The sequence below is a fragment of the Micromys minutus genome, assembly GCF_963924665.1.
Source record: "Micromys minutus genome assembly, chromosome: 1".
Taxonomy (NCBI): Eukaryota; Metazoa; Chordata; class Mammalia; order Rodentia; family Muridae; genus Micromys; species Micromys minutus.
The window spans coordinates 84,204,272-84,305,783 of NC_137969.1; the positions used below are offsets into that span (position 1 = coordinate 84,204,272).

Below are 101,512 nucleotides of genomic sequence, written 5' to 3' on the forward strand. Positions count from 1 at the left end.
TAGCATAACTCTGCAACAGAGCACATTCTATATACTCTCTGTCCCAAGACAGCACATGTAGCCCCAGGGGATGTTTTCAAGGCCTTGCCCCACTGCACAAGGTCACTGTGGCCTCCAGAGGCTGCTTGTCTGAGCTTTTCACTGTGAGTTGCAGGCTGTTGATTAAATTTAAATGGGGTTCAGCTCTGACATCAGCCCCTTTGATTCTTTGGATCATGACTTTCCCACATGGAGAATTGATCACAGCACCCATCACCTAAGGTTGAGAGAATGAACTGGGTGAGAACTTGTAACAAGCCCAGAGCTGTACCTTGTAAACCTCTGGGTACCTGGCATTAATAGTGCTGAGGTGCCAGCGAGATGGCTCAGCAGACAGAGGCACTCAGTGTGCAAGCCTGAGACCTTACTTCACTCCCCAGACTCCACACAGAGGTGAATGGAGAAAGCCAACTTCCCAAGCTGTCTCTGACCTCCACGGTCAAGACGCAACACACACACACACACACACACACACACACACACACAAAATAATAAGTAACTTTAATAGAATTTGAAACTAGGCATGGAGGTGCATGTATTTAATCCCAGCACTTGAGAGGCAAAAGCAGGTGAACCTCTGTGAGTTTGAGTTCACAGAGTGAGTTCCAGGTCAGCCAGAGCTACACAGAGAAACACTGGCCGAAAAAAACAAAATGAAGTATACACTAATAATCAACTTGAGCAGTCTGGTAGTGGTGGCACAACCTCAACACTTAGGAAGCAGAAGCAGGGAGATCTCTATTACTTCAAGGTATCCTGGTCTACATAACAACTCCTGGATAGCCAGAGCTACATAGTGAGACCTTGTCCAAATAAATGAACAAGTAAATTAGAAAGAGATAATAATAAATACATGAGATGAAAGCAAGCCTGGCGCACTGCCTTTCTGGAAGCCAAAGCAAGTCACATGACCTGTGAGCTCTTCTCTTTCCCATTTCCTTGAAATAGAAGCTGTATTTCCACAAGCATGCCCCTGTGTAACCCTGGCAAAGTAATTCAAATGTCAAATGGGATATTTGCCACCTTACATACATCAGTTTAGTTCCTGATCCTTGCCACCCATAAGAGAGTTTCTTAACAACTGCTTTTTAAGAGCTTCCTTTGAAACAGCTACAATCCCATCTAACCAGTTATCAACTGGACTTTTCTACTTCAACGTCAAGTTGGTAACTGGTAACGGTCATATTAGAGCCCTAAGTCCCCTTGAGTGTAACAGCTCCTGTGTCCTCCAGTCTGATGGCCCTGCTATTGCAGTAAAAGAGATCATCACCAGGGCTGGCACCTGTCTTTAGAATCTCTTCTCTCTCTTCCCCCACACTTTAAAAGAACTTGGCTTAATATCTGCAGGGCTTCTAGGATCTCTTCCCCTCTCCAAGTCCTTCCCAGAAGAGTGTGAGTTTGAGCATGTATTTTATTTGATGTCTGTGGGTATTTTGGCTGTGTGTCTGTCTGTGCACTCTGAGATCAGAAGTAAGTATTGGATCCCCAATGGCTGGAGTTCCTGATGATTGTGAGTTGCCATGTGTGTTCTGGGAATTGAACCCAGGCTGTCCCCCAAACACTGAGCCATCTCTCCAGCCCCAGCAAGATCACTTCTTAAAACTTGAATGTGAGTGTCCTCTCTAAAATGTACTGGACTCAAGAAGGGTGAAGGAAACTAGCCTCTTGTGTGTGTGTGTGTGTGTGTGTGTGTGTATGTATGTGTGTGTGTGTGTGTATGTATGTATGCATGTGTGTATATCCATTCTCTCCCACAGGAGCATTCTGTCCAGAGAGAACCAATACATAGGTATCCACTTGACTATCTATTCCTGGCACTGGCTGAAAAAAATACCAAGTATTTTTGATGGCAAGAGAACCCCCAGAGCCAAAAATGGAAAATACATTAGAAATCAATCAAACTGGGAGGAAGCAAGGATGGGCAGAACTGAGGAAGTGGTCAGACCTGGGTCAATGGCTGTGTGGTACCAAGGGGGAGGGTGGCCATAACACAGACACTCGTGGCTGACAATAACACCCATTCTCTGTTACAAAAGAGAAAACCTTCAAGGTGTCACTCTCGGTGTCAGTCACAATCATAATATCCTGGGGTGGTGGGATCGTGAGTGAGTATTGGAGTCATCTGTAAAATAAGGATGGTCCCCTGTGTCCGGCTGGGTGAGAGGGTTAAGCTAGTTACAACTCTAACGCTTACAACAGTGCCTGGCACATAGCATTGCATTGTCCTTGTGGTGACTGATTGTTTTGTGGCCCCCGGGTTCTGGGAAGGAGACACTCTTGGTAATAATTTAAATAAGATTTCTTGCCAAGCCAGCAGTGTAGGAACTTGGATTCAGGCTGAAATGAACTGAAGGAAAAATAGAAGAGTATGAGCTTTCTTCCACATGTGAGCTTATGACTCAAGCGTCTCATCGGCTGAGCTCCCATTCCAGGCACAGCGGCATCTTAAAGCCGTTAGGAGCAGATGGTCTCCAAGGGGACTCCGATATTTATTAACAGTTACTTGCTTCCCCAAGTAATAGATCTACCCTTCCATGTTCATCTTTCATATTAATGTTCCAAACAAAACTGTAGCCTCTGAAAGATGTTTACATGTAACCCCCAGCATCTGGGAGTAGATTATTTCCTGGCAGAGTATGTGGATGAGAGTGAAGAAACCAAGGATGTCTTTACTAAGAATCTTATTCTGGACTATTCAGATACATCCACGTGGACCATAAGGGACCAGCAAAGCAGAAAAGGGGGTATCAGAGAATAGCATGGAAAGTCATGGCCCCACAGTCCTGCTCTTTATGGTGGGAAAGGGGCCACTAATGAATGAGGATCCAGTCCTGACCTGCCGACCCTTTGACTTTAGTGCAGTGAAACCCCTGTTGGACTTCTGATCTCTAAACCTATAAGAATGGAAATCTGTATTGTCTAAAGTATCTCATCTTAATAAGAGCAATACAAAACAGACAAAAATAACCCAGTGTTAACACTCACTGGTGGCAACCTCAGTGTTTGCTTTCCTGAAGGGTTCTCCTGTCCTGGTGAGAGTCCTTTGCATTAGAACAGTGACACGCTGAGTAAGAGGCCTGGGGGCTCTTCCTTTAGCCTCGTCCTATTTCTGCAGAGGTCATTAGCACTGTCTCCTGAGACCTCCCACAGCTTGAGTCTTGCCTGCATTTTTCTAGACTTTCCAAAATCTTTCCCAGGGGACAGGAAAGTGCATTTGTGTGTGACTGACTGACTGGTTAAAACCTAGAGCTGCAGCAGTCACACAATTGTAGTCCCTCCTAAGCCAGTGGAGGAAACCCATGAAATGGTCGTTCTAGATTTAAAAATGAAACAAACCAAAAACCAAAGCCAGACACCTATCAGGAAATCTTAACATTTGACCTAGGGCAAGGGAAGTATTCAGCAGGCAAAAGCAACACTACTGTGTCACCTAATGACCCAAGTAAAAGCCAGGCGCTGTGATGGTGGCATTCCTGTTATCGAAGCACTCCTCCTAGGACATGTGATGGAGGCCAATCCCCTGGAAGCTTGAGCTGCAGCTCTCCCAGAGTACACAGAGCAAGTGACAGAGAGACTGCCTCAAACAGGATGGCAATCGAGGACCAACGCCCAAGGCCATACTGGCTGAGGCATGAATGTGTTCTCACAAGCACGTAGACACCCAAGGATGTACACACACACACACACACACACACACACAGAGAGAGAGAGAGGGGGGGGGAGTTTTATTCAATTTAAGATGATAGAAGAACTAAGAATAGCTAGAAGTTTAAAAACTACAACAGAAACAAAGAAAAAGAAGGGACTTCATGGCAGAGACAAAGAAGAAATTCCATGGGGAAAATGAATCCCTGCAGTGGTGCACAGCTGGATGCCACTGTAGAGTGATGGTCAGGGAAGACTGCTGTAACCAGTTGGGTCACAATAAGATGTTGTGAAGACTCGCAAGAGCAGTAGGTTAGAGGGAAGTGTTCCCCTGGTTCCTTCTGGAGAGAGTGTGGGCACAGGGCTGAACTAGGAGGGTCAGGACCCACAGCAGTCTCATAAGACTGTGACAGGGAACGGGGATGGGGGGTATTCAGAACATGGAAGGGCTGGACATTAGGTGACAGTAAGGGGCAGAGGAGAAGGGAACAGAAAGGGAGTGTCAGGAAAGAGTTATTGTTTCATTAGGGAAATGCAGAATTATGCTATTTTCTTTCAATATAAAGAAACCAAGAAAGGGAGAGGACCAGGTGGCCAGAGATGCAGATAAAGGAGGCAATTTACCAAAGGGTTAAACGGGCTTACAGTTCAGGAGGCTCAACAAGATCAAGCATGGCTGCAGGAGCAGGAAGCTGAGAGCTCACACCCTTAACTACAAACATAAGCAGAGAGGGCGCACTGAAACTCTGCGAGGCCTTAAACTCAAAGCCTCCCCCACTGATGTAATCCCAGCCCCATGCTGCACCAGCTAAAGCTCCCCAAACAGCGCCACCAACTGGAGACCCACCTTCCCCACAGCTGCATGTTTCTCCCTCATCATACAAAGGCTCCATTCACTGCTGTAACCCCTTTCCTTTCTTGTTGCTATAGGCATTCTTGTAGGTATGAGGTTGTATTTTTCTTGTGGTTTTATCCTGGTCATATGCTTGCTGACCATTTGTATATTCTCTCTGGAGCCATGTCTATTCAAGACCCAGATTTCAAATACCCAAATCTTCATGGGCTTGTTGAGTCCATGGGATTTCCATGTGATTCTAGATGAAGAAGCTGAGGCAAAGCTGCCCCAGCTTCAATGATGGGGTGTGTTCCGCCTAACCCCCAAGTTCTTGCCCTCCTCCCAAACTTTCAAGTACACAGGTGCTAATGCCAAAAAAGATCCATGGCATGGGTACAATAATCTGGCTGCCAAGATGGCGATGAGGAAAAGGTCCCACCTGAATACAGAGACAATGAAGATCATGCCAGCGACAGAAACCAGAATGGTCCGTGGAACGGGACCTTTTTATCCAGGCCTGTATGTACATCAGGAAAGGACCTAGCTGGTGTGTTCAGCAGGTCCCTAGGCTAGAGGTCATTCAGGTTTTGGGCTCTGTGCTCCCTTGTGCCCTAGGGATTCTCTCAACTTGGATACACTCTGCTCCAGCTGCAGTTTCTAGGACAAGCTCCCTGCCTCACTCAGGGTCACACAAATAGACCTGGGAGTCCATACCCCAGCAGCAGAACAGCTGCGGAAACCCAGAGGCCTCAGTGTGTGTGTGTGTGTGTGTGTGTGTGTGTGTGTGTGTGTACTCAGATACCATTACCTAAACTCTAAGAGGTGCAAAGGGAGGCTGGGGAGGACTAGGAGCCAGGGGAAATAGTGCTGATTCTCCAAGGCTGGAGGAGAAAAAAGTCACAGAGCTGCCCTCAGGCCTTGGCAGGCAGCCCTCACCTCTGGAAATGAAGCTCAAGTATTTCTGCCTCTCTTCTCCTGGGGCTTCCTGTTTCCTATTTGGTCTCTGGTTTCCAGGCAACAGTGAATACCCCCAAACTCCTGACATGCACGGGTCCTTCTCTCTGAAGCTTGCATCTCTAACGAGTTTCCCATCTGCCAGGTCCCCCAGGACAGCCTATCCATTCTGCTGTTTCCAAAGGACAAAAACAATTGACGAAGCTTTGTGGTTTAGGGCTATGCACGGTTCTCCTTTTGTAGGTTCCTCCAGTTTAATGACTCTTCTGCTCAGAAGCAAGGTGAGGGAGTCCATGGGGCTCCCCCCACTGTGAAGCTGCCGGCTAGCAGCTTGTCTTCTAGAAGTGGGAAGGAAGATGGCTTTCTGGTTGTTTCTGGTAGACTTCAGGTGACCTGGCACTGTCTTAGGTGCCTATGACCTGGTTTCTGAACACAGAGGGCCTGGTGGGGTGCAATATAAAATTGAAGGGAAGCAGAGATGCTGAGCAACTGGCATTTATTTTTATAGTGTTACACAGTTATGCATAATTTCATAGTTTCCGAAGTTAAGAATGACTTCAAAGCATAAAATACAAACAACAGTCCACTAGTGCTTGGAGACTCTGGCTCTGGGGGCAACCCTCCTATATTTCCTTTACCCATTCTTAAAACTTTAACTGCAGATTTGTAAAGGCTATTAATCTTGATCTAGTTTTCATTTTAGACATTCTTTATTGACTGTCACTAGAAAAGATGAAGATTTATTTCTTTTACATACACTTTCCTGATCCCCCATCACACACACACAGAGTCTCTCTCTCTCTCTCTCTCTCTCTCTCTCTCTCTCTCTCTCTCTCTCGCTCTTCCTCTAGCCCACTTAACCATCAGCTGTACGGCAGAAGAGACTGGAGAAAGGGTTTTCAAACCACAGTTGGCTGGGGCCCAACCCAATGTTTTGTAGCACAAAAGAGCAACAGAGTCTGTCATGATTAATTGTGCATTTTAACAGACTACAATGTGTGTGTGTGTGTGTGTGTGTGTGTGTGTGTGTGTATAATTATATGTGTGTGTAAGTGTGCAGTGGATCTGTGGGTGTCGGCCTGTGGAGGCCAGAGGTCAATACCAGAAGTCTTCCTCAGATAACTCCACTATATTCGGCACAGGATCTCACTCGGAACCAGAGCTTGCTATTTCATCTAGCTTAGCTAACAGCAAGTCCCAGGAATCCTCCTGTCTCCACCATCAGCCCTGGCAATGGGATTATAGGCATATACTGTCATGTCTGACCTGCTTTTTTAGTGAATGTTTGGGATCCAAGCTCAAGTCCCTATACATGTGCAAGTACTTTATGGACCGAGCCAGCTCCTAAACCAAAAAGTAAAGCATTTTAAAGTTAAAATGTAAATATTCAGTATTTCAATATTCAGCATTAAAATAAACCACGCCAAAATGCATATAATCACTACATATCAATCAAAAAGTAATGCAAAAAAGCAATAACCAATATTTGCTACTTTTATTGTTTCTAGGTAAATACTACGCCAAGTCCAGACCCATCTTCTTTCTTGTGGCGTCCCCACCCAGATCCCATTCCCACCTTAGGGACTGCCTATATGGGACTAGAGAAATGACTCAGTGGTTAAGACCACTTGATGCTCTTTAAGAGGAACAGAGTTCAGTTCCCAGCACCCATGACAGGCATTCACATCTTCCTCACATCTTCCTATAACTACAACTCTAGAGGATCTGACCTCCAAGGTTACCCACACACATGGGGCAAACACAGAGAGACACGGCCACATATGTGTATGAAAAATAAAAATAAGCCTTAGTTTAGAAAAATAATGCCGTTTTTGTTTAGCTTTATTCTCCATATAATCTATCATCCGTCTCTCCCCATGCCTCACTCCAAGAAGACCAAACCCACAGTGGGATGCTTTTATTTATTTATTTTTCCAGAAACATCCCTCTCTTCAGAGGACAATTTATTTACTTTTTATTGCTTTCATAAGACACCATTCAAAGCAACTGCAGGCACTGTGGAGAAACGAGACCCACAGACAAGTACTTAATCTTGAGTTGTCTGGGCGTCAAGATCACAGAGAGCTGGAGTTGTAGGAGTTATGAACTGCCTGGCAAGGGTTAAACGGGCTTACGGTTCAGGGGCTTACAGTCCATCAAGGTAGAGGCTCAACAAGATCAGGAGCAGGAAGCTGAGAGCTCACACCCTTAACTACAAACATACACAGAGAGGGCGCACTGAAACTCTGCGTGGCCTTAAACTCAAAGCCTCCCCCACTGATGTAATCCCAGCCCCATGCTGCACCAGCTAAAGCTCCCCAAACAGCGCCACCAACTGGAGACCCAGTGCAGGACTGTGAAGCTCGCGTCTTCCTCAAACCACCTCACCAAACCTCTTGCTTTTATCTGGACTTGCTATGTGTGCTTCCTTCCCTTCAGAACTGTGCTGGAGCTTTTTATTAAATCTCCTCCTAAGTTTCTTTTATATCCCACTTTTCTCCGCCTTAACCTACTCTTCATTTTGGTGAAGTTGCTGTTCAGTAGGGTCCTGAGCAAAAAAGGCGAAGGGATCACTTTGAAGGCACTGTTCCTTGTCCCCCGGCTTGTGTGCTGGTCAGCCGCTGTAGTCTGTCTTCCTTGCTGCCCTTTGTATGTGACTTCTTTTTTTTTATTATTGGATATTCTCTATATTTACATTTCAAATGTTATCCCCCCACTCCCCCCCCCCTCCCCCTCAATTTGTTTCCATGAAGGTGCTCTCTCTCCCAATCACCCTCTCCACCTCAGCGCCTTGGCTGATGTTGATGTTGTTCTTCCCACAAGGGTGCAAATCTTTCAGCTATTTCAGTCCTTTCTCTACCCAGCTCATCTGTGTCCCTTCGATGCTCAGACAACTCAGGATTAAGTACCTGGCTGTGGGTCTCATTTCTCCGCCATACCTTCAGACAAGGGACTTACGAATGTGGCACTGAAAATCTTTCTAGTATGCTTAATTGATAATGTGCTTAATTGATCATGTGCTCCTGTTCTCTGGTCTTTCTCACTGAAACTCCTGAAGTATGACATTTGACCTTCCTTATTTCCCTTACTTTGACTTTTTGTTTTACTCCTGGGAGGTTTCCACAATTGATGTTTCTAGTGGGATAAAACTGTTATTAGTTTCCAAGACTGGCGTCTTATTCAGTTGTATCCATTTCTTTAAATAACACCCTTCCCCTTTAAAAACAAAAACAAATAAAAAGCTTTGCCTTAAGCTGGGCACTGTAACACAAAACCAGGCAGCTATCTGTAGGTTGGAGAGCAGCCCTAATCTACATAGTTAGACCTCTGACAGCACCGAAGAAAAATAGAAAAAACTAAATTTAAAAAAAAAGAAAGAAAAGAAAAGAAAAAACGTGACTTTGATCTTTCTGAGGATCATTAATTATTTTAATGGCTTGGGTTTTTGGTTTGTTTGTTTGTTTGTTTGTTTGTTTATCTTACATCCCCTTTGTTACCTGAATCCCTTTCTCTGTTTATTTTTGTTAGTTTTGGTACCTGTCTTTAGTTGAAAGTTGTACAGTATGGCTTTAAAAAATACAAAAGCTAGGGCAGGAGTGTGGAGTCACCCACGAGAAAATATAAAAACCCCCTTCGGAAAAAAATAAAAAAACACAAGCTCCCTTTAAGGAGACAAAAGGTAAGTTAATCTATTATAAAATGGAAAATCTTGAATTAGAGTACATTTCCTGTGCACTGTACTTTCATTTATATGTATATATATGATGTGTATGTATCTGGCTGTACGTATATGTCTATAGCTGGAGAGATGACTCAGCAGTCAAAAGTACTTGTTGCTCTTTCAGTGGATAGAGGCTCAATTCCCAGCACCCACATGGCAGCTCACGACCATCTGTAACTCCAGACCTTGTGAATATGATGTGTCCTCTTGTGGGCTCACTGGGCACCAGACACATATGTGGCACTCAAACATACAGAGACATATACACACATATACAAAACACACATGTACATAAGATAGTTTTTAAAATATTTTAAAACCTGATGTACAGTACAACGTTCACTGTAAGCCCAAAGCTGTGACTAATATTAATGGTTTTTTCCCATAGGAATATGGAATTTAGAACCCAGTATATACTTCTAACATCTATGAATCTACTTTCTCATGTATCCTGCAGCACAGTGGTAGCCGTTTTAAACTTGAAAAAAAAATGAGTAAAGTTTGGTTTTCTGGTTTGTTGTGTTTTCTTCCTGTTCTGGAGGCCTCGGGCTATCTAGGGTGTTGAGTGGGGCCGCTGTAAGCAGGGGACAGGATATGGGGGCCTACTGGGCTCTTATCCAGCATGACCAGGCCTGATGCCTGCTTGTTTGTTACCTGAATAATTTCAGTAGCTATAGGCCTTTTCCTCTCCGGCTGGCCAATTTTCCACAGAGAAATCCTACAATAGCTCTCTTGACTGGTCGTCAGGCTCCTCCGCATAAAGATGGGGGGAACCAGCGCCGTAAAGCTGCCTTTGCCTCGCACGGGGGCAGGTACATGCCCCGCTCTGGGCGCAGGCGAGCAGGATCCGTCCCTCATAGAGCGAACGTATGATGAACTGCGGGATGGACACGGTGGCTTTGCGGTGCGTTGTTCCCCACCCCGGATTGCATCTGGATCTAGCCTGTTTTTCCAGCGGACGACCTTCCTGTTGCTGAGGAAGCTGGCGCCCACCCCTTCTGTTTCTTCCCTCTCCGCGGCTGCTGCTGGCTCCTGCTTGGTCTTTGGGAGTTTACACCTTTCCTATTTCTTAATAATTTCTCAGATGGCATTTGGGGAAGGAGAAGAAAGATTGTGTAAGCTCAACGTATTCTGCTCAGCTCTCTTTTGTGACATATGGCAGATGTCAGGCCCTGGCCCTTTTCCTTTTTTACATTAATTAATTAATTCCATGTATGTGAGTGAGTACACTGTTGCTGTCTTCAGATTCACCAGAAGAGGGCATTCGATCCCCATTACAGATGGTTGTGAGCCACCTTGTGGTTGCTGAAAACTGAACTCAGGACCTTTGGAAGAGCAGTCAGCACTCTAAACCGCTGAGCCATCTCCCCAGCCCTGACCCTTTTCATTCCTTCCGACGTGTTCTTTCCTCCCCCTCTCCCGTTCTATTTATTTCGAAAGATCCCCACCATTGAGCTGGCCTGACTGCAGGAACGCCATCTTGCAAGGCCTGCACAAATAAGCATGAGTTCAGGGTAAAAGGCAGAGCAGTCGTCTGTGGTCAGCCACCTGGCACCAAAGGGGGAGCGGAGGGTTCTTGCAAAAATCCCCCACCCCAAGATAGGGCCAAGTCAGTTACTATCTAATCACCTTGTCCTGGGCAGGTGGCTAAGGACCTTGTCCCCAGTTCGACCCACCGCCTCATTTAAATCAACCAATCAAATCCCTGTAACCATGCATCTGCTTCTGTAAACCTACTCCTGCTTCCTAAAATCCTATAAGAGAGCGAGCGCCCAAGCCTGGAGCGCGCAAGTCCTCGGAGAGACTGTGTGCCCGCAGGTACCTGTGTACTTTGATCAAATAAACCCTCATGCTGATTGCAGCCAGTGGTCTCGGCTTGGTTTTTGGGTTCGAGGGTCTCCTCTGGGGGGAAGGTCCTCTCTGAGGGTCTTACAATTTAGCCAGTGTTTCTTTAGGGTCCGACCTGTCCTCACGGTCCGTGGAAAACTTTGTAAACAGACCTGAGTCTGACTAGATAACACTTCTGATTGGCAGATCCCAGAACTTAAAACTAGGTTTAAAAATTGAACTCATTCCGTGAGGAAAATTAGACTCTTATGCAAGCCTCTCTCCAGCTGGGAACCAAGAATTCCAAACCAAATAGCATTTGCTATGAAGATTACCAACACGGGGATGCGGATGGTGTTTTGTTTTGTTTTGTTTTTTAATACAGAGGAATTTTCAAATGACCATACTAAGACAGCCGCGAATCTTGACTAAAACCTAACCCATGCATGGCTTTTGTCCTTTTATAGCGTCAAAGCTACCATTTTCTAGGAATTTCATAAGAAATCCCATTTAATTAAAAAACAAAAACAAAACATGCCTTGCCTCTCTTGTAGAACCCCTGTGGCTCACAATTTTATCTTATTAGATTCCGATGCTAAGGAAGGGAACTTCCAAGCCACCCTGAAATCTCACCAGAGGAGGAGGGAAGCAACTAAAGTAAGTGCCTTAGCGACCCCTTCGGGTGCAGCTTGGGAGCCATCCAGATGGTACATCTGGCTGATGAGATGCTTAAACTCGATCACACTTGCCCTTGAAGAGCCACAGTCATGCTCTCCTCCGTGTCTTATTTCACAGAAGCCCCTCACCTGAGAAAGGCTGAAAAAATGGACTGTCCTGGGAGGAGGTGGGGCCTGCCGGGGCCAGGGCATCATGGGTAATGAAAGCATCTATGTGGCCATCTGTCATGGGACCTCTAGATGATTCTCAGAATCCTCTCTGATTCCCAGGTCCCTGTGATTTGACTCTACCAAAACTCCAGTATGCACTCGGGAATAGTATTTTCCAAGAGTGGACCAACAAAGCCAGTCTTTGTTGTATAAACGTTGATCTCGGTCCCTGATTCGGAACGGGACCTTCATAGAAGCTGCAGCAGGGCTTCCAGATCCCTCACAGATGCCTCCCTTCTCCGGGAATAAGAAATCAGAATTCCTGGGGAGTCTAAGAAATTCTGCCATCATATTATTATCAAAATGCTTCTAATACTTTTTATAATCTTTGCTCATTTTTTGCATATATATTAGTTTATATTCTATATAATAAATACTAAGTTTAGGACATTTATATGGAACTGCTGCCTATAAGGAAACACTCAGACACTGGGAAAGGACAGTGAACACTGGTGGGGAAAACTTAGATAATGTACTATTCAGAACCCCAGCAAGGGAACCAGTGCTCCACAGAACTGTGGTTTGGAACTATGAATCTTGGAACTTTCTAAAAACTTTTTTTTTTTTGTTGTTGTTCTTCCACGTGTGTGGGTATCTGCACTGCGGCATGTGTGTAAAGGTCAGAGAACAACTTGCAAGAGTCAGATCTCTCCTTCTACCACTTAGGTTCATCAGATTAAACTTGGGTCTGTTCGCCTTTATCCACTGAGCTATCTTCCCAGCCTCTCAGGTTTGTTTTTGCTTTGAGGTTTCATTATTTCTTGGAACTCCACTAAATGGCTTTTAAAAACAAACAAACAAACAAACAAATCCATAGGGATAACAGGCAAAGTCTAGCACTGAGCTATATACTCAGCACATTTTTTGCTTTTTTTTTTTTTTTTTTATGAATGACATTTTATTTAGTCATTTTCTTTACAACTGAAACTCTGGGAAATCAAAATTAACATCCTTGCCTGTGAGCTTCTCGTACGCACCAGAAAAAGTTTCCACCTTGTGCTCCACGTTGTTCTGCTATGCTTTGTCTAAATGAACTTTTATGAGCCGGCTGCCCTCCAGTTTCACACGGATCCTCTTACCCACAATTTCACTTGGGAACACCAAGTCCTCAAGTCGTGCACTGCTGTCAGGGTGCGGCTTCTGGGGCGATTTTGCATATTTTTCGTACGGCTTTTCCGGGTTGGCTTGGGCAGAATCCTCCTCTGAGCAATGAAGACCACATGCTTCCCACTGAACTTTTTCTCCAATTCACAAACTAGCCGGACTTGGATTTTCTGGAAAGATATCAGCTGAGGAACTGGCACAAAATTTATGATAGCCTTTCGACCACCACCAACTTCAATTTCCTTGGCCGCGGTGATGTTGAGTTTCCGCAGCTGCGCCTTGAGGTCTGAGTTCATCTCCAGCTCGAGCAGCGCCTGGGAGATGCCAGACTCGAACTCGTCCGGCTTCTCACCATTGGGCTTCACAGTCTTGGCGCTCGAGCTGAACATGGCTTCGTCCTTACGGAGTGCCGGCTTGGAAAGAGCCATTTTTTGCTTTTGAGACAAGGTCTCACTTAGTAGCCCAGGCTGGCCCTAAGCTCTCTTTCTCCCTGAAGGTGGCCTGTAAGTTAAATCTGACACTACCTCTGAGCAGCTGGGATTGCAAACCTGCACTATCAGACCCAGCCCACTCACAGGACCCGGGGACAGCCTAGACTGTAAATATCAATTGATTACCCTTTATTCCGCTTCACCAATAGCAGCAGAAGAGGTCACAAACACCCACAGCAGCTACCGGGAAAGTGATTATACAGTGACCATCTCTCTTCTGTGCACCTTGGCCATTGTTCCCCAAAGTGTCAACCTTAACCTTCAACTTGGAGTTGTCAGCTTTTTGCTGCTGCTAAGGAAGGATGTCAGCAGAGTACTTAAACCCCTGGTGTTTCTGTTGATGGTCAAGTTTCAGTGACCATGGTAAAATTAGAACGGCTTTATCCTCCTTTTCCCAACTGATCTTTCTTAGGGTTCTAGAGTTGAGAGACCTTCTTGCATGAAAATGCTAGCTGCTGGTGTTCCTTGTCTTACCGCTGAGAGAAGGCCTTTTACAGAGTAGCATCCAGTCTGGTATTTATAGAGGGCTCCAGGCTAACCAGGGCTCTATAACAAGACCTTCCCTCAAAACTAAATCCAAATCAGGATAGCATCCTGGACGAAGCCGTCTTCTGGTCCTCCCATGCTCACAGCCAATGAGGTGCCCTGCTTCCAAGCAGCTGTCAGCCTCCCAGCCCTGTTCTGGTTTTCAAGTTCATCAAGTACCACCTATGTATCAAGACTGTGTGAGGAATTGGTGACACATAGATAAATAAGGTGCCACGTCAAAAGACAGCTGCATCAAAGGAGCCATGGGGGGCACAGTCTGATGGGGCCTAGGGAGAGGGTAGCCATGACCCCAGTCTCTCTCCCATCTCTTCCTGCTACAGTTTCAGTCCCACCTCCAGAGATAAATGCTGCTCTCCTCTGAAATGTGACCACAGTCTCTAGCCAGCCCCTGTTCAGAGATAATATGTGTCACCTCCCTCTATGTGTGCTAGAGTCACTCAAAGGAGAAGAAGGTAGAAGGGGGTTAGACAGCAGGCCCAAAGGAGAAGAAGGTAGGAGGGGGTTAGACAGCAGGCCTGTGTTCTGTCCTGCATCCAGCTTGTGGCTGTCCAGCCTCTAGAAAACTGCATGATCCCGGAAGGAAAGGCCATGTTCTGATGAGTGTAGACTGAGTCTAGAGACGAGAGTTGCTCTCTTTTCCCTTTGGAAGGAGTTGGAAGGAGAGGAAACTTCCTCCCCAGAGGCCCTAGGAGCTGGTCAGCAGAGAGTGAAGATGGTGGGTCAGCCTGCAGGAGGAAGGGGGGAGAAGAAAGAGCTGTGGGACCTGTGGGAAGGTAGATTTTCCAGTAAAGGTAAGAAAGGGCAATTAAACCTGAACACCTCACTTGCAAGGTGCCTCCAAAGTTTCCAGAATGGACACCCCAAAACCATTGGTTTTCTGCTTACAAACTTTGGAGGAGTTTCTGTTCTGACATCCCTCGGTCACACTTCTTCAAGCTGAGTAGGGGTTGGAAAGGCTGTGGACAGTTTTAGCCTCTGGCTAGAGAGAAACTGAGTTAATATGTTTATTTATACAAGGAACATTCATTTCTGTCTAACTAAAACCATACATGGTTGTACCTCCTTACTTAAATCAATACATGACAAACTACGACCTAATTTGGGTTGTTATTCCAAAGCTAATTTAGGGGTCCACTGAGTCTGGTGGCAGCTTCAGTCAGTCACAGGTAGCCCCTGGATTGAATGGGCAAAACACCAAGTGGTAACCAAATAAGTTTATTAAATCACTTCTATATCGCCTCACTCGGTGTTATCTGAATGGATTAGAGACATAGCACTCTGAACCAGAAACAAATGCTAGCTACAAATCTTCAAATTGTCCTGCGTAGTGATGGCACATCTTTGTCCCTGCACTCCGGAGGCAGAGGCAGGCAAATCTCTGTGAGTGGGAGGCCAGTCTGGTCCATAGAGCGATTCCAGGATAGCCAAGGCTACCCAGAGAAATGCTGTCTCAAAACAGCAAAGATCTTTAAATGGGTTGAGGTTTTATCTTTTGGCACTGTCTGGCAGCAGTCCTCCTCCAGTGTGTCAATGACTTCTAGGACCGTCCTGACTGGCTGCTGCTTACATCAGAGCAGCATGAATCTGACCTTTCATACCTAGCACTGGAAGTAGACAGGAAGCGTAAGAGAGACAAAACTCAAAGCTGTTCTGAGCCAGAAACCAGTAAAAGCAGGATCTGTCCTGCCAAGATCACGTATTGTTGATTTAATAATGCACTGCACACAAGTGAGCACTGCACATGGGTGAGCGCTGCAGTGTACATGGGTGAGCACTACAGTGTATACAAGTGAGCACTGTACACAGGTGAGCACTGTACACAGGTGAGCACTGTACACAGTGAGCACTGTACACAAGTGAGCACTGTACACAGGTGAGCGCTGCAGTGTACATGGGTGAGCACTACAGTGTACACAAGTGAGCACTGTACACAGGTGAGCACTGCAGTGTACACAGGTGAGCACTGTACACAGTGAGCACTGCACACAGGTGAGCACTGTACACAGGTGAGCACTGTACACAGGTGAGCACTGTACACAGGTGAGCACTGCAGTGTACACAGGTGAGCACTGTACACAGTGAGCACTGTACACAGGTGAGCACTGTACACAGTGAGCACTGTACACAAGTGAGCACTGTACACAGGTGAGCGCTGCAGTGTACATGGGTGAGCACTACAGTGTACACAAGTGAGCACTGTACACAGGTGAGCACTGCAGTGTACACAGGTGAGCACTGTACACAGTGAGCACTGCACACAGGTGAGCACTGTACACAGGTGAGCACTGTACACAGGTGAGCACTGTACACAGGTGAGCACTGCAGTGTACACAGGTGAGCACTGTACACAGTGAGCACTGTACACAGGTGAGCACTGTACACAGGTGAGCACTGTACACAGGTGAGCACTGTACACAGGTGAGCACTGTACACAGGTGAGCACTGCAGTGTACACAGGTGAGCACTGTACACAGTGAGCACTGCACACAGGTGAGCACTGTACACAGGTGAGCACTGTACACAGGTGAGCACTGTACACAAGTGAGCACTGTACACAGGTGAGCACTGTACACAGGTGAGCACTGCAGTGTACACAGGTGAGCACTGTATACAGATGAGCACTGTACACAGGTGAGCACTGTACACAGTGAGCACTGCAGTGTACACAGGTGAGCACTGTACACAGGTGAGCACTGCACACAGGTGAGCACTGCACACAGGTGAGCACTGTACACAGGTGAGCACTGTACACAGGTGAGCACTGCACACAGGTGAGCACTGTACACAGGTGAGCACTGCACACAGGTGAGCACTGTACACAGGTGAGCACTACACACAGGTTAGCACTGTACACAGGTGAGCACTGCACACAGGTGAGCACTGTACACAGGTGAGCACTACACACAGGTGAGCACTGCACACAGGTGAGCTCTACACACAGGTGAGCACTGTACACAGTGAGCACTGCACACAGGTGAGCACTGCAGTGTACACAGGTGAGCACTGCACTGCACACAGGTGAGGACTTCAGTGTACATGGTGAGCACTTCAGTGTACATGGTGAGCACTGCACACAGGTGAGCACTGCAGTGTACATGGTGAGCACTGCACACAGGTGAGCACTGTACATGGCTGAGCACTGCACACAGGTGAGCACTGTACACAGGTGAGCACTGCACACAGGTGAGCACTGCACACAGGTGAGCACTGTACACAGGTGAGCACTACACACAGGTGAGCACTGTACACAGGTGAGCACTACACACAGGTGAGCACTGTACACAGGTGAGCACTGCACACAGGTGAGCACTGTACACAGGTGAGCACTACACACAGGTGAGCACTGCACACAGGTGAGCACTACACACAGGTGAGCACTGCACACAGGTGAGCACTGTACACAGTGAGCACTGCACACAGGTGAGCACTGCAGTGTACACAGGTGAGGACTTCAGTGTACATGATGAGCACTGCAGTGTACATGGTGAGCACTGCACACAGGTGAGCACTGCAGTGTACATGGTGAGCACTGCAGTGTACATGGTGAGCACTTCAGTGTACATGGTGAGCACTGTACACAGGTGAGCACTGCAGTATACATGGTGAGCACTGCACACAGGTGAGCACTGTACACGGGTGAGCACTGCACACAGGTGAGCACTGTACACGGGTGAGCACTGCACACAGGTGAGCACTGCACACAGGTGAGCACTGCACACAGGTGAGCACTGTACACAGGTGAGCACTGTACACAGGTGAGCACTGTACATGGGTGAGCACTGTACACAGGTGAGCACTGTACACAGGTGAGCACTGTACATGGGTGAGCACTGCATACTTTTTCTCCATTAGGGCTGACAGGACATAATGTCGAATCTCTCATGAATGTGTAAGCAAACTCAAAAGCTACATGTTTAAAAGCAACATCGCACACACTTTTGATCAAACGCCTTGTAGAAAGACGTTATTCCTTTTCCTTTTAAATAGGAAATGACATTGTTGGTATAGGAAGTGATTACCAAGGCCTTTTCATCCAAAATAAATGGAAAAACATTGCAGATGTGTGCGAGTTTAAAAATGCTAATTTCTGGATTTTATGACGTTTATGGTATTTACCCTTAAAAATTCATAAACTGATGTGACATGTCTTTTCATTCTAAAAGTATTTACTTGAATGTGGTACTTGGTTATGTTTTTTAAGATTTATTTACTTCCGTTTCACATATCTGGGTACTTCGCCTGCGTGTGTATCAGTGTGTCATGGGTGTGTAAGGATGCCTAAGGAGGACCCAGAACTGAAGTCTCTGACACTTGCAAGTGGCCATGTGGGTGCTAAGAGCTACTCCCAGGTCCTTGGGAAAGACAAGTGTTGACCCGTCCAGCAGGTCCAGTTATTCAGGGTCCCGAAGAGGCGCTACCTGAGGGTCAAGGGGGTGGAGAGAGAAAGGAGACCAAGCAAGGTTCTGTTGTGAGGTCTCATTTAATTGACACAGGTTCTTTCTTTTATACAAGGGGATGGAATGCAGGGTGAGCACACAGACTGGGGTATCTTGTCAGTTGTTAGCTAGGAGATTTAGGACTTAACTGCCTTCTCGGAACACCTGGGCACCACTGATTGCGGAGCTCTGGAATTCACAGTCATTAGCGGAGCTGTAACTTATCTTGTGTAGGCACCAAGGTCCTGGGACTGAGGAACTCTGGAGTATAATTAATTCCTGTGTAGATACCAGGTCCCAGGGAAAAGTCCCTGCTCCCACGTAGGGGGAATGGGGTGAGGAGATCATCTGGTGGGGATATCTGGTGCTTGCTCAGGCTAGAGCAGTTTGTGATTGAGGGGAGGGGGACATTCCGTGGTTGTTTTCGGAGTCTTCCTGTGCAGCCAACATATCAGGAGAGGCTTTTGTCAAACAATCTCATGACTTTATGGCAGTCATCGTAGAGCTGAGTATCTGTGGCTATACAGCTCAGAGTCATGACCAGGCCCAAATCCAATACGGCTCCCTACAAAGTGTCTAACCCACTACCCCAGCTCTCCAGTCCTCTGTTACTCCTTTACAGAGGCCTCTAAAATGCAAACTCTATAAAATCTACATCTGTGTCTGGCCCAGATATTGGCCATGGCTGTATACCAACAGTCAGTCCTGGCCTTAGGAGCTCCATTTGATCCTTAGCCACTCCCTCTCAAAGCCTCCACCCTGGTCCTTAGCTCCAGACCCTGGAAGCCATCTCAAACTGCCTGCCTTAAACTCCCTCCTCCCCCAAAGAACCCAAGAGAAACAAACAACAGGGCCAACAGGAGTCTGTGATAGACTAGGACCCCATGTGTACCAGAGGGGCATATGGCTGTATATTTCAGTCTTCCTCCCTGGTGTGACAGACCTCCTGCCTGCCCAGTGGCAGCCCAGGTGAGTGTGGACAGAGCTAGCCCGTGCTACTCCCGTGCTGCCCCTGTGGCTCAGCTCAGGAAAGCCATGTGATTCACCGCACCGCAAGCTGAAGCCCCTCACCTTCACTGTTGTTTCCTCTGACCAAAGGGAGCCAGCTTATTCTCAGTTTCAGAGAGGGTTTTACAGTTTTTCAACTCTGCAAAAAAGACCTCAGAGAAAGCTATGGGTCCCAGGGACTATCCCCTATCCCAGGTCTCCTGGCCAGGCGTAAGAGGACACTGACCTCGTGTGGCCATATGTAGAAGTGCAACGGGAGAGGGAAAACAAGTCTCTGTTTCTAGTCTGAGCTGGGCCAGGATTTCACGAGGAGGTGGGCAGCTGTGTTTGACGGAGTGGTACCTGGGAGATGTGCTCAAAGCACACAATGGCTTTTCACAGGCAGAGAGGGAGTGGTGTCTGTTTCTCACTCTTCAGACCTCCTTGAGAGGTAAGTCTCAAACACAGAGTGTTCTGTTACTCACATGGAATAGGCACACACATTCCTGGACTGTAGGTGGTGGCTGGGCCTGAGCAGAGGCAACCTGTCAGACAGCACACACAAAGGGGCAGCTGCCCAACAAGGGTTTCTGTTAGGCCAAGCACTGAACTGAATGTTCTAGAGGTGTGAGTCCCCCTCCCCCTGTTCCTGTGTTCTTTCCCTGATGACAAGTTGCCTAGAAGGAAGTGGCCTGAACTCTGCAGTCAGGACTAGAGGAGTCTGGTGAGATCTACGCCGCTGTCTCATTTCTGACTCCATTTAATTCTTGGCTCACTTTGTCAGCCCCCATTCTGGGCATTTCTTCTCCAACATTGTGGTTAAGCTTCCAAAAGAAGATGCCGTGCCTGGGACGGATAAGGAAAGAAAGGTTCAGGAAATTGAAATAGCCATGTCTCACTCACATCAGAGCCACTTGAGATATGGGGTTGAAACACACAGACACACACACACACACACACAGACACAACACACACACACACACAGACACACACAGACATACACACACACAGACACACACACACAGAGAGACACACACAGACACACACACACAGACACACACACACAGACACACACACACACACACACACACACAGACACACACACACACACACACACACACACACACACACACACACACACACACCAAACAAAGTCATTGGCCCCAGAGTCTATATGCCAAAGTTGGCAAGCCATGGCTTCCAAAAATAGAAACTAAATACCTAACCAGCTCCTGCCCTACTTCCTCAATACCCCCTCTACACACAAATGCCCCATACAGCAGAGCCACCACCTTAGCAAGTGAGATCAGGTTACCCCACACTCATACCCCATGCAACCGAACCACTGCCTCAGCAAAAGAGACTAGGCTACCCCTTCCTGATGCCATCCCTGCTTACAACTTTTCTCTGGCATCAAAATAAAAACAGAACAATTCCTCTTACCTGAGGCTTCTTGCTTGTTGCTCTGGTTTTTTATTATGGTTGAGACACAATCTCATGTAGCCCAGGCTAACCTTGAACTGTCTCTCCTGCTTCAGCAGCTCAAATGGTGGGATTGTGTTAGGACCTTGGACTGCACCGTTAGGTCAGATCCCACGACCAGAATCAAGCCACGCCGCCCTGTGCCCTCTCTGGGGCAGAGTTAAAAAACGATCTATGCTGCTACTTGACAGCGCTTAAATTATAAACCGGGCTCTTTCGCACTTTGCCACATATGCTATGTTGAACTACATTACCTGAGGTGAAACTGCTTGCTGATTCCAAAAGATTATAAAAGTCAGATTTTGTCTGTTTGGTTTTTTTCTTGGGATTGGTCCAGAGAAGAAATACTCTAAAGTCTGCTTTCTGAAGAGGCTCTGCCACCCCCCAAGCCCCCATCTTTCTCAGTGACAACTACCTCTCCTCTTGCCCCTTATCTCTCATTAATTCTTTCTTTTATAAAGATGCCTTTCAGAAATAAATAAAAATAAAAAGATGATTATTTTGGAGGATGTGTGTGGGTATGTTCGTGGGGCCCTTGGAGGCCACAGGTGTCAATGTACCTGGAGCTGGAGTTACAGGTTGTGCGAGCCACCCAACATGGACGCCAGAAACTGAACTTTGTAAGAGTCTGCACGCTCCTAACAACTGAGCATCTCCCCCACCTCCTCCTCCCTACTCTTAACAAAGCCACCTTCCCTGCAGGCTTTAAAGGGAAGCTCCCCCTTCCCTCCGGGCCCTGTCACATTTAGCTCTTCATACATCGTATGATTTCTTTCTAAAGGCTGGGTCAAGCTTCCTTTGCAGACACCCAGTGCTGGCCATCCCTCATCACTATAACACATGACCCTGCTAGGCCCCCAAGCCCAGGTCTGAGACTGTTTTAACCTTGCCCCTTGCCTCAGCCACATCATTTTCCAGTTTCTTCTGCTACAGGGAAGCTGAGCGAACTCCCTGCCTAACTGGCCTCGCAGGCGGCAGTGTGCAGGTGTGCAGCTGAGGCACAGGTCCTGAAGGGCTCTGGGTTCTGAGGTTCTAGCAAGTTCCTAAACAACGCCAATTCTGATTGTCGCGGCCAAAAGTGAGCAACTAGATACCATCCTATGTCCCCATCTGTCTTCACTTTATCCTGCCTCTCACCTGGATCCTAAGGCCTCCGCTTCTATCTCAGTTTCCCTGCCTCCTTTGGTTAGGTCTTATCTGCTGGGAAAAAAAAAACTAACAGAAACAGAGGACTGTTGAGTGTGGACAAGAGAAATGAAACACGAAGGGCAAAACTCTGGTCATTCTTGAAGCTGGGAGACACGTTCACTAAAGCGCTAAAGCTCACTGTGCGCTGTTCACTGTTCAGTAAAGCTCAATAGCTACATATGCATGACATTCCCTAATAAAAACCCTTCCAAAGGTCTGGGTCTGGTGCCTCTGGGATGTCCCTATGTGTCACCTTCTCTGAACTCCAGCTTGTATAGCCCTGACTTTCATCTAATTGTCCCAGGGACAAGACCAGCAGACAGGGAGGAGCTAGCACAGTGCTTGGCACAAAGAAAATTTTAAGCATGATTTTTTAAAAATTTATTTAATGTATATAAGTACACTGTAGCTGTCTCAGACACACAGAAGAGGGCATCAGATCCCACTACAGATGGTTGTGAGCCACCATGTGGTTGCTGGGAATTGAACTCAGGACCTCTCTGGAAGAGCAGTCAGTGCTGTTAACCGCTAAGCCATCTCTACAGCCACCTAAGCATATTTTTTAATTGAATAAAACATCTCACTAAGCCATAACCCTGCAGTAGCGGGGTTCCGTGGTGATGTCCATAGGCCATGTTATCCTGGTCTGGACTACTGCCTGGGGCCATGCTGATCTCTGAGTACTGTGCAGAGCTGTCCTCCCTCCTCACCTGCTGTGGTACTCAGGAGAGCTGGCCCTGTGCCTCTCCTGCTGTTCTGTAGTAAGGGTGCCAGAGAGATGGTTCTGTCTCTCACCTGGGCAGCACAGTAGAGCTTGCCCTGGTCACGTGGGCACTGCCCCCTCCCTGGCTATAGCACTAGGATAAACTGGACCAGCCCCTCATCAGGGCAGTGCTAGAGACCTGACTCTGGTGGCAAGGATGCAGGACAGCTGGCCCTGGTGGCACAGGCACAGGAGGCCAACTTAGCTACCACCCAGGCCCAGACTTTGAGCTGGCCCACCCCAACATCTACTTCATCTATGAACTGCTGGAGTACGTAAAGGGGCCAGTTCTGCAGAACCAAAGCTGCAGGGTCTCCATGACACAGGGCAACAACATTATGTCTGAGAGGAGTCCTAGTGAGGATCCAGTATTGATGGTGTAGCAGAAGCCAGAGACTTCAATCCAGACCAGTATTGATGGTGTAGCAGAAGCCAGGGACTTCAATCCAGACCAATGATTCACTGCAACAAACATTTGCAAGTAAAGCTGTTTGGGCAAAAGAGTGTGTGTGACATACTATGACATACTATGGCTTCTACAGTGAGATTTTAGTTGTTTTCTTTTGTTGCAAGGGTGGAATCGCTTGTTCTACAATACAAAAGACATTACAGTGCAGCAGCACACCGCAGCCTGGGTGGGTTTCTCATGGTTTGATGGGTTTAAGGGGACGTAATGGTGATCCCTTACATGGAGCTCTAAGGTGGGTAGCCCTTGGTGTGGGCCCTGAGCCAAAATAACGAATATCCTTGGGCCACTGGAGCTGTTCTTTTCTCCCTAAAGCGGCATTTACAAGAATCTTCCTGTGTAAAATACACATCATGCCCACCAGGGAGTTAGTTTTCCTATGTGCAATAGATTTTGAGATTTAGTATTTGTATACTATTTGAAACAATTTTTTTTGATAGGACTTCTTATAGCCCAAGCTGGTCATATACTATGTAGCTGAGGGTGACCTTGAACTTCTGATTCTCTGGTCTCCACTTCCCAAATGCTGAGATTACAGGACTGTACCTCCATACCTGGTTTATATGGTTTTGGGGATCAGCCCTGGGTTTTGTACATGTTAGGAAGGTAATATGCTGAGTTACCGCCATACACACATTTTTTTTTTTAAAGAAAAACTGTGTGAAACCCAACCCAAAACTTGGCCTATCTCTGTGGACTCTGATCTTTGCTCTCTGAGCCTCAGCAGAAAGGACAGAGGGGTGGCAGGGCATGTCCCATCACAAACCAAACACTCATAAACTTCATTTCTCAGCTTCTGTCCTTGTGGCTGTAGAGGGTCTGATGTTATATAGAACACTCTCAGCTCACCACCATCCTTGAATCTTTTCAGTCCTTGAACCTTGAATAGATGGGTTTGCCTTATGACTCCCTATGGTCATAACCAGTGCCAATTCCCTTCTGGTCACAGAGGAAAATGTACGGCCTGTCTTAGTTACTGTTCAGTTGCTGTGAAGAGACACTATGACCAGGTGACTTATAGAAGAAAGCATTGAATTGGGGATTTGCTTACAGTTTCAGAGGGTTAGTCCATCATCATGGTGGAGAGTGTAGCAGCAGTCAGCAGGCAGCAGTCAGCAGTCAGCAGTCAGCAGTCAGCAGTCAGCAGTCAGCAGTCAGCAGTCAGCAGTCAGCAGTCAGCAGTCAGGCAGCAGTCAGCAGTCAGCAGGCAGGCAGCAGGCAGCAGGCAGCAGGCAGCAGGCAGCAGGCAGCAGGCAGCAGGCAGCAGGCAGCAGGCATGGCGTTTGGGCAGCAGCTGAGAGCTTTACATCCTGAACCACAGGCCCGAAGAGAGGGGGGTGGGATTTGGCATGGGCTTTTAAAATCTCAGAGTCCACACCCAATGACACACTTCCTCCAACAAGGCCACTCCTCAACAGTTGCACTCCTAGGTGACTAAGTGAGCAAAGATAGGAGCCTATGGAAGCCATTCTCATTCAAACTACCACATGGACCAATAAATAGATCGAACTTCCTCATATTACCCAGTTATCAGAGATCTCTAACCCATGGCACCTGCTGGGGAGGGAAGTACAGGGTGGATTTTCATGGAGGGACCTACCAAGTGGATGTGTGTTTACTCTGTTTACAGCTACTTTCTCCCTGAGCATGACCCTGTCCCTGCCTGTGACCCTGTGCCTGCCTGTGACCCTGTCCCTGCCTGTGACCCTGTGCCTGCCTGTGACCCTGTGCCTGCCTGTGACCCTGTCCCTGCCTGTGACCCTGTCCCTGCCTGTGACCCTGTCCCTGCCTGTGACCCTGTGCCTGCCTGTGACCCTGTGCCTGCCTGTGACCCTGTCCCTGCCTGTGACCCTGTCCCTGCCTGTGACCCTGTGCCTGCCTGTGACCCTGTGCCTGCCTGTGACCCTGTCCCTGCCTGTGACCCTGTGCCTGCCTGTGACCCTGTCCCTGCCTGTGACCCTGTCCCTGCCTGTGACCCTGTGCCTGCCTGTGACCCTGTCCCTGCCTGTGACTCTGAGCCTGCCCATAGCCTTGCCTCTGCTCACTTTGGGACTCTGCTGGTTTATCACCCCTTCATCTGAAGCAGAAACCACAAGCTTTTCTTCTAGTGCTCGCTCGGTGGGTCCAACCCATTGGCTCTCTATCTTAAATATCTCAGTGTCCTCCTCCACTGAGAACCACCATCTCCTGCTTGGCTCAGGCTCTAACCCCTCTGAGAATAAGAGACAGTTGATTCTGTAGCTAAATATGATTGCTAGTGTTCAGGAACATGAACTCACATTACCACAAACACCACATTTCAACATGGCAATGACTTCGTGGAGTTTTTAAGATTACAAAACAAAAGACAGTCCTCAGTCAAGGCATTTTAAAAACACATTAGTGGGTTATACAAAGCAAGCCGGTCTATGCTACAGGTTGTAGACGCTCTTTAATGACATCTTAGATTTGGGGCTGGTGGAAGCTAATGGTTAAATCGGTTAAAACATTCTGAAATGATCTGTGTGGCTGTCAGACAACATGGGGCAGAGAGAAGCTATTAAAGGGACAAATAGCCCAAGATTATTTGGCTCCAGATCTGGACCATTCTAGCATTCCAGATGGTAACCGGTCAGTCAGCTTTGCAGACTCTGGAAACTTCAGCTTTTCCTGCCTGGAGCACTGTCTACTGCTGCCCAAGAGACTCCCAGCTGCTTTCCTGCTCTACCTCACACTTCAGCTCCTCCAAGACCTTCCTTGCTTCTCTCTGTCCTCCAGGGAAGGTACAGTGGGTCCCTGCATGGCCAAGCTTCTGCCACCCTCCCAACCCTTCCCAGACACAGCCTGGCAACTCTGTGGACCCTCTGCTCTTCCTTCCCACCACAACCTGGGAAGCCTGGAGTCTCTGTCTTCCCAATCAATACTGATTTTCTTTCAGGTCCTACTCCAATGCCACAACCTCTGAGAAGCCTTCCCTAACCTTCCCACCCTCCCTCTATGGGTCCCAGAAGCAGCCATCTGTCTAAGATCAGTCAGCATCCTTGTTAGAAATCAAGACAGTGAGTGATGGGGGACACTTCAGGAGCTTCCATTGTCATGGAGACAGGCTGCCGAGATCACAGAAAGGCAGTTTGAGTGACAAGATAGGCACGGGGGGGGGGGGGTTTACTGGGGCTGTCACTAACCTGAGGGCAGGACTGCAGCTCCACCTTACTCTGAATGCCCAGTTCATGCAGTGCTGATCTAGAACCGAGGGTTTCCCTTGTGTTAAACTGAAGGACATCCTTAGCCTCATACTTTGGGGTTTTTTTTTTTTTTTTTTTTTTTTTTTTTTCTTTCTTCTTGGTGTTTTGTTTGTTGAGCAAATACTTTTCAATTAATATATTTTACAAATACACTGGAGAATCATGCAATGCTGCCTGCATTGGATGCAATCCTAGGCCACACTCCTGCGGACTCCTTTGCAACCCAGACCTGTGATAGCAGAACCTTTTATCCCCCCTTTATCATTTACTCTGACCCCTGCATTACCTTTCAAAATAAAGCAACACCCTATGTTTTCTTCTGTATGACTTTCATTGTCAAATTGCCACTACTGGGTAGACCTTTTCTCAGTCCTAGTTTGCTCTTAACTGTGGCGTCACCATGTCACCCACACCAGCCGCAGGAAGTCTGTCCATTCGTCCCTTGATTCCCTCCACAGATGATAGACAAGTTTCTGGCTCCTGTGTTGTCAGCACAGTTGATCATGGCCTCTACCAGAAGACCCAGGGGAACCTGGAATTTCACTCCAGAGGGCCCAGCACATACCCTTACTTTAACACCTTGACAGAGGCGGAAATGAAGCAATGACAAGAGACCAAGGATAAGAACTCTATACTTTGTGTTCTTAATGGTGTCCTGGGTGAACTTGGCAGATCTAGCACTATCGCAAAGGATACTCTTACTTTAAAATACTGTCGTCTGAAATTCAAGTAGCCTACTACTAGGCTCCCACTGCCCTGAGAGTTCCAAGGACAAGGACCCAGAGCCTCTGGCCTGCTGTCTAGAGGTGCTCAATAAACACAGAAGAGCTGTTACTGTGACGCTCTGGTACTGCGGTGTGGATGCTACACCATGTATACACAGCACTTACTGAGAGGATTCTGTTGTCTGCTACAGCCTCTATCAATGTGACCCCTCTGAGCCCATGGGATAAGAAAACAAGAGCAGAGGCCGGGGTATGGCTGCTTGGGCACAATCCCAGCTGACCCAGCAAGAGGGTCTGAGTTCAGATCCCCAGCCCCAACATAAAGAGCTTAGCACAGGGAACAGAGAGAGGTAGGTGTCAGGACTCACTGGTCAGACTAGCCAATCGCTGAACTCCATGTTCTGTGAGAGACTGTCTCAAAACCTTAGGTAAAGAGATGCAGACACCCAACATTAGCCTCTGACCTCCATACAACACACAGGCACATGCCCCCTCTCACAGAACAAAAATAAATAAATAAAAAAGGAAAAACAGAAAAATGTAGTGTGGTGAGATATGGAATAATATGGAATCTGGCATTTTCTCAGTTGTACATGCAGGACAAATGTCAAATACAAATGTCACTGGAGAGTACTTCCCTCTCTCTAAGAAGGTACCTCCTCCCAGACACCCTGCCTGCCCCATTTCCACCTGGCTGGCTCTCCTAACCTCTCCTCTGTTGGCACCATGTAGCTGGCACATAGGTGTTTGTTCCATGAGAGTGTGGTGTGAAAAGGTTATAGTGAGACTCTGGAATCCATGTCTAGCTCCTGCTTGAAATCTGGCATCAGCTCAGAAACGAGTCGAAATGTCAGGGCAGCTCCAGAGACTCGATCAGAGGTCCCGTCTCAGCACCTCCCATGGTGGATGATGGGGACCACATTAGAACCACACCCCATATTGCTCTCTAGAGGGTGAGCAGACCTCTTCCTGGATTGTAGGTGGGGCCCTGGAGAGCATGAAATACAACTACCCCAGGTTCCATGAATAAGCTCAGTCTTCCTCCACTTCATGAAAGGAACTCTGTCTGGACCGCCCTGGTCCCTGCTGCTCCCCACCTCAGAGGCTTGTGTTGTTGGATACCCTTCTTTGAGCTCTGACAAGGACAAGGAAGGGCTCTGTAAGCAGTGTTTGACTTGTGGGTAGGTTTTTTTAGTTTTTTTTAGTTTTTTTTTTTTTTTCCTATCCTCCTTGAAAAGTTTTTGTTTACTTGTGAATTACCTGTCTGTGTTAGTGAGTGGAGAAGGCAGGACCAAAAAGGGTCTGAAATTGTTTTCAGTTTCTGTGTATATTTCTCCAGGGCTTAGCATTTCATTGAGACTCCTGTGTTTATTTCTGTGCCCTTGCATCATTTTTTGGTGTATTTTATAAGCTGGGGTGTAGAGAGCTGTCCTCCATCTGGAGTCAGAGAATCACATCACACCTCACCCAGCAGAAGTTAGGACATGATCCGGGATGAGGCCCACTTAGCTCTGAGGAAGAACACTGAAGCCCTGTGTACCAGTGACGAAAATGGGTTCAAGGCAGAAATTCGTTTTTACACACAATTTCCTTGTAAGCTAGAGAAAACTGTAATGGATTTCTTTCACAGATCCAAAGCAAAGTTAGATGTAAAATGCAACAAAGAGAAAAGAGAGGGCCAGCAAGATGGCTCAGTGGGTGGGGTGCAGTCCTGACCACCTGTGTTCAATCCCTGGATCCACTCGAAGGGGAGGAGAGAACAAAATCCAGAAAATTGTCCTCTGGCCTCCAGATGTGTGTCATGGCAAACAGGCCCTCTCCTCACATACACATACACACCTACACACACATTATGCACACAAACACAAACACACACCTATACACATACATACCCCTACACAGACAAACACATACCTACACACCTACACATATACCTACACACAAGTATACACACATCATGCACACATACACACACACAGAAAGAGAGAGAGAGGGAAGGAGGGAGGTGGGAAAGATCACAAAGGAATATGTATGATTGATATGTTTTTAAATTAAAAATCAAAAGTAGATTTCTAGGTCTGAGGATATGACTCAGTAGGAGAACACCACTTCCCTGGCACCGGTGGAGGACCTAAATCCTATCGTCAGCACTACAAAATAAAAGTAAAAAGCAAATTTCAAAAGAATCCACATAGGAGTCCTGAGGAAGACAGCGGAGCACTGTGGCTCTCCTGCAAGCCTCGCAAAGATAATAAACAAACCTGTGTGTCTTTGTTTGCCCAGGGTGGCCCCAATCTTCCCGCCTCAGCTTCCCCCGTGTTGGGATTATAAGCATTTGCCAACTATTTCCAACTTCAAAGGTATTTGTAAAAGTACGTACCTGCAAAAATAGATAAAACTCTTTTTTTTCTTCTTTTTTTAATCTTTCAAGCGCCAGGCATGGTGGTTACACCTGTTGTCTCTGCACTTGAGAGGAAGATCACAAATTCAAAGCCAGCCTGGCCTACATGTGACCCATGAGACACGTTTGTCTCACACAAAACAAGGGATCACTTGTGGGTGTGCACGGCGAATGGGCCACACAGAGTCCCCGCATACCGTCTGAAGACAGGTGAGGGGCGTGCTCAGGCATGGAGGATGGAGGCCATCCAGTCCGTGGAGGCCAGCTGGAGAGCACCAAGAAAAAGGCTTAAAGAGGCAAATCTGGATGGGTGTTCGTGGTTCGTGCCCTTGACCCCAGCGCTGTGGGTGGGCAAGGCTGTATTAATTCATATTAACTAAGGTTCAATCAGAAATGCCAGCCCTCCCCTCCTACCCGCCCACGTTGGAAAAGGGTACAGTCCACTTACACAGATAGTAGAGCACGCTGAAATCCCTAACTGTACTTAAAATCCACCCCCTGGGATGCCAGGGAACACCAAAGAGGGAAGAGTGGGCAGGCTGGCTGAGACAAGCCCTCCAAAACTAAAGATGGTTCGGGGTGGTGCCTCGCTAGCGCCCTCTACTGCCAAGATTTAACACGGAGCTATTTAGCATAGCCTCTGGATCCATAAGCAATCTACGGGTTCAACAATTCAGGAGAGTTATATGCATAATGAGCAAATGCAGACTTTTTCTCATCTTTATTCTGTGATCAACACAACACAACTATGTACATATTAGTTATTTATATATTATATTGTAAGACACAAAATATATGTGTAGGTCATTTGCAAATACCATATCCTTTTAATAAAAGGGATCTGAGCAGATTTTAGTCTCCAAAACCTAGTACGTCAGGGACAGAGTGTCTCGAAATTGACTGCCTACAGGTACCAAGAGCTTCTAAGGCCCGACATCATTTTCACAGAGCAGGTAATAAAGAATAGATTTGGAGCTAAGGAGCTATGAATAAGAAGAAGAACAAAAACTAGAAAATGATACACATAATTTCCTTGACACAGGTCTTGAGAGCAAGTGAGCTCAGCTGTGGTCACTGGGGTGGGTAATTTAGACTTAGCCAAGGTCTTTCCTCTTTCTGCTTTTTGGGGAGCCAAATGAGTTCTCAAAGAAGACAATTGTGGTTAATTGTTGGATTTTTCGGGAAGACCACAGGAGTTTGACTGTGGTGTAGACACTTGGTGATTAGTGCTGTGGGTGGTCTCAAGGCTATATGGCAGCTAGGAAGAAGGCCAGGGGAGACTGCTCATCAGCAGAGCTCTGGACCATTCCCCACCACCCCAAAATCACCCAGGCCCCTCTGCCACCATCTTCAGCCATGGCAGGGAGTGACCCGCTAGGCTTGAGATGAGTTAGGCCTTAAAGGACAATGACCTCCCCTCAGAGAGTGCCTTCTTAGTTGGGACACTTGGAGCTGCATGTGACAGACACTCACTATCAAAAGCCTAGACACTCACCATGACTTAGGTATTTGAGAATTAGTTGTTCAGTGACTCGGAAGGATGCAGAAATCAAGAACACAGAGATAATGTATATGTTACCAGTGTGTGTCTAAATCGGCATCCCCACTTTGTAAAACTGTAATGACCCTCTAATGGCAAACAGAGGCACACAAACCATTCCACTCCTAGGCTCGTCCAAGCACTCTTAGAGCAGAAATGGCACACACCAGCACTGTTTTTAATATCCCAAATTAGGACACTGTCTACGTCCTGTCAAGAGTCAAAATGGATAAATTACATCATGTTCTCCAATAAAATTGTATCCAGCACTGAGAATGAGTGATTTATAGTGACGGAGAAGGGTGAATCCCACAACATATTAATGGGAGATCTCAGATGCAGAGGGTGCTGTGTGTTTAGGAAAGGTTTGTGTCCATCAGGACCAACCAGGTCCGACTGTACCAGTAGTTCTCAACCTGTGGGTCTTGATCTCCTTGAGGGTCACACATCAGATAGTCTGCACATCAGACATTTATATTATGATTCATAACAGTAGCCAAATTACAGTTATGAAGTAACAACAAAATAGTTGTCATGGTTGGAGGTCAGTGCAACATGGGGAGGGGGGGCTGACGAAGGAGCCGCACTAGAGGAAGGATGAAGGAGCCGCACTAGAGGAAGGATGAAGGAGCCGCATTAGAGGAAGGATGAAGGAGCCGCATTAGAGGAAGGATGAAGGAGCAGCACTAGAGGAAGGATGAAGGAGCCGCACTAGAGGAAGGATGAAGGAGCCGCATTAGAGGAAGGATGAAGGAGCCGCATTAGAGGAAGGATGAAGGAGCCGCACTAGAGGAAGGATGAAGGAGCCGCACTAGAGGAAGGATGAAGGAGCCGCACTAGAGGAAGGATGAAGGAGCCGCACTAGAGGAAGGATGAAGGAGCCGCACTAGAGGAAGGATGAAGGAGCCGCACTAGAGGAAGGATGAAGGAGCCGCACTAGAGGAAGGATGAAGGAGCCGCATTAGAGGAAGGATGAAGGAGCCGCACTAGAGGAAGGATGAAGGAGCCGCACTAGAGGAAGGATTAGAGGAAGGATGAAGGAGCCGCATTAGAGGAAGGATGAAGGAGCCGCACTAGAGGAAGGATGAAGGAGCCGCATTAGAGGAAGGATGAAGGAGCCGCATTAGAGGAAGGATGAAGGAGCCGCATTAGAGGAAGGATGGGTTATTGTGGTTGAGAACCGCGGGCTCTGTACTAAGTCCTAGAACAGGAAAAGCCATCTGCGATGTCAGATGTTAAGACAGAGGCTGCCCTCTGGTACAAGCAGTAAAGAGAAGGTGCTGGTCCCATAAGGTTGTTTGGTGTGTGATCTTTGGTGACACGGTACACTTGCAGTTTCCCACATATTTGCTCTATGTTCCCAAACACGGGAATGTGGACACTGGCTTTCTTCTGTGGCTCCTTGTTCAACATTTGGCCTCACTTTCAGCTTTCTGCCCTCATGGTTATAAAGTTGCCACCGAACTATGCACCTCAGCTACTCACAGCAGGAAGAGTCTTTCTCCGTATACAAACTGCCACTGTCATTCGCAGTGTGTACTTTCCCAGTATGGAACATTCCCAGAATGCCATGCAGTCACGGTTGGTGGTATCTCCACGAAACTCTATACTCACTGGCTCCTGTTCTCAAGTCTCCCCAACTTCTGGTAATTCCCCTTTGACCTTCTAACTCTGACATTTGGGGGACTCCGGGTTTTCATGTTACATGTTATGCTTCTCCTATTTATATATGTATGTATATAATGCATATATATTTGGGTTTTCAAAACAGAGTTTGTCTGTGTAGCTCTGATTGTCCTTGGGATTAAAGGTGTATGCCACCACCCAGCTATTCTTCTTCTCTTTAGCAAAGAGGAAACCTTGCCTAGAAGCCCTGCTGAGAATTTCCTCAGGTAGCATGGGTCGAGATAAGATGAAAGAAGGTGTGTTATAATTAAATCATCTTCCTGGTGTGTCCACTCCTAGCAGAGGCCACTCCACCAGGAGAAGCAATGGCTCCAGTGTGGGAAAATGTTTATAATGTTTCATGAGAAGAAAACTGAAATTCACACACATGTGGAAACCAAACACTACACTCCCAAATAACCAGTGGATGGAAAGTCAATCTCCAGCAAAATTAGAGCTATTTTGTGATGAATTAAGACAAAACCCCAAGATACCAAAATGTATAGGATGTAGCTAACATAGTGCATATAAGGAATTTAGAGCTGTAAATGCCTATATTTAGAAAAGAATGAGCCAGATCAATATAAGGGAAGAGATACACAGGTTGCTAGGGGAATCGAGAGGCAAGTACTTAGCTTTGCAGCAAAGATGACATTTTAAAGGATGAGTAAGGCTGGAGGAGAGTGGGAAGGAATTCCTAGCTGAATCAAGAGCCTTAGGAAAAGCACAGAGACTTGAACTGATGTGGAGTATGCCATGCTATACTGAGTTCATTTTTCCCAGAGTGTAAACTATGTAGAAAGGCAAGGAAAGATGCAGGGCCAAGTGAAACCCTGGAATCTCTGACGGTTCTGGTGAGAGCTTTGGCCTAAAGGGTGGTAAGTGATGGCTGATATGAGAAAAGTTTCCTTTCCAAAAAAGTTTTCTAGACAAAGTTTTCTGTTTATTGGGGTGCATGGGAGTGAGCTGGAGACAGAAAGACCAGAGAAGAACGGAACATCATACACAGGAAGTTTAAGCAGCATAAACCTACTTCTCACATTTGTCCCTTCAAAACCTCTGGAAGCTGAGAAATATGGAATACAGGTGTCATCAGACACCAGGCATCTCTGCAGGCCTGCTTCCTTGTTTGCAGATGGCAATCTTGCTAGATTCGACCCAGCAGCGAGCAGAGACGGGTCATCCCTCCTTCTCTCGCGCCCGCCCTTCTTTTAGGGGCTCCAGCGTTATTTGTGAAAGCTGTATATGCATGAACTGTTTCCCAAAGTAATACTGCCACATTAAAATCTTAGACAGAACACAGGATGGAGGCCCAGGAGAGCCCGTGCCGCGGTCCAGATGCCTGGGAGCCGATGCTGAAGGTGCAGCCGAGGACTGCTGTGACGTCCTCAGATCAGGGAGCGCGGGGACCAGTGTCTCAGCTCAGCAGCCTGGCAGAGAGCAAATTCACTCTTCTCCTTTCCTGCTTCTCCCTGGAGCAGGGAGTCCCAACTGCAGAAGAGCCATATACAACACTAGAGAGAGCCACAGCAAACTGGAAAATGTTCCAAGATGTGGTCCTGGACATTTACTGAGGGGGCATACCACAACATAGTATGCAACTTGATCATTGAACTGTGGAACAAGGAAGTGGCCCAGAAGGAAAGAGTCCAAGGTGCTTGGCACAACGGGACAATAAGCTTAGAAGTAAATGCAGTAAAATGAGATTATGTCATTATGAAGCCATGCATGTCTGTGTGGGAGCGTGCATGTGTGCCTGTGTGTGTGTGTGTGTGTGTGTGTGTGTGTGTGTGTTCGCTTAAATTTAGCTAGCCAGTGGCTTGAAGAAGAGGACAATTTCTCTGGTCTGTCCTGTTTCCTGATGCTTGTGATAGCCTTAGCTTAGTCTTTTCCCTTTATGTCTGAAGGCTCCAGGTGTTCAAAAGGTCAGGCTCATTGGCAGAAACTGTCTGGTCCACTTTGAAGAGGCAGCGGAACTGTATAGGGCGTTGTCTTTTTGATCATCTTCATACTTGCTCACTCTGCAGGCTATATTACTCTAGAGAGAAATTATTGGCTTCTTGTAGAAGGTCTTCCAAAAACCAATCCACTTCTCCTGAAAACAGAAACCAAGCACTCATAGCGTGAACCATATATAAAAATCATTAGTTCCAATTGTCTTTGTTCTGTAATCAAGCCGATCTTGCATAATCCAGCCTGGGTCGTGATCCTGGCTTAGTTGTTAGTAAGACAATGACTGTCAGCTTTGATTACAAGAGGAAATCTGAAAAAACAAAGCAAAAAAAAATCCTTCTAGGACCTGACCCATGATGATTAAATCCTAGTCTTTGAGTATGGGGGCAGGTGGAAACTTCAAGAACTGTAGCTCTAGAACATTCCAGAGAATTCATAAGAGAGGCTCAAAGCACATCTGCTGGACCATGTTACTGTTCATGGAAGATGCTTTCTGGTTTTTAGGAAGGATGAAGAACCCAGAACTTCCATGTAACTGCAATTACTTCCTGCGGTAACATGCCAGGCAGTGGACCATGCCAAACAGAAGAATTGACAAGACTGCCAGGTTCAAAACCCCTGGGAATCTCAGAACTGAGAACTGAAAACAGGAACCAGCTCCCTGCCAGGCTCTACCTGTCCAGGAACATGCAATCATTTTGAGAGGTTTAGGTACAATACCTGAAGTCCTTCCCCATGCAGATAGAGCATGCCTAACATCTCAGACTGAGCCAGTGGGAAACATCTACCCCTGGATCCCACCTTATCCCCAAAATGGTCATAAGGTCCCCATTCACACAGAATAAAGTACACAAGTTATTTCACCAAGAGTCACCTGAAGGAGGCTGTTTGAGCTGTAATGCTCTGGGGAAGAGTTTTCTCTCCTGAAGCATTCATTGCTGGATCTCAGATCCACCCAGAAGGCCAAGCTCACATCTCTACTGGTGCAGCTACTTGCTTCCATTAACACTGGTGCTGCAACTGTCGCAGGAGAGACTCTGGCTACCTGCCCTGCACAGGCTTCCCTTTGGAGAGCTGTAATACTTTGGCTGTCCCAGCCAGACCAAAGCCCCTCAGAACCTTTCGTTCCAGCTAGGTCAGAGATCCTCGGATTGCATTTTGTCTCCCCTGAGTGGCTTACGGGCAGTTCTTGGGCACCTCAGCAGCAAGGCAGACACACAGCCTAACAGTAAATTGAGTTCATAAAAACTGAAGAGTTTAGGTGGGGAATAATGGTGCCCACTTTTAATCCAAGCAGGCAGAGGCACGTAGATCTCTTGCAAGTTTGAGAGAAGCCTGGTCTACCTGGTGAGTTCCAGGTCAGCCGGGGCTACATAGTAAGACCTGTTTTGAAAGCAGAAACAAAGACAAAGACCTTCTCCGCGTAGACAGAGCAGATACTAAATACTCAGAGAATGTGGTACTGTCCTAGCCATATAAAGTGGCTGTCTTTGAGAATTGGCGATTGGGATTTGTAAGAATTACCTCTGCTCAAACTGCAGAAGAGCCATATATGACACAAGAGAGAGCCACAGAAAACTGGAAAATGTTCCAAGATGTGGCCCCAGACATTCACTGAGGAGAGCATACCCCAACATAGTATGCAACTTGGTCATTAAACTGCTGTTTCCACACAGGGCAATTAAGGGAATCCTAGCTGTGTGATAGCTGTGCTCGCTCCACAGTGTTGTCCTAACCAGAGACTTTCTTATTGTTTTCCCTTCTTTTCCTTTAATATGCAGACTTTAAAAATAGACCCAAATAGATTTCACAGTGAGAGAAAATGCTCCGTACTATCTTGGGAGTTACAATAATACTTTAAAATTCAGGTATAATAGTGTTGACTCAACTCTGTAAATGTACTCAGAGACAGGGAATCATATGCTTTAAACTAGTGAATTATGGGATGTATGTTATATCTCAATAAAGAAACTCTTTACAAAATATTAAAAAAAATATCACAAGGGTAGGGAAAAAAATAACAGGAAGATTTCTACCACTTTCAGAACATGTGGCCTGACTGTCTCAGAAAAGACGCTGCCCGCTGCCTATGTGAGCATCCTGAGACGGGAATGACTTGCTCACATGGTATTGGCAGAGGTGAAGGGTTAGTTGGGCTACCATCAGAAAGGAGAGGCAGGGGGCAACTCTGAAGTCCAAACAGCAAAATGAAAGCAAGCCAATTTTTCTATTTGGAAAGAAAGGCCAGAGCTACTGTCCACAGAGAGCTTCTTGCAGAGAACAAGACTCCCAGAGGCAGCCGAGAGCAAACTCTTGCTCCTGAGAGCATGAGTGTACTTCCTCACTACCTAAACTTACTTCCCACTCTTTCCCCGGGCTTCGAGGAGAAAGCCCTCCTTAACCAGTCTGATGTAGAAGTCACTTAAGCAGTTTCAGAGTCTCCACCATGGTGGCTGATTAAGTAGGTTCAAAGAACAGGAGTATGTAGCCCTTGTGTGTGTAGGAGCTGGGAGGAAGTACTTTCTTAGTACCTTGCACTTGCTGGAGCCTGGGAATTAACAAATTGACTGAGGCTTGGAAGTTCTAAGGCGGTTCTCGGAAAATGGCTAAAATGATGTAGGGAGCAAGGGTAGGGTAGGCACCCAGTCCTGTGGCACTTGTTATCCTCCAGCTTCTCTTATGAGGGGCGTGTCTACACATCCATGTTCACAGCTGGCTGTACATATCTACACACCCATGTTCACAGCTGGCTGCACATGTCCACATACCCATGTTCACAGCTGGCTGCACATGCCTACACACCCATGTTCACAGCTGGCTGCACATGCCTACACACCCATGTTCACAGCTGGCTGCACATATCTACACACCCATGTTCACAGCTGGCTGCACATATCTACACACCCATGTTCACAGCTGGCTGCACATATCTACACACCCATGTTCACAGCTGGCTGCACATATCTACACACCCATGTTCACAGCTGGCTGCACATATCTACACACCCATGTTCACAGCTGGCTGCACATGCCTACACACCCATGTTCACAGCTGGCTGCACATGCCTACACACCCATGTTCACAGCTGGCTGCACATATCTACACACCCATGTTCACAGCTGGCTGCACATGTCTACACACCCATGTTCACAGCTGGCTGCACATGTCCACACACCCATGTTCACAGCTGGCTGCACATGCCTACACACCCATGTTCACAGCTGGCTGCACATGCCTACACACCCATGTTCACAGCTGGCTGCACATGCCTACACACCCATGTTCACAGCTGGCTGCACATGCCTACACACCCATGTTCACAGCTGGCTGCACATGCCTACACACCCATGTTCACAGCTGGCTGCACATGCCTACACACCCATGTTCACAGCTGGCTGTACATGTCCACACACCCATGTTCACAGCTGGCTGCACATGTCCACACACCCATGTTCACAGCTGGCTGTACATGTCCACACACCCATGTTCACAGCTGGCTGCACATATCTACACACCCATGTTCACAGCTGGCAGCACATGCCTACACACCCATGTTTACAGCTGGCAGCACATGCCTACACACCCATGTTCACAGCTGGCTGTACATGTCCACACACCCATGTTCACAGCTGGCTGCACATGCCTATACACCCATGTTCACAGCTGGCTGCACATGTCTACACACCCATGTTCACAGCTGGCTGTACATGTCCACACACCCATGTTAACAGTTGACTGTACAACACTGTCTTTGACATGAAAAGGCTTTGTAACTGTGGGAAGAGTATTCTTCAAAGGTCCAGTAAACAATGCCACCAGAGAAGTAGGCTCCCAGGAGGTTCAGGAGATGAAGCAGAGCTGGAAAGCCCATGGAGGATCTCGAGGATGGATACACGGAGAGCCCTTTAGCACTCCCGAGCTGGGCAGGGAAGGCAAAGCTGGTGAGAGCTGTAGAGGAGTTACAGACTGTACTGGAAAGGTGTGCTGGGACCGTAAATGCTGAGCAGGAAGGTCCTGGCAAACTGTGAGGGCAACAGGCAGCTTTTGGTAAAGTTCCGCACTTGGGCTAATAACTAATAGTCCCCTGCCGAGGGTGGTCCACTGCCCTTCATGGGAAGGGGGCAGCCAATGTTCAGATCTGGATTCAACTCCATGAGCTGCCACACATGTACCTGATAAAGGTGCTCCATTACATAAAGTCACAGTTTGTGGCTTTCAGAACATTGAAGTTTGGGGGCAGAGGAGAGAAAGGCCAAGAGAAGATTAGCTTGATACTTAAAACCACAATACACCCTGTGACAGGAACAGTAATACAACTCTGCCAATCCTCTGAGTTCTAGAAGGAGCTCTGCTGAACCTGAAGGCTTCTGGAGGGGTGGGGCTCTCTTCATCTCTTCTTCTGGGGTCAAAGTTTAGTCTGATGCCTGGCACTTGACATGTGTTTGGTAGACACATGAATGAATGAACACACCTCCCAGTATTATCTGTTCAGGATATGGGTTATAACTTTCACAGCACTGCACAACTTTGGGTTCATATTGTTAAATTTCATTCCCACCCAGATTTTGCTCACCCCATCCTTCCTCCCTGACAGCCCCAGTCCACACTTTTCCCAGACTCAGATTCAGACTCCGTGCTGCATAATTTATATGTCCTGTCCTTGCAGGGGCTTTCGGTGTCCTAATTGTGCATGCTCCTTACTTAAGTGGCCATATCCGTACAACACTGAGAATATATTGACTGTGGTACTGTCATGGGCCTGAGGGGCAAAACCTGATGTGATGGAGTGTCAGTCCTTGCTGTGTACACAGTCGTTGGGAGCCTGTGTAATGTAGCTTGTGACGGGAAAACTGGGAGATAGATTAGTTCTATGCTAAAGCCTTTGACACAGCGATTCTGAACCCTCTGAGGAAGAAAACTGATTATACTGAGTATGGGGAATGCACATGAAATATGTACCTGACTGGATCGCTTCCATGGGCCAAAAACCCTCCTTCCCTGAGAATCCTTCAACACAGAGGGGCATCATCTCAGGAAAGCTAGGCTTGAGAGGAGCAGCGACAGGGGCAGGGCCCATCCTTAGTGTCATTGGAATGACAGAAGATGGAACACTGCTAGTCTCACAGTCTCAAAGGAACTGTTGACTTCCCTTTGCTTCATGGTTTTCTGGTCCAGGAAGAAGTGCTGGCTGCAAGCAGACCGTGTTCCTGTTGAGAAATAAGGCAGATCCTCATTACAGATCCAGCCAATTTTCCTAAGAATTGTACTTTCCTTTGTCAGATACTGACCTCAAACCTTTTCCACTCCATCCCGTAAAAGGCTGACACAGTGCTTTCTGCACTACCCTTTGTGCCTTGAAGTGATTAAAGGTGCTTTCCCTCCCTAAGTTGTCTAGGGTTGGGTGTCAAGTCCAACGGTTTATCTGAGTTTCCTGACTGAAATTGCTACACACACACACACACACACACACACACACACACACACACACACTCCCAACTTCACACAATAATGTATTTTTTCCACACATTTCCTATTTAGACCTTGCCACAATCCTGTCAAGTAGGTACTGTTTAACTTCCATTTTCCATGGAGCCTTATACTCAGAGGCATTATATGGCACACCCAAGGTGGGAGGAAGGGTCGTTTTTTTTCCTTCTTGAAAGAAATGCCTTCTTAGTGCCCATCCTCCCATATGCAAACTGTAGATTTTAGATCCGATGTAGAATGTCCACCGTAATATTTTAGGGTCAAGCAGACTGCATGTAAACTGACTAGATGATGAATAAATGTATGCATTGTACCTTAGCTAATGTGTGTGGGATGGACACACATCTCATTCACTCATCAGTTTAGTGGGTTGCACCCACACACTACACTCTAAGACACGTCACATTTGCCCTCTTAGGGCTTATAGTCCACCGCAAGGCACAAACATGAAAAGATGCTATTATAATAAAAAAAATCAGGATTTTGTTAAGAGCTACTGAAAAGGTACAGTGAGGGAGCTCTGCTTTGAGCGAAAGCTGGAGCGATTCCCAAGGTGGGAAGTCTGGTCTCTTTTGGTCAGGGAAAAGCACTTTTGAGCAGAATCTCCAAGAAGTCCTGGCAGAAGAGCAAAAGAAAGAAGAAAATTATTTCTTCCGAAAAGAACTTCGCCTAAATGACTGCAGGAAAGAAATCGTGAAGGTAAGAGAGAAGCCAGAAGCCAGTTTATGTTTACGGGTTTGGAGAAAACCGACAACAGTATCTGTGGAGCTCAGCGCGGCAGGAATGAGGGTGAAGGGGTTAAAAAGGGCGGACCGGAGCTGCCCGGTAGTCCCGCCCACCCACAGCGGGGGCGGGGCTACACCGAGTGCGCGCTGGGATTGGCGGCAGGGAGGGCGTTCCGCTAGGACCGTACCAACAGCCAGGCAGCGCGGAGGCGGGGGTGGGTGTGGAGTGGCCGGCTCCGCGGGGAGCGGCGGCCGGGGAATGGCCGGGCCAGCGGTGGGCGGGAGCCGCAGTGGCGGCGGCGGCGGCCGGGGGCGGTGAGCGCGGCGTGGGGCTGCCCCTCCCCGGAGGCGGCGGGGGCGGCCGGGGCCGCGCCGCACCGCACCGCGCGGGCGGCTATGGAGCGAGCCTGAGGCTGGACCAGGTGAGCGGCGCGGCTGGAGAGGGCGCGCGACCCCCGCCCGGGAACGACGGGAAGGAGGGAGGGAGGGAAAGCGCGGGCGGCGGGGGGCGGGGCACCTCCCTCAGGGGCCGGATGCAGGGCTGGGGGCGTCCCCGTGAGGCTGCGGGAGATCGGGAGACCTTGCGGTGACCGGTGCTCGCTACTGAGGACGGCCCCCAGAGGCTCTTGGCTCTGGCGTCGCCCTCCTGTCACACTAAGCTGGTGTCGGCAGCCCGGGGAGCAGCGCGCTCTCGTTCGGTCCCTACGCGGCCCTCTTGGTGGCCGAGGAACGACCTCTCGCTGAGCCCCTACCGGGCCCGCTTGGTGACCGGGGAGCGCTAGTGACCTGCAGGCCCTGGGCCCGAGAGGGCAGCCGTGTACTGGGGTAGTGAGCTCAGAGCACCAAGGGGCACAACTTGAGATGAGACTGTTCAGAGTGGGCTACGCTGGCGGTTTCATTTCCGGGTGTGATCGCCCGGCGATTAAGAGCTAGCCCTGCCGTTGCCTAGATGATAAATGTGGACGTTGTCTAGCTGTGTCCTTGATTATGGAGTCTGATAAGACATTCTTTTTAATCAGGAGTCAGTGATCTGTCAGGCTCCTGATAGGAAAGGTGGAACAACAGGGCGTGGATGGTCCTTATTCAATTACTTCATTTAAAGACTGTCTTCAGTAGGATGGGTAAGGCATTTACAATTGGAAAAAGGATCTGAGAACGGGTGTGAGGGTCTTCCCTACTCACCCAGGCTCCTTCCGGAGGAGATTTGATAGCTCCTGTTGGAAGAAAGAAATAATGCGATCTTTTCACTATTGAGGGCTTTATAATACAGCCAATACGGGTAAAATCAAGATTGTCATTCATTAACCATGCCTACATTGCTTGGGTTGTAATTTCACATTGATCCCCATTCCTTGAATTTATGCAAGCCATTTGAGTAAGCTGAAAGCACTTTTGCATGTTATCATCCCATGGAACAGGTTCAGGCATTAAAGATGCTAAATTATTTGCATAGGCTCTGAACCAATTTAAGGCAAAATTTAAATTATTGTATTAAATTAATAACTTAAAGTTTGTGAAGATGTTGGACTTAGTGTCCCAGAACTAACCATAACCTGTCAACAAGATGCCATCTCACATTAGAAAATGCTTATCAAAGGAGAACAGTGTGGGGCTGGGGGTGAGTATTCCCCTTTAATCACACCATTTCTGAGGCAGACTCAGGCATATATATGTGTGAGTTCTAGGCTAGAAAGGGCTACATAGTAAGACCCTCCCTCAAAAGACAAATAGAGGAAAATAATAAAGGTACTGTGCTTAAGTCTAGCCTCACTCATAATAAAGAACAAAAGTAAAAATGATGAAGGGAAAAGATAATTTTCAAAAGAAATGTCTGATGGGGTGGTATTGGACTCAGACACAGCTCACACCTTGAATCTCCAGGTTTTGGGAGGCAGAGGCAGGCAGATCTCTGAGTTCAAAGCCAGCCTGGTCTAATACACAGCTAGTTCCACAGAGAAACCCTGTCTTGAAAACAAACAAAAATCTGTAAATTTACAGCTTTGTGAAAATGGGATTCACTTGCTTTGTTCCCTTAGGAGTGAGAAAATAGGTACATTTTGTTTTTAAAGCACATGCCTTCCTTTTTAATATATATTTTGAACAAATGTATAGTTTGGAAAAAGCAAGTCACAGATCTTTATTTTTTATAATTTTTTCTATCGTAGAATTATTTTGTGCTGTTAATGATTACTTTAGTTACTTCTCTTGACTTCCATTTATAGATTTTAACTTTTTTCATACAGCCTTAAAGCTTTCTGTTGTTTTTTTAAATGAATATTTCTGTTTACTTTTAGGGCATGAATTAGCTCCCTTTGACTACCATTTCAGTGTAAAGCCAGAAACTTGAGCCTTCAGATTGGTAAGTGCTGAGATATTATAGTAGAGACTTGTTAGAACGTTCACAGTCACAGACAGAAGGAGCTTTGGATGTCAGGTTGATCTGGGATCGAACATGAGATAATTTTTGTAGATTAGGGCAGAGGGCACAGTTACCATGGGACCCTACGGCAGTGATTTATAGGGTGCGTAGTGTACATTGATTGTTGGTTGACTTAATAAATGGAAAGTGGTGTGAGGGAAGCATAAATGTTCTGTGCAAATTTTAGATCATTTTATACTCCCCTGCCTCCATTTTCCAATCAAAAGAAATTTTATTTTTTTAAAAAAAGGCAAAAACAATGTGTTTCAGATTTCTGTTGGAAATGTGTTAATAAGGTGGGTGTCTGCAAAAGGTGTTTATTTGATTCAGTTCTGTGATTACATGGTGTTCCAGCCACCTGCGGCCTGTCCACACTCTGGTCACAGACTTCCTCTGCCACTTGGACTGGCAGCTGAGCAGTTAGCTGGATAAGCAGTGTTTGACCATTACTAGGAAAACCTTGGAGTTCATGGTACCACACCGTTCCAGTAGCTTTAGTGCTCACTGCCCTCTCGGCCCTCACAGTGGAGATGGGAGAGGAAGGCTCTTTCTCACAGAAGTGCTTCTCTAGAACCTGTATATCTCTTCCTCTCTTCCTTCTGTGAGCCTCTGTGTGAGTGAGTTCAATGACATAGGCCTGGGGCACAGAACAGAAGCCCTTCCTTCCCTACTGAAATTCCCTTCTGACTAACTTACAGCGTAAATGTGCCAGCAAGAGCTGCTGGAAGAGAATGTAATACGGAGATTCTCTGCTACGTGGGTTGATGACAGAAATTAATAGACTGGTCTGTAAATAGTGAAAAGATCTTCTGATATAATTGTTCTTGCCAAAACCAACAGAAATGATTGTCTCTAGCCTAAAGAGTCTTGGGTGTCAGTAAGAGCTGAGTGTCAGGTAGTGCAGAATGAGACAGTGTACTTTGGTATGTTTGAGGGCTGTACTATATGGGATAGTGCTGGCCATGCTGGAGGAGACTGTTAATTTGGGTACATTATAAAAGGAAGCCGAGGAATATGAAATTATGAATGCATAAGGACAGCCAAATGCAGAATAAGGAAGTCGGCTGCTCTATGTTCTCAGATGTTTACTCTGCTGTTTTCACCTTTGCCTTGTTTAATCTAATGTTGAGAAATAATGCATTAAGTGCTAATTCTTACTTTGGGTATGCACTTGTGGGAAAAGTCTTACAATATGTTGTATACTTTGTGTCTTTATAAATGTGTAGTGTAATCCTGATCTCATTTATTATTACTAGGATCCACTCCTGACAGTAACTAAACACAGATTAGAGGTGTTTGTGAAATGTAGGCTGTGCACCCTTGCCTTTTTACTTACTGGATCTGCTTTTAATAGTCTGCCTACCATGGCTGAAAAAGCCGTACAGATTCTGGGCTTCTGAGGAGTAGACACCTAGGTCATTCTGCTTCCTCAGATCAAATTTAAGATAGTTAAATATCTTGCTAGGTTCTATAGTATAGACTCTTCTCTCAACATTAGTAAATGAACTTTGTAACCATTGTGTGGTTACCCAAAGACCTTTTCAATTTATTTCTTATTTTTAGTTCCTTGTGTGTATACACACCCTGCATGCATGTATTTTATGTAGTTCTCTGTGTGTGTATACACACCCTGCATGCATGTATTTTATGTTATGTAGTTCTGGAAGACAAAATAGGACAGACGAGAAGACTCAGTGAGTAAAGGTTTTGCCATGCAAACAGGAGGACCTGAGTTCAGATCCCCAGCACCCAAATAAAAACAGAGCACATGGCAGCCTTTAGTCCCAGCACTCCAGAGGCTGGGACAGGATCCCCAGGGCCAGCTGACTAATTAGACTAGCTGAACTAGTGAGCTCTAGCCTCAGTGAGGGTCTCTGTCTCAGTAAATAAAATGGAGAAAGATTAAGGACAGCACTGAACATGTAGCACCAACATCTCACACCACACACACACCCCTACACATGCATCTACATGTATAAACACACACGTTTAAAAAGAAAACAACACAGAAGATGACATAGTACTGGACTTTGTTTCAGAAATTGTTGTTGGTAATACTTGAAGATCTGGTTCAGCTTCTCTTATGTGTCATATATCATTCTTGGACAATTGAACTTTCTTCATTCTTTCTCCTGAAATCTCTTGATCGTCTTTATTCCCAACTTCATCAGGAACCAGGTTAGCAATAACAGTAATCTTGAATGGGGTGAGCATGTAGCAGTGTAGACAATTTTGAATCTGTAAGACTGGTAAACATAGTAAACATTTCTGCTGTTTTTACTATACTGTGTTTCTGAATTCATTATAGGGTTTATTTCTCCGTGTTTGTAAAAAAAAAAAAAGAGCCATCTTTAAACCAAAGTATTGACAGTCCAGAAGAAATGTTTTTAGCTATAAAAGTCTCTTTCCCTTGCTAATCACTCCTATTAGGGACTTGGAAAGTACAAAAACAGAATAAAACATATCTCCTGCCCTCAAGCAACTCACTAGACAGTAGAAGAGAAAGGTATGCCAAAACCATGTGTATAAAAACCATGTGTATATGCACACATGCTCGTACACACGTGTGTTCCTTCATCCTCTAAACAATTGATCAACTTAGAACCACCTAGCCATCATTTCAGCACAGATCTGTCAGAGTTTTCATGATTTCTAAAAGTTACTTTTTGTGGTTTGTAAGCTTGACACATTGACATACTGTGGAATATAGGGGTAGAACTAAGGTGCCAAGTAGGCCTGGTTGTGTGCTTGAAGCCCCTCAGGAAGATCATTTGAGCCCAGCATGGGTAGCAATATACCAAGACTCTGCCTAAACAATGAATAATTACATAGTAAGGTGTTTTTATTGCAGATGTTTATATACCTTTTGAGAACTGTAGTGATTTGCACCTAAAGGCAATTCTGATTTAAAAAACAAGCAAACAAAAAACTAGAGGGAAATATTTGAAATTCCGTATTCCCACAGCATAGATGAAGAACTTTCTGTCTCACAGCCCTAAGTGGTGATTTATGTACTGGTAATCGAGTAATGGAATACCTTGAACCTTTAAAGTACTTTCCACTAATGTCTGGGTCACTGAAAAATGCCTCTCTTTTTTGTGTACCGGGTCTTGCTAAAGGTCTTTTTATTATATTTTTAAAAGGGAGGTTAGAAGGTTGTTTTGAATTAAGGTTTAAATGGAGATTAGGTTACAAGGTTTTCTTTCTTTTCTTTCTTTCTTTCTTTTTTTTTTTTTTAAGAGAGAGTAGTTTTTTGTTGCTATTTTCATTTTAGTCTCACACCTAAGGCTTCATTAAAGCCTGTGCTTGTTTTTGTTGATGTTCTTCACAGGGAACTGTTAAAGGACTTCCCATGGAAGTTTCCTATTGTATAGATAGTGTATGGATGTTTAAATGGATATATTAAGGAAAATTTAATAGTCCAATTTGGACTTGTAGGAATTAAATTTTTTCAATACCAGTAGTTTTAATTCACTCCCAACACTTAAGTTTTGAAAGCTTTAGGTCTTAAACAGCTTTAAGGACAGAGTCATCTTTGAACATAGCACATTTTCTAAATGAAAGACTTGAGAAAGGCATGGTGTATTTCTGATTTTTGTATAAAATAATGTAGAGCCATACTGTCTGTTTTAGTTATATTGACTGATCATGGTGAAATGTTTTTTTATGGCTAAGGGTCAAAGGATGTAAATCCATAACAGCTAGTGAGCACGTGACTTACTGTGCTAATGAGCATGTGACTTACTGCTATAAAGCTAATGCCAGTTCGGTCAGTACAGTAGGAGAAAGGGGTTAGAAGTTTTGCTATTGGCTTTGGCTGAAATACAAAGGGTAGGCATTATAAGCTGAGCATGTGTAGTGTGAATGTGTGATGCTAGCCTCAATTGCACTGTGTAAGTAAGGTTGTAAAGTATGTAAGTAGATTTTAGTAAGTGATCCATACCAGGGTTGGATATGAAATGACTCTCCCAATATGCCTAGGCTCAGAAGTAGAACATAGTTACTTGTATAGCTTTTGATCAAAACAAGCTGCAAAGCCTGCTCAAATCAGGTGGAGAAAAAATAGACCCCACCAGTTGGTGGGAGGAATTGTTGATGTCTGGAAATAGTCCACAAGAAAATCCTAATTAAATTCAGTTCTGGGCTGCCTGTATAGTCTCTACGGGTAAAGGCACTTGTCACCAAGCCTGATAATCCATGAGCTTAGTTCCCAAAACCTACAAGGAGGTCTTTTGATTTCCATACATACATAATAAATATACAAATAGAAAAGCTTTGCATTAAGGTCTTGTTTTTTTCTTAAACTTACCAAATCTTCAGTTTTGCTGAAGCCAACACTTTCCAAAGAGATTGATTGGTAAAAAGAGGATAGGCGAGAACATAATCACACAAATATAGCTATTTAATAACATATTATTAATACTAGCTATTTAATAACGTCTCTGCCACAAATCCTCGAGTCATCTACACAGCATGTTTGTAACCAAATATTTGCTTGCTTTGTGGTACTTTACAGTCATAAGTCATTCATGTGGGAAGAGCCTAATTTGACTGGAAATTCTAGCAAAAAATAAGTGAAACTTCTATTTATTCACTTTTACTAAAACTTTCACTCTTCCTAGCTGTGAATAAAAGTTGGAATTAGCCTTAAATTGTCAAATCAGAGGCCCAGTCAAAGGGGCTCAGCTATTAATGAGGCTCGGAGCCTCCCTAGAGCTGTGACTTAAAGGACCTCCCCAACCCGGGAAATATTGGTCCAGATGTTCTCAGTGTTTCTTAGCTACCTACATATGTGAATTTTAACTGCACAGTTTATACATCACTGCATCGATACCCTTTTCCATATATCTTCTTTGCAGTCTCGTTCTTGAACAAAGGCCTTTGTACTAAGATGCCATGTTTCCTTCCCTCTGAATCCATAAAGCTCTTGTAGAAATACTTTACAGTCAAAGGTTTGTCCTTCTAAACATGTATCAACAAGAAGGATTGTGGTGTATGTGTGTAAAAGAGGAAAGAAAATGAGCTTGTGTGACAAGCCCCATGTGGGCTGCTGGGGACTGAAGGAAGTGTTCCAAGGAAGTGAAGGTCTGCGTCCCAGGACTCTGTGCCACAGACTGTCATGTGGAGACTGTTGGCAAATGTTTTGCTAGCATTGCCTCTTTTACACTTAACACTTTCTGAGGTATGTTGTTTGAGTCCACTTGTTCTTTGAAGTAGGCTGTGTTTCATATAACAAACATGAAAACAAATGACCGTGTGTGGCTGAACAGTGTTGCACTGTGTGAGCATTTACAGCAGGAGGTGAGGACGTGAAATAGAGCAGGCAGTGCCATTTTGGAAATGCTGGGGAGGTTGTCATGAGTAGTGTGAAAGATATCCAGTGACCTGCTTTTCTTTTCTTGCATCTGAAGTGCAGAATCTTAAAACTCTAGTTTGCAGAGTATATAATATACTGTTTGTCTCAAATCTGAAAGGATAATAATACAGCCCAGAAGTTGGGTCCTAGGCACCGTTTCTCAATAGAAAGGAGCAAGGGGATCCTCCTAAGAGGTGTGTTTCTGGGCAGGGAATTAGGAACTATGTACAGGGCAATTTAAGGCAGAATGTAGTTACACACTAGTCAGAACATCCTTAGAGCTGGGCCTTGAGAGAAGGACTGAGCTTTAACCAAGGAGATTAGGAGAAAGGGGGCATTTGAAGGGTGTTAGGGTGAGGAATGGTGGAAGCAGAGGGCAGCTATACATCAAGAGGAGACCCAGCATCTTTAAGTTCATTTGTCGGGAGCTAAGATGGACAGTGAGGGAGCTGCTCACTCAGAATCACTTAGAGCAGTGTTCTCAACCTTCCAAACACTGCAGCCCTTTAATGCGGAGAAGTGGCTTTCGACCTTTCTAACTCTGAGGCCCTTTGGTATAGTTCCTCATGTTGTGGTGACCCTAACCATGAAATTATTCTACTTCATAACTGTAATTTTGCCACTGTTAAGAATTGTAATCTGTTCTCGGTCCAATGGTTGGTTGAGAGCATCTGACTCTTTCTCAGGCTCTGACAGAGCCTCTCAGGAGACAGCTATATCAGGTACCTGTCAACATGCACTTCTTGACATCCACAATATTGTCTGGGTTTGGTGACTGTATGTAGAATGGATCCCCACAGTCTCCCCAATGCAGGAGTTAGAAAAAGGACTGAAGGAGCTGAAGGAGTTTGCAACCCCACAGGAAGAACAACAATATCAACCAACCAGATCTCCTCCCGCCCCCAGAGCTCCTAGAAACCAAACCACCAACTAAAGAGTACAGATGGAGGGACCCATGGCTCCAGCCACATATATAGCAGAGGATGGCCTTGTCAAGCATCAGTGAGAGGAGAGGTCCTTGGCCCTGTGAAGGCTCAGTGCCCCAGTGCAGGGGAGTGCCAGGGTGGAGAGATGGGAGGGAGTACGTCAGTGGGGGAACACACTCTCAGAGAGACAGAGGGATGGGAGTGGGATAGGGGTATTCCAGAGGGGAAACCAGAAAAGGGGATAACATTTGAAATGTAAGTAAAGAAAATATTCAGTAATAAATTTTTGAAAAAAGAATTAAATTTGTTTCCTAGTGGTCTTAGGTGATCCTTGTGAAAGAGTCATTTGAACCCTAGCTAAGAACTGCTGATTTAGAATAAGCCTTTAATGCCCTCTTAAGGGATTTTTAGAGTTCAGGATGATCAAGGGACTAGTTAGGCTCCACTGAAGCCCATAGGCCCAGACATCTGTTCTTTCCAGGGTCAGGTAGGAGGAACTGCACATTACACTGAGCTGTGGCTGAGGCTGTAGGCGTGGAAGAGAGTTGTAAAGAATAATGCCAAGTCACAGGCAGGTATGCAGCTACCACTCAGCACACTCAGATGGCAGTGGACATGCTGCACAGTGAGGCCCTATCTAAACAATTCCTCTCCTTTCAGAAAAAGAGGACACTAGTACCACCTGCAGTCTTATACCCGGTCTGTGGCAACTCATGAGTCACAGACATGAAAGCACACTTCCCGTTTTCACATCTGCTCACTGTAATTCTTCAAAGATGAATAGTGATAATGTAACAATTTAATTCAATTCCCCCAATATAAATTTTTTTTTGTACCTGAATATATGAATTGTTTGCAGTGCAGAATTGGTGAATGTGTTCTTCTGAGGCCTTTCCAAAATGTAACACCTATAAACTGGATTTCCAATATGAATCTTTTTGTCTCAATTCTGGGACTGTTAAAACTTCCTATTTCATTGGTAATTAGAAAGACAGATATGGCTGGGGTGTATAGTTCAGTGGTAGAGCATTTGATTAGCATCCCCAGTACAACAAACAAAACAGCTCCGAGACCGGATGGGGTGGTACTTGTCTGCAGTCCCTGCAAGTGTGGAGGGGGAACAGAAAGATTGCTTCAGGTTCCAGACCAGCCAAAACAAACTAAGACAAGTTTGGAAGTGCTATTTATTTGTAATGTGAGGGAAGATTCTTGATTCTGCCTAAAATATGCATAACCATTAGATATATATTATCAAAGTCTAGTTAGCCAGACTTTAGTTCCAAAGTGCATTTTATAGAAAGGAAAAGTCTGTTTAGCTTTTTCCTTTAGCCAGAACTGCAGTATTCAGCTGTGACTATTTGGGATGTAGGTGCTAAAGATGCTGCTAGCTTTCTGTTTCCTTTGTCACTGCCCCCTGCCACGTGTACTGTTGCCAAAATGAGAAAAGAATGGGATCGTTGGAGCTAATACTGAATCCACTCCTCTGACACTGCCAGTGTGCATGATTACCAGGAATGGTTTACTGAGTGCCGTGCCAAAGCCGATGCATCACAGTTACCGTTGGGATCATGAAACCTATTTATGTGCTAACTTAAGAATAGCCAATACAAACAAGGACCCATACACTTTTGTCCCACCTTGATGACACAGAGCAGGTTCCGTGTCATTAGAACTTGACTTTAACTCTCACTTTCTGCTTCCTTCATGAAAAGAACAGGGAGGAGTGATTGGTCCTTCAGAATGAATGTCACATCATCCAACTCAAGGCAAGGCATTGCTCAGAATGTTGCTTTTGCATTGTTTCCATTTGTTAAAGAAGCCTCAAGTTTAGATGGAAGTGTCTCAGCAAAGTTGTTTGCTCTGTTTTCTGTGTTGGTCTTACTTCTTAGATGAATGGTGTGAGTTGTCAGTGAATTGTAGAGCGACAGCCCCTGTTATCTTCTTGTCATTTACTGTTCCATTGCTGCACAGTACAGTCTGTAGGCATGCAGCAGGGTGAGCTTGTGCACACTGTAAAATGGCTCTGTGGAGGTGGGCAGTAACCATGTCTGCAATCACAGCACTCGTGGGTTATCAGCCGGAGGATCATCAATTCAGCCCTGGACTATGAAAGACCTAGTCTAAAAAACAAAACAAACAAACAAACAAACAAAACCTCAGTGGAGTGGAGAAGCAAGCTCTCAGCGTACAAAGGAAACGGAATTGTTTGTTCTGACAGGTCTGTCTGAGAGTTGCTCAGAGTGTGGTGAGCACACACTGGAAGCAGCACTCAGTTTGGTCCCTGGCATTAGCATGCTTGCTGTGTGCCCCACCACTCAAGGCATGACCGTGTTAGACTCCGTGAGCTCTCTGCTCACAGTCTGTTAGCAGCCAGATGGCTTAGGGAAATGGTTTTTCTTTACTTAATTCATCCAGATTTGATTATCTGTACTTTCCCAGGAAAAATAATTAGTGGGGGTCTGATTAAGGAGAATACTGGTCCAAGTGTTGCACTTAATCACCGATCAGACTTAATCTGTCTGATCACTAGGTATTTGCTTTTGAAAGGGAGTTAGGCCTCTCCCTGGACCCTTGCTGTTATTCTTGGGAGTTCCTATTGCACAAGATATCAGAAAATTTATCTGTTGGAAGGAACTGAGAAGTTACATGATAAGGGTTCACTTATGGATCTTGAACAGTAAAACTTGGAGTTAAGAAGTACACTTAGTTCAGTGTTTTGCTTTTATTTTTTTCTCTCATTTTTTTAATTTTTGGAAATAAATATAACAGCCAAATAGTTCCTAGATGAGCCCCTGTCCTAATTACAATGGGAATGTGTTTCTTATAATTTTCAGTGTATCCAATTCTTCTGAGGTCTTTCCCACACAGTGTTCAGTTAATGGGCCTTCTCGAGCTCAGTATTAGCAATGAATCACTGAAAGGGTAAGTCACATATTCAAGGCTTGCAAAATGTAGAGGTATAAGGCTGGAATTCCTGATCAAATCATACTTTGTACTTTGGCCTACAGGGATGGAGGAGGCGTTGCAGTGAAGAAATATGTAATCATGGAGTTGCCTTGCTGATCATCACCACCTGTTCCTGTAATAAGCCAGCAGGGACGTGGGTCAGGAAGAGGCCACCATGAAGCTGAAGCAGCGAGTTGTGCTGTTAGCAATACTCCTTGTCATCTTTATCTTCACCAAAGTTTTCCTGATAGACAATTTAGATACATCAGCTGCCAACAGAGAGGACCAGAGGGCTTTTCACCGAATGATGACTGGCTTGCGGGTGGAGCTAGTGCCTAAGTTGGACCATACCCTGCAGTCTCCTTGGGAGATTGCAGCCCAGTGGGTGGTGCCCCGGGAAGTGTACCCAGAAGAGACACCAGAGCTGGGAGCCATCATGCATGCCATGGCCACTAAGAAAATCATTAAAGCCGACGTGGGCTATAAAGGGACACAGCTAAAAGCGTTACTGATTCTTGAAGGAGGACAGAAAGTTGTCTTCAAACCTAAGCGGTGAGTCTTTATGTTAGAAGGGGTATGAGCTGGTTGCTGACTCAGTCAACCTGGGGGTCATAGAAGAACATTCTCCTGACTATTCTCAGTAAGATGACTGAGCTAGACTGGAACATCTCCGAAGTCTTTCTAGTTCTGAAGGTTCCGTGATTCTTTGGAAGAAATCTGTGGGAACCTGTTTTGATTCCTTTAGCTCTTTTAAAAAAGTCAGATATAGTTGTCTGCATCAGGAGGGTTTGGCAGAAGGATTGTTACAAATTGGAGGGCAGCCTGGGCCATTATAGTAAGGTACAAACAAACTACTGACCTTTTGAACACAGCTAATGTTGATTTCTCTGGGGCTTTGTTTGTTGGGTTGTTTGTTTTGAGACAGTTTCACTATATAACCCAGGCTGGCCTCAACTTGGTAATCCTCCTGCATCATGCAGGCCTGAGCTTCCATGCCTGGCTATTGATTCCTAATATACTAAATATCTTTAGTGTGGCAAGTATTAGAGGTACAAAATGAACTGAGTAGAAAATAAAAATTTGTAGCCCCCTTCACCAAAAGTACAACTGAAAACTGGATATGCAAAGATGAGAAGATAGGATTAGGTTAGACTTCAAATGGGGGAAGTCCCTGTCAGTGCTGAAGAATTGATTCCTTGTTGTATTTGATTTCTGTTTTTTGAGCAGTTTCAGATTCATTTAGGGAAGAATACTAGGTAAGTCCTATTAACTACCTTTTCCTCCAATTTTTCCAAGTTTACTAATGTTGTTCAATTGTCTAATTGATGAGCCAATAATAGTATGTTAATTTAAGTCCAAAGTTTGGCTGGGCCTAGTGGTACACACCTTTAATTCCAGCACTTGGGAGTCAGAGACAGATTTCTGAGTGTGAAACCAGCCTTGTGGTATACACACACACACACACACACACAATATGTGACACTTATTGATTTCTTTTTAGTATATTATACAAGTGCTTTTTTTCCTCAATGTATTTGTATTCATTCTAGAAGAAATTTGATATTTATAGGCAACAAACTCCTGCAGTGAAGAGATACCATGTCCAAGGCAATGTTTATAAAATTGGGGGCTGGCCTACAGTTTCAGAGGCTTTGTCCATTATCGGCATGGCAGAGAGCATGGCAGTAGGTAGGTGTGGTGCTGAGGAAGTACCGCTAGGGCCTGATCTACAAGCAGAGTCAGAGAGGAGATACTGGCCAGGACTTTTGAAACCTCAAAGCACACCCTCTCTGGCACGTTTCCTGTAACAAGGCCATACCTCCTAATCTTTATAATCCTTTCAAAAGTACTGCTCCCTGGTGACTAATGGGGGCCATTCTTATTCAAAGTTACACTAGCTAAAGCAGTGTGCTTCAGGTTTGAAAAGAGACCTGTCTCAAAAGTAATAAGTAGAGAGCAATAAAGGATACCAGCCTCTGGCTTCTGTACACACTCACACGGGCAAACATCTATATACACACATATGTGAACAAGGCCAGGCATGGTGATGTGTGCTTGTGATCTCAGCACTGGGGAAGAAGAGTCAGTGGATTCTTGGGTCCCACTGGCCAACCAATAAGTTCCATATTAACAAACACTTTAAAAGTTAGATGGTGCGTAAAGAATGAGACCGTGGCTATCCTCTAGCCTCCTCATGCGTGTACACACATATGCGTATACCCATACAAATGTGGAGTCATATACAAAACACAATCATACACAACTCAGAATTCCAGCCTCCTGGCCCCACTGTGGTTCCTTCATTTTTGATTCTTACTCCTCTTTGCTCTGGAGCCTACCCTCCAAGTCCCTAGGTGCCTCTGGTTCATGCATTTCACATGGCCACTTTAGCTAGTGGAAAGGTCCGTGAGGCTTCAGCGGGAGGATGTGCTGTACTGCATCTCACAGTTTCTCGGGACTGTGCTGAAGTCCTGTCCCCAGCTGAGTGGCCACCTGCAGCAGTGGTAGATAAGAGTGCTTGTTACTGTGTAAGCTGACAACTAAAAGGCTGCCAGTCAACCTAAGAAGCCTAGGAAATTTACTTGCACTAGGAACTTTTAATGCACGGTTCAAGATCAGACTGAGAAGATGGTGATACATGATTGTCTTCTAATAGGACCTGTCTTAGTCAGGGCTTCTATTCCTGTACAAAATATCATGACCAAGAAGCAAGTTGGGGAGGAAAGGGTTTATTCAGCTTACACTTCCACATTGCTGTTCATCACCAGAGGAAGTCAGGACTGGAACTCTAGCAGGTCAGGAAGCAGGAGCTGATGCAGAGGCCATGGAGGGATGTCACTTACTGGCTTGCTTCCCCTGGCTTGCTCAGCCTGCTTTCTTATAGAACCCAGTCTACCAGCCCAGGGATGGCTCCACCCAAAATGGGCTGGGCCCTCCCCCCTTGATCACTAGTTGAGAAAATGCCTTACAGTTGGATCTCAAGGAGGCATTTCCTCAACTGAGGCTCCTTTCTCTGTGACAACTCCAGCTTGTGTCAAGTTGACATAATACCAGCCAGTACAGGACCTTTGTGCCACTTTGCCTTGAGAATGTGCTTTAGAGTAGGGCTTTACTCTTCTAAGGATATCGAAGGTCATTTTCTGCTTGATGACCACTGTTTCAGCATCAGAAATGCTTGTGCTCCATGGCACTGCTCTTCATGTGAGTCTCAGCTTCTGTGTCACAATTTTCTTCTAAAGTCCCATAGGTCCCTTTGGTTCAGGAATGCAGGGGAGCAGCCGTAGCTGAGTTAAACACTTTTTCCTTCCTAATTAACAAGGTTTAAATTGTATCTGTGAAAGAAAGATGCCAGTTTTCTTTATGTAGTGGGTGTGGCATAAAATCATCAGAATGCGTTCTAAGATTGAAGAGAACTTAGAAATTACCTCCGTACAGTCCCGGGTCTTATAGATAAGGGATCACTGAGGAGCAGAACAGAAGGGTTTTGCTCAGCGCTGTCCTCTTACCACCAGTCAGGATACATTTGAAAGAGAATAGGAATGGTTATTCAAACTGCTGTTTGCAGAAGCACTTTTGCCTTCGTGTCAGCAAGAGCTTCCCCAAGAAACTTCTCCTGTGAGCCTTACAACATTAATAAACATTTTAAAGACATTTATTAAGCAGCATGACTTTGGGTGGAATACAATGCTGGAGATACAAAGATGGTTCTTTCCTTCCATCAACTCACTTTGTGATTGTATTTAAACTGAAAGACGTTTTAGGATTAAACCTAACTTCTGTGTTTTATTCAAAGATGATTGCAGAGGTAGAAACAGGATTCTGGTTTTCATCTTAACTTCTCTCTCATCTGCCAGCTATTTGGTGTTAACACCCATTTCTCAGGGCTGACAGAAAGGGAATGTGTGGAACAGGCTGGGCTCCCTGACAGGTGGATTCCCCCTCCTGTGCTGCCACTGCCAACACCGATGTAATCCACGTCTGCATCTGCTTCCATTTCCCTCTGCAGGTACAGCAGAGACTATGTGGTAGAAGGGGAGCCGTACGCTGGTTATGATAGACACAACGCAGAGGTGGCGGCCTTCCATTTGGACAGGTGTGGTCTCGTGCGTCTTTGTTCCCATTTCTGTGATACAGCAGTAACATGTGCATGCTCCGTTTATAGCTGATGACTTAGTGCCGTTGGGGTTCTGTAAGCACACACAGTAACGTTTTAAACATGAATTAATTTTTCAAATTTTGCTTACATGTATGTCTGTGCATCACAAGTGTGTCTAGTAACCACAGAGGCCAGGAGAGGGCCTTGGAGTCCCTGGAACAGGGGTTACAGAAGTGAGTTGTGGGGATGTTGGGAACCAAGTCTAGGTCCTCTGCAAGAGCAGCAGGTGCTCCTGACCCGAGCATCTCTCCAGCCCCAATGGGGTTAACTGTTTTTAACCCAGACTTTACTTCAAATCATTTATGTCAATCATTCTTGGCATGCCTTAGATTGAATTGGTTGAGGTATTGATTGGTAAATAAAATATCAGAATGAAAACAGAAGTTTGAATTCAAATCTCTTTATTGAATTGGCCATTAATTGGTCTTCATAGCACTGTTGCTTTGTTTCTGTTGTAAATACTACTGATTTATTTCCATCACATAAAATATATAGCATGGAATTGAGACTGGATTTTGTACAATGTATATACAGCTTCAAAAATAAGAGTAATTTTTTAAAAAAGAAACAAAAAACATCAACGTGAAATCTAATATATAACCAGTGCTTGGCTGTGGTAGCACACTTGTCATCTTAGTGTGAAGGGGACAAAGGCCTGGGGACTGGGCATTCAGGGATGGTTTGGGCTACAAAGTAAGATTAAAGCCAGCCTATCCATAGCAAGACCTTATCTCAGAAAGCTGGAGGTACGGGGACACTCTAGAAACGTTGATAGTGTTCTCATAGGTGGTTCCTCCTCATATGCACTCAGTCTGCCATAGTGACGAAAAGACATGGTTGTAGGCTGAGGAGGGAGGTGACTCAAGTAGAACATTTGCTTATATTGTAGGTGACCTAGCAATGAAAACAGCAAGAGAAAGAGAAGCTGTTTAGAAATGTAGTAAGAAATTGGAAAAGAAGGCTGGAGATGGCTTAGTGGTTAAGAGCACTGGCTGCTCTTCTAGAGGTCCTGAGTTTAATTCCCAGCAATCACAAGATGGCTCACAACCATCTTGTTATGAGATCTGTTTCCCTTTTCCGGTATGTCTGAAGACAGCTATAGTGCATTTATAATAAGTAAATAAACCCTTAAAAAAAAGAAAGAAGTCAGAAAAGAAAAGGTAAACTTTTGTCTTTTCCTGAATTAGTAAGCGTTTCTCATTTTCACACACACATATATTCATTCTCTCTCTCTCTCTCTCTCTCTCTCTCTCTCTCTCTCTCTCTCTCCTCTATTTTTCTCACTCTGTGTGTGTGTGTAGTAGAATGAGTCAAGAACACAAAGGACTCAGGGCTGGAGAGATAGCATAATGGTTAAGAGTACTTACTGCTCTTCCTCAGGACTTAGGTTAAATCCCCAGGACCCATACAACCATCTGTGACCCCAGTTTCAGGGATTCCAGCAGATGTGCAGATTGTTTACGTACGTACATGCAGGCAAATGGTGCACACCTGTGATCCTTGTGCTTACACAGCTAAGGAAGAGGAAGTGGGGGTTTGACGATAGCCTGGGCTACTGTGTAAAACCAACTAAGACAGACAAGTAAATACTGTAAGCACTTTAGGAGAATAACAGCAGTTATTAGAGGTGCTAATGAATACTGGACAGGTTTGTTGTCACTAGAAATGTTTAAAAATTCCTTGAGATCGTGGCTTACTGTTTTCACCTGCTGACATGACAGAACTTTTTAAAAATATAATGTTTTATTGTCAGGAACATATTTAATTTATATGTTGCTTAAAGCATTGTTAATTTTGTTCTGTGTGTTAAGAACTATGTTGCTTTGTATCAGAAATCTTACTGTTTATAGCAAAGTTACTTTACTACCATTTTGTAATAGAAAAAAACTGATGGTAACTTACTATTCTAAATAGGGAAAGAGTTAAGTGAGTCTATAATATTGTGGATGTTTGCAGCCTTTTAAGGTAACTACAGGCAGAGTTGCATAAAGCCAACTCCTCATTTAGATGCACATTAGAATCAGACTGTCCCCAGCATTGTCTGTCTACGGTCTTCCCTTCAAACTCCCTGCTTTCTGTTTATTGGACACTAGCAGGTCATGAAGAGAGCCTTATTCCTCACTTCTACATCAGTATACCCAGCGTAGTAAATTTCATCAGTCTGACGTATGTAAGCAATATATCATTGTTTAACTTTGTATCACCCCCAATTATTGCCACAATATATTTTCTATAGCATTAGTCTAGTAAACTATTTTCTGTATAGATATGATTACCATTAAGCCACGTATAGTGGGTTATGCCTGTAATTACAGCACTTGAGAGAGGCTGAGTCAAGAGAATTACCATGAGTTCACAGGTAAACTGGGCTACAGAGTGAGATCCTGTTTAGAAAGAAAGAAGATGCTGCTGTGGCAATGGTAACACACACCTTTAACCCAGCACTCAAGAGGCAAAGGCAGGTGGATCTTTGTGAGTTCAAGGCCAGCCTGGTCTACAGAGATATAGGACAGCCAAGGCCTCTGTTTGTATTTCTAGTGCTTACTATTAGAAAGACCTTCAAATGTGTCTTTATTTAAATTGTCATGTGGTTGTGTTGTTTGGTTAGTTTGCCCAATTTATCAAAGCTTTTAATCCATCTGAGTTTAAATACAGTATTTTTTAGTGCTTTATTAACACTTACTTCTAGTTTGACTATGACACATTTTTAGCAGAGAGTACTGTGATATACCTGTGTTGCCCTTCCCTAGGTTTAACAAATTTTACATATTGCTTGACTTGCCCACTCCTTATTTTGCTGAACTGTTGAATAATGTACAACTTGACATCATGAATTTATGTAACTCTGAAAACCAAGATTTATTCACCATCTACCTCTGAAACCTTAATATCTTTAACAGGATTGATCATGGTTTTTGAAACTTAACTTAAAATACATCCCCAAAGATTTCTCTCTTCTCTCTTCAACCTTCAAAACTAGGATTCTGGGTTTCCGCCGAGCTCCCTTGGTCGTTGGCAGATATGTTAATCTGCGAACAGAAATTAAGCCTGTTGCCACGGAGCAGCTGCTGAGCACCTTCTTAACTGTAGGTAAGAGATTCTGGAGGGAATTTAAATAGGGTCATGGTCAGTAAGGTCAATAAGTGGGTACCACTGACCAAGTAAGGTGGATGTCTTTCACACCTAAAGAACTCATGGGAAATGTAAAAGCAAGTAGGCACCCTGGTTTCATGTTAAGTGTGGAAATTAGTTCTAGTGGTAAGAATGGAAAATGAGAATTTCACCCTAATACATACTTCTTGAAGTAAGAAGTGAAGTCATTTGCCAATAGCAAATGCAGTAACTATTTCTGTTTGATCTTCTAGCTGATCTTCAAATGCAGGATTTGGCCTAAATCGATTACTGTCTGCATAGCATTTCCTGGATATTTGTAGTACTTACATTATCTTGGGAACTGTCTTCTGAGAAGTGAGGAAACCCGGGGGCTAAGGACATGGTTTAGTCAATAAAGTGCTTGCCATGCGTGCATGAGGACCCGAGTTTGAATCCCCATACCAATGTAAAAAAGCAGACGTGGAAGCGGCACCTGTATTTTTGGCACCGAGGAATTGGAGACTCCAAATTTCTAGATTGGATAGTTAAGTGAAGTGGTACAGAAAGATAATAAATCTGGTTTTGGATATTTTGTTTTAGGATGATTTATGAGTTTATGTTGGCGTACTTTTTTATGCTACTTTATTGGGTTCTTATAGCTCTACCTCCCTTCCTGTTCTTGTTCCACCCTGATCCCTTCCAGTCTAACAACACTGGGTAGGAGAGAGAGAAAGGTAGAGAGGAAAGAGAGTATAGACCTCTTTGGACTACTTCTTGCTAATTAGTGGTATTGTGTTTCTTGGGGCCAGTCCAGTTTTCTTTATCATGATATCTCCAACTTCTAGTCTTTTGCTCACAAATATTTGACAAACCTCAAAACAGAAGCCAGGAGCAGCAGCATTCCTTTTGGAGTCCCCCAATCCCCTGCCCTTGCTTTCTTGGGGCTCTGGCATTTATTCCCTCTCCAGGGTCCCCAGAATTAAACAATCCACAGCTGGTAAAGACATGTCCCTGCTAGAGCATGAGGCAAATCATAATCACCTATTGTGGTTATGCCACACCTGAGATTAAAACAAAAACATTCACAAAACAGAACTGGGTTGTTAAACCAAAACTCTCACTACAGGTTTGTGTGAACTAGTCAGTAACGAAAGGAGAAAGATCTAGATGGAGGCTTCGATTTGATAGTTCACCTGAGGAGAGTAAGGAGAACTTCAGTGATCAGATAAGCTGTTTCTGGAGTTGAGTATGTCCATGAAGTGGTCAGAGGACCAGGAAAAGCACATTTAGTCGTATAAAGAGTAAACAGGGGGCTTAAGAGCACTGACTGCTCTTCCAGAGGTCCTGAGTTCAAATCCCAGCAACCACATGGTGGCTCACAAGCATCTGTAATGGGATCTGATGCCCTCTTCTGGTGTGTCTAGAGACAGGGACAGTGTACTCATATACGTAAAATAAATAAATCTTAAAAAAAAAAAAGAGTAAACAGATGCTGTTGATTGCTCTCTGACTGTTAGTCACAGACTAAGCATTAGCATAGACTTGTTTTTACTGTCTAACTGGAGGAATGCTTATCCTCGGAGAGCTGTAATTACATGCAGCCCCTGACTAGTTGGTTTATATTTTAGGGACTGGGAACATAGTACAGTGGTAGAGCAGTTGCTGAGTAGCACGAGTCTCTGGGTTCCATCTCCAGCCCGATGCCTCCATTTGTGTTTTAACTCTAGAAATTGGAGTAAACCACAACTTTTGGCTGATACATTTTACTTTTTTTCCTAAGTAAGATTCTTATGTACCAAACCCAAGTATTTGTGTTTTGCCCCATAGATGGTATTAGTTGTTTTGTTTTGTGTATTTTAATTCTTGAATCAGTAATTCATTCTGTTTGTTAACATGCTTTAGTTATCAAAAGGACTACAGTAACACCTTCCAATTCCTGTTAGTAATTTACTTCTTTTGTATACATACATGTTTATATTTAACTCTACTATTCTACATACTATATGGTACACTATACATACTTCTGCATATTATTTTTTCTACCTAGCCTAGCAATAACTTCTCAATAATTGATTTCCTTTTTGTATAAATATAAGTATATATTTATGTTTAATTCTACCATTTTATGCAATCTCCAGCATAGATTCTTATTTCTAAATCTCATTCCTTTTACTTAATATATTATAAAACCCTTTGCATATTATACTTAAGAACTTCTTTGTTCTTATGTTATTTGGCTAATATATTATTTACAGTTCTCTAAAGGAATAGAACTAATGGAATGAAAATTTATGTGGGCTGCCTCCCGGGGGTGTGGTCCAGATGAAAAGTGGTCTTCCTGCTTCAAATAGTCTGATCAAGAAAACCCCTGGAGGGTGTGCCTGGCACCTTGGGTTTTAGTTGATTCTAGAGTTACTCAAACTGAAGACAAGATTAGCCATCACAACTAGTTACAAAGTGTTGTATTTTATGGGTCTACCATAAATTCAAAAATAGTCAACCCCTTATTGGATTTACATATTACCCCAGTATTTTGTATTTACAGTATCGTTGCCCAGAGTTACTTTGTACATGTGCCACTTGACACATGAGCCGAAACTTCCAAAAGCTGAAGTGCTAGTAGGTCATAGGAATTTTGTATTTTAGTGGATGTGGTCACATTGCCCCCATAATCACTGGTGCCCCTTCCCTAGTATCATTAGTGAAATGCGTCCTAAAACTTTTAGGGTATTTGGTTTGTATGTTTGTTTCATATGTAGCATCTGTTCATTTGCTAAAGAGCCATTTGTATTTTCTGTTAGCTAACTGACTTGTACATGGGTGAGTTGTTGTTCAAGGAGGCTAGAGGGCAACTTATTTGCTTGTTGCTGTTTTTAAGACAGAGCTTTTTCCTGACCTGAAGCTCCTAATACGCCTTACCTGCTTGTACTTCCAAGGCCCAATATAGGATGTACTATTGAATAGTACTACTTAATCAACTATAGCACACCCACAAACACAAAGCTGTCACCTCTCTCTCTATCTCTCTCTATCTCTCGATTCTTTTTTTTGTTTGTTTGTTTTTGTTTTGTTGTTATTGTTTTGTTTTCAAGATGGGGTATTTCTGTATAGCCCTGGCTGTTCTGGAACTGGAGCTGTAGATTAGGCTAGCCTCCAACTTAATAGGTCCACATGTGTCTGACACCCAAGTGCTAGGTTTAAAAGTGTCTGCTACCACTGCACATCAACCTTAACGTTCTTAAAAGAATAATTTTCAAGAATTGAAAGTAACAGATATACAATGCTTATAATTATAAAAATAAAAAATTATAAATTAAACTTTATTACATTTAAAATACTAACATTTTAGAGTGAAAACAGACTAGACTATTTTAAAGGTCATAGGAGAAAGTAAAGAACTCTGAAAATGATCCTAAAATAAGAGGAAAGAGGGAGCTTCTTGTTTGTTTGGCTAGTTGTTCTTTCCTTTTGCTTTTTGTTTGTTTGTTTGTTTGTTTGTTTTTACATAGGTAGGGCCTCTCTGTGTGGCCCTGGCTGTCTTGTATTTCCTATGTAGACCAAGCTGGCTTTGAACTCACAGAAGATACTCTGTTTACTCCAAGTGCTGGGATCAAAGGTGTGTACTACCAGGGCTGGAGAGATAGAGTAGCAGTTAAAAAGCACTGGCTGCTCTTCCAGAGGTCCTGAGTTCAATTCCCAGCAACCACATGGTGGCTCACAACCATCTGTAATGAGATCTGATGCTCTTTTCTGGCATGCAGGTGTATACATAGAGATCTCATAAACTACCTTGCTGAGAGGTGACTTACTATCAAAATGTAAAGGACCTCAACCTCTGAAGCATGGTGAGGATGATGTACACTTTTAGTGTTGGTTTTTATAGACAAGTACTCTACAACTATATTAATATCTAGTTACGTCCATGTTCCTTCCCTGCCCCACCAAGTGTGGGGATGGACTAGAGCCTCATGCATGCTAAGCAAAAGCTCTACCACTGGGCATCGCAGCCCAGGCACAAGTCTATAAATACTCCATTCCTTATCAAACTTTAATCCCTAGTTTTAGCACATTGATATTTGTGTTTGAGTCAGCTATTATGATAGTTGTGAAATGGTAGTTTATAATTCTGCCATTGCTTTATAAACTCCTTGGTAGGCATTCTGTTTAGACGAGAACTCCCCTCCCATGCATTCTTTATTCATATCACGATGAACTCACTGAGTTCCTGCAATTTCTCACTATTATTTTTATGATGATACTCTAACTCCACAGACATGACCAGTGGGAACCCAGCAAGCAGCCTCATTCCTTTTGGAGTGGTCTTACTGTTTTTCGAGTACTTCCTTACAGCTGGTAGAGCCAGGATAGCCCAGCCTTACCAGGGCCTTCCCTGACTCAGCCAGCCTTAAAAAGTAAACAAGGTCTGGATATATAGCACAGGGGTGGTGTACTTGCCTCACACGGATGAGGAAAGCTATGTTTGAATAAGCCCTGGATCTCATTGTTTCTAGGTTCTCCTGAAGGGCAGGATAGGCAGTAGATGTGTGTATAAACAAGTACATGAACAAATACACACACACACACATCTGTGTCTTTATTATCTATGGGTGTGTACCGAAACCAGAATCTCTGATGCTAATTCATGGCAGGATTTTACTCTGACTGCCTCACTTTCTGTGTTAACTACCTTTCCGTCAGTGAGCAAACTAATTCCATTACCCTCAGTCTGTTTACCTCCTGCTCCTGTCTCCCAAGTGTGACCAAACTAAGATATGTCCGCACTCTCACCTCTGGGTACTTTGGCAAAACCGTGGCTCTGATAAAGAACAAGAAGACATTGCTTTCTTTTAATTATTGTGAGTTGAGAGCGAGACTGGTGATAGCTGACTTCTGGGAGAGAGGCTGGGTGGAAGGGAGACACGGGAAGATTTGCTGTGGGGATTTTTTTACACTGTTTACTTTTATCACCTACGTAGGAAAATACATGTGTGAAGTGGGCTAACATCAGGATTCTAATTTTCATGGTGCCTTTTTATTTAGCTGTCTAATTGTTTGAGGGAGAATTTGGAGTCTTAACTTTCTTCTCAGGGTGTCTGGCTCCTCTCTGCCCTGCAGGAAACAACACCTGTTTCTATGGGAAGTGCTACTACTGCCGAGAGACGGAGCCCGCCTGTGCTGAGGGCGACCTGATGGAGGGATCCGTCACACTTTGGCTTCCAGATGTGTGGCCTTTGCAGAAACATCGACATCCCTGGGGCAGGACTTACAGAGAAGGCAAATTGGCCAGGTAACTGCTCCTGTGAGCCGTGATTTAAGTCTGTCCTCATAGGAGCCGGCCAAGAGTAAAAAGAATTGTGGATTATGGCAAACCTGCCAGGCAGGGCCCTGTTTTCAGCAGTGTTGGTTTGTCAGCCGTCTTGCTATCATAAGAAGGGAGATTAAAGTGGGGCAGTGGTGGTGCACACCTTTAATCACTCAGGTAATTAAGCACTCAGGTAATAGAAGCAAGTGGATCTCTGAATTTAAGGCCAGCCTGGTTTGCAGAGTGAGTTCCAGGACAGCTATAGACACACAGAGAAATCCTGTCTGAAAAACCCAAATAAAAGGGGAGAGATTAATTTTGGTCACATTACTTTGGCTTCTAATGTCACAGTACATCACTGCAGAAGCTTGTGATGGCAGGGGATGCTTATGTTGTTGTTGCTGCCAGAAAGCAAAGGCAGAGAGAAAGAACCAGGAACAAACTGGCTAGGCAGGGACTCCTGGAATATCCCCTTTATCCTCTTCCAGGCACATTCCCAGTGATTGAACTTCTGTCAGACCCTAAAGGTGCAATAGCTACTCAGACTTTCACAGGCTGAGCCAGGGCTTTATTTTTAGCACATGGCCTTTAGCAGACATGAGTATAAAGCACAGCAACCTGGGGAGGTATCTCGGGGTCAACAGTGCCTGCTGATCATGCAAAGGACCTAAATTTGATTTCCAGCTCTCACATTTGGGGCTCACAACTACCTATAATCCAACAGCCTTTTCAGACCTCCCCCAGCAACTGTATGCATGCACTGCACTAAACACACACACATGCATACACACATGCACATGCATACACACATACACACACAGAGATATGCAGGCATGCACAACACACACACAAATAAAAATAAAACAATTTTTGTTGCCTTTTAAATATAAGCCATAGCATGTGCTGCTAGTCTCTGCAGGCTTATATGTCCTCTCTAACAGTTCCCAAGTCCTATTGAATGACTACATTACTGAGGCCTACATCTGAAGTCTCTGAGACATAAGGCAAATCTTAAGCTGTGAGCCCTACAAAAATTAAAACAAAACAAAGTAAACCCCAAGTTAGGTGCTTGTAAGATACATTGGCACTGAAGAAGTACACTCTCATTCCAAAAAATAGAAAAAGCCAGGATTGGACAAAAGCAAGAACAGACATTAAATCCTCCAGCTCAGGCTGAGGAGAGTTGAGAGAGTCACTGGGTAAAGGTACCTGCTATACAAGCCTCAGCCCCCAGAGTTTAGTCTCTAGAGCGTATGTAAGAAGAGAGAACCAGCTCTACAGATTCGTCCTCTGACACTCACATGTGTGCCATGCCACTCACACATGTCCTACATATCATGTACATGTGCACACAATAATAATAATTCATTAAAAATAATCTAAGGGGCTGAAGTGGTAGCTCAGCATTTAGGAGCACTGATTGCTCTTCCAGAGGTCCCAGATTCAACGTGGCAGCTCACAACTGTCTGCAACTCCAGTTCCAGGGAGTCTGACACCCTCACACAGACACACAGACACAGGCAAAACACCAATGCACATAAAATAAAATAAATTCTTAGAAAAAAGTCTAGCTCCATGTCCAGAGTTAACGGCTTGCATTGGTGCAGTGTGAGCTACAAAGTCTCAGCCAGCCCTGTCCCTGTGGTAAAGTCCACAAAACTTCTGTCTTGAGATAGTTTTGCCCATTGCCCATAGCTTTCCTCGGTGGGCATGTATTCACATTCCTGGTGTCTCAAACTTGTGGAGTGTCCCTTGCAGCCTTATTCACAGCTCTGTGTGTCACACTCTTGGGCTGCTGGAGGAACCCTGTCTGTACCCTCTCAGGACCCCTTTGGAATCTCTGGAAATGGCTCCACAGTTCATGTTACATATGCCTGCTTCATTCGAATCACGTGGATGATGCCAAGGTCTGCACTATTGGAGCTTATCCAGGCTCTCTTGGACCACAGTGGCCTCTTGCGTGTGTTATGGTTGGACAGAAGTTTAGCCTGGGATGGGCGGAATCTTGCAGGCCCCTAAGATGCCTCAAGGTATCTTTGCTGCTACCCTGGTGTAAGGAGCTTGGCTTCTTAACGGTGCTAGTCTCCAGCAGTTGTACCCCTCTTGGCTTGAATTTTTTATGTGTATCTTTCCTGGTTCAAGTTTTTCAGGTCTTTTTGCTCTGCATTTTGCTTCCACTTCTCACACTAAATATGGCCAAAAGCAGTCAGTAATCCCCATACTGCTGCCTTAAATTACCTCCACCACAGAAGCCAGCCCACACAGGTCTCAGGATCTGTACATAGCAGACACAGGTTTTCTTCAGAATGTAAGATGATTAGCCTCTTGTCTGTTTCCCGATGGAGTCCCTGTTCCCATCCCAAACCTATTAGCATAGCTTTTGCTCTGTATTCCTGCCAGACTTAGTCTCCACCAGATCCTCCCAGCAGTCTGCTTCCCACCAGATCCTCCCAGCAGTCTGCTTCCCACCAGATCCTCCCAGCAGTCTGCTTCCCACCAGATCCTCCCAGCAGTCTGCTTCCAGCACACTCTACTCTCCCTAGCTTGCTTCCCCTTGCACCTGTCAGACGGTCACTGCAGTGCTTGATACAGTTTTCTGCAGAGCTTCCTGTCTCTAACAAAATACCCGATGTTTTAAATGAAGGAAGATGTTTTTGGCTCACAGTTTCTAAGTTTCAGCCCAGCTTGGTCTGCTTTGTTGCTTTGAGATTTATGGTAAGACAATATCAAGGTAATACACGTATGCTGTGGAGGAGAGTTACTCTCCTCGTGTGGCTCGAAAGCAAAAAGTGAGAGAAGGAAGGCCAAGGCAACCATGTCCACCTGTGGTTGCTCCTACGTTTGCTCCCAACAACTTGTCTTCCCACCGCAAGGCCCCGCCTTCTAATAACATCGTAGTCTGGCAACCAAACTGTTGACACATAGCCCTTGCCCTTAGTAGCTAAACTGTACAGTCAGGTGTGGCTGGCACGCAGTAACCCTACGATGCTCCTTCCTCCAGGTGGGAATATGACGAGAGCTACTGCGATGCTGTGAAGAAGACGTCCCCCTATGACTCAGGCCCACGCCTCTTGGACATCATTGACACGGCTGTCTTTGATTACTTGATTGGCAATGCTGACCGCCATCACTATGAAAGCTTTCAAGATGATGAAGGCGCCAGCATGCTCATTCTTCTCGACAATGCCAAAAGGTACAGAGCAGCAGGACTGGCTGGCTTTCGTCAGTGTCTCTAAGTCACTGTGCTAGTCAGCTTTCAGACACAAGCAGGAGCCTGGATTTCCTTCCAGACCTTTAGAAAGCTTTACAGGTTAAGATGTGTGCCTTCCTCCTTTGGACTGAGAACTCACTGTGTGGCCCCACAGTTATTCTCCGGCATCTTGCAGCATCTTGGCAGGAAAAGGTCCTTGTTACAGGAGTTTATTGCTGTTTGATACTTTCGTGCAGGCCGTTAATGATCCTGTGTCTAATTAGTCATGCCTAGCTTATTTTTAATTTAAATGATCTGAGCTGTTGGAGCATGAAATTATCTAGGCTCACAGTTGGTTTTTATAGATTATGCTCTTGCTTTGATGCTGAGAAGGGAAGTACTTGCATCTAATTCCTGTCTTAATTTAATTTTCAGCTTTGGGAACCCCTCGCTGGATGAGAGAAGCATTCTTGCCCCTCTCTATCAGTGTTGCATGTAAGTTATACTCAGTGCATTTTCTCCTTCAGTTCAGTACCCGTGGATCAGTTTTCTTGACCTTAAAACATCCCTGTTGAATTTTCTACATGTACAGCCCAGAACTGTGTGAGCCCTGACGGGCGAGGGAAACGCACACACAGTCACCCAAACTCAGAATTCTTTTTGAATTTTGTATCAGTAACTTTGTAGCATCTATAGTAATATGTGTTTGTTTGAATTATTACCTCTACCACCTACTAAAAACAGTCTAGCTGGGCTTTGACAAGCCTAGCACCTAGGAGACAAAAGCAGATAGATTTCTGTGAGTTTGAGGCAACCCTGTTCTACATACTGAGTTCTGGGATGACCAGGACCACGTAGTGAAACAATCTCAAAAAAAAAAAAAAAAAAAAAGATTGTTTTAAAATCTGTTAATCTGTAGTGTCCATTGCTGCATCAGGTTTATCTTGGGGTTTTAGGTTGAATGTTTTCGCTTGAAATTATCTAAACCAAAAACACTGTTCTCTAAGTATTTAATAACTGATTTAAATATATTAGAGAATAAAGGAATTAAGAAGTCAAGAAAATGAACCAAAACCTGGCCCTGGGAGCTCCCACTTCAGGCCCTTACTCCTGGGCTGATTTTGAAGTTTACACATCAATAGTCATTGAAATTTATGTCATTTGGCTGCAGAAAGCAGGTTTGGGAACATTCTAGTCCTGGTTAGCCTGGAAACAGGACACCTGTGGCTATGTCTCCATTTCAATCTTCCCTGCCCTCCACCCCCATTTGTTTGTTTTTCCAGTGCTGGGACTAGCTTCAGAACCTGTGCTCCTAGGCAAGTGCTGTATTGCTGAGCTGTACTCTAGCTCCTTCACACATATACTTCTGTTGTGTGTGTGCAGGTGGGCGTGTGTGCCGGTGTAGGCTAGAGGACAGTCTTGGGTGTCATCCTCAGGAACTGTGCACCTCTCTTCTCTTTTTAAGACAAGGTCTTTCATTGCTTGGAACTCACTGAGTGGGCTAGGCTGGCTAGCCATTAAGTCTCAGGGATTCTGTCTCCATCTCCATGGTTCTGGGATTACAAGTATGTGCCACTATGCCTAAATTTTTTATACATGAATTGTGTGGCTCAAACTTAAACAAGTTGTGCTTGCAGGGCCAACCCTTTACTGACTTTCTTCAGCCCACCCATATTCATCCATCTTTTTTTCTTCCTTTCCTTCTTTTCCTTCTCCTCCTTCCCGAGCTCTTCTCCTGACCCCTTCTTCCCTTACTACCCCCATATCTCTGTTTTTGTCTTTCTTTCCTTCACAGGCTCTCACTGACCTCAGCATCCCAGTATTCTTGCCTCAGTTTCCCAAGTACTGGGCTTCCATGTGCTGCGGTACTCAGCTCTTTTAGTAGGAAATGGGTCTTTTGAAGGTAGTGTGGTTAACCCTGATTCTTCCTACTGATACTGGAAAACTGAGAGCAGGTGGGATAAGGCAGTCAGCACCTGGTGTCATCATCATCTGCAGAGGAAAATATGGCTCTGGGTCTGCAAAGTGAGTCAGAGTGGGCAGATGCCATACTGGACCCTGTGTTCAGAAAGTAACAAGAGTGCTGTAACCTCGGCACTTAGAAGGAGGCTACCCGATACCCTGTCTAGAAAAGGGACCTCAGAGAAGTTATCAGCAGATGAGGCTGCAGATGCATGGGCTTGCATCTTCTAAGAATATCCCTAGGGCAGAGCTTCCTTGGTGACCTCTTTCCTGTACCACTGGCCTACCTACCCTACAGTAGCCAGAGGTGTGAGAGCCTTTCTGCTCCACTGTTCCTCTCCTGAGAAGGCTTGTGAGAAGATGTTCTTTTTTATTTTTATTTTTTAAGATTTATTTATTTTATGTATGTGAGTACACTGTAGCTGTCTTCAGACACACCAGAAGAAGGCATCAGATCCCATTACAGATGGTTGTGAGCCACCATGTGGTTGCTGGGATTTGAACTCAGGACCTCTGGAAAAGTAGTCAGTGCTCTTAACCACTGAGCCATCTCTCCAGCCTATGAGGAGACAGACATTCTTGAAGGAATTCTGTCCATCTTGGAGAAGCATGTACTGAAGAATGAAGCTGGTGCCAAATCAATCAAGCAACAGCTTTGCTACACTGGAGAAGCTCTGATGTCCTAGCTGTTACAGTACAATCCAGAAAGAAGACTGTCACCCATCATGGGTCGCCCATCTCTTCTGTGCTGGGTGCACAAGTAACCATCCCTACTTTAAGTAGCTGTAAAACAGTCTACTTCTCGCAGTCAGACATTTCTGCCTGTCAGTGAGCTGTAGAACATCCACATTCTGTCCGGTTACCCTTACTCTACCCACCGAGAGGCACGGACTTCTCTGAGGCGATAAATTCTCTTTGGTTAGTCATTTTGTATGTTTCATTCTGCTGTAACAGGAAGTCACAAACTGAGACATTTCCCCTACATGTATTTATTTTATTAGTAGTGTTTACATGTTTGTATGCGTTGTAGAGGTATGGGATTGTGTGCCACAGTACATGAGTGGAGTCAGAGGACAACTTAGTCACCTGGCTCTGTTCACTTACATGGGCTTCAAGCTCTAACTCCAGTCACCAGGCTTATGGGACAACCGCCTTCACCTGTTAAGCCATCTTTCCACTGTACAGAACTAGCTCCAGCAGCTAAGAAGCTCCAAATCAAAACACTGGCATACTGAGAGAGCTTTCTCACTATGCTACCACATGGCAGGAGACCGTAGGACAGAGGGGTAGCGTCAGATCCACTGAGCCCTCAGTTGCTCACTTCTTTAGAGCCTCCGCTTCCATACTGTTACAGTGGCAACTGAATTCCCACGTGAGTTTTACCCGGGATAAACACCTAACGTCTAGCGAGTGCTTAGTGAAGTAACTTAGGAAAATAGTCTCTTTAAAAATCTTTGTGTGTGTGTGTGTGTGTGTGTGTGTGTGTGTGTGTGTGTGTGTGTGTGTGTGTGTGGTGGAGGAGGAGGAGGAGGAGTTTTGAGACAAGGTTTCTCTTTGTAGTCCTGTCTGACCTGGATCTTACTCGGTAGTGAAAGATCTTACTGCCTCTGCCTCCTAAGTGCTGGGATTAAAGGCATGTGCTATCATTGCTCAGCAAAAAATAGATATTCTTAAAGTAACTTTTTTTCTTTTATTAATAGAATTTTTATAATTTAGAAACATTTGAATAATGGAGTTGAAGTCAACAGGAAGAGAAATATTTTCTCCTAATTTCTTCACTCTAACATAATATATGGACATTTCCCTGTGCCACTTAATTTTAAACCTTTTTAATGGCTGTGTGGTATTTCCTGATAGCTTAGCCATAATTTGAAGTATCCCTCAGGTGTTAGACATTTAGATTGGTTTAGTTTTTCTCTTAGTGATATGAATATGTATATATCTTCATGTATATCTCTGATTACCCCCCACACACCCAAATTTACACCATAGCAGTACAACTTACTCCTAATACAAGGCAAATCTGAAATAGAGATGGTTAAAAAAAAAAAAAAGACAAACAAAAACCTTTCTACCATGAAAGCTTTAAGCTGAATTGAATATTAAGATGTTATGTAATTTATTTTAAAACTTTTTCTTCCAGCATTCGGGTTTCAACCTGGAATAGACTGAATTATCTAAAGAATGGAGTACTAAAGTCTGCCTTAAAATCTGCCATGGCCCATGACCCCATCTCCCCAGTGCTCTCCGATCCACACTTGGACACTGTGGACCAGCGGCTTCTGAATGTCTTGGCCACCGTCAAGCAGTGCACTGACCAGTTTGGGACGGACACTGTGCTGGTGGAGGACAGGATGCCGCTCTCCCACCTCTGACTCTCAACACTAAACAAGTGGAACTGATTCTACAAAGATAGAGAAACAGCACAATCAATTCCAAATGGCATGTGACGGCCTGCAAGTGGCCACAGCGGGTGCTGGTGGAAGAAGACAGTGGCCCTGGGAATGCTCAGTGTTTTCTGCATTGCAAGCTAAAGACCACAGTTCAGCGGAGTGTCTCTGTGGAATCACCTCTCAAGCAGCAGGCAGCAGCTCTGCTCAGTCTTTATTCCCACACCAGAGGATGAGCAGGTTGACATTGGCTAAGGAATTAGTTCCGGAGTGTGTGTCTGGGGCGAGCCTTGCTGTCCTTTCTCATGCCCATGGATTCTCTGAAAACACTTTGCAGTCCCTTGTATCTTTAAAAAACAAAAACCAGAACTACTCAGATTGAAAAACATACTGCTCCTCCAGAGAGGCATCAGACAAAGTAGCAGTCTGCTCCAGGAGACCTGTTTTTAAGGTAGATTGGAGGAAAGGGAAGGTCAGGAAGGTCTTGGGACTTTAGGCTATTGGGTGGTGTGGATTTGACATCTCAGGGAAAAGAAGAGGGAGGGACTCACTCTATAGGACCAGGAAGATAATTAACTTAGTAAAAAACAGCTCCCTCTCTGTTTTGGTTCTTTGATATGTCCAAAGCAAACAAGTTGTCCCCTGGTTGTGTTCATATTAACTACAATCATTTCTAGAGGAAATACTATTACAACCCAAGCATGATCCTCTATGAACACTAATTTACCCCATGCCCACCTTTTGCCCAAAGTAGCAAAACAAATTACAGCTGTGCTCTTTGCATCCTCCCCTCCACCTTCTCTCCCCCACCCCTTTCAGTGGCATTGTTTATTTTGAGGTAGACTGTAGACTCTTCCTCTAGCCCGTGCTGATCTGGAACTGACTGTATAACCCAGGCTCGAATTGAACTGGCAGCAATCCTGTGGTCTCGGCCTTCCACGTGCTAAGATGATAGGTATGAACCAACATGCCCAGCTCTCTCTCCTAAGGTAAACTCATACCTGTGAGGTGAATGGCCTGTAAGGCATTTGATCAATGGTGCTGTTCCTAGGAGGTTGGTGGCCTTGTCTGTGCCTTCTTATGAGAAAGGGCCCTGGTGGCTGGACTAAACTTGTAATGTGTGCCCTGCAGGTAACAGATTTTAAGCCTCTGAGCCTTGAAATGAAGAGATCACAAAGAGCCTTAATATTTCTGTCCACATCAAATGCAAATTCAGTTTCATATGGAGTTTTGATCCTGTGGTGTAATAGAATTCTTCCATCTCCAAGTCAGGGTTAGTTCTGTGTTCTGGCAAGTCATTTGTTGGTGAGCAGCTGCCACATAGTTAGAGAATGTGTCTGGGACAGGAGCTGCATTCAGACTGTGTTCCCTTGACATCTTGTCCAGCTCTGGACTTCTGTCAAGACCAGCCTTTCAGCATTGTGCTTGACATTTAATGCCAACCGCAGAGCCTGGTTTGAGGCAATTACCTTTGAGTTCATAATCCCTGGTTTCTCACATTAAAACCTAGTAGCCTGTAACCACTTTTAGATGGCATGAAATTAGGACAATTTGTACATTTAATGTACATTTTGAGGTAGATTAAGGAATACACTCCATATTTCCTTTTTTAAATTTGGGGTATTGAACTTAAGAAAACAAATATTGGCACAAAACACTAAAATAGTGTTAATCAAAGGAAGCTCTGAGCCAGGGAGTGGTGATGTACATCTTTAATCCTGGCATTCAGGAGGCAGAGGCAGGCAGATCTGTGAGTTCAAGGCCAGCCTGGCCCACAGAGTGAGTTCTAGAACCAACCCCCCCCCCCCCAAAAAAAAAAGCAAAAATAAAAGGCAGTATTGAGTCCAGTGTCCAGGCTACCTGCTGTGCACGTCAAGGAAATCACAGTTGGATTTTGAGATTAGTGTGGGTGTTAGCACTGTCTGCTGATGGCAGTGAGCCCTCCCTTCAGTGCTTAGGAAGCTGTGGACCAGCTTCCATCAGACACATCGAGCTGAGTGGGAACTGTTCCCAGACAAGCAGCCACACGTGGAGTGTTGAAGACATAAGATTCTTCTGGGGGAAATGTTTCATCTTTTCTTCAGAGAAGTTAGAGAGAGGTCATCTCATGCTTCATTTTTACACTCAGATCTACAGTGACAAGTTAAGTCAGGGGTGACAGGGCAATTAGAGTATAAAGTTGTATTCTAACTGGGAATTGGATTAAGCTGGGAAAGGTACATTTGGGTGAATTCTTGGCATGGAAGGGGGGGGACATCTGTATGCTTCCAGCCCCAAATGTATAGACAGTACTGTAACTCCAGCCTCTTTTTGGGTCATTTACTAGATTCAGACTGTTACAGTCAAGGCACTGGGAGGTTTGGTCAGCTCTAAATTTGCTTTACCAGCTGGACAGCCACACAGATGGATGCATTTAATACAAAGCCAAGAAACCCGAAGCCATTGCTGTTCCTCCTTTCCTCCCACCTCTTAAATATATGCATTCTGAAGTCGAAACAGGAAGGTCTGAATATAGAATTTTATTCTGAAACTGATCTTTTATCTAAGGCTGCATTGTATTTTTGGGAGGGCTATAAGAAATTCACCTTTAAAACAATAATCTCTAATTTGCTGAAGATGTTTGGTATTTTTAAAGGTTTTTTCCCTGTTTGCACTCAGGGTTAAAGTGTCAGACTACATTTTTAGAAGAAACTAGAGAAACTCAGGTACATTCACGACAGATTATTCAGCAAAGTGGACCCTGACAGTTTTCAACTCTCCCAGTGCTGGAGACAGCATTGCCATCCAAAGAAACTCACATTTTCTTTAAAACTCATCCCCCGCTTCCTGTTCCTTCAGCCTCCCTTCCCTTTCTTCCCTGGATCTCTCTGATTATCTTGAGATCAGCACACCTGCTGTTGGCACACTCTCCTGAGTCCTGTGATCAGGGTTTCCGCATAGGAGGTGGAGGTTTGGGTTAATAAGGTCATCTGTGTCCTACCAAGGAAAATATTCTTCCTTTGACACAAAGAAATACTGACTGACACTGAGAAAGGACCTGGCTAGTAAGGGTTAAAATGCACAGCCAGCATTTCCTGAGCAGCCTGTAAGCCAGGTGACCAGACTCTGAACATGCTCCATGGGGGAGACTGGCTCTTCTCCCCTTGTTTCTCTAGTCTGGGTGGTGAGTGTGGGCCTGACACTGTACTGTAGGTCTTTAGGACCTATGGTGGTCCTCATAAACTCTTGGGGAAAGCTGGGAGTAACTTACTGGGGAGCTAATTTATTTGTCTAAAGGGTGGTGTAGCCATCACCACCCTCTAGTTTGATCTGCCTAGGATTTCCTCTTGGAGCTGTTGTGCAGATAAAGGTTGTACTTGGTAAGATACCAAACAGATTTCTAATGTGTTCTATGGGTTTCAATTCTGAAAAAATAAAAGATTTTAATATATATTACTGTATCATGTTTTCTGGTCACCCCCCCCCATGCTTTCTGTACCATTTTTGTTCCTACTGCTGTGTTTCAGGGAGTGTTACATCCTTTATCTCTACTTAACCTTCCATAGGGACCGACCGCATCCTGTGCTTGAAACCTCAGACGTCCTTACAGGCTTTTGGAAGGCCCACATAGGTTGTAGCTGTTGCACAGGAGTTGTCATAGTGTCCGGTGTTTCTTGGATGTTTATAGTTACCTTCTTTCTCGCAGCATCTTAGAGATGAAGAATTACGAATCCTCACTAGGACTGGGCAGCACAGTACACTACAGACAGGAAAAAAAAAGGTTTCCCCGATTAGAGTTCTTAGGATACCCAGAATTTCCATTTTTGAAATAGAAATCTAGTGCTAAACCCCTCGGCCAGACAAGCATTGTTTAGATTTCCTCTTGGTGTGCTGCCTGAGTGTGCCTGTCTTGTCATTGTGTTTGAACATGACAGATGGAGGACATTCTGGCATGCGTTCCTCCCCGGTTCACCACACACAGATACCAGTTTTCTGTTGTTGTGATAAACATCATACCAAGGCGATTTATGAAAGAGAACGTCTATTTGGGATTACAGTTCAGATGGATCCACGATGGTAGAGGCAGCGGATAACAGGCTAGAGCGGAAGCCATGTCTTCGGACTTTTCAACCACAAGCACAAAGCAGAGCAAACTTGAAATGGTGTGAGTTTTTAAACATTTTTATTGTGTTGTTTTTTGAGGCAGGGTTTCTCTGTGTAGTCCTGAATGCCTTGGAACTTGTTCTGTAGACCAGGCTGACCTCAAACTTAGAGATCCGCACTCCAGGTTCTGCATTTATGACAAATTCTTAGGTAATGCCAATGCCTTGGGTCTTTGGATGGCTGGAACAATTGGTGAGAACTCATAGCTTCCTGTAGTTCCCACAGTGGCCTCTGGATGTCCCCATCACCCACGAGCTCTTCCTGGCATTTAAGTCCACTAGCCCCACAAGAATGGGATTTGTGACAGATTTGCAGAAATACATGGAAGACTGACCCAGACACTGGTGTGTGGATTTGCTGTTTCACTCAATGTCGGGCCAACGTCTTGGCGAGACACTTACCTCAAGATTATTTTGTTGTTTTCTGAGAAGGGATGTCTTGAAGTCGTTAGTCTGTAGGATTTCCTGTTAACTTATCTGCAGTGAAATGATAGCTCAGAGATGGTTAGCACTACCCAAAGGCTGCACAGCTGAGATGACCACCCCCGTCTTAAAACTCGGGTCGTTTTGACCCATGGTTGTTTTTAGTATTTTCTTTCTTTTTTCATTTTATTTGAAGTTAGTAAGTAAGCAGGCACACTATCAGCTGACTGGCCTTCATTTACACCACAGTCCACCAGTAAACACTAGTCACTAAAGCCAAACAACCAGTATGCTCTTGTTTTACACACTCCATGTAAATGCACATATTTGCCACACAAGGAAATAAAAGTATAAAACATTCATTTGACTGTTCACAAGTCAAGGTGTAGAACAGTCAGATCACCCCAAGTTCTTTAAATAGAAAATGGTAGGGCTCCTTCTGATAATCAGTGTGACCCGGTATTGGTGGCACATGACTTTAATCACAGCGCTCAGGGGGCAGAGGCAGGCCCCCAAGTTCGAGGCCAGCCTGGTCTACAAAGTGAGTTCTAGGACAGCCAGGGCTACACAGAGAAATCCTGTCTTAACCAAACAGGCAAACAAAAAATCCAAAGAGCAAAAACCCCATACTCAGTATATTAGTCTGAATATCATGCATGCTCAGATATTTATCGATTGTTTACAAATAAACAAAGACGTGTCAGTTTCCTGCCACCTTGGCAGAACATCAGAAAGTTGTCAGTTTATTTGGTTTGAAGGCCTAGTTCACTACTTACAGACTTCTGGGGAAGGTGGGCAGTGTGCATCACGGCAGAAGCAATTGGCGAAACAAAACTGCTTACCCACAAGTCTCTTTCAAGAACATGCCCCACCCCAATAACTCAAAGACCCCCACTAGGGTTCATTTCTAAATTCCATCACCTCCCCCTGATGCCAAGCTGGGGACCAAGCCTGCGTCTGCTGTGTTTTCTAAATATTGACAGGGTCCCACTATGTAGCTGTAGCTGGCTTGACACTCAGTATGAAGACCAGACTAGCTTTGAACTTATAGATCTTTGCCTGCCTCTGCCTCCTGGATGCTAGGATTAAAGGCCCGTGTCGCCATACGCATCTGACCAGCTTTGTAAACCTAGCTGTGAGTGGTCAAGTACTTGGGCAGACTTGTGTAATTCTCACATGATACAATTTCCTCTTAACCCGGGCATTTCCAGAACTCAAATATCTCCTGACCCTCTTCATGGATGCCAGTGCTTCTGTGCTTCTGCACTGGCGTCCATAAAAGCCACCGCTGCTGCCAACTCGCTACTGTTTCGTTTTCCTCTTCAGAGGACCAGGAGCGACCTTGGCCAAGGCTCTTATTGCTTCTGCACCCAGCTGACTCCCCTGTCAACAAAAGGTTCCCTGCTCCCTGCGTAGATGGTTTCATCACCTTCCTCCTGTCGGGTTGGCAGGAAGCAGACCTCCTACTAGGGCAGGGCACCAAAGAGAGACCTTATGTGGGAGACATAGCTGAATGGTTGGCAGTAGCCATTTTGTGGCCACAGGCATGCCCCCAGAATAGCCTGTGTCCCGTGGGGTGGACAGGGGCTCAAGTTGGTCTCCAGAGTCTGGCAGTCCGGGACACCAGCTTCAGTTTCTGTTCTGGTGGGTCTCTGGTCAGAACCGAAACTCGGTTCTTCTAGTCTGATGGGCTGCTGAGTCAGCCTCCGCGAGGGCGGGGCGGTCACCACGGTGACGCCAATCCTGGGCCGCGCCCGCTGGTGCGTGTGGATGAGTTCCCGAACTCTTCGAGGCGGAAGCGCGCACTCTGGTCATGTTTCGTGGTGTTTTCTGGTTGTTGTTGCTGCTGCCACTGCGCCCACCGGGAGCGCAGGGTCACCGTGGTGCCAAGAGCCCAGGGCAGGAGGCCGACGAGCCCACCCCTTGGCCGAGCATCCAACGCCTGCAGGAACAGCTGAGGACGGTCGGGGCCCTCTCCAAACGATACTGGGCGCACTTAAGCTGCACCATGTGGCCCGATCACTGTGAAGACCAGGAGACCCCTGTGCCGCCTCTGGGTAAGAGCGGTCCCCGCCGCCGACCCCTCGCTCACCTGCCAGTCTCACTCCTAAGCACTGCATCCTGCATATAGTCAGAGGCCTGGTCACTGCAGCCACCTCCGTACGTCTCCTGGTGCAGCCCAGCCCCTAGGGACTATAGGTCTAGCTGCTCTGCCGCCTCTCACCTGCCCTGATTTCTTTAGACACTCAAGCCCATTCTTGCCCGCTTTATTGATGGTGGCTTAGGGAAAGTCCTTTGTAGACACACTTGGGGTTGTCCCAACCCCAGATACTTTCGCTTCTATGGCTTAGAGAGGAAGCCTGAAGCATATGAGGGAACCAGCCTGGCTGTGAGTTGGGGCCTGAACTCTGGTTTGGGCGCTGTTACTGAGAAACCTCAGGGTTTTCTCTCTCATCACTATCCCGCGGTCTCATGGCATTTCCTTTCTAGGCTGGAGCCTTCCTCTGTGGGGCCGGCGGTCGCTGGACATGCTCACTGCGTGGTTCTGCCGCTTTCAGGACTGCTGCGGCGGCGGGGACTGCAGGATCTCCAACAACTTGACAGGTTGGAACTGATATGATTTTCAGGATTCAGGTCTCTGGGGGGAAGGGGTTGGTGACTATGGAGAAGTCACCGATGGGAAGCCTCTCTCTCAGCTTCCCCCTCCTCCAGTTAGGGGAAAATCTCTCTGACAAGACTTTGAACTCCATGATTTCCAAAAAGGACACCCTCCAACAACAGGAACGACATGACACCAGCATTGATAGTGCCCTTAGCGGACATTACATTACATCATCTTGGAGCACGGGCCCAAATACTTGCTATGTGGCTGTGATCTGGCAAGTTCTCCTTCCCCAGCCCTCCTGGCTTTGTGGTTGTTTGGTTTGTTTTTAAGAGTGTGGAGATACTTAGATCCAGAGGCCCTTTCCTTACTCCCAAGGGCAGTCATGGTGCTTCCAGTGCTGGGGACATTTTTTTCTTTAGTTTAATGGTGCAGACCTTATTGGGATCTACAGGAACCATGAACATGTCACACCCAGCGAAGACAGCTGGCAGGGGACACTAAGATACAGGCTGTGTCTCACCATCTGTCCTCAGTCTAGACTGAAGCTGTTCCTACACTCATGTCTGAGGGACATCTGAGGAAGAACTAACTGCTCATCTCTGTTGGCTCCACTATGTACCAGACCTTGTGCTAAGAGTTCTGCAGCCACGGAGTCAGAATCTCACACAGCTGCTTCCTTTCAGCAGTGTTAGAATCCGAACAGGAATAGTAAGCAACCTCCCTGAAGGTAGGCGGGATAATGGAGCCAGAAAGCTGATCAATAATTGTGGTTAAAGTGTCCCTTAGGGCTGGAGAGATGGCTCAGCAGTTAGGAGACAGCACTACTCTTACAGAGGCCTAAGTTTAATTGCCACAATCTACATTAGGCACCACTGGCTACAACTCCACTTCCAGGGGATCTGACATCCTTTTCTGGCTTCTGCAGGTAACTGCACTCAGCTACAGAAACCCATGACTGCATATCGCATATATATATATATATATATATGGAGTTTGGCAAAGTTTCTTTAGAGCAAGCATGAGAATCCGAGTTCCTATCCTCAGCACCCACATAAAAATTGGGCACAGCCGTGAACACCTGTCACTTACTGCAGTGTTGGCAGAGACCGGAGGCTCTCTGAAGCCTGTTAGTCACAGGCTAACAATTGATGAACAACAGGTCCAGGGGCAGACCATATCTCAAAAACAAAACAAAACAAAAAACAAGGTGTGATTAAGGAAGACACTTAATGTTGACCCGTGTGCATGCACACATGCACACCCACATGAACACATATAAAACTGTTCCTTTCTAGTCGGGTGTGGTGTCCTGTGATCTAGCACTTGGGGAACTGAGGTGGGAAGATAGTGCATACGAGCTCAGCCTAGGCTACTTAGAAAGACGCAGTCTCAATAAAAGAAGCGTCTGTCTGGAGGTTTAACTGTTGGACCCGAATGGCTCAACGATCCGGGTGTCCATTCCCACATAGACACAGACTGAGAAGAGATGCAATAGGCAAGAGGTTTAATTGATAAATCCAGTGCACTGGGGTCGTTCTGTAAGTGGGACAGAGTTAGGGTTATATATATATATATATATATATATATATATATATATATATATATATATATACTGTTCTGAGGGCAGATTTCAGCAACAGCATGGGTGGTGTCATCTCATTGGTGGGTTATCAGAGCAGGGGCAACTTAACCTGGCTAAGAGCCTCACAACATTCTTGGATGTTTTGGAAAGTCCTAGGGAGGGGGCAACTGCAATTTGTCCCTAGGTGGCCTGGCCAAGACCCATACATAACCAGCAAAGGTCTGTGAGGTATAACCTGGGCTTCTGGCATATCTTTTGAGAGAGTAAGGTTATGGGGGAGGGAACTCTGCATCCTGAGAGAAACAGAAAGTTGTTTTTCATTATAAACTAATTCATACCATCCCATGCATTTAAATGGCCCTGCTAGCACGTCCCAGCGTAGCTGCATGCATGTGAATCACTTTTGTGCATGTTGCAGGTGGTTTGTGTCTCAGCCACTGGGCCTTTGTCAGAACAGGTATTTAGCATCAGTCAGAAAACCTGTTCTGATAAAGGCCCAGTGGTTTAGTCCTTGGTGAGATTTCTCCATTCCCCTGGAAGTAGTTTCTCACTTGGAGTTTGCTTGGAGTTCACCTGTCCTTACTTACAATCCGTGCCAGCGGGGCTGAGGAGGTGGTTCAGCCCATATGCTGCCTGCCACTCAACCCTAGCACCCACTGGGACAGAGAGCTGTGACAGAGTGGGGTGGCAGGTCCCTGTGGCTTGGAAGTCAGTCTAGCCAAACAGGAGTTCTGGGTTCAGTGAGAGACCTTGGCTTAAAATTAAAGTGGTGACTTCCTGATATGAACCTGTGGCCTCCATATTAGTGTGTGTGATGCATGTGCAATCCCTCATACACATACAGGAACACACACACACACACACTCACAGAGAAAGAGAAGGAAGGAAGGAAAGATGGGTAGAGCATCAGTGACTCAGTCTGGAGGAGGGTCTAGCACAGAGTGGAATCTCAGGCCACATACAGTTCAGAACGTCTGAACGAAGATTTACAGCAAGTCCCCTCTCTCCCTCTCCTTTCTTTGTTTTTTGGTTTGTTTTTGAGACAAGGTTTCTCTGTGTAGCCTTGGCTCTACTGGAACTCACTCTGTAGACCAGGCTGGACTAGAACGTACAGAGAGACCTGCCTGCCTCTGCCTCCCCAGTGCTGGGATTAAAGGCGTGCACCACCTGGCGTGCAGTACCTGGCTAGTACTGCTCTCTCCTTAGACTACCCATTGTTCTTCAGAACCGGGAATCCAACTCTAAAGCAGCCTTGTTCTGACAACAGGGGGACAGCTGCAAGTGTCAGTTTTGTGGCACCAGTGGTTTTGAAAGAAAGCAAAGTGATGGCAGTGTTTCAAAATCATCTGTGGTCCACTCTGTATTCCAGAACTCCCTCTGGGTTGGCCCATGGTACTAGCCAGTTGGTGTTGATAATAAGGAATGGCCAATGCCTTACCGAACTGGCAGCACAGCCTCCCCGCCTCCAAACTGCGCTTCTTCAGTGGGGAAAGGAAAGCAGGCTGGCTTTGGGAAGCTGCTCAAGTGTATGCCGGGCTGGGACACAGAGCATGAGCTCCTGAGGCAGAGCTGGGAGCGCCTTGAAGCCTGGCAGGCCCCATCCACACCAGTCTGTCCGTCCATTGCAGGGATTCAGAAAAGGTAATTCTGTCCTCCCAGAATCCAGTTTTGATTTCTCAAATTCCTCCAAAACAGTTGTTTAATATTGCTACGGGGCTTATATTACTTGTGGTTTAATAATAAAGATGAGTTGCCATCTATATAGTTTTAAGGCTGTTGGCCTTTTTGCTGAGGCAGTTTCTCAGCTACCTTCTAACTATACCCAATCTCAGCCAATTGCCTTCCTCCACATGGCTTCCACTGTTTCGCCTGCTCCATTCGCCTCTGCCCAGTGGTTCTGCCAGCTCTTTGTTGAACAAAACCCGCATTCCTTTCTTATACCAAAGAGCTATTTGCACAGTGGAAAGACTTGCCAGCTTCCTCACCCTGGGCCATCAGCAGTGTCAGAAGCCATCCAGGGGAGGATAAGTCCTGTGGATGTGACCAACCCAGCTCAGTCAACGGGGTTCTCCAGAGGTGGAGCAAGGATTAAAAAGAAAGTGCCAGACAAAACTGCAGCACGACCCCAGCCAGCTCTGAGGCTGAAAGGCGGGTTTAATTCTTCCAAGTCTGCTTTTGTACCATTTTAATTACATGCAAGTAATAGTAAGGTCAGTTCTAGGTTAAGGGAACAGGCAGGACAGTGAACACAGTCAGGGAGGGCTGGTAAAGATGACAGGATTATTTGAGCCTACTTCTCTGTCCTAGCCCAAAGTCAAGTTATTGCCTGAAGCCTACTTTGTTTTGAAAGACCTCCGAAGGGAGACCCTCACTCAAATCTCAGGAGAGGCGCGCACCCAGCGAGGCACCGAGACCAGACTTGCTGCAATCGCATGAGGAAGTTTATTGAAAGTGAAAGAGTGAGATCTCAGACCAGCATGCTGGGGTCGAGACTCATACACCATGCAGGGGTAGAGGAGTTCGACCCCGGCCTGAACTTGTAACAGGCTTATAAAGGCAAAAATCACAAAGGAGGGGGAGGACAGGGGGAATGAGGAAATTCATAAGGGGAAGAATCATACATTTTTTATCAGTATACCCCCAGGCACACCTAGGGCGTTGGAACATTCCACAGAGGTCATCTGGACCTTCTGTGGTATTTTGGGAACTCAAATCTCAAGAAAGTGGGATTTCCTGGGTGGGATTTCCTGGGAGCGGCAGAGGAAATCCCTAGGGCAAGGAATCACTGTCCTTTGACAACCTTTTACTCTTCAGTTTTAGCCTAAAATCAGATTCCTGCCTAAACTTACTTTCTTGTCCTGGTCCAATGTCAAATCCTTGCCAAGCGACCCCAAAAGCTCTCCACATGGATGACTCTCCACTGTTTTTTGCATGGTTTTTGACTGATGAGCTCTTGGAGACAAGACCCTAAGAGACTTTATTCCAGGATTGCTTCTTGCTATTGATATGCCTTTCCTGTCATTATTAAATTAATGCAACAATCCCTGGGCATTAGCCCACCCTACTGAGCAGATTTCCTGCAGAGCAACATAAAGATAAACTTTCATGAATTAATGCATTTAGATGAATTAATGATTTTACAGAATTCCTGATTTGATCTTAGGGGGAAGTTTTAAGAGATGGTTTTAGTTGTTTTGTGATGAAAATGTAATAAAGTTAAAATCAAGAATAGGATGGTAATAGTAATAGTTATAATAGTAAGTAAAGACTGCATAATAAGAAATTCAGTGAGCTTTCATTATGACAGACAGACAGACATATATATACTTAAGAGTTAAGAGTCCAGAGTTTCTCACTGGGCATTCTTGCCAGCCCCAGATAGTTAAGTATTGTTGTGTCAGTAATACTGACCCCGTAAATGAGTCATCACTGTACCAGGCCCCATCTGCTCCCCCCATTCACAGCCTTCCAGATCTGGAAACCCTGTAGATACCAGCAGGACTGCGCTCAGTCTATATCAGCATTGCCTTTTGGCCAGATTGAGGGCAACGTGACCTTCCATGACCTCCCCCAGGACAGCTTGCTTTTTCCTCTTTCTGGCCAAGTGAGGGAGTGACAAACACATATAGAAAGCAGATAATGGGCCACAGAAACGACAGTACCAAATATCCTGCCGGCATTGGCACAGTCTGCACAGCAAGGAACAGTTGGAAATACAGGGGCACACCTACCTCGCCATTTGATATAATAGGTGTGAGTGTAGGGCATCCCAACAGCATATCGTCTGCTGTGAGGTTTGCCTTCTTGTTCTGAGGTCACAAGGATCAGAGAGTAGAAATCCTGGGGTGTGGAGAGGAGGTGGTGCACACAGGCCCCTGTGTCTCTCACTGGGACCTCTTTTCTCCTAGGCTTAGAATCAGACCTGCGTGTGCGACTACACGGACAGCATCTTGCTAGCAAGCTGGTCCTAAGCTCAGTGAAGGGCTACTTAGAGATGCCCCAAGTAGACAAGGCCCTGGCTCTGTCATTCCACGGCTGGTCTGGCACAGGCAAGAACTTCGTGGCACGGATGCTGGTGGACAACCTGTATCGGGACGGAATGAGAAGTGACTGTGTTAGGATGTTTATCTCTGCCTTCCATTTTCCACACCCCAAGTATGTGGACATATACAAGGTGAGGCTCCAGCATGGGGGTGGCCTCACAGGCCTGGCAGGGGTGCGAGGCTTCTGTGCTGAGAGGAGGTCCTGACTAAAGGAGGTGGACTCCAGAGCAGCCTAGCACAGGATGGGGGCAGGCGCAGCAGGGACAGAAGCTGTGACAGAGAGCCATTTCCTGCCCTTTCACAGAGGCAGCCCAGAGCTCCAGTTGCATACTGGAGGCCAGGTACAGCACCAACAGAATCAAACAGCGGGGAGGGGGAGGTGTTGAGTGTGGCTGGGTGTGGTTGCACATGCCTATAATCCCAATGCACATTGGCCTAGGCAGGGAGATGTTGAGTTCCAGACCAGCCTGGGCTGCACAAAGAGGTCCTGTCTGTGTCTAAGGAAGTGTGGTGTGGAGGAACGCAGACTCTACCATCCCCTCCCGAAAGGCCACAGCCTCCTTAGCCTGACACACTAGCCTTCTGTACCCCTGCTGCTGGGAGACCTTTCAGGCCGTTTCAGCCACTATAGTTTTATTAGACAGAAAGGAGCACATTCTGTGCTCTGTTTTACTTTTCCCATATTTGCACTGGGCCGTGATTGCGTGGCTGGGCCTTACAAACGCAGTTGCCGGGATTCAACCAGGAAAATTGAGTTAACACTCATACCAGCCTATGCCTTACAGAGAGATAACACAGCCACAAACTGCAGGGCAGAGGAATGCTTGTCTGTAAATGGCTTCTTTGGTCTCTTCTTCCTCCTCAAGGTATCATATTGAATAATGAAAGCAACAATTTAAGGGTTTCTTTTTCTTTTTTTAAAGATTTATTCATGAGTACACTATTGCTGTCTTCAGACACACCAGAAGAGGGCATCAGATCCCATTACAGATGGTTGTGAGCCTCCAGCCCCTATTTTCGTTTCTTTTCTAATTTTTTTTTTTTTTTTTTTTTTGAAGACAGGGTTTCTCCATGTATCCCTGGCTGCCCTAGAACTCAGTTCCATAGACCAAGCTGACCTTAAACTCACAGAGATCCGCCTGCCTCTCCTACCCCCAAACTCCCAGCCCCGGCTCTGAGGGTTTCTTAAATGATAGTTTAATCTTTCTGCCTTAGCCTCCCAAGTCTTTGGATCATGGGCATGCACTGTGCTTATTTTTAAAATACATGGTGCTAGGAATCAAACTGAAGGCCCCCAGCGTGCTAAGCAAGCAGTCTACTGCTTAGCTACACTGTCCATTTTAAAAGGTATGTCATATCATCACGTCATAGTGCATGTGAGTCCCCAGTTCTCACAGCAGCTTGTTACATGCCAGCAAGCTGATGGGTTGAACGCCCCTTTGCTGTTTTACTATTTGGAGGTTTTTCTCACTTACACACGTAGTAAAATTAGCCTGAAAACGAGCAAACTGCTGAGACCACACCCATCCATGTTGGCTCTCAACTGTGGTTCTGGGGAGAGCTTATAAACTGGGAAGATTAAGTCAGCCTTGAGGGCACAGCTTGCCCGAGTCACCTGGTAGTTTTAGTGTGGTTGTGGAGGGCAAGGGCTGGGTGTCCTGAGCCTCAGACAAGCTAGTGTCAGACAGCTGACAGCTGAGCTCTTCCAGGAAGAATTCTCTGGTCTTGGCTGGAGCAGAATCACTTGAGGATGTCAGCTTCCCCACTAGAAAACCGAAATACACACGCACGCACGCACGCATGCACGCACTAGAGTGTTGAAGGGGCACAGATACCAAGGAGGCCAAGATGGACACCTTGAGAAGTAGCTGTGCCCAGCTCTGAGAGCACAATAAAGCTTATATTAGGTGGAGAGCTAATATAAGGGTGGGGTGGGTGCCCCGTGTGGTAACCCTCAAGTTACATATAGCCTGTTCACCAGGATGGAGCAGGCTGGCTGCCTTGAGTTCCCGCCCAGTGTAGGCGCTCTGCCGAGAGGCCAAGGGGATGTGGCTGGCAGCCCTTTCTCTAGCTCCCGGGTTGTAGAGCCCATGCCCCTGGTGAGGGTCAGGTGGTCCTTAGCTCCAGGATGGGACTTATTTAGTACTGGAGAAGGCACCTGGCTGGTGCTTGTTCCCTGGGCAGATGGGCTTCTCTCAAGAACTTTCCAGCGCTGGTCTTCATCCCAGGTGGAGATGCTGAGCCCAAAACAAGGATTACCTGGGAAGCTTGGCAGCCTGCTGGGGCCGAGCCGGGTTTGGTGATTGTGAGGGTGGAGCGCAGACTTAGGTGTTCCACAGCACCGGGGCTGAGGAAACGGAGACCGGGAGACCGCTGTCCCTCGTGGTCTGCAGCCCCCGATGTTCTGTGCAGGAGGACTTGCAGAGGCAGGTGCAGGAGACGCAGCGGCGCTGCCGCCAGAGCACGTTCATCTTCGACGAAGCGGAGAAGCTGCACCCGGGGCTGCTGGAGCTGCTTGAACCCTACCTGGAACCGAGGAGCCCCGAGGCCCATGGAGCTGAGCCACCCGGAGCCATCTTTCTCTTTCTAAGGTGAGGGCTGAGCAGGAGGCGGGGGTGGGGGGGGGGTAATGGAGTTCTGACTAGCAGCGAGGCCTTTCTGAAGCCAAAGTCCCCAGCTTGGAAACAGGAAAGGGACACTGAGCACGCGCTCACCCTGCCCACCTCCGAATTGACCCAGGGAATATGGCAGGAGCGGGGGGGGGGGGGGGGGGACACGGGGGGAGACTGGCTGCCTGTCTGCGCAGCCGCCCCAGAGGAGCATCGAAGGTCCGGGGAGGAGAGGGAAGCGTTGTGCTTGGTTTGCTTTTTTTTTTTTTTTTTTTTTCCCCTGCAGTGTATTTTGATCATATTCACACACATTCCACGCTAGATCCGTTCCTCACCTTCCTACCCATCCAACTTTGTGTCTTTAAAAAAAAAATCAAGACCGATTTGTGAAGCGATGTTCTTGGATGTGTGGTCTTCCACTGGAGTGCGGTCAACTTACCAAGGCTACAAAAGGAAAAACAGTGTTTCCTCTCCCATTAGCTAATGACTGCCAATAGCTCCTTAGCTAGGAACTTACTTGGTGCCCAGCTGCCCTCTCCTTGGTAGGATTTGGTTTCTTTGGAGCTTGCACAGATCTCGAGCATGGTGTGACAACAGCTACCCGGCTGCATTCAGGAGACACTTTCCTTGTGGCTGTCCACCAGCCCTGGCGCTAACATTTTTCCTACTTCCTCTTTAGAAATGATCCCCGAGTCTTGGGAGAAGAGGGTGAGGTATTTATGGTCCATTTTGGGCTGGGTACCTTGGCCAGTATGAGTCTCTGTGTTAATCACCGTCTACTGCAGATGGAAGCTTCTGAGGGCCGGGAGACACATTAATCTATGGGTGTAGTGATGTGTCATTAGAAGTCCATTTGGGGAACAATAGTGGCGATTATCCTGTAAGGCTAAATTAAGCATTGGTTCTTGGCTCTACAATGGTACAGGTGGTGTGAGACTTAGAAAGTGAGAAGTTTCCCCAACATCTTTAATGTTATCTATCCATCCCTACAGTCCCTCCTTTACTCTGCCCTCCTTCCCTTACCCCAGTTTAACACTCCTGTTCTGTTATTCCCCATTAGTCCTTTAGACTCCGGTGCCCTGTTTCCCTCTTTTGAAAATCTCTCTCTGTGGCCCTGTTTGCAGTAATTTCCTGACCTTCACGAGTAATTTCAAACGAAACCCACACTCACAAATGAGAGGAAGCATGTTTGTCTTTCTGAGTCCAGGTTCCCTCAGAATGGTTGTCTCTAGCTCCATCCACTGACCTGTGAATTTCATTTTTCTCAGCAGAAAAACAACAGCACTGTTCCCATTTCCCCACATCTGTCATTGCTTGTTTTGTTTCGTTGTTTTATTTTTAATTTTTTAATCTTAGCCGTTCTGACTGGGTAAGAGGGAATCTCAAAGTCACTTTTACTTGGCATTTCCCTGATGGTTGAGGATGTTGAATTTAAGGAAAAAAAAATGTTTCTCAGTCATTTTCATTTTGTCCTTTGAGAACTCTTCTTTACTTCATACCTCATTTTTTAAAAGATGTATTTATTTTATGTATGTGAGTACACTGTAGCTGTTTTGAGACACATCAGAAGAGAGCATCTGATCCCATTACAGATGGTTGTGAGTCACCATGTGGTTGCTAGAAATTGAACTCAGGACCTCTGGAAGAGCAGTCAGTGCTCTTAACCACTGAGCCATCTCTCCAGCCCCCTCATACCTCATTTTTAATTTTTTTCTTTTCACATTTGTTTTGAGCTCTTTGTATATCCTAGACTTCAACTCTCAGATGTATAGCTGGTGAATAATTTCTCCCCATTCTAGCTGCCTCTTCCTTCGTGGTGGTGTAGTTTCATTAGGTCTCATTTGTTAATCGTGGATCTCATTGCTTGTTCTACTATTCCATTGAGTCCTTCCATGTGCATGAGTTCAGGTACTTCTCTCTGTCAGATTCAGGGTGTCAGGTCTTGTTTAAGCTCTTGGTCCATCTGGAATTGAGTTTTGTACAGGGTGAGTGATAAGGATGAAGTTTTATTCTATATGTAGCTATCCAGTTTGACCAGTCCCGTTTTTTGAAGATGCTGTCTTTTCTCCAATGTGTGTTGTTGGCATCTTTGTAAAAATCCTGTCGGTGTGTAGGTTAACATGTGGGGTCCTTCAGTTCGATCCCATTATCAGTGGAATTTTAATGGGGGTTGTGTTGCATCTGGAGATTGCTTTTGTTAGAGTGGTCATTTCACAGTATTAATCTATTAACATGGGGGGCTTTCATCTTCTGATATTCTTTTTTTTTTAAAGTCTCTTAAAGGTTTCATGGTACAGGTCTTTCACTTTCTCGGGCTTATTTCAAGGTATTTTGGGGGGGTCATTGTGAATGGGGTAATTTTCTTGATCTCTATCTTGGTGTGATTGACATTTGTGTATAGAAAGGCTACTAAGTTCTAAGTGCTTTGTAACTTGCTTCTTTATTGACGGTATCACCTGAAATTTTCTGGTGGATTCTTTAGGGTCCTCCATATATAAAATCACATCATCTGTCAATAAAGATATTCTGGCTTCTCTTTTTCCCATTTGTATACTCTTAGCTGCCTTCATTTGTCTTCCTGCTCAAGATAAGATTTCAAGCATCTTGTGGAACCGGAGGTGAAGAGTAGATATTCTTGTCTTGTTCCTGATTTTAGTGGAAATACTTGAGTTTTCCCTTTTAGGGTGGCTTTGTCTCTGGGCTTCCTGGGTATTACGTTTATGTTGTAATAATTATTTAATTAATAAATTCTGGTGCAAAGTTGCTACTGGCCCCAAAGGTCTATGTTCCCAAATGAAAGACACATACACAGCCTTTATATTTTAACATGCCTTAAACAGCACAGTAGCTGGTCTACTACCTAGCCTCCGTGCTGTTAATCCTGAGTTAGTACTCATTCTATTCTTGGCTGCTCTGAACTCAAGTTAGTCGGCTGCTTGGGCCACAATTTCTTGGCCCAGAGCCCAGGGTACTCTTCTTGCTTTTCTACCTCATGGTGGACTCTGTCTCTCCTCTGTGTCACTCTTCTAAAGCCTGGTGGATCTCTTTCCTCCTGGTCCCAAGCCCCGGAAATCCTAAAATCCTGCCCGTCTGTCCTCCCCAGCTATTGGCTGTTGGCATCTTTATTTACCAATCAGAACTAACTGGGGGCAGGTTTTCGAGGTTTCTCGAAACAGTTTTTTTTGGGGGGGACATAATTAACATTTGTAATACAAGCAGTTACACATTCATTATGTTGAAATGGTGCCCTGTATCCCTGTTCTTCTAGAACTTTTATCACGAATGGATGTTGAGTTTTGTCAAAGGCCTTTTCTATGCCCAGTGAGATGATCCACTGTGGGCCTGGCAGGCTGACTTCTGGGATCAGCTTCAGAGAGACAGCTCCACTTTGTTTGGGTTGAACAAGGACTATATGGCTCTTAGGGAGTGGGTAGGGATTTCCAGGGTGGGTGTACATTATCGGCTAGGGCTGAGGTGCTGGGAATGCTTCATTAACATGAAGAGAAGTTCTAAGAACCTGTTGGGCAGGTTCATATTAATAGATAGGAAGCTGAGCCGTCTCTCCAGCCCGAGCACTGGTTCTAAATCAAGTAGAAAACCATCTTACATTCCTCAGGATTCCCACTCTGGAAGGGCAGGCCTCTCACGTCGGCAGTGGGATGTGCTGGGATGCTGAGCAGGAATGGACACTCCAGGACCACTGTGCTCTGGTTCCATACACTGGGATCCCCACAAGGGCTCTATGGCAAGAATCTTACCCAGTGTGAATGCTTCGCTGAAGTCCCTTGCAGACTCAGCTGCAGACTGTTACAAAGCGTGTTCACTGGAAAGGCCACACATTTCCCACAGCTTGCTCATGGGTAGGGGTGGGGGTTGGGGGTCAGGTTTCCAGGGTGCCGTGGCGAGGTAGAAGTGATTTTTCTTGTGAACTTGAAAGGCAGGTCAGGGTTTAGGGTGGGTCCCTAAGACAAGATGGAACAAATTTAAACCACTTGACTTTCAGCATATGGAAGCCAAGGATGGAGCAGGGTTGAGGATCTCAAGAGTGCTTTTAACAGAAAAGCAGGCATTTGTTAACATAAATGGAATGCCAGAATAAGGGGTGATCCCAGCTCCCACAGTACTCACCCCTTTCTGAGTCAGTGGCCTCAGCTGTCCATAGCATTCCCACAAGCTGCCAGCAGAGGCAGCTGAGTGGTTCCCAGGCACCGACTCCCCTACCCTAGCTGGTTTACAGCTTGGCAAATTCTCTCAGGTGCGCATTGCCCACTGACCTAGTGACCCTCTTATCTCAAGGCAAGCGTTTTGGTACTGACCAGCTGGCAATGGCTCTGCCCTTTCCCCTGGAGACCTGACCTCAGTGGACTGCCCCAGGCCACGTAGCTATGCACACACATGGGTGAAGCCGGAGCTGGGGCAGTGCTGCCTAACAGCAGCCGAGCTGCCATCCCGGGAATTCACTCACCCTGGCTCTTAAACAAACGAGGCACTGACTTCCAGTGACCTGCTGCAGGCTTGCACTCAGACCTCCCCTCAGGGAGAGGCCATGAGCCAGTTCGCCATTGTCCCTCTCCAGTCATACAGAACCACAACCACCCCTCCCAAGGGTACCCCAAAATTAGCCACCTCCAACCCCTGCCCCAAGGTTCCCTGGTGTTCTAGTTAAGAGAGAGCAATGTGTTTGAGATCCGAGCCTCTAGACTTGATTTCTGGAACAAACTTGAGTTTGTCTTCCCTTTGCGCTAAGGGTTCTTGCATGTGTGTCGCGTATGTGTGTGCTAGTTTGTGTGGGCGTCAACACTGCGTGTCCTGTACCACTCTCTGCCTTGGGTAGCCCCAGCTGGCCTGGAACTCACAGAGATCATGTCTCCTGAGGTAATTAAAGGGGTGTGGCACCAGACTTGGCCCTACCTTGTTTTTTGAGACAGGGACTGAAAGCAGGCCAGCAAACCCCCAGAACTGAAGTTATAAGGGCACACTGCAAATGCCCAGCTCTTCACAGGGCTGATGGGGACCTGTGCTCAGTTCTTTGTGCTCAGGCGGTAAATAGTTTATCCTCGCAGCCCTTCCCAGCCCTGACACAGCCAATTGAATCCAAAGTTTAATCCTGAAGTACACTGAGATCTGTTGTTGAGATGAGGTACTGGTGGCTTTCCTGCCAGCTCTCTGTGGCACCTCAAAGTAGGTACAGCCCAGGAGGGCTTGCTTGCCCAGCTTTGCAAAAGCCATTTTAGCGCCACGATATGGCAGGAGTAAACGTTGTCTGTAAAGATGATAGTAGGACGGGAGGCAGCCAGGCCAGGTGGAACCTGTATATGACCCCAGCCTTGGCCCCTCCTGCATCTGTGGATGGCATGTCTCCTGTCTTGTCTAGGGTTTCATTCTTCAGGTAATGCTTGTTGGAGACTTCTGCTCCCAGTAGGTTCCAGAGGACAATTTAGGTCTGTCCTAGAGGTCCATATGCAGTTTCCAGTAGCAAGGACAGGACAGTACTGTTTATGTCTTGGGTGCAGAGACTGCAGTTGAAGCAGTCAGAGAACCAAAGCCCATCCCTTTCCTGGCTGGGAGAATTGAGGCACTTCCTATATGGTTACACTAATATTGAGTCTGTCAGCAGAAGACCCCAGAGTCACACGACAGGACTGGAGCTGCTGCCCTCTCATCATGCACCCAGAAGAGGGTGACTAATGTCTGTTTTCTCTGAGTTGCTGTCAGGGTATAAACAGCAAGGACTTTGAAGAACTGTATGGATGTGAGTTATCTGTGAATGGAGCATGTGGGATACATAGTAGGTATTTGGTGACTGCCTCCAGACTGATTAGCTCCAGTATTATCTGGGCTCAATTTCTCATTTTACCAATGAAGAAACTGAGGCCCAAATAGGTTCTTGAGAGTCTAGCTGTTGTTTAGGGAGGAATTCACAGTTGGTGATGGGAGCTTGTGACACTGGTCCTTTTAGCATGCAGTCAGCAGGGGCCTGGGAGGGTGAGGAATTCAGCATCTATCTACCTGCTGAGCTGAAGGCACTGGGCAGGCAATGAAGGCCTCCCAGGCCTTGTCCCGTGAGAGGCATCACCTGTAAAGTGGTGGGAAGAGGACACTGGCTGTAGGCAACAGTGCAAGCAGTTCAGGGGGCTGCACACAGAGCTGAGAAATATGCAGAAACCATACAGAGCGGGGCCCTATGTCACACGGAACAAGCAAGTAGACTTGAGGCTGAGATGGTATCACACCTGCGTCTGTGTCCTGGGGGCTTGATCCATTCACTTCACTGGCCTGCCATCCTCCAGAGGCTTGCTGTCTAGTACAAATGGTGGAATCAGGGCTACTGTGGCAATCTCTGCTGGTTCAGTTTTGTACCCAGAAAGCCTGACAGGCTGTCCAGCAGGTGTAGATATCAGGTGAGTGATGTAAGCAGTTTCTTCAGGCCTGGAAGTGTGGCAGAGCAGCTGGGCTTGAGCAAGGAGTGGGGAATGCCCTTGTCCTACTGGATTCTTCCGGCCAGGTGCTAAAGGTCCCTTGTAAATCTGTAGCTATAAGGGACACACTGGTCTTTACCTGTTTGCTGGGGAGGGATGCCTACCCCAGTCTCTCTCCACCCTGCTAAGGAGGGGCACTCAGTGACTCCCAAGTCTCATCTGTAGGACATACTGAAATGCAACATTAGCAAGATACAAATGTCTGGGTGGTGGTGGCACAAACCTTTAAATCCCAGCACAGGAGAGGCAGAGGCAAGCAACCTCTGAGTTTGAAGCCAGCCTGCTGGAAAGGTCTGAGTGAGCTCCTCTGATGTATCAAGGATTCTTGTAAGGAGACAGGACAGGAGATGCTGGGCCCACCGTTTAATTTATTGCCTGCCCCCCCCCCCCCCCAGCCTTCACTTATGCACTCCTCATTCTGTGGGCCGTAAGAAGCAAGGAAAGTGAAGGCACAGCTGTGGAGACGGACAAGGCTCAGCTGGGTGGCAACTTGAGACAGGGATGAATTGTCCTGGTTACAACTTGCTCCTGGCCTGGCCTCGTGGTGGCTTTCTAGCCTTGCCCTCCATCCTTACCTGTCACTCCTGTCTTAACAGTGTCCAGCCATCTTCCTATGCTCAGCCTGAGAGAGAACACAGGCAGTGCAAAATTAGCTTTTGCTCCACACTTCTGTGAAAGGAAAAGCACAGCCCAGACAGACACCTCCCATGTTCACCACCTCCAGTCCTTTCCCTCTCTACCTCTACTCCATCCCCTACAACCCAACCATCAGAGCCCGAGTTTCTTAGGATGGAGTGGAGGGAGCTGCTGCCCTACACTCTGGCCCCAAATCCTTCAGTAGATACATGACACCTTCCCTTTAGCTGTGGTCTTTCACCCTTCTGGGCCATCCTTCCACCCATAGTAACCCGGGTCTGTCATTGCTCAGCAGGTCCCGATGGGAGCCTTGTGTTCCTCCATGTGTGACACATGGTCCCAGAATCTTGTTCGAATCTGACTTGCAGGTCACTCGCAATTTGAGTGTTTCTTGCACTGTGCACAGACTAACCAGTGTTTATTAAAACGGTTGGGGAGACGGTGGGACAGTGCCTTTCTGCTCTACACTAGAGCAGGCTCCTAACTTCCAGAGCTGGTATCAGCTCTCAGGGAACACATGGGGAAGTGAGTGTGGGAACTGGCTGTTAACAAGCTCTTGTTTCTTTCAGTAATCTTGGGGGCAGTGCCATCAATGAGGTGGTCCTAGGTTTGCTTAAGGATGGACTGTCCAGGGAGGAAATTATGATGCAGCACTTGGCGATGCCCCTTCAGGCTGAGATCATGGAGTCTGCAGGTGAGTGAACAACTCAGATGCATACACAACCTTGCCAAGCACACGTGGAGATGGCTGGTATAAAATGTCAGACAGTGAGGGTGTCTGGACTGTGGAAGACACAGGGAGTCTCTCATTGTCAACTTTGAGCAGCACAAGTATAAGCAAGGCTACACTCTGCTCCTGGAAATGCCTTCTGAAGAGGGTCTCTGCCCACAGGCTAGCAGATCTTCCTGTGAACAGTGCAGGTGGGGAAGCTCCTTTTTGCTACACCAAAGCAAGCCACAGTCCTGGTGGGCATGCCCTGTCACCTGCTACAGTTACAATCATTGTGCCTAGAGTAGCCACAGCTGCACAGCCCTTGGCAACAACTGCCCAAAGCACTCCCAGAGCTTTGTGGGAACCACACCTTGCACAGGTCTTAATTGGGGGGTGGGGACCTTAAGTTTCCAGCAGGGTTCAATCCCAAGCCAGGTCAGACTCCATGTAACTTTGGGTCTTGATTTCAGACAGCAGCTTTGGCTCCAGCCGTCTCCTGAAGGAACATCTTATTGACCTCTTTATCCCCTTCCTGCCACTGGAGTACCGCCACGTGAGGCTGTGTGTCCGAGATGCCTTCCTGGGCCAGGATCTCCCATACACAGAAGAGGCCCTGGATGAAATCGCCAAGATGATGACATACATCCCTGAGGAAGAGAGGCTTTTCTCCTCTCAAGGCTGCAAATCCATTTCCCAGAGAATCAACCTCTACCTGCCTTGAAAGTGACTCTTGTGCTCCCTGAACAGTCTTCCTCTTCCTGAAACACCCATCTGCCAGGTACCCTGGTGTCCAGCAACCACTGATTCCAGCTAATGTGAAGAAGGCAATTCCTAACAGAGGCAGTTTCTAAAAACCACTTGGTGCCTTAAAAAAACCTACATTCTAGACTGAGGGTCAGGATGCCAGTAGAAGGTCCAAGTACCAAAGGGTCCTCAGAACACTCTGTACAGCCTCTTGGGACCATAGCTCTTCCTGGAAGACGGCTGGAGTTGAGTATGGGCCAGAGGCTCCAGGATCCTTGGGCTACAGAACAAGGAAGATGACAGATGTGAGGACAGACAGGAGTATGGCCCAGGTCTGCATGTTTGGCTGGCTTTCTGAGGTGGGGAGAGGGGCAGCTTCTGCATGTGAGCAGACCAGCAAAGGGCCTTAGGCTAAAGGGAAAAAACAACATGCTTTCAAAACATGACAGGGAAGTGGTACTCACACCCATGTGATCCTAGCACTTAGTAGGCTAATACAGGAGAGAGAGCTAAAGAAACCTGAGCTGCCTAGTTTGAGCAGCCAGCAAAGCTTGACAAAAAACCCATAGGTGTGTAGCTAAGGCATGTTCTGACCTGCAGACTGAAAACTTTTTAAAGAGGCCTTGTCATGTGTGATTAAATTTTGTATTTTTCTAACTCCTTTCGTACTGAGACCTAGTCCTTGCACTCTGCACCAGTGGGAACTGGTGGGACAGGGTAGGTGCTGGCCCTAAGAGGCTGACCCAGCATGTGCAGACCTGTGAGCTGGTGTCAGTCTACTTTGGAGCGTCTCACTAAGATCCTGGCACTTGAAGACAAGTTCTCCACTCCAGCTCTGACAATGAAAGCTGTGGTCCTGAGATGTGGTGAGGCAGTCTTTATAATACCCGTGTTAAACACTTTTCTGGTCCCGTCTTCATACTTTTGAGACAGTCTTTGTGCTTTCTCCTAATCCCCCTTTCCTATTAAAGCCCTCCTCAGCACTCTTTAGCTCTTGTAAAATGGGCCATTTCTGCATCCCCCACTTAACAGCTGGACATGCGTACTCACCTGCCTTACAGTTAGGGACTACCTAGCCCAGCCATATTGAGTGCTTAAGTGTTCAAATAATTGAAGTAAAGGAGTGTAGTTTGGAAGTGGGATCTCAATTAGCAAAGGCAGTCACAAAGTTCAGGAGCGTAGGAGTTCTGTTGCTACAAACCCAGGGATGGAGATTTAACAATTCAGGGTTCTTATAAAGCAAGGCCACATAGTAGTTAATAAATATAAAGTGCCTAATGAGACTTAGATTCCTGTTCAAGCCAGGCGCTGTGATGCCATCCTCCAGTCTTCAGGAGGAAGGACTGGGCACACAGTGAGAGCCAAGTGATCTGCAACCAGACACTAGCACACCCCTCCCACCCAAGAGCCACATACACTTTGCTCCCTCTGCACAGGTCTTCCCTGATACAGAAGAAGAACTGGCATCTTAGAAATGCTTCGTGGGCACAAGTATCAGGTAGAAAAGCAGGGCAGAAGTTTGAGAAACTTACCACTCCAGAACAACCAGCAGGTCATTGGTTAGATTAAAATGGAAAAAACAAATCTTATTTTTTGTGAGACAAAGCCTGTGAGGAAACAGTTCTGAGAAATTGTAACAACATACACATCTCAGAGAGGCACTGTGCCCCAAAAGACTAGAAAAACACTAAGCTCCAAATTAGTATAAAAATGACCACCACAGTGGTGAAAATGCTAGGTGTGGGAACATAGCACACATCCGTGATTCTAGCGCTCGGAAGGCTGAGGCAGGAAGCTGTCAAGCCTAAGAAAACCTTGGCTATCTAGTGAATTTGAGACTGGCTAGGGCTATACAGCAAGACCTTGTCCTGATGTCCCTGCCTTTTTAAGACAGTATCATATAGCCAAAACTGGTCTTAAACTTAATTAATATGTGATCCCTAAATGATTTTTGTTTTGCCTTCATATTCCAAGTACTATAATTACAGACATGTACCAGCACACCTGGATTTATTTGGTGCTGGGCTCAGATGCAGGACTTCTTGCTAGGCAAGTACTTTACTGATCTCCAGCACCAACACTGTTCTAAATAATGACCCTGGACTGGACGATAAAAACAGGAATCAGTGAAAGTGCTGACAGTTACGCCTTTGCTTTTGTAAGATAGACATGACCATTACGAGCTAAGGAAAAGTAGAGGGGTGGGTGGGGAAGAAGACTCAAATAACCAAATGGATTAAATCACCAGGAAACAGACAACCTGAATAGATTTTAAAACAAGTAAATTATATATCAGTAAAAATTTAAAAGTCTCACATCAAGGACCTGATGGCTTCACACTAAAATTTACCTTTTAAAGAGTTAAAAGTCTAAAATGAGCATGGTGACATAAGCCTTTTAATCCAGAGGAAGTTAGATCTCTCTAAGTTCAAGGCCAGCCTGGTCTGCAGTGTGAGTATCAGGACAGCCAGGGCTACATAGAGAAACCCTGTTTCTAAGTAAGTAAATAGATAAAATCTGGGTGTGTTGAGACACATTAGTAATCCTAACACCAAGGAGGTTGAGGAAAAGGGTTAGAGTTTAAGGCTGGTTTTATTAGACAAAAAACAAACAGTTAATACCAATTCTATTGAAACTGCCTCCAAAACTGAGGAAGGAATACTTTCCAAACTCATTCCATGAGGCATTACCTTGATAGCAAAACTCATTTGGTGGTTCACAGGGATTCAACACTCTTTTCTGGGTCTGTGAGTACTGGGCCTGCATGTGATACACAGACATACATTCATACACATAAGTTTTTTTTAAAAGGAAAGAGACAAAAGCAACAGTAAATGTGTTCCTCATAAAAAATGGAGATGTCAATCAAGCTGTGAGAGCACTACACAACTCTTCCTGATTAAAGACATTAAACTTCTGTTCACCTCAGATGGCACCAGTACTAAAGAGATGACTCCATCCAAGTCTACCCTGGTGAATCAATGAATTTATTGGGGTTACGTACAGAACTGGGGCAACTTTCAAGTGCTACCTTGGTGAAAATTCTCTCCTCGCACGGGTGATCCCTCAGAACACTACACTGCTGGAGCCCTGTCCAAAGTGAAGATGCTCCAACATCTGTCTCTACGGCTACTCTTTAGTGCTTGCATAGCCTCGAGGAAGGGGCTTGTGAATCTTTCTAAGCTGCATGGGCTTCTCTTTTCCCTGCAGAGGGAAAATGGTTCCACTCAAAGGAAACCCCTTACCCAATGAGAACATGAAAACAGACCCTATGGAAGACGCAGAGAAGAAAGGAACTATCAGACTATTGAGAATATAATTCGGCACAGCCCTTATGGAAATGGGACAGATTATGTAAAGCATTACACATAGCTTGGTGTGGAGGTGCCTACCTGTGACTCCAGCACTCAGGCAGAGGCTTAGGATCCAAAGTTCAAGGCCAGCCTGGACCCTATGATGAGATGTCTCAAAAACCAAGTCTAGGAACGTCCCTTAGTGGTGTTTTCTAGCATATGTGATCCTCAGCACTATAGAAAGGCAAAACATTCAAGGCACTGAAAAGAGTATCTCAGTTAAAACAACTGAATCTGTGTTAAATACATAAAGGTAAGATCTGAACCTATGAAATTACTATAACAAAACAGGGAATCCTTTGGGACAGCAGGTAAAGAAAGTGAAATGGAGGACAAGAAGAGGCCATCAGTGGATACCTCGGGAGTCAGAAATTCTGCTTTGCATAGTAAGATAGACCTGGCTCAGAAGTGAAGATTGTTTGCTGCTCTTCCAGGACCAGCATTTGGTTCCCAGCATGAATGTCCAACAGCTCACGTCTACCTGTAACTCCAGCTCCAAGATCCAATACCCTTTTCTGGCCACTGACGGTACCAGCACAGTACCTTTTAAGGATGCAAACCAGCTAGAAGGGTCTGAGGCCAAACATGGTAGCATACACCTGTAATTCTGCATTCATGGAGAAGAGGTGGGATGATCAGGGTTTGAGGCCAACATGGTCTACACAGCAAGGATGAGGCTAGTCAGACAACACAGTGAAACTGTTTTAAAAATAAAAAAGGATTAGACATAAATATCTGAGGAAGTGGATGCATTTAACATAATTTTAACATTACAGTGTATACAATGATTTAAATATCACACAATACCCCATAAATATGTGTAATTTTATATACTTAAAATTTTGATAATATATTTTCAACAGGGCTACTTTAAATACGCTATAATGTATAGTATTCCAGTGTACACAGAATTTTAGGAAAACAGAAATGGAATTATGTGCACTGCACTCATGCTCAGTGCAGCACTGTGCACACGAAGGAAGATGGAAGCAGCCGGAGGCTTCCTTAGCTGACAAAGGCGTATCTGGAAATGCACACACAATGGGAAAAGTATTGGAGCACAGAAAATAATGGAGTCCAGTCTAAACATGGAAGACATGCTACTCGAAACGAACTGGCCACACAGTGAAATACTGTGTATGACTCCACTCATATGGAATGTCAGGAAGCTGATCTCATGGAGGGAGTTGGGGCTGGGGGACAGAGGGGATAAAACTGAAAACACTGGTCAGTGGCTACCCTGACAGTTACAGAAAGGTAGGAGAACTTGGTCATAGAGTTTTACTGCAGTGGTTTACCATACTGCACAGAACATTTCAAAAGAGCTAACAAAATTCTGAATGATACCA

At 45.8% G+C, this 101,512-nt stretch overlaps 2 protein-coding genes and 1 pseudogene across 4 annotated transcripts; 2 read left to right on the forward strand and 1 right to left on the reverse strand.

Annotated features, from left to right (window-relative positions):
- Positions 1-12,823: 12,823 nt before the first annotated feature.
- On the reverse strand, positions 12,824-13,401 carry LOC308415556 (small ribosomal subunit protein eS7-like; annotated as a pseudogene). Its single transcript has one exon. The product of its transcript is annotated as a small ribosomal subunit protein eS7-like (transcript).
- Positions 13,402-41,399: 27,998 nt separating this feature from the next.
- Positions 41,400-76,225, forward strand: FAM20B (FAM20B glycosaminoglycan xylosylkinase). Of its 2 annotated transcripts, none has more exons than XM_080940793.1 (9): positions 41,400-41,517; positions 43,390-43,454; positions 52,805-53,294; positions 56,749-56,835; positions 59,879-59,988; positions 65,107-65,278; positions 68,295-68,486; positions 68,919-68,978; positions 72,589-76,225. In XM_080940793.1, exons 3-9 carry the CDS (start codon positions 52,918-52,920, stop codon positions 72,818-72,820), a joined length of 1,230 nt encoding a protein of 409 aa, XP_080796919.1. In that variant the 5' UTR covers positions 41,400-41,517; positions 43,390-43,454; positions 52,805-52,917; the 3' UTR covers positions 72,821-76,225. The 2 variants fall into 2 exon arrangements, with proteins under 2 accessions (XP_080796919.1, XP_080796920.1); XM_080940794.1 differs by lacking the exon at positions 41,400-41,517 and adding an exon at positions 42,650-42,713.
- A 2,768-nt stretch (positions 76,226-78,993) lies between these two features.
- Positions 78,994-97,754, forward strand: TOR3A (torsin family 3 member A). The gene is made up of 6 exons (XM_080930779.1): positions 78,994-79,457; positions 79,891-80,004; positions 85,496-85,761; positions 88,043-88,221; positions 95,924-96,048; positions 96,537-97,754. The coding sequence occupies exons 1-6, from the start codon at positions 79,214-79,216 to the stop codon at positions 96,785-96,787; spliced, it is 1,179 nt and encodes a 392-aa protein (XP_080786905.1). The 5' UTR covers positions 78,994-79,213; the 3' UTR covers positions 96,788-97,754.
- The last annotated feature ends 3,758 nt before the right edge of the window (positions 97,755-101,512 follow it).

Excerpts from the sequence above, each read along its gene's own strand:
- TOR3A (XM_080930779.1), top strand. The coding sequence starts at position 79,214 with ATGTTTCGTGGTGTTTTCTGGTTGTTGTTGCTGCTGCCACTGCGCCCA. Across the intron at positions 80,005-85,495 it reads GATCTCCAACAACTTGACAG|GCTTAGAATCAGACCTGCGT; the intron begins GTTGGAACTGAT and ends CTTTTCTCCTAG. Across the intron at positions 85,762-88,042 it reads AGTATGTGGACATATACAAG|GAGGACTTGCAGAGGCAGGT; the intron begins GTGAGGCTCCAG and ends TGTTCTGTGCAG.
- FAM20B (XM_080940793.1), top strand. The coding sequence starts at position 52,918 with ATGAAGCTGAAGCAGCGAGTTGTGCTGTTAGCAATACTCCTTGTCATC. Across the intron at positions 53,295-56,748 it reads GTTGTCTTCAAACCTAAGCG|GTACAGCAGAGACTATGTGG; the intron begins GTGAGTCTTTAT and ends TTCCCTCTGCAG. Across the intron at positions 68,979-72,588 it reads CCTCTCTATCAGTGTTGCAT|CATTCGGGTTTCAACCTGGA; the intron begins GTAAGTTATACT and ends TTTTTCTTCCAG.